The sequence below is a fragment of the Leishmania major genome, chromosome 34, assembly GCF_000002725.2.
Source record: "Leishmania major strain Friedlin complete genome, chromosome 34".
NCBI lineage: Eukaryota > Euglenozoa > Kinetoplastea > Trypanosomatida > Trypanosomatidae > Leishmania > Leishmania major.
In genome coordinates, this window is record NC_007286.2 from 1 (window position 1) to 118,642 (window position 118,642).

The window sequence follows — 118,642 nt, forward strand, 5'->3', positions numbered from 1 at the left end:
TAACCCTAACCCTAACCCTAACCCTAACCCTAACCCTAACCCTAACCCTAACCCTAACCCTAACCCTAACCCTAACCCTAACCCTAACCCTAACCCTAACCCTAACCCTAACCCTAACCCTAACCCTAACCCTAACCCTAACCCTAACCCTAACCCTAACCCTAACCCTAACCCTAACCCTAACCCTAACCCTAACCCTAACCCTAACCCTAACCCTAACCCTAACCCTAACCCTAACCCTAACCCTAACCCTAACCCTAACCCTAACCCTAACCCTAACCAGTACAGTAGCACACCCGTACACCAGTACACTAGTACACCGTCACGCACTTGTTCAGCTGGAGAGGGTGTCGCTGTGCAAGGAATCAGTGGAGATAAAGACCCTAACCCTGGCCCTGGCCCCTGCCAGCGGCGTTGGCAGCGTTCAGTCTCTCAACGCCAATTAGTATCGCTGCTGCCATCTTGTAGTGCACGTGCACCGCAGTGCTGGTGGTTCGGAGGTTCGCATAGCTGTGGGCTCCCGATGATGGATGCTGTAAGAGTCGTGCAAGAGATTCACGGATGGTGAGGCCAGGCTTCGCTGGAGCGGTGTTGTGAGGAACGATCGTGTCCTTGGTGGTGCTCGCCGTCTTCACTGGCGCGTGAGGCGCACTGGATGAAGTGTACAAGACTGTTCGGGCAGCAAGGTCCGTCGTTCTTGGAGAAAGTGCAGAAGAGTGAGAGGGAGGAGAGCGTGCGGCTCAGTTTTGCAAAGGCGCGGTTCGACTGCAGAGCATGCAGACAAAAGTGCACGATCACGCCAGAGAGAAAGATAGTGAAGAATTCCAAGAGCACACGCGGAAGAGAGATTCGGATGCACAAATTGCTTAAGGGAGAGATATTGAGAGAAGAAATGGGATTGTTCGGGTGTGAGAGTGCACCTTAGCACGCAGACGTGCGGTCTTATTCTTGGCATACGTTTTCTATGTCTCCTGTCGCGTTTCGTGGGGGTTGAGAAATGAGGTAGACGCGTTGATGGCGGTATTTGGCATCACATCGCTGAAGCAGCTTTGGAGCAGAGAGGGAAGAACAACAGTTGATGGGTATGCTGGACAGACCGCCTGAATGGTGCGAGGCGACAATACTGTGAAGGCGATGCCAGGGAATCGAAAACGCACCATCATGTTCACCCGAGGTGACCAGTACAGTGGAGGCAGTGCAAAACAAATGGTTATGAGAAGAGAGATGGGAAGGCGGCCGTGGAGGGGAAAGAGAAAAGAGGAGCAGAGAGTGCAACACCGTGCCCATGTCAGCCAAGGCAGTCTAACCCTCCTGCGCAAGATAAGGATCTACCGCTTCAAAGCATGGCAAGCAGCACAGGCCTCAACGACTCTCGACACTTGCTCCTCTACAGCGGCGTTTTGTGGACTTCAATCACTTTCAGCGGTGCTTTGCACCCTGCCTACGCTGCGGGCGGCTGAAGCCTCGTGAACCTCGCCGTAAACCTGCTCTCTAGAGGACACCTGCTACGACTTCATCGCTGATGCCATTTCTGTTGGTCGTCACAGACATGCGCTGGGCAGCACGCGCCAACGGAGACAGCGATGCTAAGCGTCCACAGTTCTCCCCATCGATCGACTGCAATGCTGATCACGAACAAAAGCCGCAGGCTTCGCGCACACCAGTGGCTGGCTTTGATGGGCCTCAGCAGCAGTCCCGGACAACGACGTCAAGCTCCTGAGATGGTCGCGGTACTTCACGTTCACAAACGCATGACATGCACTGAGTCCTGCTCTATCCACTACTCTGCTGCAGCATGCACGAAGGTGCACTAGCCCGCAGCATCCCGTTAGTGGGAAAAGATGTCACAGTCCGCTGCAGTCTGAAGGGGTAATGTGTGCGGCTGAGAGCAGTCCGCACACACATAGATGTCTACACTGCGGTGAGCAGCTCTGACCCTCGCCAGCGAAGGCGAGCACAGACAGGGGAGAAAGGGTGCTAAGGTGCTCGCAGTTGTCTACCTCATTTGCTATCAGCGCACCACAGCGAGGAGCCTTCTACAATCGCATTTTTTACTTCAACGGGCCCACCCGGCCATGCAACACGAGCTCAACTCCAGTCTGCTTGCGCTGACACGGCCCTATTGTGTGGTGCGACGCAGTCGTAGGCACGCGGTACAGCAGTGCACCGACTCCGTCATCTGAGCACGGCCTCCACCCCGAGCTCTGCTACCCCACACTCGCTTCGCAGGCGGCTCCGACGCAACGCCATCCAGGAGCTGACCGCCGGCATCAGCAGCGGTGAATTGCTCCGACTCACCCATGTCGTAGGCTCCTGACCCTGTCACCGCCTCCAGTGGCCGTGCATTCGGCGGAACAGGAGCTGCCTAGCTTCCCTACACACAGATTGGGGGGCACCTGGGCGTAGGTGCCGCACGCTGAGGTATTTTTCCGTCGTGGAATGCGGCGCAGTCTGAAAGGAAAATAACGGCTCGAAAGTTCAGTGCTCGTACGGTGAGCCTGCTAGCCTGCAGAGCACCGACATCGCCGGTTTTCAGAGTTGCATGCTGTGTTGTGGACCACGATAGTTTGGGCTGCTAGTGTACTTCGCTCCTTGGTCGGCCTCGCAGTAGCGGTTGCACACCGGGACAGAAGAGTTTACAGTCTTGGATCAGGGTCTTCTACACAGATTTTTACAGTCGCAAGAACGTTATAAACTTAGGAGGGTAGCAGAATGCACACGGACCGTGGCTTGCATAGAGGCCGCAAAGTTCAATCACACGCAGGATTTACTTTTCACAAATAAAGCAGGGTGGATTTTACGCACGAGAGGTGCTGTTTCTTTTCACACCACTGGCACTGCGATGCACCGTTGTTATGCTGGCACATTGACTTCCACGATTTGTCAGCTCGAATCGCTGGGCAGACTAGGCGTTGCGGTCAAGATTTGGGCGCGGATAGAAGTGTTGACATTTCCCACGTACAGCGACAGACAGTGCGACATAAGTTTGGATGTCGTACCGAAGAGCAGAAAGGTTCCCTTTTTCTTTGTGAAGAAAACAGTTCTCGACGACGGAAAAATACCTCAGCGTGCGGCACCTACGCCCAGGCGCCTCCCCCCATCTCTGTGTAGGGAAGCTAGGCAGCTCCTGTTCCGCCGAATGCACGGCCAGTGGAGGCGGTGACAGGGTCAGGAGCCTACGACATGGGTGAGTCGGAGCAATTCACCGCTGCTGATGCCGGCGGTCAGCTCCTGGATGGCGTTGCGTCGGAGCCGCCTGCGAAGCGAGTGTGGGGTAGCAGAGCTCGGGGTGGAGGCCGTGCTCAGATGACGGAGTCGGTGCACTGCTGTACCGCGTGCCTACGACTGCGTCGCACCACACAATAGGGCCGTGTCAGCGCAAGCAGACTGGAGTTGAGCTCGTGTTGCATGGCCGGATGGGCGCCTGAAAAAAAGGAACACTATAGATGATAGTTACTATGGCGATGTGGTGGAACAAAAGTACAACGCGTATGAGGGATGAGCTCTGAATGTACGCAATCAAACAGTGCTCTGGTAGAAACAAACCACTACACAAAGGCAATGGTGTTGCGGGTTGGGGCAAAACGAAAATTTTGATGTCTTCATTTCTGGCACACAACACCTCATCGTATGTACCTCATGCAAAAGAGACGGTGGAAATGGCGCATGACTAGCTGCAGGAGCGAAACCATATGACGAGTGTGAGGCGGAGCGGCTTTCGCCACCGGCAAAAGCCGTGTAAGTGGTGAAGGGAAAGCAGAGGGAGTTGAGGAAAAGAGGATGCGTTAACGAGATCAGAAATAAAGCTGCTTGAGCACAAATGCTCTGGAGCGCAAGGAAGTGCTGCATCTCGCCAGGAAACGAAGAACACGCTATGCATGTGAAGGGAACTTACTCCTTGTTCGAAAACAAGTACTACTTTGGATGTGGCTTCCAGAATAAAAGCTGGATTACTTATCTGGAAATATAGAAACATGGGCTCCAACACATGTTCATATCTACTAAGAGGCAAGCTTTCGCTTCATAAGGTAGAGCATACCGACACTGTATGCTTTCGTTCACTTTTCGTTCTCTATGTTTCACTCCCTTAGTTCAGGCTGTACTGTGTTGGAAATATTCTTCATTTTCATGTGCTCATCAGGGCACATACACGAGGCGAAGAGCGAGACGTGAAATGCCATACCTCCTGAGGAGCCCCTGTCGTCGTTGGTAGGCGAGGAGACGAGGTGGGGAAAGCGAACATCCACTCGACCTCTCGAGACGTGAAATAGAGAAGATTAGAAAGAAATGAAAAGCACCTCATTCAAGTGTCGTATAGTGTTTCACTTCGATTCTCATAATCATATTTTATTCAATCATCGTGCCGTTTTTTCCTGCCACTAGGTTTCAATACGGAGGAGAAAAAAGAATTGCAGTGCTTGCACCTTTCCTTGCAGGTCCGATTCGTACCAGCCTTGCGTACTTGCTGAGAAGAAACTCGGAGAAACCAGCTCTCGTGAGGTTAAAGGGTCACAACGGCGGTGGTCGATTGTTCATTACTATTTTTTTCGATGGGTGGTTGGTTGCATGAGGTTCGATGTACGAGCACAAACGCTTAGAACATATCATTCGATGTGATTACTTTCCCTCTGGAGAACGTTTGTAGCCTATTATTTCATCAGAGAAAAAGCAAAAGAATGTATGCAGGTTTTTCTGTATTTTTCCTGAAAAGCAGTCGTTTGCTGCATTCTGTGAACTTCATGGTGTGTCCTGCGTTCACATTTCCCTACTAAGACCTACCCGTAGTGCGGTTGAGGGAAACAATTTCTACACAACTCAAAAGTGGACAGCACATGAATCTGTGCTAAGGAGTCAGCGAGGCCTTTAGGTCGTGCACTAGTCACTGCGAGGGCTTGGGCTGATCTCTCACCCGTACCCCAAGCCCCACAAAGTCAAAATCAGCAGTCACACAGCCCGAAGAAAAGAGGTTTTTTTTTTTTACCGCGTCGTTCTTCCATAAACTGCTCAGCAAATAAACGGGCCAACAGGCAGTTCATTGAAAAAAAAGAGCATAGGGATCACAGTGTGAAGAAAGCGAAAGCACAGAGAGGACAAAAATGGAGCTTTCAAGTACAACATGCTTTACGGCGAAGAAAAAGAAAAGAATTCTCGTAGCACCGTGCAGAGCGCACAGAGGAGACTATTCGCGTTTTCGCTCAGCCTTACGCTTGATGGACTTATGCGTCTCCAAGATCTTGTTCGATACATAACCGGTGGGTAGTGCCCTCACGATTGCCTCCAGAACGGCGTGATTGCAGTGGCCGGGAGTCTGAGGCACAGACCCCAGCTTGTCAAGCGTCTGGTGCGCCATGCGGTCAGCGTTCACCATCAGGAAGGTTTCACGTGGCTTGCGGGAGCTAAGACCTTGCGTCATCTTGCTCACCACCATGTTTGGCGACACGGCAAGAACATCAATGCCAAACTGCTTCAATTCGTAGTAGAGACCGGAGCCAAAAGACAAGTTGAAGGCCTTCGTTCCTGCGTACGTGCACAGAAGCGGGGCAGGAGTGACGGCGGAGACGGAGCCGAGCATAACGATGGCACCACAGCGCTTCGCCTTCATCTTCGGCACCACATACTTGGTCATGCGGACACTGGACTCACAGTTTACTTTGAGCAGGCGGAGGTCCGTCTCAAGATCTACCTCGTCGAAATAGTTGGTATAGGTGTAGTTAACACCGACGTTGTTGACGAGCACGGCAATCTCAATCTTGTCGAGCTCTGCAAACATATCATCGTATTGCTTGGGGGTCGCTGAAGCGAAATCAAACGAAATGGCCTTGCCCTGCACGCCGAGCTGCTTCAGTTCCTCGACAACGTTTTCCAGCTTCGACAGAGTACGTGCAATGACACACACATTGAATCCACGGCGGCCAAGGTCAAGGGCCATGGCGTAGCCAATACCCTCGCTAGCACCCGTGACAACTGCCCAGTCACCGGCGTTGCCGTAGCGCTTTTTCATGTTAAGGGATGTCAGGTAGTTGACCTTGACAAAGCTGATAACCTTGAAAAAAACCACACCCAGGGCAACAGTGCCCACAAGTGAGAGAAAGCACGGCATGGCAAAACGAGGGGAAAAATACTTGTCCTCTGAGAAAGCAAGGAGCTAAGATGGCGAGAAAGGGCCCTGCGACGGAATACGCAAAACCCCAATAAGCAAATAGGGCGAGGTGAAGGTGAGCACAGAGAGCAAGAGTCGAGAGCAACAGAAAGTGTGATAAAGTAGCAACTCTGGGGCTACAGAAAGACGTCTCATGACACGTGAGCATATATGCGTACTCAACAAAAGCAACACTATAATCGCATTGTCTGTGGGGAGAATTTCAGCCTTTTTTATGCTGTGGCGTCATGCATACATACACATTTATATATATGCCTCCAAGGCATGTCTGTCGCGCCAGTTGGGCTGTTAAACAACTCTTTTGTCTCCGTTGCTGTTCGTGCCCATCCGGCCATGCAACACGAGCTCAACTCCAGTCTGCTTGCGCTGACACGGCCCTATTGTGTGGTGCGACGCAGCTGTAGACACGCGGTACAGCAGTGCACCGACTCCGTCATCTGAGCACGGCCTCCACCCCGAGCTCTGCTACCCCACACTCGCTTCGCAGGCGGCTCCGACGCAACGCCATCCAGGAGCTGACCGCCGGCATCAGCAGCGGTGAATTGCTCCGACTCACCCATGTCGTAGGCTCCTGACCCTGTCACCGCCTCCACTGGCCGTGCATTCGGCGGAACAGGAGCTGCCTAGCTTCCCTACACAGAGATGGGGGGAGGCGCCTGGGCGTAGGTGCCACGCGCTGAGGTCTCCCCTGTCATGAAACTGACGTTGCATATCCAATACAAAAAGAGAGTTGATGGTAGTGGTGCAAAGAGAAGCTGCGTAATAGTCTCAATGTCTTTGCGCATTAAGAAGCAAAGGAGGCGACAGTAGCATGGGTGGAATTGGAGCCGAGAGGTACTATTCACCGCCCCTTGAGGCTTTCAATGATGCCACAAGGCTGCAAACAACCTGGAGAATTCGCTGGAGTGAGGTTGGTGTCGGGAGGATGCGAGTCAAGAGGGAACAACTGTTGTGGGAAAATGTGTGTGTGTGCGGGGTGGTGGGGGGGGGGCAGGTGGAAAGCGATTTTCATGGGCAATTTAGAAGGGTGCAAACACGCTTGAATCGTTCCCCTACTTCGAGAGCGGACATCAAGTTCCCACTATGGAAGCGATGTCTCCTCGGTGACACCGATTAGCAGAGTCATCAAATCAAAGGGAAAGGCGACTGTGTGGTAGTTGAATTACAAAGGCGATGGCCGCAGAGACTTAGTAACAAGAGAGGTGAGAAGAACGACGCACTTGCAATCTTAATTCTTGCCGCATCAGCTTCGACAAGGCAACCGACACAGTTTGAAACGGCGGCTCGGCGACTGGTGCCTCTGTTTGCAGGTTGAGGCTCCGAAATCGACTTGACAGTCACTGCAAAGCGGTACGTTTTGGCACATGTGTGGTTCGTGTGAATCGGCGTTCGCGACGACATGTGGGTTTTATGTGAAGTTCGTTATCAGATGCAAAAGATATCTGTTTACTGCTTCTTCACCTGTTGCTTGCAGCTCTTCATCATCGTGCATAGTCACAGAGAGCGCGGACTTATCCTACTGTCTGATGGCACTCCTACTGCTCAGAGAGGTCTGCCAGTTTCACAACGACGGGGAACGTTCCCTATTGTCAACACGGCGACGACTTATGCTGGATTCTCTTTCTCCTGCTACGCGAAAATTAGCGTTGACGGCTGAAGGGCTCACGATCGGATCAGTTTCATTTAGGTATGGAGGAGCTGAGATGAACATCACCATCGCTGACGATGGACCGCCTCCTCCTGTCAGCTGGTGGTGCTACTCGGGCCCTGTTACGGTTGCAGCACACAATGCCCCTTTGGGTGCTTGCGGGGTGATTCGCACAGTAAGAAACACGTGGTCAATGTGTAGAGTAACACGCGTTGAGCTCACGAGCGACGATGAAGTCGACGATGTAGTGCAGCGCGAAATACTAGACATTCTCTGTCTTCTTCAGAACGAAGTCATCTCATTACGTCTGGGCAAACTGCACATGAAAAACGCTGAGTTGGCACCTCGCCTACCCTTGATGAACTCCCTTTCTCTTGATAGCTGTGATGGTGGAATTGAGAAATTTATCAGCGCACTTAGCACAGCAGCAGAGATACTCGAAATATCTGACTGCTTTTGTTTGTCAGACGCGATGTTCGAATCTATGCCAACGACCGAAGTGCACCGTCTGGTTCTCGACAACACAAATGTGGCGACCTCGTGGCTGGAGCACCTGAAATGCACGCATTCAGTGCAGACACTGAGCTTGATGGACTGCTGCAAGATCGACGCTCTGCGAGTAAGTGCTTTCCCAGAGTTGCGACGCCTACTGCTGTGCCGCACCCCGATAGCAAGTGAATCGCTGAAAGGTGTTGAAAAATGCAGTCATCTTCGGATTGTGAATCTGGGAGGGTGCCAAGAGATTGTTGATGTCAACGCGTTTGGGGCGTTGAAACAGCTTCGCGAGCTTTTCTTACATGAAACATCTGTAACCAATGCTGGTATTGCAGCGCTTGCTGATTGCGAGCGACTCGAAAAGCTCAATTTGGGTGGCTGCGTTCATGTTTCCAATGTCAACCATCTCGGGAGCTTGGTTAATCTTTTGGAGCTGCATCTTTGGAGTACGAAGGTGACGAATTCAGGAATAGAGGGTCTGGCCTCATGCTGTTCGCTGATGGAGCTTGTCTTGGACGACTGCGTCCGAATAACAGATGTTCTGCCGCTTGGATGCTTGCAATCGATTCGATGGCTTTCACTGATTGGCACAGAGGTCGACGCCCGGGGCGTCAAGGGACTGATTCACTGTCAAAAATTAGAGACGTTGGCTCTTGGGGGAACGCGAATCGCTCATCCACCAAAGCTGTGGAGACACGAGGCTATTGTTGAGTATCTTGAAAATCTAATCTGATTGATGCATCCAGGTGCGGAGGTGAAGGAGCCACCTGCTTCTTATTTTCGCCCCATCACGTTGGAGAGTAGCGCTTACAGCAGAGAAACAGAAAAATAAGTTGTAGTGAAATCGATGGCTGCTGCGAATTTTTCTCAATGGAATGTAAAGTGAGCATCTGATGCAGTGGAGTACGTTTCATGCACTGATGAAGCTGCGGCTCGTGATTGCACTGGGTCGCCGCTACTTTGAAAATGCTAAATTGGCGCTGTAAGCTTCATGTTTGGCCCCTACAACTAGACATGGACAGAACACCTTACTGTGCACTTCCTCTTTTTCTATCCCTAAACTGCCCTGCGAAGACCCTGCTCGTGAATTGTTGACTAATGAGTCCGCAAGAAAAAAGAGAAACGTGCCCCTCGTCGTGCTGATTCAGGCTAACCGTGTTACCCTCTCGGCTAGTTGGAACCGTGAAGAAAAGCGCGTCTGCGCTTTTCTTCACCCACTTTTCATCCTCGGTAGTGGCCTCCTCTTGCGCGGGCGGCTGTAACCTAGCTACTCTCCGAACTGGAGGACATGTGCCATCATTGCTTTGAGCTTTTTCTTCTCTTCCACGCAATTCTCTGTACCGATGTGTCTCCCCTGTTTGCATTTCTTGTCGTACTTGTCCTGAAGTATGTGTTCCGGGGAGCATTTTCGCATTTTTTGTTAGAATCAGCGGAACGCGTCTCGTTTGCGAAGATGGGCAATCACTTTTCACTGTGTCCTGAACCGTTCCATGGCCTCATCAGCTCATACGGTAGAGGATCGATCTCAAGTACACATCCGTCTGGAGTGGCGGTGAAAGGCGAGGAATATTCCGCAGTGAAACTCGTCGGCGAGGGCGGTTACTCTTTCGTGTATGAAGGATACAGCAACGCCACTGGACAACGGGTCGCGTTGAAGCGGTATGTGTTTTCAGAAATGCAACAACAGCAGGGAGCTGTCGAAGAGGTGAGCATTCACCGGGATGTTTGCCCCAATGACTATATAGTAACGTACCTCGATTCTGAAGTAGTTTATCGACCTGGAGTGCCGTTGCCAGAGATGTGGGTCGTGATGGAGTTCTGTGAGGGTCCTTCCTTGCAGGAGTACATCAACAATCGACTGCGGTCTCCGCAGCCTTTCTCGGTGCGTGAGGTGTTCGAAATTGTCGACAATATTGTACATGCAATCGGCCATTTACACTCACAATCACCGCCTGTTTCCCACTGGGACATCAAGCCTGACAATTTTTTGTTTACCGATACAGGCCGGCTGAAGCTATGCGATTTTGGAAGCGCAACGCGGCAGTTCTACGCACCCACGTCAGCGGAAGAGGTGTCTGCTGCTGAGTCAGAGTTGGGGTCAAGGATGACGCTTCTGTACCGACCGCCTGAATCACTGGACCTGTGGTCGAAGGATCGCGTCGATACCAAAGCTGACATCTGGGCACTTGGTGTCATCATTTATGTGATGGTGTTTCGCGAGATGCCGTTTGACGCAAACCCGATGGAGGTCATGGCGGCAGTCCCGAAGCGATACAAGGGCAAAACACAGGAGGGCTGTCCCAAGGAGTTTAGGGCTCTCATGGACATTGTGCGCACAAAAATGCTAACGAAAAAGCCCGCCGACCGTGCTGACATATTTGCTCTCTCTGAAGAGCTGGAAGGCGTTACGCACCTGCCGCCGCTTTCGCGGCCGCGGCCCGGGTTCCAGAGTGCGCAGCGACCGCGGTTCGCTTAAAATGCCCAGGTGGTGCGTGCGTGTGGCAATTCCAAAACCGTAGTGGGTGCCCTCTGAGTTATGGTGCTGTGCATAAAAGGTTCAAGGGGAAGTCGTTGCCTTGCTTGCGTTTTGATCTGCTTTTGCGCTTATACGTGACAGAGTAAAAATGCGCTTTTCATTGCTTGATATGTACTTTTTGGCGGAAGTCTACGTTGACATGGTAAACGAAAAGATTCACTGACTTGGGCAACAGTTGATGATATTGCCTAAACATGTGGAGATGAAAATGCTATGGCCCGACTTCAACGCGTCAAGCGGATGCCACAGTTTTTCGAGCTCGACGTGCCCATCCGGCCATGCAACACGAGCTCAACTCCAGTCTGCTTGCGCTGACACGGCCCTATTGTGTGGTGCGACGCAGTCGTAGGCACGCGGTACAGCAGTGCACCGACTCCGTCATCTGAGCACGGCCTCCACCCCGAGCTCTGCTATCCCACACTCGCTTCGCAGGCGGCTCCGACGCAACGCCATCCAGGAGCTGACCGCCGGCATCAGCAGCGGTGAATTGCTCCGACTCACCCATGTCGTAGGCTCCTGACCCTGTCACCGCCTCCAGTGGCCGTGCATTCGGCGGAACAGGAGCTGCCTAGCTTCCCTACACAGAGATGAGGGGAGGCACCTGGGCGTAGGTGCCACGCGCTGAGGTTTACTCTGTAATGAGAGTGGGCACAAGAGGTCAGGACGCAGAACCACGGGACTCGATGGGTTTGGCAAGCTTTCTGTTCGTGAAACTGCGTGCTGAGGAAGGTGAAACGGACGCCGAGAATAAATGTCCATGATAAATGTCTTCATTGACTTCTTGTCTTTTCCTCTGCTGTTCTTGGCTGTCAGAGCTGTTAGCCGTTTGTAATCAATAGACTTCTCAAAGTCTATTTTTAGCGTTGGCTACTGCTTGTACTACCAAGGTTTGCATACATGAAAAAAAACGGTGGTGTTAAAAGCATGGAAGTCGACGCGATCGGAGAGTCTCGTGGTCTTTCGACCGAGGCGCTCGGGAAAAACAGTGACTTTCGGCGGTTTGCGGAGCGGATGAAGGGAATGGGGCGAGTTTTTGCGGTGAAGTCGAAATCAGACGCCACCCTTCGCGTCATGGTTCCGCCGCGTGATGATGAAGCCGCGGAAGAGGATCTCTCACGAGAGTGGCTAGACTGCTGCCTACGGGAGTATCTTGAGAGAAAGCGTCTCTTTGAAAATCGCTTTCGCAGCCGAGTACAACTGATAGCGCGCATTCTGGCACTCCTTGTGCCTTTCCTCGCTGTGTTATGGAGCATATGGCCCATGTGGCGGGTGCTTATTGACGTTGAGACAGATGCTTACTACAAGGCTTTGGAGGTCCCCTCAACGGCGACGCCCGGCGAGATCACGCGAGGGTATCGCGCTATGATGAAGCGTTGGCATCCAGATAACAATCCGACATGTGGACAATATTGCCGGGAAAAGACAGAGAGGATCAAAGAGGCATACGATATGCTGCTGTCTCGCAGCAACCATCACTTGACTCTCGCAAACCAGTATCACGAAGGTCTCATGGCGCTCCGTTCACTGCTGTCGTTCCGCGGGTTCCAGATATCCGGCGACGCGGCGATGAATGCCTTCATGATCTTACTGCGGTTGTACCCCGCCAGCGCGAAGAAGAGTGTCGCGCTCAGGCTCGCGTGCAGCATTGTCATTTTGGCCTTTTGCACTGTGCATGAGGCCCTCTTTGTCAGCGGCTTCAGCATTGTGACAGTTGTCGAGCTCTTTTACTACTCCCTTTCAATGGCAAAAGCCTCTGCGCAGCAGCAGTCAATGGAGGAGGTGCGGCGAAACTCCTATTTTGATGTGGTACGCGACGCGTTCGTCTTGCTGGGCTGCGCGAGTGTTGCAAGCATTGCCGTGCGTTGGAGGGAGAATAACGCGATGTCGATGGAAGAGGCCTCCCGCATGTTTTACGGTAGCGTCTACGTTCTCTCATTCCTGTACAAGTTCTCACCGAACGCGTATGACAACTTTTTAATGCGCAAGTGCTCACTGCCGCTCACGTACATGGACATAGCGAATGCAAGGTTCACGTGGACGCGATTTGCGACAAGCGAGTTGATGTTTCTCGTCGATGATCTGTTTGTCTTCACGTGCCGCATCTCCAGTCCTTACCGAGTGGTGGTGTACATTGCGCATTTCGTTGCCCTCTGCCAGTTTTTTATGTTACCATGGGATACACCAATCATCAATGGGAGGGCCAGCGCGAAAGCAAGAGCTGCTGGAATAGAAGAGCCGGGAGTTCCGGCGTCTGCAAGCGCGAGGACCAGAGTAGCTCAATCGACCAACAGCGATGCTATGGAGACGGCTGAGAAAAGCACCTTTGCCCAGTCCTACATAACAAAGGAAGAGGAAGTCGTCGTCACCGATCTCGACAGCGAGGCGGTGTCATGGATGGATATTGCGAGCCTCAAATACAAGGCTCTCGTCTTTGCGCTTGGCCGAAAGCACGCCCAGCAACACGGCCAGTCGGCAGATGCCGTCGATATCGCGCCAAGTTCCGACTTGCAGAATGTTTTGGTCGTGGCGGTCTCCCGAGGCGCCGGTACCGGGCCGGCAGCATCTCAACAGAGGCTCGACGTTCTTTGTCAGGTGCGTGACCCGGAGATGAGTCGACTTGTGGCGATGGAACGCGGACCAAAGATGATGGTGCCTGCGCGCCCCAAATCTCCATGGAACCTGGATGTCGCACGCGTGGAGTACCGCAAGTCCCTCGGCTCTGTAGCCCCGCTGACGAGTGCACGGGTGTGGCGAAAGCGGGCACCAATGAGTCGGTCTGCGGCGTGGAAAGCACTATTGACGATGGTGTGTGTGTGGGTTGTGTTTGCCGTTGTTTGCGCTGTTGCTGGTCCCTCCCCATACGACGCTCTACGGAGCTCCAAAGGCATCGACAGGTCTCTTCGTCCACAGTTGTTTGCCCGCTTTTTAGGAGCACTACCGCCAACCCATTTTGTGAACGCGTTGTCGGGAGGTCTACTGACCGTGGCGCAGATTCCCCTCTGCACGCTAGACTGGTGGGATGCCGGGGCCACATTTGGCTTTGTACGTTAGCGGCGACACAAGCGTTGACCGGAAAAAAAGGTGCAAACCGTAGATGGGTGGCACGGCTGCGCGAGGGCTCTGCACCTGCACGTCGGCATGGTCCACCGTCCTGTGGCAGTCGTTGGGCAACCAGGTTCCGCTGCGTGAAAGGGCAAAAACCTGCTGAATAATTGCCGGCAGCGCAAATAGCACTCCAGTGTCGACTCCCTAAGTGAGGGGCTTTCTGACGAGCCACCTAGTGCTTTGTGAAAATAGAGGATGGTGGAGAGAAATGTTGTCCTCGACTGCGCTTCAAATCCAAACACGTGCATGCTCCATAACTCTTTTCTTCACTGTGAATCGTTCTTTAAGCACCTGCTTGTTTGTTCTTTTTTTTTTCAACCTATCTAGAAGGGTTCGCTGCGGAACTGGCGCAACCGCCTTTACAGCGTATATTGCGTCAGTGAAGGCGAACGCACCTTTCCTTGACAAGAGTGCTGCAGCGAGCACGTTGGCCCACCTTCCAAGTTCTTCACAGGGACAATGGCCAACACGGACACTCGCCAGATTCGTGACGGCGACAACGGCAATCATGGAAATTTGAGGTCGTTCTTGCCGAAAGCGCTGCTCTACGCGTTCCTGTCGCTTGTGTTCATGAACATTTTTGGAAAGGCGCCGATGGTCTCGGTGCAAAACACGAAGTCAGTACAGCCTCAGTCGCCAGCGCCGCCGTCCACGCTGTCAAGTTTACGTCCGCTTGCTCGACAAGGGGAGCGCTTTAACGTCGTAGTCGAAACGCAGCCGCCCCTGTTCGAGCCGCTTAAATTCGAGAACCTCTTGTTCAGCCACGACGCATTGGCGGCGGCGAATCTGAGCGTGACGATTCCCGTCGACCTGAAGCCGTGCGCGACCGCCAACTGCACAGTAACGCTGCGCGTACAGTGGTCTCTGCGCAACTACACATTTTCATTAACAGCGCCGCTTGTGCGCTTTTTCCGCGATACCGCTGTGCAAAAGAAGTACCTCTTCGGCAACAACAGCGAGGGTGAGAGCGCGAATGTGGAGGCGACAGTCAGCACTGCGTACAAGCAATACTTCCAGCCCGAGGTGACACTGAGCCCTGTCGTCTTCTTCGATTACCCTCTTCCGGACGCTTGCTTCGAGTTCACTCCCGTGGTAGAGTCGCGACCCGGCTTTTACGGCCCGTCGCTCTACATCAACAACTTTTGGATGCTGCGTGAGCATCATGTGCAGCTGAATGCAAGCAGCACGTCACAGCCGCTCAACTTCACTGTGCACCTCACCCCACTTCCGCGATGGAAGGTGCTTCTGTACACCCAGTTCGAAAAGACTATGGCGACGCAAGCAACCGCCGGCTTCTCGAAAGCTTCAGAAGCGGAAGAAACAAAGAGGATGCTGCTAGACGTAAGCACGAGGAATCCGGTCCTTCTCGTGGTCACGGCGATTGTGACGGTGCTGCACTCCGTGTTTGAGTTCCTCGCCTTCTCGAACGATGTGAAATTCTGGAAGGGCCGTAAGGACTTTCGAGGTCTCTCCGTCCGCAGCATTATCATCAGCTGCTACTTTCAGTCCGTTATTTTCCTCTATCTCCTTGACAGCCAAGAAACTTCGTGGGCCGTGCTCGTGCCGTCTGGAATGGGTGCTTTCATGGAGTTTTGGAAGCTTGCAAAGACGCTCAAGATAGTAAAAGTCGAGGCCGAGGTCACAACCGCCGTGGAGGAACAGGGGGCAGCGAGGGAGTCAGCGGGAAAGAAGAAAAAGTGGAGGATTGCCGGGTACGACATCGGGTTTACCGACTCGTACGATTCCCGGACGCAGAAGCACGACGACGTGGCAGTGCGGTATCTTATCTACGCGATGATTCTGCCTCTGACAGGCTACACTGTGTACTCAGCCCTGTACAAAACACATCGGAACTGGTACTCTTTCCTGATCTCCACACAAGTTCAATTCATCTACAGCTTTGGCTTTGCGCAGATGACCCCACAGATTTTCATCAACTACAAAATGAAGAGTGTCGGCCAGCTTCCGTGGCGCACATTCATCTACAAATCCCTCAACACCGTCATCGACGACCTCTTCGCCTTTGTCATTAAGATGCCTTGGCTTCATCGACTTGCCTGCTTTCAAGACGATATAGTGTTTGCCATTCTCCTCTATCAGCGCTGGATCTACCCTGTTGACATGTCCCGCTTCGACGGAGACAGCGGCGCAGATGTGGCAGAGGAAGGCGCCCCGGCAGCAGAGGCGGTCGAGTCAGATAAAAAGAATCAGTAATCTCCTTATGTGCTTCTACGCGGGTCTGCACCTTTGCTGCTTGGTGACTTGCAATGTTTTCCATCTTTTTTGTGGATGCTTGACACTTGATGACGTGCGGCAAACTTGATTTTCAGGGGTGCTCGAGTCGCAGATGACCAGCGCAGACGCGGTGGGCATCATCTGCCGATCAGCTTCTGGTTTTTTTCCTTCCCCTTCACCTCGCTTTGTGGGTGCGTGTGTGTCTGCCTGTCCTCGACAACTTACGAGGTGGAACCGTTCCTTGTTGCTGTGCTTAGCGAGGACATGAGAATTGTAAGGCATCGAGAGAACGAACAACAAACTTTCTTGGATGCATGGGAGAGAAGCGCTGGCACACTTGTTTGGGCGTTGTTTAACCCTCCCCCACCTGCCTCTCGCCACACTGGTTGATAACGACAGCCGTATACGGATGCGGGGCCATGTAAGGGGGAGGAAAGGGGGAGAGGCGCTGAGCGTGTCATGGTTTACCACTACATTTCAAACTCTGGTTCCGGCAGTCGTATGCCAGTGGGCCAAGACCGCATACACCTGGGGCATCCTTTTCACTTGATTCTGCTCATCCTTCTCCTATCCTCTCCCTGACACACATTCGACATGTACGGTACCGGACTGCTCCGTTGTTGTTTACAGAAAGGTGTCTCGCCTGGACGCAATTGGGGCGCAGATCTCAAATGCGAGAACCCAGAAGCACACGTGAGTACTATGGAGCGTGCTCTTCAGCTGGAAATTACACAGCGAACTGAAAGCGGAGGTTTTCGTTTCACATTTTTCCCTACTTCACTCCTTCTCCACCCCGCTTCCCAAGAATCGGGGTCAACATTCTCTGAGGATTGTGAGTGATGCAAACAGTGAGCGCCATCGATGAATTGCCAAGGCGTCAAGAAAAGCCCATGGCGGGACATCCTCGCGGAGGTTACCGTTCAGCAGAACCTGATTGAATCCCTTTTGCACGCAGCGCCAGAATCGAGAGATAACAGGCGAGACACATCAGTCGGCTTCTCTGCTCCTTCTCCAACCGTTTGCGCCCCCCGCTGGCCGAGCAGGCGAGCCTCTGCACGACCAATCGGCACCAGAGCAATCATTTCTCCTAGTCCAGAGCGACAAAAAGCGAGAGCCGTGCGCGGCAACAGCTCACCGTTAGCCAACGTCTGTCAGAGTGGGCCTGCCGACAAGGTGGGAGCCAGCACCGGGAGCCACTCGCAGTCAAGAGCAAGAGAGACCTCAAAGGTGGTCGAGGCCCTTGTTGAAGCGCTCTCCACCTCATCCTGGTCTAGCGATGGTGACGAGTCGGCCACGCAGCTTGGTCAGGGTTTTACGTCGATACGAGGTGCTGCCGTTTCGAGTTCCAAGGTGCTCCCGCGAAGTGAGTCGCCTAGAGGCGCGATCGCGTCGGACGTAGAACAGCGCCATCGAGAGACGGCCGACACTGCACAATTTTTCCTCAAGGCCACACATATCGTTGCTAGCGAGTTTGAGGGGCGCCAGAGCATCGTCTTTGGCGAGTTTACTGAGGTCACCGAGCTTGTGTCACGATTTGTTTGCCGTGTGACAATGAATTCGCCTCCTCTGTGATATAGTTGCGCGAATGCAGCTGGCGCCTGTGGCCACTGTGTGTAAATGCTGTCTGCACCGCTCACAGCCGCAGGAGAGAGGAATCCAACAGCACCAGCAAGTGCCGCTCTTGAGTGAAGGGCGAAGGCGATGCAACTGGCACGGATGGTGCGACCCTGGTGCACGCGCAAAGGAAGAGAGACGACCTCGACCCTCATCTAAAATGCACACAAACGGATATAAAAGATGGAATTTTCTTCGCTGTTCAGCACACGGTGACCACGCACAAGGAATGACGTCATTCCTCTTATGAAAAATAAGGGGAGCTTTTCGTAAGGTACGGCGATGTGATCATGTAGTGTTGAGAGTGCTCGAGAACGTCCTCCACGCGCTACGACCTCGTCTATTGCTGCACCTTCCACTCTGTCCCTCCCAATTGTTGTGTTGTCCTCTTTCCCGGTTGTGTTAGTCGTCATATCTGTCTCTCCCTCTTACCCTTCCTCTTTCTTGTCTACTCATGATGTAGGCTTCTCGTATTGTCATATTTAACGCTGCGCTGCCGCGGGAACACAGAAAAAGCGTAGAGTGGACTCGGTGGCGCACGCAGACGTATTACCTGTTGTGCGTGCGGCGCTCCACATCCAGCTCTGCTTTGAAAACTGAAGCCGTTGAACCGAAAGCAACAGAAAACATGCATGTCGAAATTCGGCTATGTGGGGTGGAGCAGGCCTGCGCTTTCGACCCACAGAGCTTTTACCGCGTTAAGCAGCTCCTCACCTCATACAATGGGCAAGGCAGCGGCGCTGAGGAGACTGCCAGGCGCGCCTGGCACGGCGGCTCGCTGCTGCGTCTCCGTCACACGACGCCTTTCACCGCCGAACTGAAGCTGCAGGTTGTGGTGGAGAGTCTTATTGAGATGGAGAGCAGATGCTTCAGTGCCGTGATGGACAAGAAGCAGCATGAGGCGCGCATCAAGAGTAACTGGAACAACAGTGCTGTCGGGACAGCCTACCACAGCGCGGACGTGGACGAGGTAATTCTGGCAGCACTTCCTGTGGCTGCCGCCAACAGCGTCGTGAAAATTCGTCTGCTGCAGCTCCCCCCACCACTTGATTACGACACGCAGCAAGTTGTGAAAAGAGCGATCGGCAACGCCACCGTCAGCAGGCAGAGACACGACACTCCACTGTGCATTGGTGTTGCAAAGATAAGCCTGTGGGAGCTGATGTTGGCCAGGAGAACAGTCAGCATTGCGATGCAGGCAAAACGGGCTGTTGTGACCACCGTGGAGGCTCACAACCTAGACACCTTGATCACGAATGCTATGTTCGGCAGAGGAGAGAGGAACGGGAGCGCCGTTCTCTCTGTGCAGTTCAACGGCTACACATTCGGACGCGTTCCGAGGGGGAAGTCCATACGGAGCCACAGCCACAGGGATACAACAAAGCGCATCACAGCTGCCATGGATTCCGACGCGCCATTGCCCAGTGCTTCGAGTGGAGAAGCCGAGGAGGCTGCTATTTTGACGGAAGAGACTCTCGATTCACCAGCCATCCGCTTTGTACTACTTCCGTACGTTGCACTTGTCGACGTACTCTTGCGCGTGGTTGACGTGACTTCCTGGCGCGTGCCTCGGAAGACAGGGATGGCGCTCGCAGCAGTTGTCATTGCACTCTACTCGGATCTCTTCGACATGTTGTTCGTGCTGACTGTGGCACTTGGCGTCTTAAGCGTCCTTCGTAACATTTCGCTCTTCTGCTACGCTCCTGTGAGCGATAGCACTGCCGCCCGTGTCGCTGCCACGCCTGGGGGGGGCAGCGGTGTCACCAAGTTTCAGCCGTTTCTTTACAGTCGCGAGAACGCCTTCCTGAACAGTCTGCTGCGCGCGCGCATCTTTTTCTCGCATGGTCTGATGGAGGACACGTACTATGAGCTTGCATTGGCTGCCCACATAGCCCGGCGCAACCGCCGACAGCTGGTCGGGTTCGGTTTAGCTGTGTGCTGCAGCTTTGCCTTTCTCTCGATGGGGACGGTGGTCATTCTCCTTACGCTCGGCGCCTTTACAGCGTACCCGATTTTTCTCAACCTGCCCAGCACACGTCGACGCACCCGCAGGAGGAAAGGGTCGGCTTTGGCACTCATTCGCTCTGCTGCCAACGCAATACGCGTGCCACGGAGATACAAGGTGGTACGTGCCATCCGAGTGGCAGTGGTCCGCGCAAAAAGCACATCGCTGTCGTCTCGCAACGACTCCATTGCTGGGTCTGGTGCGGAGAGCCTTCAGCAGCAGTTCCTCAACTGCATTCGCCAGCAGGCTGAGTCGAATGGGGCGCGATCGCCGACGGAGAGATCAGAGATCTCACTGAAAGCGCGGGAGAAAAGCAATTTGATGGTGGGCCGCCGAACGCGAACCGTGGATTTCGACGTCCTTCCGAGCAACTCCGTTAACTTCGCATCTACACTCGATCGGTTTCAGGTCACTCACGTCATGCGCTATTTTGTGGCTCTGTGCTTCTCTCCAAACGTAATGGAAACACCGGAACCGGCAAGCACGACCAGTGGCTTGCGAAAGGCGTCTTCCAACGCGGTTCTTCAGCGTCGCCTGTGCTATCAGCTGAGACAGGCGAGAATGGTCAGTGATCTGCTGCCGTCAGCTTTACCGCAGCCAACCAACATCTCAACGGGTGGTGGCTTGGCTACGATTAGTCAGCAAGGCGGGGTCGTTGTTGGTGATTCGAAGCCGGTGGCAGTGTCCAAAGAGATACAGGAGACCTTTCAGAGCTACTTCAACAGCACCCTGAGCCTTCTATTCTATCTGCGGCAGCAGTGGACATTTCATCCCTACGTCACGCAGTCCAGCACGACAAAGTGTATGCCAGACAGCTTGCGCAGCGTGAGCGTGCTGGCCGAGCCGCAGGGCCTCATCGACGTCGGCGAGGACGACGGAGTCACCAAGGCGCTCATGGCGAGGCGCAACTCAATGTCGAACCCGCCGATGGTGGGCATGTTTAACAGCAGCAATTCTGTCGAGGTGAGTGGACGAGTAATGGCACTTTACGCAGCGTACTTGCTGCAAGGCGCACGTCTTTCAGTGTACACGTCCTCCAGTGGATGCGCCACAGTGCTACCGTTGCGTGCCCCGGGAAATTGTATGGAGCGGTTTCCGCAACCTAACCCCTGCCCGGCTGATCTTTTGAATACGCTGGACTCTGTGTGGCGCGGGGAGACGAGCCACACGGCAGGGAAAGGGGAGGAGGTATATTTCAATGCAGATGCCGTGCTGCAAATCATCACTGTGTACAAAGACTACTGGGAAGGCGGCGCGAACTTGGCGACGACGCGATCCTCGGCGCGCCTCGATAGCAGTGCAGCCGGCGAGAGCCACTTCAGCAACACGCTAATGCGAAGCTCGATTCGGTGCGCTCTTGTCTCTGCGCCGCCGGTGCCCCGTCAACAGACAGCACCGCTGAGTGCCACGACGCCCCTCTCACGCTCTTCGCGACAGTTGACCACAGCTCTGACAGTGCTCGGCGGCGCCGCCGGCAGCGCAGGACAGCCTCGAGGTGATATCAGTCCCAATCCTGCTAGCAGCACACGCAACATCAATACTAGGCTCGCCCCGGTGCCCCTTCTTCCCGCAGCGATGGCTGAGCCGTACACGACAAATGCGGGCTGTGAGATATCGCTCTCTTCCTCTGCTAAGGTCGATTCCATTTCAAACAAAGTGTTGGGTGATCCGCCCGTGCTTGATGCAACCTGCAATCGCGATGCGAATGGGCAACAACTAGCCAACCATGAGAGGTCAGACGAATTCTGACCAGTATTGCAGCGGCTCCTAAACGGCTGCTGGAAAGGGGAACTCAGCGGAGAGGTTGTCGAAGTCCAATAGGTGCTGCCTTTTGTGTAGCTTCAGTGGACTGCCGAGCTATGAGTTGCTTGTCGTGTTCTCCTAGTGAGGTATCAGCCGTGTCGACGTGACTGTCTGTACATTTTCGATTGCTCCTCTAAGCACCAGAGAACGGCCACGTCAGACTCTTGCGCACCTCCATCCCCGCCCCATCTGAGGCGCCTCCCTCTCGACCCTCCTCGTAACAGAACATCGGAAGAAAAAGACGATGCGTGCTGGAGGGCACGGGACCTCGGCTTTTGCTTCTTTTTCCCTCCTCTGTCAAGTGTGGCCTCGGGCTTTACCGGGAGTTGCCACACTTCACGGTGTACTTCCTACTATTATTTGCTGTGTGTGGGTGGTGGTGTACTGCCGCTGCGAGTGCTCTGTTTCACGGCTTTCTTGCACGCCCTTGATAGAGTGTCAGCGGGTCACTGCGTACCTTTTTTTTTCCTCTCTCCGATTCCGCCTTTTCCTGCCAATCTGTGGTAGCTGAACGTTGTGTGACGCGCGGCGGGAAAAGTTGGGACGCATCTTTGTCTTCTTTCCTCTTCACGTCAGTCGTGCACTCGTATCGGCAAGCTTCGCTGTACACTGCTCATGTTTGTGTCGTCTCTCTCTCTCTCCTCCCTTTTAGGTAATGGCTGCGTAGCGCCGATATGCAACCGGAAAAGGCCCACAAGAGAAAGAAGCCCTCTTTCGTCCGGTCATTCGAGGGTGACTCGTATGCGAGTGCACTCTACTGCGTCGTTCTCTCTACGTACTGCATTGTTGCGCTGTCGAATCGCACTAGGCTAGGCCCTCTCGACGAAAGGACGTGCAGCCGTGGAACTTCGGTGTGCCAGCCACCAATGCGTGTTACGGACGCTCTCTACTGACCAGCGCCTCAAGCCAAGGTCTCTCTTTACAGTTGGCTCTCAAGCCGAAAACAATCCCACTGAAGTGCTGCTTGCTCGGCACCTGCGTCTGGGTCTTCGCTCGCTGCGTCCAATGTACGGATGCACACGACGTTCTTGCCAGCTTCATCACATCCTTCTCCTGTTCTCTTTCCCACCGCTCACGCCATGTAGGTCGACTGCTGCTCTACTGGAACGTGTTTGCCCTGCGCTTAGCTACAAGAGAAAAAGAGAGCGAACGACGACAGCACACAAAGAAGAGCTCTGCGAGGAACACTCCTGCAAACCAATCATGTTTCGCTGTGCTTGTGTCCGCCTTGGGCAGCGCGTGCTGCCTAGTTACGTGCCACGCATGTCCGGCACCTCGCGGCGAGCGAAAGGCCTCTTTACCGGCATCGCTGTCGGCACCTTCGTGAGTGGTGCCATGTTTGTTTCCTGCGCCAGTGCACGCGTGGAGGAGCCGCCGTTCGACATCAGGGCTCTCCGCGCCGACATTGAGGACATGATCTCTGAAAAGCTGGAACTCGGACCTTCGCTGATTCGCCTCGCATGGCACGAGGCCGCCTCGTACGACTGCTTCAAGAAGGACGGCTCTCCGAACTCAGCGTCGATGCGCTTCAAACCGGAATGCCTGTATGCGGGTAACAAAGGTCTCGATATCCCTCGCAAAGCGCTGGAGACGTTGAAGAAGAAGTACCCTCAAATATCTTACGCTGATTTGTGGGTGCTCGCCGCCTACGTGGCCATCGAGTACATGGGTGGTCCCACGATTCCGTTCTGCTGGGGTCGTGTGGATGCCAAGGACGGCTCTGTGTGTGGACCTGACGGGCGCCTGCCGGACGGCTCAAAGACGCAAAGTCACGTGCGCGAGGTGTTCAGGCGTCTCGGGTTCAATGACCAGGAGACAGTGGCGCTCATCGGTGCGCACACATGCGGTGAGTGCCACATCGAATTCTCCGGCTACCATGGGCCGTGGACACACGACAAGAACGGTTTTGACAACTCTTTCTTTACGCAGCTGCTCGATGAAGATTGGGTCTTGAATCCCAAGGTCGAGCAGATGCAGCTGATGGACCGCGCGACGACAAAGCTGATGATGCTTCCCAGTGACGTTTGCCTCCTCCTCGATCCCAGCTACCGCAAGTACGTGGAGCTGTACGCAAAGGACAACGACCGCTTCAACAAAGACTTTGCGAATGCGTTCAAAAAGCTGACCGAGCTCGGCACCAGGAACCTTCACAAAGCACCCGCTTCGGAGAGCTAAAAAAGGAATGAAGCGCGCTTTGGTTGTCATCCTCTTCTCCCACGCCTTCGACAGGAGAAGCACGCTTTTGACGGAGGCACGTTGTGCAGCTGCTGGGGCCTCTCCGTCGTTGCATTATACTCGCAATGTGATGGCCGAAGCCAGCGACATTTGGCACTCTCTCCTGTTTTCCGTCCTCTTCCTCGTGTGACTCTGGGACTGTAGAGGTCGTCCACACGTGTTTCCTCTTGCGCGTCTCTGTGCATGTACCTGAGTGAATGCTCAGCGCCGATAGTGGAAAGGTGGCTGACACCATCGATGTGCCTCTAGGCGCGTAGCACGTGGCAGCGGTAGGGGTGAAGGCGAACTGTAGGCAGTGCGCTGAGAGGCACAGATGAGGCGTATGCTTCTCTGTCTCTCTTTGGCGTGCGGATGCGGTAAGGGAGGAAAAGACACCGTTAGTATCTCCTCGGACACGTTCTTTTTTCTCCTTTTTCCACTCACTGTCCTGCTCTGGTGATGGAGACCTCAGCGCGTGGCACCTACGCCCAGGTGCCTCCCAATCTGTGTGTAGGGAAGCTAGGCAGCTCCTGTTCCGCCGAATGCACGGCCAGTGGAGGCGGTGACAGGGTCAGGAGCCTACGACATGGGTGAGTCGGAGCAATTCACCGCTGCTGATGCCGGCGGTCAGCTCCTGGATGGCGTTGCGTCGGAGCCGCCTGCGAAGCGAGTGTGGGGTAGCAGAGCTCGGGGTGGAGGCCGTGCTCAGATGACGGAGTCGGTGCACTGCTGTACCGCGTGTCTACAGCTGCGTCGCACCACACAATAGGGCCGTGTCAGCGCAAGCAGACTGGAGTTGAGCTCGTGTTGCATGGCCGGATGGGCACGAACAACGACAAAGATAAAAGAACGCTCTTATATGCACGAAGCACACTTTTCTTTCGCTTTTTTATGTTCGTAATTGCTGCAACACAGCCTATCTCACACCTGCAGCACGAAAGCTGTGCAGTGGGTCAGGTGAGCATAGCGCCTGAATTTTTGTCACTTGCCGTGTTCTGTACGAAGCAGAGCACGGGAAAAAGTGAAAAGCCTGCTAATACATTTCGTGGTGCGCCGTTGTGAAGGTGCGTGGCTGAAACTTGAAGGCCAGCATGAGAGTGTTATCTTTCTCTTGTCGTGTATAGGACTGCATTGCTTGTCGTTCCAGCCCTGGAAATTGCGATTATGACTTCTTCGTTGTTGGAGAGCTGACAGCAACGCCCCCCCCCGTCTCCCTCACTCCCTGCTCTGATTTCTTTCTTCGACTTTTTCGTTCCTGCCTCCCTCGAGTTTTGGCATTGCGCTCGCTATGCTACGTCTGCTCTTTCGACCGCTCTTGTGTGGGTTTTCCTTGTACTGCCTGGGCTTCTCTCTCCATGTGACATGCCGACCAAACGGCAAAAAAAAACAAGCAAAGCATATGCTACGCTACCCTCTCCCTCTTTCGTCTCTTCTGCGTCCGCTTTTTTTTTTTTCATCTTCGATATTTCGACTTATGCACTTCCCTTGTTTTCACTTTGTTCCTTCCGATGCTCCTTTGTTCTCTGAGTGCCTCGGCGTGTACGCCACTCCTGATCGAGTTCTCATCTGCCCCCCCCCTCTCGACGTGTAGTGAAAGATGCGCATCGCGCAGAGGTGCGCTCTCTCTTCTCCCTTTGTGCGCTAAGGCACAGCGCCACGAGCGTAAATGGATTCTCAGGTGCTGCATGTGACCACCTCACCCCTGGTGTGAATACCGTTGTTGCACATGTGCAGCCCTGGAAAGCGAGAAGAGCGAGGAATAGGAGACAAAAGCACACCCACATGCGCACCTCTGTAGGGGCGTTTGCGGAGAGAGTAGGAGGAACTTGTAAAAGACCTTTACTTCAATGACATCGTTAGCACTTATTATTTCTTGTCAAATGCCGTTCTCCACCCTTTGCTTTGATGATTGTGGGGGTGCTCTGAGAAAATCAGTGGCAAATCGAAAAGATGCACATGCATGTGCGAGCGCAAAACTACTTTTTCGTGCCGTACTGCTTCCTCACGGGTTGCCCAATCAGGCCCTATGCACGAACACTACTTCGCACAACCACAAGCGCACAATGGGGCGGGTGAGAAGGTACAGGCCTTGATGCTCCTCTTGTTGCTCTTTCCGACTCTATGGATCGTGTGTCTAGCTGCCTTCTCCAAGGAAAGAAAACGGCCGTGCAGTTCGCGAAACGGTTTCAGCACGCGGCACCCGCAGTGTTGCCCTGCTATCCGCTCATACCTGACCCCCTCATTCTCCCGCTTTTTTCTCGTCACACTCTGCACATCGTCCACCGACAGCTCAGCGACGTAGAGCAACGCGACAAACGCCAAAAACGAGCTCGAAAAGAGCGGAGGACTGTTCGAGCAATAGAATTTGGCGATCTTATTCCATCCCTTCCCCTCTGTAAAGCCGTTCGAATCTCGTTCCGTGTTGCCTCCGGCTGCCATATATTGATCGGCGTTATCCAAATCAAGTAAGCACCATGTCGGAAGAGCAGTCTCATGCTGATCAGGATGCCTACGTGGCCGATGTCGACGGCATTCTGGACGTGCTCCGTGCGGAAGTGCTGGAGCGGAAGCCGGATGACGTTTTCCAGTTCATCTCCCAGTCGGCGCTTAGTCTGCAGAAGGACAGGGGCGCCGAATCGTGCGATCGCATCAACTGTAAGGTCACGGATGAACAGAAGAGCCGTGCGTTGACTATCATCGTGTTCGGTGCCAGCGGGGATCTGGCCAAGAAGAAGACATTTCCTGCCCTCTTCGATCTGTACTGCGGCGGGCTCCTCCCCCCGGAGGTCAACGTTATCGGCTATGCTCGCACTAAGGTGGACGATGCCGAGAGGTGGAAGCGTGAGACGCTCATGACGTATTTTTCGAACGTGCCGGAGCGCGCGTGCCACGCCGAGGACTTCTTGAAACATATCAGCTACTTCTGTGGATCGTACGACAAGGTGGACGACTTCAAGCGTCTTGACGCGGTGATTCGCGAGAAGGAGAATGCCTTTAAGGGCCCTGAGAAGGGTGGAAACCGTCTCTTCTACCTGGCTCTTCCGCCATCGGTATTCGCAAGTGTCTGCGAGAGCATTCACAAGGGTGCGATGCCGCAGGAAGTGGGGGGATGGGCGCGGGTGATCATCGAGAAGCCCTTTGGCCGCGATACCAAGAGCTCCGCCGAGCTGTCCCGAGCGCTGGAGCCGTTCTTCGACGAGTCGCAGCTGTACCGCATTGACCACTACCTCGGGAAGGAGATGGTGCAGAACATCATCACGACACGCTTCGCCAACCGTATCTTCAGCGCTGTGTGGAACTCGAACAACATCGCGTGCGTGCAGATCACGTTCAAGGAGACCATCGGCACTGAGGGCCGTGGCGGCTACTTCGACGGCATCGGCATTATTCGCGACGTCATGCAAAACCATCTCACCCAGATTCTTGCCCTGCTGGCCATGGAGAAGCCTCGGTCGCTGGACGCTGAGTGCATCCGCGACGAGAAGGTGTCGGTGCTGAAGTGCATTGAGCCAATAACGAAGGAGAATTGTGTTCTGGGCCAGTACACTGCCTCCGCCGATGGTTCCATCCCTGGTTACCAAGAAGACGTGACCGTACCCGAGGGCAGCACTTGCCCCACATTTGCCGTGATGCGGCTCAACATCAACAACGACCGCTGGGCCGGCGTCCCTTTTATTCTCAAGGCCGGCAAGGCTGTGGAGCAGAAGTACGTGGCGATTCGCATTCAGTTCAAGGATGAGGTCCACCCCTACGGCGAGGCGACACAGCGCAACGAGCTCGTCATCCGTGCCCAGCCGTCCGAGGCCATGTATGTCAAGATCACCACAAAGGTTCCTGGCCTTAGTGGGGACTTGCGGCAGACGCACCAGACAGAGCTGGACCTCACATACCACACCCGGTACGATGTACGCCTTCCAGACGCCTACGAGAGCCTCATCAACGACGCACTGCTCGGCAACTCGACAAACTTTGTGCGTAAGGACGAGCTCGATGTGGCATGGCGCATCTTCACGCCGCTCCTGCACCAGATCGACTGTGGAGAGATCAAACCGATTCCGTACCAGGCCGGCACGCGCGGGCCCAAGGAAGCGGATGAATTCATCACCAACAACGGCTTCAAGCACCAGAAAGGCTACCAATGGCTTCCCTCGAATAAGCTGTGATGAGGGCAGACATTGCAGTCTGTTTCACAGGGCCCTGTCGACGACAGCGAGAGAGGCAGGGTGTTATACACTGGACGCGTGCCTATCAGCGCCCAGAAATCACGTAGTCGCGCTCTGCGGTATACACCAACCAACGCTGTGGATACAACACGAGGAAGAGAGGAGAGAGGGATAGCCAGCGGCTGTCAAGGCGGCCCCGTGAGCTGCCGATTTGCATCCCGTACCTCTACTGTCTGAGCACCTCTTTTTCTCCTTCTCCCTTTGCTCTCCCCCTCTCCCGTGCGTGTGCACTGTGGCCCGGACAGCTAGAGGATGTGGGAGCCTGTGTCACCTTACAGACAGTGCCTTACGCATTTCTTTGGCTCTGCTTGACTTTGTTCCTGTCTATTTCTGTGCCGGTGGTACCTCTCCCCCTACCCTCCTCTGGCTCACTTGAAGCACACGGCGTAAGCTTTACTGCAGCACCATCTCTGACGCCTCTGTTGTGGATGCCGAAAGGGAGACTCCACGCTGATCGAGACTTCGCTACTGGTGCTCAAAGAGTGGGGTGTTGGCAAGGGAAAGGATAAGTGCTCGGGGTGCTAGCGGAAGTCGTAAAGTGCGCGGAAGCACAAGAGGAGAGGCAAGAAAACGGATGAAAGATAGATCGCTGGAATCTGAGAGAATGCGTGGACACTCAGCACGGAGGCACGCACGCGATGCGAATGCTGTTCTCACGTTTATTTTCCCTTTGCTTTCTTTTCGTTGTTTGCTTTGGTCGGCCTGTTTTTACCTCTCTGGCGCAGCTACTTTTGTATGCAGATTTTACTTTGCTTATGTCGTTTCTGGAGTTGCCTCTCGCCGCCGCCCCCCCCTTCCCCCCCCCACACACACCGCCCCTCGGACGTTCCGCTCCCTCCTCCTACCCACTTCCGACCGTTCTCCCTCCCATTCTGCGTACATAAATTACATTTTTGCTTTCCTTCTTTGCTATTATAGTCACTTGGGGGTACACTCACACGTACCGTGAGCGTGGCGCAGCGAGGCGCCCAGCACCTGGAAAGGATCGAGAAGAAGCATGCGAAAGGATTGAAAAACAAACGAAGGGTAGGCTTCGTTTAAGCAGCAGCGATACAGACGCGTATAGGAGTGTCACGCATTGCCGAGTGATTTCACGAATATGGAATGTGCTCGAAGCGGAACAAAGGAGAAAACCCGATTAAGAGGCATAACTCTCCCGGAAGCGTCCGGGGCTCGCGTCAGGGATGCGTGCCGAATGCCTTCGGGTACCCTGTACGTATCTTAGGGCAATGTGCGAGAGCAGCGGCAGCGAAACACACATCTGTGATGGGGGATAAGAGCGTGCGTAGGTGCACCTCTTCCGTTTTTCTATGCCACTGCCAGATAACTTCGCATGCCTCTCCTCGCTGACTCTCTGCTGTCATTTCGAGGGTAAAGCCGATCTTTCAGTTGACAGTGCTCACTCTTTTTCTGGCATTCCTGCATCGAGTATTGCTCTCCCCGCGCTGCCTTCCTTTACTCGCGTTTGTACAGCTCGCTTCTCCCCTCCATCGTTCTTGTCTTGTTTGCGGCAAACTCGCACGTACTCCGCTTCCCATTGCTCCAGCAAGACTCGTAGAGTGCACAGAGCATGCGCAATGATACACAGAGCGCAGAGGGGTACCTTTGGCCTTATCTTTGTTCGCCTCTTTTCACGATCTTCGTAAAAACAAGAGTGCTGTTGTTGTTGCTGCACTCAATCGGCACAAGTGCGGGAATGACGAGCTCATAAGTGGGCTTTGGCTCGCACGGCCCCCCAAGTGCAGAGAGGGGCGATTACAACGCCGACACGGTGAACAAGGTGCAGGGACTATACCCCGTGGCGGGCAACGGGGATCGTGTGGAGGGGGCCGCAGCGGAGGATACTGTGATAGATATCCTTGTAGAATCCGTCGAAGAGGTGCAGTGAAGGCACGATAGCTTTTTGCTCATGTATCTGCGCCTGTTGAAGTGTGCTGGCCATCCAGATCGAACGTGGTTTTCGACGACACGGAACTGCATTGTAGCCTCTGCTTTCACAGATGTCACGCTCATGGTGCTCGCTGTCATTGAGACTTCTGGTCGGCGGCCGTGCGAAGTAGGTCTGGATTCGTACGTTCCATCCTTTGGCGCCTCCTACTGCCTGTTGACGTACCTCCTTGCCCGGTGCGCAGCCGCGCGCACTCACTTTCTCTCACACACCGTCAGTGCTTTTCTTGGTGAGGCGGGGCCTCACAGTACCAACTCGTTGCCGAAGCCGCTAAGTCAGCAACCGGCGTGCGGCTTTGCGGTTGGCATTATGGCAGCTCCTTTGATACTGACGGGCTCGCTGCAGCCCTCTGCCTCAGCTACTACGTGCCTGGCCGCGTTTCATACCGACAGTCGGATGAACGACGAAGGCTTAATGTGCATATCGACGCCAGCCACGGTGGGCCTTTGTTTGATTGTGTTTCTCGACTGGGCCTTCAACGATCTCGTACCTTGGCGTCATTACTATCCGGTGCGGGTGTGACGAGGTGGCAACAAAGCCAGGTCACGCACCGCCGCTGAGGTCGACAGACCATGTGGAAAGCGCACTGTTCTTTGTTGGTCTTGTTTGCTTGCGCGCGTGTGCCTGCGTGCACTCCATTTCCGTCACGCTGGCCCCAATACTCAGCCTCATCACAGTATCGTTATTTCCCATTTTGTTGAAGCTCTGAGAAAGGGGGTGGAGTCACTCTACTTCACCCCCCCCCTCTTCATCCAACGACCGCTATGTGAGGGGCAGACGAGCAGCGCCTGTCGCCTGGCAGGCGGTCTTGCTTTTTTTACCCCTTTTCTTTTCGCGGTGACATCTTACCCTTCGACATGCCACCACCCCTTCCACTAAGGCGCATGCTGCGCAGCCACAGGTTGTCATCGCGGCACACGACACCGCGGTGATGGAGGAGCTGCGCCAACAAGCGCGTTTCACCCGTGAAGGAGGGGTCCTTTGGACAGCAGAGAGCCAGCGAACTTGGCGTGGCGCATCACTGTGTATTTGATAGGTTCACAAACACAGTGCGCCCACCCGCCAGCGCGACGGCCATGACCGTCGCTACCGGGAATATCAGTGCCTCCTATCACGGCGAAGGGTTCCCCTTCGTCATTACCACGTACTGTTTGGCGTCCTGTTCACAACCGTAGGTGTGTGTAGGCACTTGAAAACCTCGGGCCTTCAGGGTCTCCCTACCCTCATTAAGCGTAACTCTTGTGCGATGGCACATCGGACGCTGCCTCTTTTTCTGCCCGATTTGGTTTGATACCCCCCCCCTCCTCCTCCCACGAGTTTGTCGTAAGCTTGATCACCGGATCACGCATCGATATACTCGAGCACATCCTGACACGTAGGCCTGCACACATGGATGCATGCCATACGCCGAGGTAGGTATGCATGCAGTGTGGCACGTGAGAAGGACAAGGCACAACCTGGGCGGAGAGCAAGTCACGAGGGAAATGGGAGGGAGGTGTGTGGGACGTCTTCGTGTTGAGATTCTCACGCAGCATCGTTTGCCAACGCTCACAGCTCACTCCGTTCTGGTTCTGCTCAGGTGTCGTAGCTCATCCTTTCGCTATTTTGTTGCTGGTTTTGTGTTGGTAAGGGAAGCTGAGACGGAGCAGCTGTGCTCAGCATTGCCAGTAACGGAAAGGAAGGGTATCCGTCTTACCAAACTGGTGCATTGAGGGTGGCGGCCTGTCGGCGGATGTGACGGCCGTTTCACACAGCTGCAGCCCTTTGCGCTGCTACTAGACTCCTTCGCAGCAGAGCGTGTTGGGTACGCTCTCCGAGAGACAGGCTCTCTTCCCACATCGAGTACACGCGAACACAGTGGCGAAGGGGGCTTTTGCGCCTCATAATCTGCAGAAAGGGCTTACAGACATGTATGCAGTTGTGTGTATGTGTGTGTGTGCGTGCCCACACACAGCCGCTTGACAAGAGGGACGATCGTCCCTCTCCCGTATTTCCCTTTCCACTCCAACGTTGGCTGTTGTGTTGCTCTCCAGTAGAAGGGAGAACAAGTGACCTTCTCGATGATGTCGCAGACGTCGTGTGTAAGAGCGGAAGAGACCTTTTCACCTCCCTGCAGACTCTCCTCATGCGCTCATGGCTTCCTCGCTCTCCTCCTCTTGCTTCCTGTCTCACGCCCGCTCCTTCGTTTGTGAGTGCGCGCGTGAGAACAATCAGAGGCGGCACTCTCGTTAGCGCTAGCAGCAACGCTGGCTCTTCCTGCTTTCAAGTTTGTGAGCGTTGTGCTGGGCGACAGTGCACCGCTTACAGAACCTGATTTCGTACTTGAAGTGGGAGAGAGCACGACATCACGCACTCCCGCGACACCGTTGCCACACAGCCACCCAGCTTCTGTGAACGTCTGCTAAGTGATTCCCTTGGCCGCCGTGATCGGCAACAAGCACCGTGCAACCTGGCGGCGTCTCTCTCAGTGATTTGAGCGAGAGCGGCTCATTGCTGACGCCATGACGGCCCGCGCCGCTGTGATGCCGTGCCTGCAGAGGTACGCGCGCCTTAGCGCTAGCGTCTTGGCTAGCCCCGACGACGCCGAGACCCAAGCAGCGCTTTCACTATTGCTCCAGTACCTGTCACTTCAGAGTTGCAACACCAGCGAAGTGGAAGCGCTCGAGCAGTGGTGTCGCAAGAAGGGGAACGAAGAGCGGTTGAAGAAGTGCGGTGGTGAGGCCACGGCAGTGGTGAAGCGACGTGTTACGCAGCGGGCTCGCGTGCTCTCCGAGGCTGTGGCTAGCAGGCAGGATATGCTCGTGACGGATGCGCGAAGCACCGGGGTGCCCGCCGTCATATGCACCGCTGGTGCACATGACAGTGGGCGTGTGGGGACAGCGACATTGGTGCAGTGGTGGCACCTCAGCGACGATGACCCGTGGAGCTTCACCGCGTCCGCGTCGTGCTCACAGGCTACGCAGGGCGGGAGCGATGGGTACCGATTTGTTTGTCTGAGGGAGGCGCTCACGTTGGTGGGGCCCTACCTCGACGTAATGCGTCAGGCGGCCGCCACGGGCGACTGGGAAGGCGTCTCGCGCCTCTTCATCGAGGCGACGAGCTACGTCAACCGCGTCTCCTTCAGGGACGATCCGGCGGCCGTCTTCGGCTCTCTAGAGCTGTCGCGGTTGCACCTCACTCTAACCTTTGCCAGCCGCGGCGGTGTCGCCTCAGTAGAGAAGGCGCTGCAGCAGGTGCGGGTAAACGACGATATGCGACGAGCTGCGGCACTGCTTGACGGGCTTGGCGCGAAGGAGAGAGACACTGCGGAGCTGTACTCGTCACCCGATGCGTCGGCGGCCTCGGTGTCCAAAGTGCAGGCATACTGGCGCTTGATACTGTCGTACAGCACATTCTTCAACACTGTCGCCGCCTACGTGGACGGCTCATTGGGGAGGTTCGAAAGCTGTGCCAAGGCCCTTCTAGGGGACGGGACAGAAACGGGCGCTTGCCTCTGGGGAGCCGCACGGTATCCTAGCATACACTTCTGCTTGCCAGATTCCACTGCTCACGTTAGGCAGCCCGATGCTCATCCAGGCGGACCCAAGACACACTCGGGCACGTGCACCGTGATGCCGGTTCTGTTTCCCTATTCTTCCAGCCACGTCCGCGCCAGCGCCTCGGATCACTATCTGGGTGAGTTCGCGCCGTTGGTCACGCGCGTAATTGCTCCTGCCTCGTCCTTTAGCACTCTTGTCGTACTGTCGGCCGTTGGTACTCTTCCGCTTCATGTGGCGCTCACAAAGTTGCGCACGTGTGTAGAGTTGCGGGAAGTGTACGAGGGCTGCAGCGAGCTCACCAGCTTCCTCGACGCCCTTTGGCGCGGGCAACTGGGAGTTGCCTGGAGGTGCGCTAAAGAAGCAGTAACTCGCTACTTGAATCGTGAACCGCACGTGCAAGACTCCGTCGTGAAGAAGCTGCTACAATATGTGAGGCGTAGTGTCTGCTTCCATTACCTGCGTGTGCGGCGAACCGCACTCATGGCCGATGCGGCAGTGGATTTAGGGTTCGAGTCATCCGAGGAAGTCGCGGAGACGGCGACCGCCCTCATCTCCTGCAACTACATTGACGCACGCATTGACTTGGTGAAAGGGACGATTTGCAGCAATGAGCTAGACGAGAGGAGTGAGGTGATGATGGAGGTCAAGGCCGAGGCAACCGCGCTTGCCAAGCTGAGCTTTTCGGCGCTGAAGGTGCGGCTTGCGTGCTTGTCAGCGGAGCGGAACCTGATCGCGTTTCCAGATGATGGCTGACCGTGTCGGCTGGGCAGGACGGGGACCTTGGAGAAGCGCGCTGATGTGCGCAGGCGACGCACCGCCCCAGTCAGCTTATTTGCTACCCCCTGGCAAAATGTTGTCGTCAGTTGTTGGGGTGCCATCTTTCATGGGTGATGTTCTGCTCCTGCCTCGTTTTTTTGTGTTTTCGTTGCGTGTCGCTGCTGCGTTCGACATTTTTCGTTTTAGCTGACTCGCGCCTCTTCTCTTCTGTTCCGTCTTCTCGGAGAATCAGAGCAGAATTTCTCCAAAACTTCGACGAAGCACACGCGAAGAACACACAAATCACAGCATGTGGAAATGGGCAGCGCAGGACGCACGGGCGCGTGAAGCGAACCGGCACATGTGCCTGACGCTCCAGTGTCCCAACAAGCGAAGCCTCCCGGAGTGCTTATCGCTGAATGCGCTATGTACAGAGGCTGCTAACGGAAGCCCTCGCGTGCGTACTCGTTCTCCTTTCTGATCTCCTCCATTTTCCTCGCCTTCCAGCTGTCTCCTTGGACCGAGGCAGCTGCTTGTGATTGCGTGTGGTGGTCCGCGCTTGGCCGCCCCTCAGTGCATGGCTCATTCTCTCTAAAGGTTACCTCGACCACCCAGACAGTACCATCCGGCTCATTCGGCTACACTTACTGACCCGGTGCTGTCAGCTGTAACGGGTGTGTCACGGTCACTGCATTTTTGTGTCGTCCTCGTTTTTTGTTGGGCTCTGCGTGCGCTCGTCCTCTCGCGGCGGTGCCTCGGTAAGCCTGCCATGTCTGTGCAAAAGGCTGCTCGCGTTGAGGCGAGCGCGCCTGCGACTGCGCCCTCTACCGTTAGCGTGCGCAGAGCAAGTCGTGATGACAGCGGTCTTGACGACAACGGGTTCGGCAACTCGATCAATCCGCTGTTCATACTCTCCGGCCCACGCGGAAGCGCCATCGACCCGCGCAGCAGCGACCATCAACTCAACTCTCTGATGAACGTGGTCGACGACTCAGTCTTTCAGGTGCTGAGTGACGCGTGGGCCGCTGTTGGTGTGCCAGCGGATCGATACTGGCGCTGTTCCCAACATCTGCGTGGCGGAAGCTCAGCGGCAATGCTACCGAAGAAGACACCCTCGTCGCCACACAGCTTGCTAGGGCTGCGTGTGCCGAACCCCCTTCGCCTTCACTCGTCCTTCTACCCTACACGCGTTGAGGCGCTGGCGGCGCGTGGCTACGGCGCCCACCGTGGCCTTCTTCCTATCGCACTTGACCGAAGAAGTGGATCGGGTAGTAAACTCTTCAACGTTCTTCCACGATGGAGCACCAACGTAGTCGGCATCGGCGAAGCAGGGGTGGAGACCTCAGCGGGCATTCGGCATGGCAGCGCCGTCGCCGATTTCGTGAGCGCCATACCCCACACCCAAGATCGCAACTTGTACGCGCTGGTGGATGAGTCATGTCCGGTAGATCCTTACTTTGATCTGGATTTCGCGTACGACCCGGATCAGGACGACCCGAGTGATGCTTTGCTCGTGCAGAGCTACGGCGAGGGCAAGGAGGTGGCGTCGGTGACCGCCTTCTCTGCCGAGGCAGTGGAGAAGGTGCTGCTCACAATGCTCACGGCTCTTCGTCGGGAAGTGGAGACGGAGCTCAAAACCACTGTGGCGGAGTGCCTGGTGCTGACGAGCAGCCTTCAAATAGGGCGGCGCCCGGATACGCCCTCAGCACCGGCTTCCTTAGAGCAGCTGAAGCTCAGCTTTCACGTGCACTTCCGTTTAGCTGACAGAGCGGTGCTGGCGTCAGTGCGAGAAATGCACCACTTCGTGACTCGGCTTCGTTCCCGACTTCAAAACGACGAAGCGGCAGCGACAACATTGTCCTTGCTGGGCAGCCCCACGAGAGAGAAGAGGGAGGAAGCTCGACAGGCCTCCTCCCTACTGCTGCGGTGTGTGGACTTTGGTGTGTACACGCGGTGGCGCGCTTTTCGTCTACCGTACAACGTCAAGGCATTCGATGCTGCGCGGTCAAGTGCGTTGGTGAGCGGCGCTGGGGATGACTTGCTGGAGGAGCAGCTCCAGCAGCTGGGCATTGCACTCCCAGACAACGGAGTGGGCAGAGCAGCGCCGAGCGTGCTGCAGAACCTCTTCCTTGCCGCAGACGTTGCGACTCACAAAGCGCAGCGCTATTTGCTCAAGCGCTTGGAGCAACATTTTCGCTTTCTCTTGCCGGTGTTGCCGGGAGCTACGGAGCTGAGGTCAGCTGCGCTGGCAGAGTTTCTCTCCCCGCTTGTGCCCCGGCAGGTGCGAGCGGCGGCGGCAGAGCTGAGCAGGCCCTCCTCTCCCACCTCATCAGCGAGGGACGTGGTGAGTGCGTGGGTTATGGAGCTCGCCTGCATCGTACGAGATGCCTCAACGCTGCCGCACTCGCGCGACGACGGCGCCGTGCAGGAGTCGACGACAAGCTCATCCTTCCGACTACTTCTTGACGAATGCACGATCACTTCTGCCGCCGCAAAGGCGTCTGCGCAGGCCACCAGCAACACCTTCGACGTTCCGCTACCTCCAATGCCACGTAGTGTGCGGGTTCGAGTCGAGGACGCCGAGATGAAGCGACTTCTTGCGGAGGTGTTTTGGTGCATAGCGCCGGAGTACGGCGGCCCAGGCGCTGTCGTGCGAGCCTCACCGGTGGCGGACGCGTGGAACGCGCTCTCAGCGCCGAACTCCATCACTCCGGAGCGCATCAACGCTCACTACGAGGACTCGATTCGAGCATACTACGTCTTCCAGAAGCAGAACAAGTACTGCGTCCGCCTGCATCGGAATCACAAGGCAACCTTCGCGCAGCTGTACTTGACATTCGGATCCATCAAGATTCGTTGCTACGCAAACGACTGCTGCGACCGGTGCTGCATCATTCCATGGGAAGCCCCAGATAACCCGAAGTCGGGGCCTCAATACCATGCTGGGTATCCCAGGTATGAGCGTCTCGTGGCGATTCGCAATGCGCTCTTTCCGCCCTTGTCGACGGAGGAGCTGGTTCGCCGCTACGGCACAAGTATCTTGCATTACGTGTAGCAGCGCGTGAAGTGCAGTCGAGGGTAGATGAGATGTCTAGGGACGAATCGCGCTTGCATAAAAAAGAAGACGCAGTGTCACATGCGCTGACCTCTTAAATCAACTGCGCATCTCACACCTTTTTTTTGTCTCGTATTAGAGTAGATCCAAGGCCTCCGGCCCCGGCTGCCCGTTTCGAATCTTCCGCTTCTCCCTCTCCTCACCCCGCGCTCACAGACACACGCATCGGCGAGAAGTGGGGAGGGTGGGGGATGGCATGTTGTGCTTTTATCTTCTTTTTCCTCGCTGCTCTCTTCGACCCTTGTGCTGCTCGCGCATGCGTGTGCGAACTGTGACAGCCATGTTTGCTGCAGGTTTAACGGAACACTACCACGCGCATGTGCACCGCATGCTTTCTCTCTTCACCTTCGCACTGCTTTTCGCTGGTCGAGAGGCTGGTGTTCAACTCTTAGCAGCTTCGCCGCTCTTTTGCGTCGCACCACCAGCGAGGAAGGCGCGCGCTATGCAAATCGACGGCCACGCTGCAGTGCAGGACAACGGAAGCGTTCTTCGACGTAGTGCCTGCGCTGTTGCGTCGATTGCAGCCCACACTTTACATGCTGCGCTGATCATCTTTCTCTCGCCACGTCTCACCCTCTGTGTCCTCTTCTCCTGCTCTGCTTTGCCCTGACCCTCTGGCGTTGCCCTCTCCCCATCTCCATACCTCTGCTGGTCCGCTGCGGTATCTCACGCTGCCAAACGTGCTCGCTGCCGCCTCCTGTGTGTGTGTGTGTGTGTGTGTCCGCGTCGTAATGACCGCGAAAGGATTTCCGTTCCTGCGCTCTCAACCTACCATCCTCCCCACCCCGTCCTTTTTCAATCATGAAGATTGTGCTCATGGGCGCCCCCGGCTGCGGTAAAGGTACACAGAGCCCGTACATACAGGACCGGTACGGTCTGTGCCATCTGTCGACGGGCGATATGCTGCGCGACGCGGTGGCGCGGAAGACTGCAAACGGAAAACTGGCGAAGGACGCCATGGATTCGGGCAAGCTTGTCAGTGACGACATTGTTTTTGGGATTGTGAAGGATAGCATTAAGAACCCTGAGTGCCGCTACGGCTACATCCTAGACGGCTACCCGCGCACGCTGAAGCAGGCGCAAATGATGGAGGACGCCGGGGAGAAGATAGACAAGGTAATCGAGTTCAGCGTTCCGGACGAGGTCATCCTGGAGCGGACGAGTGGGCGGTGGATTCACAAGTCGAGCGGGCGCACGTACCACGAGGTGTTCCGCCCTCCGAAGACGCCCGGCAAGGATGACATAACGGGTGAGGACCTCTACCAACGCCCCGACGATCGCCGCGAGGTGTGCGAGAAGCGCCTGGATATCTATAAGAATGAGACTCGTCCTCTCGCCGACTACTTCACCAAGGAGGGCGTGTATTCGACGATCAACGCCAACCAAGCGATCGACGAAGTTCGAAAGATTATCGCCGCTTTGTTGGACCCCATTGGCATTGCAACGGGCCTCAAGTAGCACCAGAAAAGTAGGCGCGGAGGTGTCCTCGTAGTTTGTTCATCTTGGGTAGACCCGCACGTCCCCCGCAGATGCTTCGCAGAACGGGTCGATATTGATGAGTGGTCATTTCTCTTCTGCGGTTTTTGGTTGCGCTGTAGTTCACAGGTGCACTCTAGGAGTTTTAGTGGATCGGGTTATCTTGTATGAAATACACTGATGCTGCACGTCTTCGCTCACGCGTATGCCTGCGCGCGTGGTACATAGTCAAACGCCGCGGCAGTGGTGTTGCGTCAACGCGCGCGCTGGGCAGATGGCGGGTATTGAGGGCTGCGTTGCTTCCGCTTTCTTTTTGGTGTGCGTGCCTCTTTGTACGGTCGCTGTCGAGTTTGTTTTGCACTTTTGTGGAGCCAGCATCAAATCGGCAAGCGCCGGCGAGAAAGGGATACGGGAGAAAGTGACGGCGTGACTCGAAGGCGTATCCCACCCGGCCCTCACACCGCCCACTGGCAGGAAGCCTGGGGCTACGCCGAGGAATGCACCAGGGGTGGCGACCGGCATGATGGGAGGAGCGGTTCTGAGACGATCTGCGAAGCGAGTTGAGAGGGGGGAGGCAGAGTTGGAAGTGGAGGCTGTGCTCGCAGATGACGGAGTTCAGAGCATTGTTGCTACGCGTGTGTCTACGGCTGCTTCGCACTGCGCAATGGGGACCTGTGGCAGAGCAAGTAGAGTGTTGGTGAGCTCAAGTTTCGGGTCTGAATGGATGCGGTGGAGAGAAGAAGCTTGCGAGTGGGGAGTCGAGTACCGCCTTTGTGCGCGTCTTGTTGCTTCTTACTGACATTACCTTCCTTGCTACTTTCCGGTTTTGTATGTTGGCAGTGTGCTGCTCTGCGGAGGTAAAAACATATCTTTGTTTTCGACTTTAATGCGTTCTTCCTTGTGACATCATACGCTTGAGGCGGGGAGCTGAGGGCGTGTGTGCTTGCTTGTCGGTGTCTGCGTGCCGTGTATCGGTCACCTCCCCGTCCTGTGGCCTTTGCTGCCGTTCTCGAAATCTGTGGAGTCTCTCATCCCTCTCAGATGACGAAGTGGGTGGCGCACCAACTGGAGGAGAAGCACCATAGACGCACCCACAAAGACGCCCCCACAGAGGCTTGTGAGCGCACATAGATCGTTGGTGTGCAGACGGTGCGCGAGGTGATGGTAGTGGCGAGCCACTTCACATAACCCACGAAGAGTATGAGTGAAAAAGCGTTGCGTTTCGCGAATGGGAAGACTTACTTGATGGTTGCCGTCATCCGCGGCAGCCCCCCCCCCTCCCCGTGCCCTTCTTCCGCCTCCCGATTCTCTGTTTCGTTGGAGCAGCTCGTTTAGCCGTATGTGGGTATGCTAGGAATCGGAGGTGGGGGAAGAAGGGTTGGGGACGGTCGAGGAAACGACGGCGTACGGACAGCGTTTTCTTCATCGTTTTGTTTGGTGGAATTTTTTTTGGCTCTACTTTCCGGCTGTTTTTTTTTTTGTCCGCCTTTGTTCACGTCATCATAACACACGTCAGCGTGTTTGTGTATGTGTGACGTGTCGTCGGTAGCTGTTGTTCTCTGTGGGAAGAGGGAGAGCGTGTACATTCGAAGTCTCCCGCGGTGGTAAAGAGCCTCAGACGGTCACACGTGGAACGGAGAGGTGGAAACAAGAGGCACGTGTGCAAGAGAACATGAGCTGTCAAGCGGCGGACGGTCAGTTGGCAAGTTAGAGTGAAGCACATACAGACATAGTGCAACAATATCGGTGCGTCTATAGTGCGGACCCAAACGCATGTGCACGCAGCCCTGCTTACCTTGATAGTTTTCCTTTTTGTACTTCTCTTTTGAGCAGTTTTCGTGTTGTTGCAGCTGCTCATACTTGCGCCCATGCATCGTTTTTACTAGGAGAGGTGCTTGTATGTGTGTGGGTGCTTGTCCAACGACGCCACCCTTCTCCTGATTTCGGTATCTGTGTTGTTGATTTTTCGAGTGGCAGAGGCGTGCCTTCTCTCTTGCTCTCTGTTCTTCGCCCCAGGCCTCCTCGGCTCTCACCTCTGACACATCTTTGTGTACGCTCATCGATGCGATCTGCGTGGAGCAGCAAGTTGGCGATGCCCATTGTTTTCTCTTTCGCCGTTTTTATTTTGTGTACGTGCGTCGTCATTTTTACCCCCTGCCCCCCCCCCTCCACCCCCTCTTCGCCCTTGAGTGTGCCGTAAAAAGTGTCCGCAGTAGTACGTCGTATGGTGTGTGGCTGTATGCACAGCGTGTTGGAGCATGTGCTCGTGTGCTTGGGCTGTCTGGGGTGATCGGGGCTCGCGCTCATTTGCTAGCCGATGCACGCCTGTGCGCCTTGTGGTGTTTGTTTGAACGGTGATGTCATGTGTCTACCGCGGGCGGGTCTCTCGCCTCCCCGTTTCTCATGTGACGCCCAAGAAGAGATGGTGAAGTCGAAGAAGAGACGCCGCTGCCCCTCCTCCCCCTGTAGTGATATTTCCACAGAAAAAAAACGAATAAGATTAAAGTGCAGAAACCAAAACGAAGAACGCAGCACTCGCCTGTTGGAGCGAAGTGAAAACGGAGGGAGGGAGAGGACAAGAGAAGTCCGTGTGTAAGAGTGTCGACCTTTTCGCCTCGCATGAGGTTGAGTTGAGTGCGTGCCATCAGCTATGCACCGGAGGTACTCTGTGCTAGAAGGCTGGGAATTGCATCCGTTGGCTTTCTTGGCTCTGCACAGAGTTGCCTGGTGTGAAACACCACACAATGCGGCGCCGGTTTTGGTGACTTCTCGACTCACCAACGAGAATCCTACACTACATTGTGGTGAACGCACAGTCAGCATCGATCGCCGGTGTCACCCTTGCTCTCAGCTGCGGCGCTCAACGTTGCAAGACTCACTGATACCACTCTCTCTCTCTCTCACTCTCTCTCTCTCTCTGCCCATTCTAAAATGTGCTTCGTGATCTGAGCTTTACTTGTACCGTTTGTTTTCTCCATCTCCCTCTTTTCACGTGCTCCTTCCCACATTCTGCAATGTGCTTCGCGACACCGCCGCTCGACACCCGGCAAGATCCCTCTACTGTGGGGTGATGAGGGAAGCGTGCAAGTAGCTAGTGCCGCCGTTCCGTAGGAGAGAGAGAGAGACATAAAAACAATACTGCGCGACCCTCGGCACCAGGCAAGGTTCGCCTTGCATCTGTGAAAGCCAAGATATTGCTGCGCCTCCCGGTGCTCGACGTTGGTGTCGGAATCTGGCGCAACGTTGATTTGAGGGCTGGTGCCTCACAAGCGCGAAAGGGGTTGTTTTGCGGTTAGCCGTGAGTGCCGTCGTTCATCATCGCCCCTCTCTGGAGCTCGCGGAGGCGCCGCTGAAGGGGGTCGTGCAAAGTCGACAGAAGCGGGGTGGTCTTATTTTGTTGTTGTTGTTCGAGTGCAAAGTGCCCGGCCTTCCTTGTTTTCCTTCAGCGGCGCTCGTTGTGTTCACTTTGACGGCAGTGTACAGTGCGTCGGAGGTCAGCTGAGTTCCGGTTGCGTACTTACGCGATGAAGATTGTGATGGAAGGGCCCCCGCAAGGGGGTAAGACGACCGTGGCGTCTGTGGTGAAGGAGCGCTACGGCCTGTGCTATGTGTCCACGAGCGAGGCCGTGCGAAACGCGGTGCGCCTCGGCAACAGCGCGTATAGCTCACAGCTGAAGCAGCTGATCGACAACGACGAGCGCATTCCCGACTCACTGGAAGTGAAGGTTGTCAGCGAGGCCACGAGGCGGCCGGACTGCGTCAATGGCTTCGTGCTGGACGGTTTTCCGCGCACCCGCAAGCAGTCAAAGATGATGCAAGATTTGGAGAATGTGAAAGTCGACATTGTGGTCGAGTTGGAGATTTCGAACAGTGAGCTACAGACTCGCTTCGGCGGTCGCTGGTACCACCCCAAGTCGGGACGCATCTATCACACCTTTTACGACCCGCCCCTGAATGCAGGCAAGGACGACTACACCGGCGAGCCCCTAGTGCAGCACTTAGAAGACACGCCGGAGAGGATCCAGGAGCGCATGTCCCAGTATCGCCAGCAGCTCAGCGAGGTGCGGAGCACTTTTGCACGTGATGCGTGGGTGACTGTGGAGGCAAGCGGCAATGTGGAGTCTGTGCGGAACAACGTCTTCGCGGTGCTCGACCCTTTGTACTTTGCTCAAGCCTCCAAGAAGGTGCCGAAGCCGTGGTGGAAATTGTGGTGAGAGCACGAGCACTTCAAGCTGGCTGACGGTGGAGGGGTAAAGGTGGTGGGTAAGAAACGTAGAAAAGGCAGAAGAGGGAGGTGGTGCTCCCAGAAGAGTGCGAACACAGGCCTGCCGTAGGGGAGATGGACAGTGGAGATGCAACGGAGCGGGCCTCAGTGGCTGCGCCTTACTGTCGCGGCTTTTGTTCGTACCGCTGCACGTACGCACGCGCAGACAGACAGACGTATGTGTGTGTGTGTGTGTGTGTCGATTTCTCCGTTCTCTTGTTATCGAATCGATGTCCTTTCTGTCCACATGCGTGTGCTGCTGTATCTGTGCGGTCGTTGGTGGGCGCATCGATACGCACACACACACACACACACACACACACACACACAGACACGAACTCACACAGACGTGCGCACAGCAGGAGGCGCCTTTTGCTTGCTAGCGCTTCTGTAGACCGCCCTTTGGTGTGTGCGTGCGTGAGGGGCGTCTCGAGGGTCGGCTCCTGGAAACGGAAGAGGAAGTGTAAAAGGAGGGTGGCGGTGGAGGGCTAGACCTAACGAATGCCTATTCGCTCTTCGGTGGCCTCTCATCGCGCTGCCATGCTGTGACACTGCTGATGAAGGAGAGAGAGTGTGTGCTACCGCCGGCGACAGGAGATGGTGAAAAAAAGACAGCAGCGGCATGAGTACGTCCACACACCGCATCGCCTGCAAAGCCCCCCGAGACTACTGCACGGGTCATGCGTCATGCGCCGCGTAGAGCTTATTTCGGTTCAAGTCTCCATGTTGTCACCTTCGTTTTGCGTGACCAGGCGCCGCACTACGTGATCGTTGCATGTTCTCGCTTCTCTCATTGCTTTCTTTTCGTGTTGTTGTTGCTGTTTTGGGTGCATCAACGCGGTCTCTTTCTCCTCCCTCGTCCTGTGCACGCCTTTCCTTCTCCCGCCCTCTGCTCAGCCCACCCCCACCGGACAGGGCTTTGGCCCGCCATCTTGCCAAGGACGGCACCACACATTTTTGCACACCGCTGCTGCATTTCAGTTGTCCGGGTTGCCTGGGCAGCGACTTCCACGCGGACGCCGAAGGGAAAGAAAAAGAGAAGCCGCGCACAGAACTCACTGTGCGTACACAGACACACGAACACACACAGACCTGGCACACTTTGAAATGGGCCTCCTCTTTCGCCGCTCTCTGACGGCTCTGAAGAAGGGCAAGGTGGTGCTCTTCGGCTGCAGCAATGCGGTGGGCCAGCCGCTGTCGCTCCTACTCAAGATGAACCCGCACGTAGAGGAGCTTGTGTGCTGCAACACCGCCGCTGACGACGACGTGCCAGGCTCCGGCATCGCGGCAGACCTCTCTCACATAGACACATTGCCGAAAGTACATTACGCTACCGACGAGGGGCAGTGGCCGGCGTTGCTGCGCGATGCACAGCTTATCCTTGTGTGTTTCGGCAGCAGCTTCGACCTTCTACGCGAAGACAGAGACATAGCCCTCAAAGCAGCCGCCCCGACGATGCGCCGCGTCATGGCCGCGGTCGCGTCCTCTGACACAACGGGAAACGTGGCTGTCGTGTCGAGTCCGGTGAACGCCCTGACCCCGTTCTGCGCAGAGCTTCTGAAGGCGTCTGGAAAGTTTGACCCCCGCAAGCTGTTCGGCGTCACCACGCTGGACGTGATACGGACTCGGAAGCTGGTGGCAGGGACGCTGCACATGAACCCATACGACGTGAACGTGCCCGTCGTGGGAGGGTGCGGCGGCGTGACGGCGTGTCCGCTGATTGCCCAGACTGGGCTTCGTATCCCTCTTGATGACATCGTTCGCATATCTGGCGAGGTGCAGAGCTACGGGGTACTTTTTGAGGCCGCAGTGGGTGCGGACTCGCACGACGCATTGAGCACGGAGGTTGCACCGCCGGTGGCTCTCGGCCTCGCTTACGCCGCCTGCGACTTCTCCACGTCTCTGCTCAAAGCGCTTCGCGGCGATGTCGGAATCGTCGAGTGTGCTCTCGTGGAGTCCACGATGCGGTCCGAGACGCCGTTCTTCAGCTCACGAGTGGAGTTGGGTCGTGAGGGTGTACAACGCGTTTTTCCCATGGGTGCACTGACGTCCTATGAGCACGAGCTCATTGAGACAGCAGTGCCCGAGTTGATGAGGGATGTGCAGGCAGGGATCGAGGCTGCCACGCAGTTTTGACAGCCCTGAGTGTGCCTGCCGAAGAAGCGGCGGCGGACGCGAGAGGACGAGTGGGGCTCGGTAAGCGGCGGCGGACGCGAGAGGACGAGTGGGGCTCGGTAAGCGGCTCTGGCCGTCTATTGTGAGGTCGTCTCCACCCCCGCTGTTCCCGCTCGAAGCCCACGATTGCTGTTGAGCGTGTATGCCTCTCTTTGTATTTTTTTTTTCACAAGCCTCACAGAACGCGCACGGCTGAAGGGAGCAGGGCGGAGTGTTGCTGTTCTTGATAAATCCTTCATCGAGAAGCCCCGTTGCTGCGTGCCCGGTCTTGGCTCTCTGACAGACGCGAAACCGTTACGTTGATGATCGTCTCTGCATCCCCCCTTCTCCATCTATACGAGAGTACGTTCCGGTGTGTGCTACCTGCGGCTCCACGACGCTTGTTTGGTGCAAGGGGTTGCGGCGCTCAGACCGTCATAGCGCCGTAGACAAGGCGCAGGTGCGCACACCAGGGGGGGGGCATGACGTATCATAAGCCTAATCGCATCCGCACGACGCGGCCAACACACAACTCTCTCTCTCTCTCTGCCGATCGAACCTTTCTCTCCGCTTTCACCTGTGCTCCTCCGCCTCTACAGGTTTCTCTCGAGAGCTTAAGTGAAAACACAGTTCACCACCGCAACGACATCGCAGTCCTCCTTGTACCGTACAATCTACCTCGCCTACCCACTCTGAACACATATACCTTCATCCCCACACCTATTTTTGTGACCCTTCATAATGCGCCGTTCTCAGGGGTGCTTCTTCCGTGTCGCTGTGCTCGGTGCTGCCGGTGGCATCGGCCAGCCCTTGTCGCTCCTCCTCAAAAATAACAAGTACGTGAAGGAGCTGAAGCTGTACGATGTCAAGGGTGGACCAGGCGTGGCTGCGGACCTCTCCCACATCTGCGCTCCAGCGAAGGTGACTGGGTACACGAAGGATGAGCTCTCAAGAGCTGTCGAGAACGCTGACGTTGTGGTGATCCCCGCTGGCATCCCCCGCAAACCGGGGATGACGCGCGACGACCTCTTTAACACCAACGCCAGCATTGTCCGAGATCTCGCCATCGCCGTTGGCACGCACGCACCGAAGGCAATTGTTGGCATTATCACGAACCCCGTCAACAGCACTGTGCCAGTGGCTGCTGAGGCGCTGAAGAAGGTCGGCGTGTACGATCCTGCGCGCCTCTTTGGTGTCACCACACTCGACGTTGTCCGTGCCCGCACCTTCGTCGCGGAGGCGCTCGGTGCCAGCCCGTACGACGTTGACGTCCCTGTTATTGGCGGCCACAGCGGTGAGACGATTGTGCCGTTGCTCTCGGGCTTCCCGTCGCTGTCGGAGGAGCAGGTGCGGCAGCTGACGCACCGCATCCAGTTTGGTGGTGATGAGGTGGTGAAGGCCAAGGATGGTGCGGGCTCGGCGACGCTGTCCATGGCGTTCGCAGGCAACGAGTGGACGACGGCGGTGCTGCGCGCCCTCAGTGGCGAGAAGGGTGTCGTGGTGTGCACGTACGTGCAGAGCACCGTGGAGCCGTCGTGCGCCTTCTTCAGCTCTCCGGTGTTGCTGGGCAACAGTGGTGTGGAAAAGATCTACCCTGTGCCGATGCTGAACGCATACGAAGAGAAGCTGATGGCCAAGTGCTTGGAGGGTCTGCAGAGCAACATCACGAAGGGCATCGCGTTCAGCAACAAGTAAGCTCGACGGCTGCCTCGCAGCTATCCGACGATGCGACGGCGTTTTGCAGGCACACAACTGCAATGATGCGGTGACGTTGATGCGGCCCTTTTTGGCGTTTGGTTGCTCCCCCGCTCAGCGCCGGGCCATGCCGCTGCCACTCCTCTACCGCCCTCTAACCCTCCCCCTCCCGCCCTCGTGCGCCAACGTGCTCCCTCCCTCCTGTTCTCACTCCACTTGGACTGACGTCGAGCAACTATGTGCGCCGCGGAGACAGCCTCGTGCGCGCCTTCCTGCACCGCTTCCTCGCCCCCCCCCCCACTCCCACTCCCACTCCCACTCCTGTCTCTCCTCCCCCGAGGACTTTGTAGCTCCTTCTTTTCTCTCCTCGGCGTATACCGATACACACACAGACATATATATATATATATATATGTGTGTGTGTGTGTGTGCAGCTCCTGTGCCTATGTGCTGTTTGGGTGTCTCTCTCTCTCTCTCTCTCCATTCGTGTGCGTGCCTGCGTGCGGGCACCGGTCATCTCCTCACCAAGCGCTTTCGATTTGTTGTTGAGTTGTCGTTCGTTCATCCGTTGGGGGAGAGCCGGAGTGCAACGCAAAGTGTCTGCCACACACACACACACACACACGCACGCGCAACGCTTTGGAAAGACTCGCGCACAGATGTCGCCACGACGCTGATGCGAAGGAGTCGGTGTAGACGTGTGACAGGCCGGCGGCGGAAAACGGATGAAGATAAATGCTTGCTCCACACCTCATGAGCACTGTGCATAGCCATCCAAGAGAGCGCTAAGAAGATGCTTTCCTTCGGAAGCACACAGGTGTTTGCCGCTGCCTCCGTCTATCGGTGTAAGCGCCTGTGCTTCAGCATGTTTTATGCGGAAGCACTTGTGATGCGGGCATGATCTCTTCCCCCCCCCTCTTTCTTTGTTTTGATCATCCCTCCATAGAATGGCTATAGGCGAGTCCCTGAACCGTCTCATTGTCCCTCCCATTTTTCTTCCTCCCCACGCCTTCGCTGCCGCCACATTATCTTGTCTGTCACCTCTGAATAAGGCGGCCGCAGCGCGGGGGCGCAGAGGGAGAGTGCGAGAGTGAGCGATGAAACGGGAGTATGGTCGATCAGCTGCGTGGGAGACAAGAGGTTGGAGAAGCCCCACGCAGGGAGACTGAAAGTCGAAGCAATACGAGCCAGTGACTTTGTGCAAGAAGGAGAAAGGCAAGAAGAATCAGCAGGCTCTTTCAGCGGAAGTCGGAGACGTACCCGTGCTGCGATGCGCAGAGCTGCGCACTTCGACATGTAATTGTCTCCCCCATCCCCCGAAGCACAAGGGAGCTGTGCTGTGCCCAATGTGAGCGCGCGCGTGTGTGTGTGTGTGTTTACATGCACTCGTTTGCCTGCGGCAGACGCGTTTGTGCGCACGGTGCACACGTGCGTGTTGGCAGGAGGGTAGGAGTCGGGGAGGTGATCAATGCACACATATAAGAATGTGCAAGTGCCAGCGGCCCCCCTCGCCCTCGCCTTTCCCTCTCTCTCGCTCTCTCTCTCTCTTTTGGCGTCTGCACCGGTGAAAACAGACACGCACGCATGTCTCACGAATGTGCGGTGCTTCATCAAGTGCTGTTCCTCACCACAGTTTGCCGCATGTGGATAGAGAGCGACGTCAATGATGAGGGGAAGCACGTGGGGGTCTGGTGCCGAGCGCTTCGCAAGGGTTCTCACCTCGGTGCTTGTGCCGGTCACGGCGCACAGATCCAGCGCAGCCGTGTACTGTATCCCCCGCCCTCACTTAGGCACAGTGTGCCTCTGCACGAGAGCAGCTGTACGTGCCGTGACAATGGTGCACGGCGGGTTACACCTTCTCCCTCTTGTTTTCTTTCTTCCTCTCACGCTTCCTTCTTTTTGCGTGTGGGTGGGGGGAGGGGGGCGTGTCCCTCCATCGCCTGTATCGCTAGCGCCTATTTCCGCACTGACTTACCCCCGCTGATGTCTTCGTTTCCCATTCTTGTGCCTGGTCGATTGGTTGCAAGACACTCCTGCTTTCGCTTGTGTGTGTTTGTGCTTGCTGAGGTTCGCGTGCGCGGCTATATTTTTATTTTCTTGTTTTCTTGTGTTGAGGCTGTATACCAAACACACACACACAAAAAAAAACAACGCACCGCGAAGAGAAGTAAAAGGGGATCGACAATGACCTGTGCGACAGACGACACACAGACTGCGTCGTGTGCTCTTCTGCTTGCTGCGTGGCCGCCCTTCCCCCTTGTCGTCTTCTCAGCCGCCACCGCTCCCTGTTCTCACTATCTGTCTGTCTCGCTCTCTGCGAGCTATCCGTCGGCGTATTTCGATCACTCTTTCCTATTATGTTCTTGCACATTAGTACACAAGCGCTCTGTGCTTTGTAGTTATCATCTTCGCGTCTGGCGTGTTGAACATCTCCTGTCCTCGCCGATGACCTCCACCACCGCACAGCTTCTGACCCTAGTCCACAGGACCCCTTGCACCCGCCGTTTATATGGACGCGTCGCCACCGGTGCTCCTGACTAAACGGCACCGAGCAAGTGCGTTGGAAAAGTAGTAGTGAAAGCGTATGGCATTGTGCGCTGTGTGCTTGAGTGTTTTCCTGCCCTCCTTGCTTCGTTGTTCGACTATATCGGGTACGTCAGCACCTTCTTGTGACTCAACACGGGGTGTGCGTGCGTGGGGTTGTCTCGTTCTCTGGAGAGTCAATCGCATAGGAGAAGGTGCAGAAACCGCAACCTGGAAGGCCATGATGATTCGCAATGGCATACATCATGTATACATATATATATATATATATATATAGAACCGTCTGCGTGTCCCCCTCCCCCTCCCCCTGCTCTACGCCCGTGCTCTTCTACATGTGTGCGGGCAGAGCTAGCCGTGATGGTGGCCTGCCTGGTCGTGGTAGCCAGCACGGCATGAGTGCACATTTGCTTGCTTCGTTGCCGATTCGCTGGCGCCTCGTGCCTTGCGCGATGACGCGTGAGCCGTGCGGCTTGGGTGCAAAGCCCATTCGAAGATCTCACGACGAGGGTTTCTCAACGAGGTCATGCGGGACTTTACGTGGGGACAGCGTCCGCGCTTCCACCGCTGCCGGCCATCGGACACGTTTGCCTGCGGCCTCACTGTCTCTCTTCTGCTCTTTTTCTGTTGCCGACCTGCCACGCTACTGTTCTTTGTCGCCGGGGACAACGCGTGCGCTTCATCTTCCCCTCTTTTCTTTTCCTTAGCCTTCTCCACTTGCCCATCGCACCACGTCGCCACAGCCGATGAAACCATCGACCTTAAGTCGCTTCAAAGTCACCGTCTTGGGCGCCAGCGGGGCCATCGGCCAGCCGCTCGCTCTGGCGCTCGTACAGAACAAGCGAGTCAGTGAGCTGGCACTCTACGACATTGTGCAGCCGCGCGGCGTCGCCGTCGACCTCTCCCATTTTCCACGCAAGGTCAAGGTAACGGGGTACCCGACAAAGTGGATTCACAAGGCTCTAGATGGAGCAGATCTCGTTCTGATGTCGGCTGGCATGCCCCGCCGACCCGGCATGACCCACGATGACCTCTTCAACACAAATGCTCTGACTGTGAACGAGCTGAGCGCGGCGGTGGCGAGGTACGCCCCTAAATCCGTTTTAGCCATTATTAGCAATCCACTGAATAGCATGGTGCCTGTCGCCGCAGAGACGCTGCAGCGGGCTGGAGTGTATGACCCTCGCAAGCTCTTTGGTATCATCTCGCTGAACATGATGCGGGCACGCAAGATGCTGGGCGATTTTACTGGTCAGGACCCGGAGATGCTGGACGTGCCCGTCATTGGCGGGCACAGCGGGCAAACCATAGTTCCTCTTTTCTCGCACTCTGGAGTGGAGTTGAGGCAAGAGCAGGTGGAGTACCTGACGCATCGCGTACGCGTGGGTGGCGACGAGGTGGTGAAGGCGAAGGAGGGCCGTGGGTCTTCGTCGCTGTCGATGGCGTTTGCGGCTGCCGAGTGGGCGGACGGGGTGCTGCGTGCGATGGACGGCGAGAAGACTTTATTGCAGTGCTCTTTTGTCGAAAGCCCGCTGTTTGCTGACAAGTGCCGCTTCTTCGGTAGCACCGTGGAGGTATGCAAGGAGGGAATCGAGCGGGTGCTGCCACTGCCTCCGCTGAACGAGTATGAAGAGGAGCAGCTGGACCGCTGCCTCCCGGACCTGGAGAAGAACATCCGCAAAGGATTGGCATTCGTGGCGGAAAACGCGGCCACCTCGACACCCTCGACCGCCTCGCCTTAGAAGAATTGGAGGCACCACGTGAGGTGCGTGATAGAGCATGAACACGTGCCGCATGGCCCTCTCTCCTCCTTGCTGCTCCCTTCCTCTTCCCAGCCCCTCTCAAATCGCACAAGCACGCCAGTGCATGCTCGGGACCGCACCAATAGCAACGAAAACGACAAGACAGAAGGAACGGATGTGTGCGTGTGTGGTTCTGTCGTCAATGGGTGCGCGACAGCTCTAGAGAAGTGTAGGACGACTGCGACTGACGTACTCGGACGCTCGGTATCCGAATCGGTCGCACCTCCCTCGGTGCCCCTCCCCCACCCCCTCCCTGCTTACACACAACCAGCCGGCCTTTTTTGCGCTTGTTCTCTTTTCTCCTGTGTACGTCCATGTGTGTGTGTGTGTGTGTGGGAGCGCTACCCTCGCTGGGACGGTACTCAGCGAATCCCTTCGTCTCCGCTTGAGGAATAGTCTTTTGTCTTCTCTCCATTTCGCGTGTACGCGTGTGCCCTTGACGTCCTTCCCCCACTCCCTCCTCGTTTTCCTCAACCCGCAGTTTCCAGCACGCCTCTCCCTCGCTACCTTTCTCTGCGCACACAAGCCCGAATTGGTTGTTGGTGTTACTGTCCTCGCCTCTCTCTCTCTCTCTGCAGGCATCCACGTCGCTCGCACTTGAGCACACACACACACACAGAGAGAGAGAGAGAGAGTGAGAGAGAGAGGTACACACGCCTGCATGGGCACGCTTACGTGTGTTTATGTGTGGTGCTTCGAGTGCCTGCGGCAAGAACGGAGGAGGGGGAGGGATATCCGCAAAACGACGTGGTAATGAGGGAGTGTGTCAACGTGCTCTCCGCCACTCTGATGACATGCTTCACCTGCCATCTGTCTTCTCTTTACCGCCATTATGTTCCTGTCGTCTGAGACTTCGAGGAATCGAGTCATTTTACTCGTTTGCATCCCCTCCCCTCCCCCCTCTTGCTTACCCACCACGACAGGGATCCCCTGTGCGACGGGAAAGGGGGTAAATGGTTAGTCCAGCTATTTGCGGGCAGTCTTACCCGATGATGCCTTGAAAACAACAGAGTTCTTATGGATGGCATTGACATTGCTAGAGGTATCGAGAGCGCGAGCGGAGGGATACGAGATTGGTATGCCCTTCCACGGAAACAGGGCCCGCGCCCGTTAGGCCGAGTGGGGAGCATGTATTGCAGTGCATCATGCTTCTATTTTGACATCAATCTCTCTCTCTCTCTCGCCCCCTTTTGTTCTGCTTTTTCGCCTTCCCTCCATCTCTCCCTCGATGCTGAAAGTGCTCCACTTCGATCGAGAGCAACACGATATTTGAAACCACAATGGTGCAGACGTCATGCTACACACAGGCGCGCGCGTGCTCTTCCAAGTAAGCTGAGTTCTGCAACACAATCAAGCACATGTGGCGAAAGAACGAGTAAGCCGGCGAAGAAAAGTTCATGTGGAGCATCCCGCCGAGAGCAGCCAACACGAAAGCGGCGTAGAAATAGGGAGAGCTGGGCACTCGTGTCAGTCAATCGCAATGGTAAGCGTGGAGGGCAACAGAGGAAAATCGTGGGTACGCCATGGTACGCACAAAGGCGAGACTTCGGGAGAGTTCATCCGCACCGATGCATATGTTGCTCACCGCTCCTTTCCTTACTACTCCTGCTAGGGCGGCGCGGCTCTGGAGTCCCCCGGTGCAGTGTGAGCCGTTTCGTGGAGCAGTCCGGTTTTTTCTGATGTTTGCTGTTTCGCACTCTTAGACTTTCTCTTCTGCACATGTCCTTCTGCCTCTCTCCCTTGGTGTGGGGCCATCTCTCCGCGACAGGATCTTCACGCGCATACAGCCAACGACACAAAGGCACCGAGGGAGCAGTGCTCGTATCGCTGACCGTTGCGAACGTGTTTCTCACCTACAAGCGGTCTCTGGCGTAACGCAACCGATTCCCCCCCCCACCCACCCACCCACCCACACACACACACACACACACACACGCCCCGCCTTTCCTCTGCCTCGATTTCCCAGTCTCACGACGTGCAAGCGCCCATACACTCACTCCGGTGTCTCCAGAGGTGCTCTTACGGGAGAGGAAGTGGGCTACAGGCTCTCTACGCGAAGGGCGGCGTGCATACCCAACTGCGTTCGGTGCCGCTACCCATCTTCCACAAAGACGCAGGCACTACCTTTGCCTGCGAGCGGGTTCTACTGCGCTAGTGCCACCAAGTACCCCCTCGTCATCGAGAGTCATGCGTTCCTCTGCGACTCGGCTGTTCCGCGTTGCCGTCCTGGGAGCGGCTGGCGGCATCGGCCAGCCCTTGTCGCTCCTCCTAAAGTGCAGCCCTCTCGTGACGAGTCTTTCGCTCTATGACATTCGCGGCGGACCAGGCGTGGCTGCGGACCTCTCCCACATTCCATCACCAGCAGAGGTGATCGGGTTTTCCTCAGGTGAGCTGGAGAAAGCCGTGAAGGGAGCGGACCTCGTGCTGGTGGTGGCTGGCATCCCCCGCAAACCGGGGATGACGCGCGACGACCTCTTGCACACCAACGCCAGCATTGTCCGAGATCTCGCCATCGCCGTTGGCACGCACGCACCGAAGGCAATTGTTGGCATTATCACGAACCCCGTCAACAGCACTGTGCCAGTGGCTGCTGAGGCGCTGAAGAAGGTCGGCGTGTACGATCCTGCGCGCCTCTTTGGTGTCACCACACTCGACGTTGTCCGTGCCCGCACCTTCGTCGCGGAGGCGCTCGGTGCCAGCCCGTACGACGTTGACGTCCCTGTTATTGGCGGCCACAGCGGTGAGACGATTGTGCCGTTGCTCTCGGGCTTCCCGTCGCTGTCGGAGGAGCAGGTGCGGCAGCTGACGCACCGCATCCAGTTTGGTGGTGATGAGGTGGTGAAGGCCAAGGATGGTGCGGGCTCGGCGACGCTGTCCATGGCGTACGCGGCCTCGGAATGGTCAATCTCGATGCTCAAGGCTCTTCGTGGTGACAGGGGCATTGTCGAGTACGCTCTTGTGGAAAGTGACATGCAGCAGCCACATTCTCGCTTCTTTGGATGTGCAGTGGAACTTGGCACACACGGCGTAGAGCGTGTGCTGCCGATGCCGAAGCTGAATGCCTACGAGCAGCAGTTGCTGGACGCGTGCGTTCCTGCACTCAGCGCCGAGTTCCGCAAGGGGGTCGACCTTGCTGTGAAGTTGCACCTCTCACAGGATAATTGAGCTGCGAATGCATGCCCCCCACACGCGCACCGGTGCCGCCCTCCGTTGTTCCATTTCGTTTGATTTCCTCGCCCTCACATGTTTTCCGTTGCTTTCGCTTTAGTTGTTCCGACGTGCACCGTTGAGAGAGGTAGAGAGAGAGAGAGGATGTGAGGAAGAGAGGGAGTGAGCTGCTTGTCTGCCTTTTCTTCTTCGCTCGCTCACCTCTCTCCCACCCCGCCCTACCACACAACGCCATCGCATTGACTTGTACCACGGGTATAGGTGTACGCGAGAAATAGTGATGGCGTATCACGCCTCTCTTCTACCCCTTCTTCTTCTTTCGCGCAGTTGGTCGGTGAGATGAGCACAGCCCTCCCCTGAAAGGGAAAGCTCATCATTGGCCGACATCTGCACAACTGGCCAGCTGACACACCACATTGTGTACGCCACGCTGGCGTTCCCCACACACACACGCATGCCGGGCCGGTCACGATGGCGCTGTAGTGCCAACATGCACGCGTTTCCCGCTTGTGTGTGAACTCGTCGGCTTGAATAGCAAACGCCTGTGCTCTGTCGGTCGCCGCGTTTGATGTGCGGACTGCATCGCCTTTAATCCGTGCGGCATCACAGAGGTATCATTGGGGGACCCCCATCAGGAAGACTCCGATGGGTCGCGTTGCTGCACCCCAACGCAAGCATCATACACACTTCCTGAGAAATGACGTAGGTCTTCCCGACGCGCGCACTGCGCAGCTCGAAAAGGGGCGAGCACAGGAGGCACCTGCGAGAGGCGCTTCAGGGTTTGCTCTACCTGGTGGGTGGAGGGAAACACGAGCGGCGAGAACTGCCCGCTCGTCTTGGAGCGAGCTTAAGGCGCTTAGGAAGTCCCAGTCGCACGTCGCCTTCCACGAGCCCCGAACTCGGAGCTCCAGCACACCGAAGACAGCGTGGGGATTCTCATCAGCGTCTCCTCTGCGGCGTGCAAGAAGCTGGCCAGCGAAGTTGTGTCAGCTCAGGAATGCTGCTTGATCTTGCGAGAGGTACGAGCTGAGATTGCCGCACTGCGTGCACACGCCCCGCAGCAGCCCCAGCCATCGCCGATCCCGCGCCAAATATGGCCTCCGCGTTACGGGGCTGTCCTACCCACAGTGCGATGCCTACATGGCACAAGGCGCTGCGATGGCACTCGCATCCGAAAACCCAGGGCGGGGGGAGGGTGCCGAAGGACTGCCGTACGTGGCACGCAGCTCGCAAACGCCGCGGAGCCTCAGCCGCCGTGAAAAGCGGGCTCTTGATGGCAGTGGTGGTGCGGCGAAAAGGGCGAAGGGAAGCGGGCATATGCTGCCGCGGTTACTGTCACGGTGGCTGTTCAACCATGCGACACAACCGAAGATGGTGTTGGCGAACGCTTTGGGAGAGTGTGGGGTAGCTCACGCAAGGTATTAAAGCACCACCGCGTGGTGACAGATGCCGCAGCCTGTGGTCTCACGTAATCCTGCTGACAGAGAATTCTTCTCCGGGCACGGTGAGCCGTTGTGTTTTTGCTCTTCCACACGCCAGCCCCCCCCCCACACACACACTCTCTCTCCTTTCAGCTTCAAGTGAGGGATCAGGGGCGATGCGCACGCCGCACGTCGCGGTACATCGCTCATGCTTCGTGGTGGCACCATGGCGGTGGTGATGAGGTGTGCTGCCGTGCCGGCTGCTAACGTCTCCTCCCCCTCCCTCTATGCCCCTCCCCCTCCACTCGATACGCAATATTCGCCATCGCCAGGGAGACCGGGTAGGGCATGCGAAGGTGTGGAAGGACTGACGGAGAAGTGACGGGGCTGCCACCGACGATGACACGATTGCCCACCTTCTTCTCGCTCGCTCTCCCGCATCTCCTCTCTCCTTACTCGGCGACGTGTACGTCCGTGCCGCCCTGCGTGCACACACGGAGCACAGAAATTACGTACATCATTCCCGCCCTTCTCTCTTGTGCATGCACGCACACTTCACTGCTGCTTTTGGATATCCTCCCCTCCTCGTTGCGGCTGTGGCGGAGAAGCGACCATGGTGAAATACCTCGACACTGGCGCCGACACCGCCGCCGGCGGCAACAAAAAGGTGCGCAAAGGCTTCAAGTCAGACCGCCTAGAGAACTACAAGCGCATGCTGGCCAAGAAGAACGGCAAGACAGTCAGAGATGCCCCGACGTGCACGCCGCGACCCAAGGCACTCACGTTCGACGATTCCTCGCGCAGGGACTATCTGCTTACGCTGCACAAGAAGAAGAACGAACGACGTGTGCAGGCTTTCGTGGATGCGAAGCGCAAGCAGCGCAAGGACAGTGCCAAGACCCGGCGAGAGCAGCGCGAGGAGGCGCGACGGGCGTACAACAACTACGCTCGTGTGCCAATTTTACCTGACTATACGTACCGCCTACCAAGGCAACAGGACGACATGTTTGCCGACGACGAGGAGGACGAGGAGAGAGGGGGAGAGGACGGCTATAGTAGCCAGAGCGCGGAGAACGGGGCGGAAGACGCCGACATGCCGTGGATAAGCGTCGACGATCCGGAGGTGGCCACCGACGCCGCCAAGCGCTCGTTCGCGGCGGAGGCATCGCAGAGACGCCGGCGTGAAAAGCGGCTGGCGACTCTTTCGCACAGCGCGCACGCGATGCCCGGCGCTATGCTGGGCCAAGAGGCAGGCATCGCCGCCGACACGCACCTCCCTGTCGGCCCGTCCTCCTCCAGCGAGCTGGAGAGCGAGTACGTGACGGTCGACGTGAAGCCGCTCTTTAGCACCTCCAGCGGTGACGCAGCAAGCACCTGCAAAGGCGGTGCCGTGTCCACAAAGGCGCTGCCCTCCAACGACTTCGATGACCTCCCTCTTGTCGTCCGGCAGGAGCTTCACCGCCTGCGGCAACAGACGAAGGGCCCCGCAAAGACGAAACCTCGGATGCGCATGATGAAGGAGCTGGAGAAGATTCGCAAGATCCGCAAGCACTCACGCAAGGGCCACGGCAAGCGCAGGGCCTCTGGCAAGCGTAAGAATCGCAAAAAGTAAGCCATGAATTCGTGGCCAGTGGGCAATGTGTGCGCCATTCCGAGGATCCCTGACATCTCCCCTTCCTACGAGGCGCCTGCCTCTTGTGGGGTGACTCTCCTGCCATCCGTCCTTCTGCCGTCTGCCGCTGCTACTGCGTGGTTGCGATGCCTCGACTTCGCATGTGACGTTGTGTAATGGCTGTAATTCACAAATAATTTGCGCTCCGCTGACGGCGGCATCGGAAAGCGCGAGATCAGTGCCGCCGCTGTGTTTTCTCCCCCGTACGGCCCCGTCCCTCTGTCTCCGACTCCCTCCCTCTCTCTCTCTCTCTTGCATCGGTTGTGGTGCAACGGCGATGTACAGCGAAAAGGGTATCGTGACTCTTGAGCAGCAGCAACCAAATGAAATGTGTATGTGTGTCCCTCGACTCGCAGACAATGCGCCCCTCGAGAGCAGGGAGGAGCCGCACGGACAGGGTTCTGCGCGTCTGCTAAAAAACGAACTATGCGGAGGCGAGAAGCGGAGAGCGTCTACTGCGTTCTACGCCACGAGGCATGGCGCATCCCTGCTCTCCACCCCTGCATTCCTGCTCCTTCGTTGCGCACGTTTGCCTCTTCCCCGTGCTCATCGTGCTGTGACGAGAATGAATGTGCGCCATCGGCGCCAGACGTGCAGGTCAGTGTCCTGTTACTCGGACGTGTCGACTCTCTTCACCCCTCGTTCTTTTCCCTCCGTCCTCGCTTACTTTCCTGTGTGCTTCTTTCCAGTGCACCGTGCGCAGCCCCTCCCCCCTCCCCCTACGCGTTGTCTACGTGCTGTCTTCACGAGTTCTTTTGCCAAACTAGTTCCACTGCCCCCTCCCCCTCCCCCATCGCTGTGTCTCTGTCGGCGTCACCATCGGACCCGGTACGCACAGTTTCCGTTAGCACACGTATTCGTCTTCCGCGGCGTGTGTCGTCATGTCGTCGCCGTTCTTTGGCGAACAGCGAAAGACACGTCACAATAGATCGTGCAGCTCCTGTGACTCGCTGCCTCGCTATGCCGCATCCCCGCCATGCCACCCGCAGTACGCAAAAGTCGACAGGGCAGCGCCATCTGTATCGAGCCCCACCTTTTCATCTGTCCCGCCGTCGCCAAAGTTCCCTGCACTGTGCATGCATGCCATGTCGCACACAAACAGCACCGTGCCGTCCAGCAAGCTTCCTTTCAGCAACAGTGTAACCGGCAACGGAGCAGCGTTGATAGGAACGCTTGCATCCTTCGACTCTGAGGCTCCACGAGGCAGGCCAGCCTCCGTTGCTGAAGATGGTGCTGCGAGCGGCAGCAGCAGTGGCCTCTCGCGTGCCGCCGTGCTGATGAGCGGCCGCGGTGACGCATCTCCGCCCTTTTCTCCGCAGCCATCTGGCTCTGTTCTAGCAGTCTTCTGCCCCCTCACTTCAAAGGCTTGGCAGTCGGGCACTCTACGCGACGGTATCGCATTCGACGTGGACACAACGTCTAAAGTTAGCACTATATCCCCGCAAACAGGTCTGCAGTCACCACTCCTCTTTTCGTCGGGCTGGTCGCAGCAGAGCGTCTCGGCGGCGGCACAAGGCACGCCACCCTCCTTCATGGGTACGCCGGGCCAATCCCTCATCAGCGCCGGGGCTGAAGGCGACGACGCCGAAGACACGCCGCACAGCTGCGGCGCCATGTACTCCCCCAACCACTCCGTGAGCCTCTTGCCGGCGCCCAAGGTTTTCGTGTCGGTTTACCCCGTGCAGTCGCCGGAGCCTTTTGCGACGAAATTCACCGGCTCGCCTGTCTTCGAGGTTTCTCTTACGACACCACCAAGCATCAGGGCACCGCAGACGGGGGCGGCGAGGGGTGCCGGCGCCACGCCAGCCCCGTCCTCGCGCTTGCCGTCGGAGTCGTTGGAGCAGTATTCGCTGTTGCGGTCTCCGATACTCCACTCGTTGACACCGCTATCCATCTCACCCAGTGCACCTCTCTCACCGGGGTTTGGCTGCATTACGGGGACTGAGCCGATGCAGAGTCGACTCTCGCGCCATCGTCTAGCAACTTCAGCCGGGTCCGAGCAGCTTCCTGTGAGAACGAGCAACGACATGCGATCGCGCAATGCCGCGGTTGCGTCGCCGCCGCCCGCCGCTGTGCCCTCCGTAAACAGTAATCACGAATCACTCAGTGATCGTCTCGTCTCGCCCGCGCGGCGCAGCTATCGCTGCCCACTGCCCAGCTCGAATGAGGCGTCGCTCTCGTCGTTCTTCGCGGTGGACGATGCGGGGCTCCACGCTAACCTTTCGATGACCCAGGCGAGCGAAGAGGATGCGGCACATCGAGCCGCCAGCGCCACTCTTCCCCGCGTCTGCTCATCCAAAGACACGGAAGCAGAAGAAGGCGTTGCCGCCGCCCTTGCTCCTGACACGACGGATGACCCTTTTGAAGCCTTCTGGGATATTTCGCCTGCAGCCCAGTGGGGCGGCAGCGTCACAGAGATGTTGCCTCGCATCACGACATCATCAGCGCCGTTCGAAACAGGGTCTGCGTCCCGCAGCGTCACTGCCTTCGCGTCAGGGACCCATGAGAAAGACAGCCATTCAAGTGAAGAGTTCAACCAAAATAACCGCCTCTCCTGCGTCTCCATGGAGAGGCATCGCAATACCATATTGCATCGACCTTCAGCGGCACAGCAGCGCAATACCATATTGCATCGACCCTCGGTGGTACAGCAGCGCAACTCAGTTAACAGATCCGTCGATACCCAGCGTACGACGAGCAAGACGATGACGCTGCAGCAACGCCAGCGACGTTTTTCCCTGCAACAGGAGGACAGCATTGAAATCAAGCGAAGGAGTTACGCGTGAAGGCACGTGTGCCCCGCAGCGCTGTTCTGTTCACTGGCCCCCTCCTCCTCCCTGTCTTTTACTGCCTTACGTGAGTTTTGTTTCTGTTTTGTTTTTTGTTTTGTTGGCCTCTTCCCTATTTTGTGTTGTTTGCTTTGCCTTTTGGCACACTTGAACGCTTTCTTTGCTCTCCTCTGGCGTCTGTGGTTGCTCGTCCCCCCCCCACCACCACTACCACCCCCTTTTTCCCTCTTCCTTTCACACAGCCCCTTGCGTGTGTGCGTGTGCTGGAAACGAGACCTGTCGCTCCTGTTGAATAGCTCTCTCCTTCCCTCTGTATCCCCTTCCTCCGTCAGGTGCGCCTCTCTCTCCCGGTTTATGTGCAGATGAGAAGTGGGTGTGTGGGGGTATGGGAGCAAGGACGTGACGGGCAGACGGTGCCGAGCGACATAGATGTCGTCCCCCTCCCTCCCTCCCACCCTCCCCCGACACGTTTTTCTTGCTCGTTGCGGTGTGGCCGCGCTCCTCTCGAAAGTGCCTGCTTGCTCTTCAGCATCATCCCTTTGTCGTGTTTCTCGGCTACTGTTTCTCCTGGCTTGATGAGCACCGATGACCGCACACCGCTTTCTCTTCCCGTCTTTTTTTTGTTTGTTGTTCGCTGTTCTCGCTTCTTGTGTTGCACATGAGCCGGGGCGTACACGGAGCCGTCGCTGCCGCAGAGCTTCTCTACTTGGTCGTCACCAGCACCTCCTCTTTCTGTTAAGAGGCAGAAGAGTGCAGGCGCGTGTTGCGCACATGTGGTGTGCAGCGACACCCCCTCGTCCCTTCGGAAAAAAAAAGTTTGTGTGTGTGTGTGGGGGGGGGGGAGACCACAACGCGAACGACACGCCTCTGCTTGATGCAGCAGCAGCAGCAGCAGCAGCAGCATCAGTCGCGGGGTTCGCAGCACCCCACTTTCTCCTCCTCCTCCTTCTTGCTTTGTTTTTCTCTGAGTGAAGCGTTGCGCTTTCCTTTGTTTTCATTGTCTGTGTCTGTCCGCGTGTGCGTGCGCGGCGTGTACGCACGGATTGCAGTGGTGCCTCGGTTTACTTTGCGTGTGTCTGCGTCAACGTGCAAGCAGCTCTGTTGGTTCCTTTTCAGCCTTCACGTGACTTTTTGGGTCTCGGACGATGGGGAGGTTCGCTGGCGGATGATAGCGCTGGTGGTGTCCATCGTCGTGGATAGCCTCGTGTCTCCTCGGTTGGCCACATTTTTTCACTCATCGCCGTCGAGTCGCCCTGTCTATCGCCTTTTTTTCTTGCTTGTTTTCGTTGTTGCTCTCTTCGCTTGACCGCCCCTCGTGGGATGTCTACTCATGTACGTGTGTGCCGCTTCTCCCCGCAAATGTGTGCTGTGTGCTGTACGTGTCTTTTTTTCACCTCTACTATGCGTGCTTTCACTTTTTCAGCTCCTCCTATTTGGTACGCGTGTTTCCGCTGCGCGGGTTTTCGTTTTTCTCAAGTTTATTTTGCGTTTTCGTTGTCCAACGCGCTCAATCAACGCGGTGCTTATGCATGTAAGCAGGTGGTAGCGAAAGATTGGAGGTGAGGGGGTCGCACCCTGTTACAACGGCAGCCCCCTCCCCCTTCTCGGGCGAGCACAAGCGCACGCACAGACTCACACAGCTTACCAACGCAGTGGCACACGCATGAAATTGAAGAAACGAAGCGTCAGCTGAGGTTCTGCAGAGGCGCACACGCGTCACGGTGCGCGCTCCAGGTATTGGGCTGCGGCCACGCGCGCCTCTGCTTTCGTTCTGCTGCTCTCGCTCTTTTTGCTTAATTTCTCCTACGCTGCTTTTTCATTTTTCGTGCGTGTGTGCGTGTGTGTGTGGTGTGTGTGTTACGTGGTAGCGCGTGTGTGCGCCCGTTGTGTATGACTCCCTTTCGCGCTTGTCTGTGGGTGGATCGTTTTCCGTATGGGAGATCACACGGTAACCCCACACGTTCCGCTCGTGTGGATCACGAGGGGCTTAAATTCAAACATAAAATTAAACAAAAAAGACGCGTGTGAGATGGAGAGGTGCGACCTGCGGATCTCACTCGCGAAAGAGAGGGAGCGGGTAACGTGGCGAGGGAGAAAGCAGCAGCGAAGACGTGCGCTCCGACGTCTTCCGGAACCGGTGCGGCAATCTTCACTTCTGTATCTCGGCAAGGTCTCGTTTCACGTGGGCGTTTTGGGGCGTTTGTGTTTTGAGTTGATGTGCATTGTGCTGATGTCATGTGGCTGCTGTTTTCTCTTGTCTCACGCCACTGTCTGCCATTCGACGCAGCTCACAAGTCGAGCGGATCCATCTCTCACAGATGCGACCCTCTGCCTTTCTCTTTCCTTCCTTTTTCTCTTCCCCCCCTCCCCCTCCCCTAAGTTTGCTCGCACGCTTCTACGAACCCCTGCCTTGTCCTCCCCCCCCCCCCCCTCTCTCTCTCTCTCCGCGCCACCACATGTTACAACTCTGTGCTCTCTCGTTAACGTCTCGACTCTCGCTCGCTAATATGCCGCTTCTCTCCAGGTCCTCCTCCTTCGTCTCCCCTGCACCCGCGCACAAGTGTGCGAGCTTCACTCCCTCCCTTCCTCCTCGTTCCTGTCGGTCTGCCAGTGTGCGTGTGTTGTGTGTTCGCGAAGGGGGCGGGGGTGATGGGTGGCGGGGTGCTGATAGAGACGACTTGATGTTTGGGTTTTTTTTCAGATTTTTAATGCTTCCTTTTCGAGTTTGTGTGTGCGTGTGTGTTGTGTTGCGTTGCGTTGCTCTCTCCCTCCTCTCGCTATCGATATGCGCACCCGCTGCACGTCTTCTCTTCTCAGTTCTTCAAGTTTCCATGCTTGAGTGTTGCCTTGTCTTGTTCTCCCCCCCCCGTCTACTGCGTTTCGCTCTCTTCACGTCGTTGCCTCGGTCGCGCAACAAAGTACCGATGCCATCGTGAGCCCGGTGTTCCTCGGAACGGGCTTCGTAAGCACAGAGCCTGCTTGTAGGTGCCCCCACCTCCCTCTATTCCTTACTCTCAGCGCCCTCACATCGTTCTCCTTACTGCGACGGCGTACTCGGGCGCATGAAGGTGGCACCTTTGTGAAGGGCTGGGGAGGGGAGGGGGTGGATCGGAGATGATGCAGAGGGAGGCGGCGCTGCGTGGGGTGGACATCTGCTGGATGCGTGTGTTTGTGGGAGACTGTTCCCCCAAAGGCGCCCACCCCACCTCTCCTTCTCTGATTCATCTCCCACCCACCGCCCACAGAACAAGAATCGGTACAACGTCGAGGTGTGGGAGGGGTGACGTACACACGGACTCGACACAATGTCCCGTGCATCACCTGTGTACCCCCTCGCTTCCCCTCCCTTTGGCCTCCCCCCTCCACTCCCACGGCCTCATGTTGCACTGCGCAGCTAACTTGTTCACGGCACACACACACACTCACCACCTTCCCCTCTCTCTCGCTTGACACGTCATCTATTCGGTTGCACCGACGAACATCGGCACTGTCGAGCACTTTCCATGGACAAGTCACACAGGCTCACACACGCACACGCACGCTGCTGACGCTTGTACGAGCGAGCGTCAGTGTGCTCTCTACTGGCGCTGACGTTGCAGTTGTTTCGTTGGAGAGAGAGAGAGAGAGACAGCAGTAGTTACGCACTAGCAGCACCAAGCGAGGGAAGGAGAGAGAGAGAGAGAGAGCTCCGCCGCGGTAGCGCTCGCAGCTGTCAACGCTCGCTGCTGCATACGCACAGACTTCCGCACGTGTACGCTATCTGATAGGTAAGGCTAGACAGTGGGCATGAGGCCTGCGATAGCGCTGCATGCCGCGCGAAGGTGCACCCGACGCACGCAGCTGTCAGTCATGAGCGCATATGTGATGCCTCGTCGCTGCTGCGCCTCCGCCTCCCCCTCTCCACCTCTGTCCGTCTCAGCCGTGGATGCGCCAACTCTGCACCGAAGCGTCGCATCTGCTCATATGCACGCCAGCTGCCTCCTGGCGCAGCTCGTGAGCGAGCAGATGCCATCCTCTCTGGAAGCGTTGGTGTCTCTGACCAAAGAATGGTGGGGGCTAGTCGAGCAGCTGGTACAACTGCCGGTGGTTGCTGCCGATCTGGGCCAGCTACTGGTGGAGACCGCACACGCGGAAGAGGCCCAGCGTGATCGTTGCAGCGCTGAGTTCGAGGAAAAGGTTATTGCGCAGTGGGAGGAATGGGTCTGGTCCAGTGTCCCTCGCACGGTGCCCGCCCCTGCTGCGCGCGAGGCCGCTGTAAGCGAAGATGCTTTGCCTGTTTCCCCTCCCGATATCCTCTCCTTTACGGAGTTTGCGGACCTACTGCACTCTTACGACCGCTATCGTCTCGGGGTCCGCTGGGGTGCGTCCCGCCACAGCGGAGACTGGGCGTCAGGTGGAGGGACCGCCGCTGCCGCTGCCTACTACCGCCGACGTTACTTCCTCCACCCGTGGCACGGTATGCACTGCCCCGCCGGCGCGGCCGAGCAAATGCCGTACGTGCACGTTCTGCAATGGATGCTGGCGCGGAAGGGAAGCAGTGTCGAGGCGTCGTCAACCGCGGCAGAGCTGTGGGAGCGCCACCGCGCACTGGAACCGTTTCAACCATCCTCGTCTTCGTTCAAGGCCCTGGATGTTTGCTGCCAGAGCGGCTACGTGTCGGACTTGCTCATCCGCGCTGGGGCCGGCGTCGTGGTGGCAGCCGATGCCGACCCCGCCGCACTCGCCAACGCAGAGTCTACGTATCATGAGTGCGTGCATGAGGGAGGAGGGAGAAGCCGGAATGCTGCGCTGTACACCCGCCGCTGTGAAGGGTTGCCTCGGCTAACAGCGACGGGCGCCAGCTGCCGCCGCCGCAGCAGCAGCCCGTCCGCACCACAGAGAGGTGGTGCCGGTGCTGACGCTGGGGCTGGAGTGCAGTCGACGAGCGCATCCGCGGCTGAGCGCCGGCGCCGGCGGGCCAGGGAAGAGGGGCGCGGCTACAGCGGATTGACCTCGCCCAGCGAGGAGAGATCCATCTTGGGCGCCGAGAGCGCTAACGCGGACGAAGCGTCCGCTGGTCCATTTGATGTGCTGTACATCCACCCTCCTAGCGCATTATCCATCTGGCCGGTTGCAACGACGGAGCGGTTCAACCTGCGCAAAACGATGTGGTGGCGCAAGCTAAATCACAGTGCGGAAGCCGAGGGGCTGGACGCAACTCTTCTCTTTCCGTATCTCCCGTGTACCGCGGCGCCAGCACTCGCACGGCACAACCCTCTCGCCACGCGCTCCGGCCTTGAGCGGGCGCTTGACGCACTTCGTGCGGATGTGACGGAGCGCAGCGCGGCTGCGTCCCCGTCTGGTGACGAGGCACCGCGTAGCGGCACCCTCCTCACCGATGAAGGGTACGTCGTGCTAGTACTACCTCGAACCTACGACACCGACCTCCTGCTGCGCGGCGAGATGCGTGGGGCTCCTTCGTTGGCGGACTGGGTGGTATCGCAGCTGGACGGCTACTACGATCTGATCCTCCGCCGACGCTGTGGCGCGCGCGCTCCCCCGTCGGCGAGCAACGCCGCGCAGTCGTCGAAAGGGGTGGATGGCATGCTTCTAGGGGTCTTCCGTGATGCGCAACGCCGATTGGAGAAAGCCGAGAGTGGTGCGTCTGCACAGTGGGCTGCGGAATTGCAGCGCATCTCCCGGGAGGAGATGTGGCATGATGTGCTAGTGCTGCGCAAGATCCGGACAGTGGCCCGTCGGTGCGCCGCTCGGCATATGGCGGACTTGGGGCAGGACAAGCCGGTGCCCGCCGGCGCGGTGCCGTGGGAGGACTCTTTCGAGTACAATGAGTACTACCCGCGCGGTACGGTTCCACACACAAGCCACCACTGGACCGCCCTGGTGCCCACCTACTCGTATCTCGAGGAGGACTTCTACAAATCTCCGAGTGCCGTGCGCAACTTCTTGGCGGTGGGTCACCCCGTATCCGCCAACTCGGCAGTGACTGCCGGCTATGGCGTGCCGGGTGGCGCGACCCCAAGAGCCGCCGCAGCGGGGGAGCACAACCCAGCGACCGATGGTGTGAAAGAAGCTTCGCAGCTGGCGTCTGCGAACTTCCACGCCGTCTTTGCGCAGGAGCTACGCACGCGGCGTCGCTCGAAGCTGCGCAAGCTGGCCCTGAGTCCACTGGAGCGGCAGGAGTGGTATATCGATGAGAAGCTGGTGAAATCGAGTGCTGCCAAGCTGGGGCTGCTCAACGAACTCTCCAAGTGGGACCTGAAGGACTACGATAAGTGAAAGGGAGAGAGTTACGGATGAGTGACGCACGAGCGCGTTGGATGGATCCCGTGCATGTCAGTGTGCCTGTGTGTGTGTGTGCGCGCGCGGAGGGGTTTGATGGAATCCTCGGTCACTTCCCTAATGCCAACTGTGCGCGTCGTCTTCACAGAGTTCCGGTAATGTTTTGTCTTGCTTGCTCGTGTTCATGTGTGCGGGCAAGTCGGCAACGACGGTGCTGCGGAAGGCGGATGTGCGGATAAATAGTAGGAGGGGGGTTGAACACCGAAGCAGGAGTCCACGCTGTCACCTCTTCGCTCCTCCCCTCCGTCTCCACCACAGTGTCCACATTTCCTTGTGTGCCGGCTCTAAGCCTCTGCCACCCCGACACACATGCACAAAGGACTAGAGAAGGAAAAGAATGTATTGGCGCGGTTTGGAGTGCAACGAGAACACTTCAGTTGACATGCGTGCCATCGTGCCGCATGTCTTTGCCTTCGTTGCTCGCCTCTGCCTCTACTTGTGCGATTGCCCATGTCTCGGTTGATCGCACCACTCCTCACGCTCCACCCTTCCCTGTCTTCGTGCGCGCCACCGCCTGTGCCATACCTTCTCCATCTACTCCCCTTTCGGCAACATAGTATCACTGCCTTTCAATCTGTGCCCTACCCCACCCCCTCTCCTTCACCGCCCATCCCCTCCACCACTCCCATCAGCACTGCGCATTCACGCATCTCAGCCTCCCCACCCCCCACCCCACCTCTCACTCTCTCAGGCGCTTTACATATCTCTTTCTGCACACGAACACACACACAAACACACACACACATCCATCATTTCTCTTTTGCACGTACACATCGCAGCCATGACGGAGGAAATTGTCGCCCCTGCCGTGCCGCAGTTCGAGAACGGCGAGCCCAGCTTCGAATACGACCACATCTTCAGCTGCTTCAAGGGGAAGGGCAACGGCCTGCTCTTTCGGATGGTTAACACGAAGCAGAAGAAGTGGGCCTTCTACAACGACACGGCGGACACCATCATGCAGGTCAGAGCTCGTTTCAGCCCGGATTGCAAGGTGGAGAAGCTCAACCGCGCCCGCGCAACACGGGTGCCGATCGGCACAGAGGAACACCCAGACCTGTTCGAGACGGTTGTGACACTGGAGGTGCACCCCTTCGCGACCGAGCCGTTCATCAAGGGTGACGTGAACGGGTTCGAGCTGGAGTTTCACACGGAGCAGATTCCGGTGAACGACGTGAAGTTCATGAATCGCCACCGCATCTTGCCGCGCTACGACAAGGTGTACAAGTGCTTCAAGAACGAGGGCAACGGTCTGTTCTTCCGCCTTGTGGATGAGAAGGACAACAAGTGGTACTACTACAACGACACGCACGAGTTCCGTATGACGGCCACGGTCAGCTTCCCCAGCGCAGACGAGGTGAAGCCGCTCGGCAACACGGAGACGGTGCCGGTGCAGGACGATGACAGCGAGGTGGCTTACCAGATCACGGTGGAGCCGGGCAATGCGGAGCCGTTCATTGAGGGCGTACCCGCCTCGTACCACCAGACGTTCAACGCGAATCCGATCGACGAGAACTGCCTGGACCCGAAGGATGTCCAGTACATCAACGGCGAGCCGGACAGCAGCGTCATCGACCCCAGCCAGTGCAAGGTGTACAAGTGTTTCAAGGAAAATGGCAACGGACTGCTTTTCCGCCTTGTGGACGAGAAGGCCGGTCGCTGGGCCTTCTACAACGACACACATGAGTATCTGATGAAGCCCAAGGTCCGCTTCTTTGGCGGAGCGGCCGTGGTGCCCGGACCGGACGCGCAGGTTTCGCCCGACCCGGAGGAGGAGAACACGGTTGTGGTCACAGTGGAGATCCCCCCATGCGAGACGCGCCTGTTTATCGAGGGACGCCCTGCGAAGTACGAGGTGTCCGTGGTCGCCGACAGCATCCACAAGACCGCGCCGGAGGAGAGTCCGGAGTTCGTTAATGGTGAGCCCGACCGCAAAGTCGTGAACTACGACGCGGTCTACCAGTGCTTCAAGGACAAGCCGGAGGCCCGACTCTTCCGCCTCGTCGACTCCAACCGCCAGCAGTGGGGCTTCTACAATGACACGACCGACGTCTTCTTCGTCGCGCGCTTCACCTTCGACGCCGAGGGCAAGGTCCGCGCCCTGGGTGACACGGAGAAGGAGCAGAACAGCGACAACGAGACCGAGTACCTTGTCTCCATCCCACCAACGGAGACGGTGGCGTTTGTTCAGGGCGACGTGAGGGGCTTCAAGTCGCAATTCACTGGCAAGCGGAGGACGTCCGTGCCGACACCTGCGTAGAGATGCGCACTCATGGTCCAAGGGAACTGGTGTACAGCACAGCCTTGTGCACTTTCCACCTCCCATACGCGCGACGGAAGTGAGCGCAGTCGCGGCGTCGTGCGGAGAGTGACTGTGCGTTGCGAAGTAGAGGAGGGGAGGAGAAGGAAGGTGAGCAGACGGGGGGGGGGGGGAAGGGAAGGGAAGGAGGAGGGGTGTCGGGCGCGGATGTGGCGCTTCCCACACATCTCTGGCTTCGGTGCTTTCCCCACCCAGCCCTCCCTCTCTCCCACTTCCTACCGCGTTGACACATGCAAACGCGCAGGTCCACCACCACCGCCCCCCCCCTCCTCCTCCACCTCCTCCTCTTCTCTCTCATTCTTTTGTTGTTTGTTCCTTGCTGGTCTTTTCTCTTTCCTTGTCTTTGGTAGTCCCGCATGTGCGCCTGAGCTTGCAGGCTTGCGCGTCCGCCATGCCCCCCTCCCCCTGCAAACACGGCGGGGTCGCGATCCAGCCGATAGAATGGAGGGCCCAGGGGCAGATCGCACGCACAGACAGACACTCACTCACTCGCATCAGCGCGGCCAATGTGGTAGAACAGCCAGGCGTGGCAAGGATGCGATGGCGAGAGGGCGTGTTCGTGTTCGTGTGTGTGTGTGTGTGGGGGGGGGTCTCTGTACGCATGCTTTTGTGACAGTGCGCGGGTCTTTGAAGTCGATACCTGCAGAGGTAGATGTTTGCTTCGCCTCCTCGTCGACGACAAGGCTGTACGGATGGAGCTGAGGCAGACGACGGACGACATACACACTGATGTCATCCGGATCTTGAGCCTCTCGTGCCCCTATCCTCCATGTATTCGCTTCTTTCATCTTGATACTCCTCCTCCTCACGTGTTGCGTCCACCGTTATCGAAGTAGTGTATAATATTCCGTGCGTATGTATATATATATATATATGTATGTGCCCGTCTGTGTGCATCTCATCCCTGTTTCTTCCTGTTTCTCCGGCAGCTCACCCTCTCTGAATCTCTCTCGCTGTAGCACCCGCGGCTCTCACACACTCATGCGTACTGATACGTGTGGAGGTGAGCGCACGTATCGGTAGGCAAGCATGCAACTGCACATACCAGACACGCCTACCACACGCACTTACTGAATACCAGACACAACAGGATACTTGTGCATTATTTGTCTTTGTATTTCCTTTTTCGCTCTGCGTTTCTATTCTCCACCTCATAGTTGTGACGCATCAAGATTGGGTCTCACCGCCTCCATCTCACCCTTTTTCTCCCCACCCCTGTGCAGCGGAACAGACACGCACGCAGGTATACACACACGCACATGCCCAGCTGCACCGATCTGACATGCAAGCGCGCATTTTTTGTTGTTGTTGCGCTGGCCTCCGGCGTATCGGTGCCCCCCTCCCCTCCCCTTGTTGCTCTCCCCTTCACCCGCCCAGTTGCCTGTGTGTGTGTGTGTGTGTTATTCGTTTCTCCTGGTCGTTTTATCTCTTTTTGCTCTCGTCTTCTCCTCCTGAAATGTCCCCCCCCCCTCCCTCCCTCCCTCCCTCTCTGCCGGTGTGCTTGCGTGCGTGTGGGTGTGCCGGTCTGTGTGTGTGTGTGTGTGTGTGTGTGTGTGGCCAGGCTCTTCGTCTCTCTCTGGAGGCGTACGCCTTGCTGGTCTTCTTCTCGCACTCTGTTCCTCTTGCCTTCGGCGATTTCTCGTGTTTTGCTGGATCCGCATAATGCGCATGCACGGCTTGCCTGGTAAGCTGGGCACACTACGACGTGGCTAAACCCCCTCCCCCAACTCCCTGGCACACAGTGTACGCACACAAAACCGTGGCTGACCCCCCCACTTGTCCTTCCTTTGATTCTGTTTAGCGTGCCGTGTTATCATGTTGCTCTGACTGTTGCGTGAGCGTGCGTGTGCGGGGTGTTTTATGTGCGAGAAGAGGGCGAGGAGTGGGTCTGTCTGTGTATGTATGTGTGTCGGTGTTGCCGAACTTCTTCCCTCCTCATTTCACCCACCTATACCCCCCCCCGCCCATCTCCTCTCCACTTTCTCCGTCTTTGTGTCAAGCGGATGCCATCACAGCGCGACGGCTCGCAGAAAGAACTGAGTGGGGAAACGCAAACCACGGATCGGCAATCCACTCTCGCACACAGGTATAGACATAAGCGAGGCACATATGCACACACACACACACACACACTCACGCAAAAAGCGAAAGGAAGAAAACGACCCGGTGCAAGCGTGATGAGAGGGGTGAGATGTGTGTGTGTGTGTGTGTGTGTGTGTGTGTGTGTGTGTGTTGGTGGGGGCAGCCTGAAACGTGGCTGTGAACATCAAGAAGGCGATCAGCTCCCGAAAAGACACTCGAGCCCGCGTCTGGCGCTCTTTCATCCGCCTACAAGTGTTCCGCCCGGCTGCTTTCGCAAGTCGCGTCCTCTCCCAGCCGCCTTCTCACCTCCTCCATGTGTACAGAGCGGACCATTGCAAACACGCGCATCCGAGGCCTAGGCATCCCATCCCCCTCTCGCCCCTTCTCCACCTACTCGTCTCTCGCTCTCTTCACTACTCCTTTCCGTGCGCACCGGAGCTCATCAAGCTCACCTTCGACGTCTGCCGTTGACCCGTGCGAATCGGACCGAAGCAACAATAGCAACGAAGAGAGGGCTCTTTTCGACACAAGAGTCCACGAAAGCGAAGAAGCAGAGGATCATCACACACGCACACGCGCGACGCGAGAGGCACCGCCAGGCGCTTCGCCGCCCAACTCCCTCCCCCTCCTCCCCTCCCACACACTCTCTTAGGGCATTTTTTTCCGCTTGTATTGTATCCCCTAGTCCCACAGCCGAGGCACGTAGGGTCCCCATGCAACTGCAGCAGCAGTGAGGAGCAGCCCACGAACTCGCCTGCTCCAGTGCCGCGGTTGCGCGCCTGTGTGTGTATGTGTGTCTCTCTGCTGAGTAGGAACCGAAAGCTTACCTTCCTAGAGGCAAGAAACAAGCAAACAGATAGACAAACAGCGCTGAACGGAGTGACAAGCTGCCCACCGACGTCTGCACACTGTCCTACACGTACTCACATGCGCGATCAAGGTCCGCAGCACACAGCGAGCATGAATTCAAAGGCTCCCCCACCCTTTTTTCCCCACTCTCTGCCTCTCCTCCTCTCTTGAGAAGGTGCTCACAGACAAGCATTTTGATCATCTGCAGCGACGGGGTAGACAGAGCCGCGTCGCTCAGTCACAGTACGACCCGACTCGCCGCCGATTTCGCACAGTTTCGTTGTCTCCTACATATTTTCCCTCTGCTTGTCAGTGCACTTGAGCGGGGCAGACGCAATATCGGCTACTTCTGGTGCGCCGCGCACACATAGACGCGCTTGGCGACTGGAAGGGAGCGAAAGACGAGACGCAACACTCCAGCCGCTCTCAGGCGCATTCGCTTTGTGGTATTGTTTATTTCCAAGGGAGGCGCCTGCCTCTGCCGCTGCGCTGTGCTAGGTTCGACAGCGGACTGGACGATGACGGAGCTTGTGCCACCAGAGGCGATACGATTCGCCAACGGCGAACCACTTTGCGCGTATCATGAATGCTACCGGTGCTTCGACGGCCGCGACATTCTCTTCCGCCTGGTGAACGTGGAGAAGAAGCAGTGGTTCTTCTACAACGACACCGCCGACACGATCGCGCATGTGCGTGCCGTGTTTTATCCCGGAAGTGTGATCCGACCGCTGCAGCGAGCAGATATGCACGTCATCCCTGGCCCCACCGGCGTAGCAGACGAGACATGCTCGATCGAGGTGACGCTGGACATCCAGCCGGGGTTTACAGAGTCGTTCATTGAGGGAGAGCACAAGGGCTTTCACCTTGAATTTCGCACAGAGACCGCGCCGACAAAGGAGGTCGTCTTCGAGTACCGCCGGCCGATGGTGCCATACGATAAGATCTACCGCTGCTTCAAGAACGGCAATGGGCTGCTGTTCCGCCTGGTGGACGAGCGCGTACGTCAGTGGTTCTTCTACAACGACACTCGTGACTTGATGATGAAGGTAAGCGTGACGTTCGCGAATAGCGCAGAGGTGCGCCCACTGGGATGCACCGCCCTTGGGGCGCCGCATGCCGACACCGCACCCGAGAGCGTTGTCTACACCCTCCTCATCGCGCCCGGGTGCACCGAGCCGTTCATTGAGGGAAATCCAGTGACATACACACTGGAGTTTGCCGCCGAGCCGGTTGATGCTCCAGTCACGCCTGTCTTGGAAGAGCCGGTGCAGTATCTGCACGGCAGCCCCGACGTCGCCGTCATTCCACACCAGACGCACGTGTTCAAGTGCTTCAAGGAGCACGGTAACGGGCTGCTGTTCCGTGTCGTTGACGATGTAAACACAATTTGGGCCTTCTACAACGACACGCCAGACTACGTGATGACCGCTAATATGCGCTACCCGAGCACGAGCGACATACGCCTTGCTCCAGGGGTGCAGGTTATCGCCGATAGTGAGCGCGAGGGCGGTTTTGTCGCAGCTGTCGAGGTGCTGCCCCTCGCGACAGTGCCGTTCCTCGTCGGCTCGCCGGAGCAGTACGAGTTGGCCTTCGCAGCCACCCCTGTAGCCCCTCTGACGCCGTCACCGACCACTTCACCGGAGCCGAGCTCCCCACCTCAACTTGCCGACGCAGCGGATGCGGCTGCGACTGTGCCTCCGGCGCTGCCGGTACCCGAAGAGGCACCCGTGTACTGCAACAGCGGACCGGACCTCACCGTGATGCCAAACATCGATGAAGTCTACAAGTGTTTCAAGGACTACGGGAACGGGCTTGTATTCCGCCTCGTGGACAAGGTTCAACGCCGCTGGGCTTTCTACAATGACACCACCGACATTGTAGCCTTGGTGAGGGTGCAGTTCTCCCCCGGTGCGCACATTCAGCCGCTGGGGCATACAGTGCTGGGCTGTGACCTAGAGAGCGGTAGCGTCCTTCACGAGCTCCGCGTGAATCCGCTCGAGACAGCCCTGTTTGTGGAAGGAGATGTAGACATCTTCACCACAAAATTTGTGGCTGAGGAAATACAGACCTGACGGCTTCCTACCTCATCTTCAGGCGCGGTGGAGAGTCAAGCGAGACAGCGAAAGAGAGCATTACTCCTTAGTCCTCCACTGTCGAGGTAGAGACGGTGCGAGGCTTCGCTGCCCCCCCCCCGCGCTAGGCAACCATCGTCCACATCTGCCAGACATGCACACGCACGGTGACACACTGCTGTGTTGGCCGCTTTCTCTTTCTTCCTTCCTCCCACGCCCCTCGCTCTCACAATCGTATTCCTTGCACATCTCATGTTGGTGTGTGTTGCCCTTCACGATGAAGACAGCGGCATCGTCTTGGTCGGGAATACCGCTGTCGTCCTTGCCGGCCCTCTCGCTCTCCCTAGTGTTTGTGTTTTGCCCTCTTTCCTTTCTCTTACGCGTGTCCGTGGCAGTCGTGGTTTGTGTGTCGGTGCCTCACCTCCCCCGCTACCGCTGATGTCACCTCAACACCTCCTCTAGTCCTTGTGTCTTACCTTCTTGTAGATGGGGAGTCGCGACGCGGTGCCGCTGAAGCATGAACGAAACAACGCGTCATCGCGCAGACAGCATCTTCTACCTTGCCACTGGGTAGCGGTCACACGTGTGAGTGTCCAGGCTACGGCAAGTTGCTGATTGGTGGTGGGGTGTGCGGCGGTGTGCGTAGCGGAAGGGAACATAAATACTTTCTGTGGCCCAAAAAAAAAATGAAAATGCAGAAAGCGCGTGATCGCACGCACATGCAGAGGGGTCGGCTGTCGTCTCGCTTGATAACACCATGCGTCTATTCTGCTTTGTGTTGTCTTCTTCTTCTCGTGCGAATTCGTTAGCGGGTTGTGGGACTGTAAGGGTGGTCATGCGTGTCTCTCGGACGTCCCTCTCATTCCACGGATAGCCTCCCCCCTCCCTTCCTCCTTCCTCATCAGCGGTATATCTTTGTCTGTATTTCTGGGAGCTGCTCTTCACCTCCCTCCATACGTGCCTACTTGCCAACTTTGTTGAACTTGTTCTTTAACCATATACCCCGCAATGGAGAAGTTGCATGAGCCTCTACGCCTTGTGCACTTCTTCATGGCCAGGCGTCTCGGTCGGTTGCCACTCTCCCTTTTTCCGAATCGATGTAAGCATGTGTGCGTGTGTGTGTGTGTGTGGCTGCGTAGCTGCGCCGCGAACCCTTTGGGGCTCTTCCGTGCGGCAGCGCACCTCGTCACCGCCGACACCGGCCCAAAATGTATGTGTCATCCTGTGATGAGGCGTTTCCGCGTCCTTGCCCCTCCTCTCTCGTTCTCTGTTAGGTTGTGCTTTCCTTCTGTTTTTTTCTTTGTAAAAGTATTGCTGATGCTGCTCTTCTCGCCCCAAGCGGAGAGGGTGCGAAGCTGGGTGAAAATGAGTGTGGGAAGCAGAGGTGTGTGTTGAGGTGACTAGATGTGCGTGACCGTGGTGGCGGGGAGGACACAGGCCAGAAGGTATGTGTGGGGGTGGGGGGTGAGAGCTGCGTTGCAACGCAGCCCCGATAATTGCGGCGCGTGCGCAGCGGGCTTGCTTCCTCCTGGGAACTGGACGGAGTGATATGCGCATACTGCTGTAGCTTTGAAGACTTCCACTCTCACGCTTAGGGGTGCTCCCCCCCCTCCCTCCCTGTGGCGCTGTCGAGGTACCTCCACCTCTCTCCAAAGAAGCGATGGGTCCATCACTGGTGCTTACATGCGGGTGGCGTTGTGTCCTAGCCTTGCCTCTTCGTTTGGTCGCGCGTGCCCCCAACCCTCCCTCCCTTCCGCTGCAGCAGCGGTGGATGCGCCGTGGCAGCCGCTCTTCTCTCGTTGCTGCCTCCACCTTTGTCTAATCATCAAAGCTCTACCTCATGCACGTGTGCACCGGTGTACGTGCTCTGCTCACGTAGTGGTGATGGTGGTGGTGGTGGTGGTGGTGTGTGTGTGTGGGGGGGGGGGTGCCTCCTGCGTGCGTACACGCCTCCAACGCCACGCCATCTCTTCGTCCCTTGGCCACAGTCCACGCCAACGCGCACTCAGCTGGTAGGGATAGGCAAAGGCAAGCTGCAGCGCCATCTCGACACGATGGTGCGCATATCGATATGGTGCATCTTCGGGTATTTGCATAGGAAGCTGTCCGCAGCCGTTTATGCTTGGCGCAACTTATCTCGCTTCTCTCCCCATTCTCCTGCCTTCTCATCCACCCACATGCCACCGCTGCCGTGTCTTTGCGCGACCCGCTCTCCCCTCCCCTCCCCTCCCTACCAAACCGGTGCAACTGTTGCTGGTCTCACTGTTTCTCGCAGGAGCGCAAGCAACTTCTCAACTCTGGCCTTCGCACAATAAGTCACATCCTCACCAAAGGTAGAACATTACGCGCGTGTTTTCTTCTTGTCTTCTTCATTGAGGCGTCGCCTTCCCTGTTGACTCCCCCTCTTTCCTACCTGTCACCCTCCCACGCGCAACCGTCGCCCACGTTGGCCCTCTCCGACCCGTACACGCCCGCGCGTTTTGGTGCAGCCTGTCTCTGACATTGACGCTCGGCGTGTCGCTTGGTGAACATGTCCAGCAGCGGCCCATTGGCGCCCCCGATCAGCTGGGCACAGCGCCCCGAGTACGTCCTCATCACGATCCCGCTCCAGGACACCACGGGCGTTAGTGTGGAGATCAAGGATGAGGGGAGGGAGCTACACTTTGCCTGCAGCTCGCCCGAGCACAAGCAGTACGCGTGCACGATCCACTTTTACGGCGTGATATCCTCCGAGGAGAGTCAGCACGTGGTGCGGCCGCGTCAGATCGAGCTGAAGCTGCGGAAGAAGTTCTCCAAGTCACTTGAAGATGCCAACGACGACGAGGTGGAGTGGCCGCGGCTGACCAAGGAAAAGTCCAAGTACCCCAACATCACCATCGACTGGTCTAAGTGGAAAGACGAGAACGACGACGAATGCGCTGCCGATGACTTGGGGAACTTCGGCCTCAGCGGCGGCGACGCAATGGACGGACAGTACTCGGAGATGCTCAGTCAGCTGATGCAGGCGCAGGGTCAGAAGGACGCGGAGGAGTCGGCAGATCTTCCACCCGGCACCATTCCTGGATTTGGCTCGGCGCGAGGGCAGGAGGCCACTCATGGCGCATCTGCGGAAACCGGAGATGACGACGGTGACATGCCGCCGCTCGAGGAGGACACGTGAAGAGGGGCGGAAAGCCTGCTCAATCGACCTGTGGCGGCGCTCTGCCGCTGCAGCGACGCCACCCCATACCGAGTCGTTTCTCGCTGCCCCCACCCCCACCCCCCCACCCCCTCTTCATGTGCACGTGTACTGTCGCGGGTAGCAGCGCAGACTGCGCGAGGTGCATAGCTTATAGGAAGAAAAGAATGTTTCTTTAATGCGTCGTTACCCCTATTACCACCGGACCCCGCCCATGCACGCAGAAGAGGCGAAGCGGCGCGCAAAGGAAGGCCTGCAGCTCTCAGGAGTCACCTTGCAGCAGGAGTCGCTGCGAAAGGGAAAGTCGGGAGCGTGTCGATCCTGCCGCCGCCAGCTGGAGCGCGTGGCACAGTTCTGCGCCCCTCCCCCAGCATGACCATCACAGGGATAAGGATGCGCCGACACCCGCACAAATACATATATATATATATATCAGATATGTATATATATATATATATATATGTATCTGTGCTGATGCAGCTCGCGTCTTGGGGTTTTCGCTCTTCCGCTTTTTTGTTGTGCGGCGCCTCATGGAGTGCGAGTCGACTCCCCTCCCCCTCCTCTCTCATTAGCCGCTCTGCTGCCGCCTTCGTCACTGGAACACCTGCGTGGGGCTCTCTGCCGGTGCACCCCCATCTCGCCTTTGCTGTCCCGTTCCCTTGACTCCCTGCCCCCCTTTTCACTCGCCTACGGCATATATGCATGTGTATTCGACTAACGTCTGCACGCTTGACTTCACCCTTCGTTGTTCGGCTTTGACAGTAAGGCGGTGGGCGCGATCTCATCACGACGTGAGGGAAGGGGTGTCGAGGCCGCCTCCATACTCGAAGCGACCATGTGGTGCACAAGTACACAGCGCCTGGCGCTCCTCGCGAGCCTCCTGTGGTTCGTGTCAGGTGTGCAGGCGGCCCTCTCCTTCAACCTCAACAGCGTCGATTATCCTGTGTATGCTGACGAGAAGATGTCGACGAAGGAGTACGCCGTACTTCCGGGAGGCGGCAACGCATGCTTGCTGTTGTCCCTGGACAATGGACTGGGCGGTGTCGTGCGCTTTGCCTACTCGTCAAACGTGTCGAACCCGCACTGGCGCTCCGATGTGCTTGTGTCGACCCACCAGCCGAGTGTTTCGCATCCATCTGTAGCAGTTCTGGACAAGGTCGACGCTGTCATCCAAACACAGCGCTACAGCGCGGAGGAGTTGGAGCGACGGAACAGGGCGGGTGAGGCGGTGCAGCAGTCTCGGAGCACCGCGGTGAGCATTCGGCCGGCGCAGGACGGCACCGGCCCTGCGGCAAAGTTCATCGATGGCAACTATGCCGTCTGCTTCCGCCTCATTCGCTCCAAGGCGACAGCACAAAAGCCGTCGTCGATGCAGTACGAAGAGGTGAAGGTTCACCTTTTCGAGGTAGCTTCCACGCGCCACTCCACCTTCACGTACATCGCGAGGCTTAATGACGCCGCCGCGAACCCGCAGAATGGCGATGGGGCAGCGGGGGGCGCCACGGCAGAGGTGAACCGCGAGTATGCAAAGATGATTCGGTCCCTCTTCCGCGCGAGCAGCACCGCCGATCTGCGCAAACTTCTTGACGAGGAAGAGCTAGTGTCATCAGAGGAAGTGAAGAGTCGGCTTGAGGAAATCAGGGCCCTGCAAGAACAACTTTTCGGACTCTATAACAACTTCGAGTACCTGGAGAGTCGCTTCCGGCGCATGCGTGCCACCGCCGAGACAACCTTCAGCCGCATTTGGGTTTGTATGCTCTTCACCTTGGCGGTCATGGGTAGCACGGTGTGGTTCACCTTCCATTACACGAAGAGCATCATCATAAAGAAGAAGTTGATCTAGTCGGCGGAGGTGCCGGCGACGAAGCAACCCCACTGCCTTTCCCCTTCCGCCTTTTCCCCTTTTGGTCCCCGTGTTTGTTGGGTGCTTATGCGCGGGTGCATGCCTGTGCACATACGAAGGGGATGGGCGAGTCATGCAGAGAGAGAGAGAGAGAGAGAGAGACGAAGATGGGGCTGGGGAGAAGCAGACGCAGATCGTTACTCGGACACACGTGTGCGCCACCGTCCCCCTCCGTATCTTTGATTCCTCTTCTCTCTCTTGCTGCTCTGTGGCACACGCACACGCGCCTCGGCTTTCTCCGTTTTCGTTTTGTTTGGAAAGCGGATGTGGGGGCGTGGAAGTGCGTGTGCGTGTGTGTCGGTGTGTGTGTGTGTGGGTGTGTATACGTTGGCTTGGTAACTCCTGGTACTCGGACATGAGCTGCATGCTGGACCCAGGAATGTCGGTGCCACGGCAGTGGTCGTGCACCCTCATGGGCATCAGCGGCTCCCTTCTCCCTCTCTACCTCGCTTCCACCCTTACTTCCCCAGACTGCACGTTCGTGCAGAGTTTGCCACAGGTTGCGCGGCTGCTGCGACCGCGCTCGATCAAACCTGGTGCCCGTGTGGGTGTGCCCATGCTTTTTGGACCTCACACCCGCCTCCTCTCTCTCTCTGTCTCTCTGTGTCGTCTTCCTCCCTTTCTATTATTTTGGGGTATCCCGAATCCATCTCGGGCGCCCCTCCCCCTTTCCCCCTTCCGCCTGCCCGTGTCTCCAACCGCTGGCTGCACAACAACGCGCCGATTTGCCTGCGCAGTTGTGCGTGTGTGTGTGTATATATATTTTTCGAAAGCCAAGCAAGCATCTTAGCTAGTCGCGGTTGGCGCAGCTTTTCGATCCATCTACTCCCACGGCCGCACTGTTTCAAGACATCGAGCAATCTGTCGTCTTGCGTCGCTCAAGCCGTTTTTTTCAGCGTTGATAACATGTCCGCCTCACCCCCACCACCGCAGGGCGGCACTGCCACCTCCACCGTCGCGGCGCCGCCGGAGGATGCGTCGCAGCTGTCGGCTGATGACCTCCTGCAGCACATCGTCGAGCTCGTGAACAAGGAGCTGGAGCGTCACTACTCCCTCGTCGAATTTGACGCCCTCGGCCGCATTGAGCTGCTGCAGGTGGTGAACGACATCTTTGCGAAGCTGCAGCCCAGCATGAAGATGGACATGCAAGCGACACCGCCCGAGGAGGCCATGCCGCGCATGCTGGAATTTCTCTTGAAGATTCTTGGCTATCGCGTGCCAGTCTTCGTCCAAGGCAGTTTCCCGCAGAGCTTCGCTGACGGCGAGCCCCTCGTGGTGTACCCAACCATGTACTGGATCCTCACGCATATGGAGCTGAATGAGAAGCGCGTCTATCTAGCCCGCTTTCTGCAGCCGCTGGACATCCCGGACGACATTCGCGCCCAGGATGAGGATGTGCGTACCCTCTTCATGCAGTATCAGGCGCTGCGCGGCGCCTTCATTCAGACCCATCAGAGGGTCGAAAAGCTGCGCTCCGCCTGCGCAGATCCAGTGGAGACACGCCGCCAGGTCGGCGTCTTGGAGGACGAGCGAGACCGCCTACAGGGGTACGTTGAGGCCGCCCTCAAGAAGTTGGCGGCTGTGCCGGAGAAGGAGATGTTGCTGGCAGCCAGCAAGTCCCTCCGCATGGCGCGGGAGGAGAGCACCAAGCTGGCCGAGCGAGAGGTGGAACAGCAGCAGGCCAAGGTGTCTTCCGAGGCACGTCGCACGGAAATCAGCACACGTCTGCAGAACCTCCGCCGCGACGCAGCGGACGGTCGCGTCGAGATGATGATCCGGCGCATGAAGGACGAAATGGACACAAACCGGATGAAGCTGCAAGACCAGCTGCCGCACGAGCTTGAGTCCGTCAAGAACGAGAACGCCGAGCTGCAGAAGCTTGTCTCGGAGCCGCTGGACATGGCCGCACTTACCGCAAGAGATCGCAAGCTGGACGACGAGCTGAGGGCGCTGCACGCGAAAATCGCACAGCGCCAGCAGCCCGGCGCGGACGGGGCCTCCATCCTGCGCTTCCGAGACCAGGTGCAGCGCGTCATGGCGCGCAAGCAGGAGGTGCTGAACGAGCTCAGCTCGCTGCAGGCCGACAACAACAGAGCCGTCAACGACATCCGAGAACGTCAGTTACGCATTACGCAGCTGCAGTCCGCCACAAACATGCTACGCAGCGATGACTTCCGCGACTTTTCAAATCAGGTACGCGCGAAGAAGGCGGCAACGGAGGGTATGCGCACCCGTCTCGCGGAGCTGCGCACGGAGTGGGGCACGCTGACCTTCACCGAGGCGACGCTTCAGGAGCAGTACAACGCCCTGGACGCTGCCATTGGCGATCTAGAGAGCAAGCTAGGCCTGCAGGGGTACAGCCGTACGGTAGAGGCTCTTTCCAAGCTGGCACACGAGAAGGACGCCATAGAGGAGGTGAAGGGCAAAACGCTCGAGGAGCTGTCGCGCGTCGTGCAAGAGTTCACGCTCGCCATTCGCGAAGGTCGCACTCGCCTTGCACCGCTCATCAACGAGCTGCGCGCTGTTCGGCAGACAGCGGCGGAGGTTGATCAAGAGTGGTCGGCGAAGAAGTCTCAGTACGAGTACCAGGAGAGCCTCTTGACCGAGGACATCCAGAAGATCGACGAGGACGTCACGCGCCTCAAGGAGGAGACGACGACGAGTGAGTCCCTCTACCACCGCGTTCGCACCCAGGGCCTCCTTCTGGCTGCACAGGCGAAGCGGGCAGAGGAGGAGCAGACATTCCGGACTGACCGCAACGCCTCACTAGACCCGCAGCACAAGACGTACGGTGACTACCTCGCCGAAGTGACACGCACGCTGGAGGCGCGGACGAAGGAGATGCAAGGCAAGCGGCGCGACCTCGAGGAGACGCACGACACCAGCGTGCGGCAGGTGGAGTGGTTCAACGCGCTCCGCACGATTCTTCAGGCCAAGCTGAAGAGCATCCAGGCAGAGGCGCCGACTGCAGGCGCGAGGACTCGCGACACTACCATTGATGACGACATTCAGCAAGTCATGGGGCGTGCCGGTGGGACCAACATGCTTGTGCTGAACAGCAACTAAGCCGATGGCAGCGCTCCTGCCTTCCCCAATGACCTTCACCCCGCTGGTCAGGGAGGTTGCCTAGATGTACACTATACAGAAAAGGGAAAAGATGCGCATGCGCGCTCCTGGGGTGGGATATGACCTGCCTTGCGGGCGAGATAGCGAAAGGAAGGGCCGACACGGTTAGCGCTTCGGTGCCGGATGGCGGCGTGTGGATGGCAAAGGGCGTACACGGACATGCACTGTACACACCGCGAGTGGTGTGTGTTACGCGGGTGTGTGCCTAGTTGTGCGTACGTGCGCCCACGGTGGACAGAGCCCACGCCCCTGCACTCGATGGCCGTGACTTTGCTCCTGCGTTGTCGTCCATGAGGGATGGGTGAGCCTCCACATGGAGGTGGACGTGCGTGTGTGTTTCTGTTTGTCTGTGTGTTTGTTTCGTGCCCTCCCCCTCCCCCCTTTACCTCCCCCCCCCCACCACCACCACCGCACACACACACCTCTCCCCCTCGCTCTCCTGTACTCCTGTTTTGTGCTGCCGATCTTGCTGTTGTTGTTGTGCTCATGTTTCTGCAGTCTCTGTTCGAGTGGGACATGGACGCCTCACGCCCAGCGCGTTTAAGAGAGGGACGATGGTCTGCGGCGGGGTGTTGGAGTGGCGCCATCGGTGGTGAAGCGGGGGATCAGGAAGATGGGAAAGGTGCAGGGGGATGGTGTCGCGTAGCGTCCTCGGTGCCGCGCTTGGTGGATCACGCGTCGTATTCTATCGAGCCCCGCCGCTGTTGTGCAATTCGGTAGCTCAACGACATGCACTCAGGTCTTGCTCTTTACCTTCACCATCCTCGCCCCCGGTCTTCCTTTCTCGCGCTTCTCACCACCCATCTCCTTCCCTTGTCCGCGCACCGTCTTTGGCCCCGTCTTCTCCTGGCCTGCCGTATGTGCCTCTGGACGAGTACGATCGTGGACGGCGCTGGCGCGGCGCATCTTCAGCATTGTCGTTCATCCCCCTCCTCCTCCTCCCTCCGTCGGCGCCGTTCCTCTGCTCGTCCTCTTCGCCACCTCGTACCCTTTCTTTCTCCCCTCCTCCTTCTTGCTGCTTTCTTTTCGTTCTTCGGTGTGCCGCTGCCCACCCGCGACACAGCTAGCATGCATGCAGCCAGACAGCAGCGTTGCTCCCGGTGTTGCCTCCACGGGCGTGGCTAGACTACGCTCCCCTCTTCGCCTCGAAAGGTGCCCAGCGCCGCGCTTGATCCAATGGCCGCAGCCGCAGGCGTGGCGCACCCAAGCGACGCCGTCCGCGGCAGCCAGAGAGGCTCGCAGCGGTCTGCCATCGTCGACCGCCCCATTCTCGAGGACCGTGCGAGAGCAGCAATGGATGACCCCTTTCGGGACGACAGTACGATGATTGCGGGCACCACCACGAGCTCCACACGCGCGCTCTCGAGCAATCTCCTAGACCAGCTGCAGCGTGAATACCCCGCCGTCTACGAAGCACTGCACGCGTACGAGAAAGCGGTACGACACCTCAAATGCAAGTATAAAGCCAAGGAGGCGGAGCTTCTGCGCTGTATCAGCGTCGGTGAGGAGCTGCTTCGCCAGATGGACGTCCTGAAGCGGCGGTGTGAGGCGCTGGCGCACGAGCGTGATGAGGCGATAGCTGCTTCGGCCTCGGCGGCTGCATCACCAAGAGAGCACGCGCATACAGCAGGCGGTGCCGTCTCGAGTTCTACTTCATGGGCAGAGGAGAGGCGCAGTCTGCGGAGGTCGCATGAAACGGAGTGCGAGCGGTATCGCATGGAGGTGCAGAAGGCGCTCCAGGACACAGCGGCGGCGCAGACGCAGAAGCGAGAGCTGGAGCTTGCCCTGGAGCGGACAAGGGCGCAGCTAAACGAAGCAGAAACGAAGCTGCGCACAGCTCACAACGCTATAGCCGATTGTGAAGTGCACTACGCCGCACAGCAAGAGAAGGAGATGGAGCGACACAGAGCCGCACTGGAAAAGCAGCTGGCTGAGGTACGCCAGCAAGCGGATGTGGACCGCGAAACCGTTCTTGCCGAGGCCATGATCGAGCTGGAGCGGCTGCAGCGCGCGCTCGTGCGGACCCAGAAAGAGCTAGCGGAGCAGCAACAGGCCTCCAGCGGCGCTCAAGCACTGCAAGCGGAGCTGACCAGCACTGCCGCCACCGAGCTGGCGAGCCTGCAGAAGCAGATACGTACCCTGGCGGAGACAAATCATGACCTCCGACAGCGTCTGCAACGACGAGAGGCGGATATACAACTCGGCTGTGCAGCGAGCAGCACCGGCGCGAGGCGAGATGATAGCCAGCGCTCACTTACGCTTGCAAGCGACTCCAATCGAGGTGCAGTGTTATATGGCAGCACACTTGCCGATTCTCTTGTCGATGCCCGACGAGAACCCAGGGACAATGCTGCTGATGCGTCTGGTCTGGCCGCGGCGCAGGAGCGGCTGCGCGAGGAGAACGCCCGACTGCGGCAGAGGCTGCAGGAGGTGGCTCGTCGGGCGCAAGATGACGTGGATAACGAGCACGCGGCGCGACTGTTGCTGCAGCAGCAGTTGCAAACGATGGAGGCTCAATCGCACATCCTGCGCTCCGAGGTGGTGGGCCGCCTTCAGCGAGAGCTTCAGCAGGCCAAAGACCAGTTGGAGGTGTTCCAAGCACAAGGTGCGGCGGCGCAGCGGGCCGCCGCTGAGCTGGAGGTGCAGACGACTGCTCTGCGGGAAGAGAAGACAACGCTAGCCGATGCTCTGCGAGCCGAGAAGGTCACGACGGAGAAACTTCGGCGAGAACTCGAAGCAGCGCAGGAGAGGCAGGACGCACTGGGCCAGGAGTTGAAAGGCGCTAGCGCCGCCGCACAGGAAAGGGAGCGGGTCGTGGTGCAGCTGCAGCGGGAGAAGGGCCAGCTATTCAACGCGTTGCGGGCATTTCAGGCGCAAGCGGCAGACATCGAAGTCGCACTTAAGACCGTCACGGCGGAGCAGTCGGAGAGCACCGCCGCCCACGAAGACACCGTGTCCCGGCTGCGAGACCGGTGCGTGCTCCTAGAGCACGAGGCCGAGGAACTGAGGACGGAACGCGCCGCGTTGCGGCGTCGCCTCGGGGATGCAGAGGAGGCCATCGATGTGCTAAAGGATGCACAGCGCGTGTCGCAAGAGCTCATGCACGAGGCGCAGCGTTGTACGAAGACAGCGGAGGACCGGGCGAGTTTTGCCGCCGATCAGCTCACTCTTCAGCAACAGTCGTCGGCCGTGTGCTTGGCGGAGGCGCAGCAAAATGTGGAGCGCATGCGCACCCAACAACGCGATCTGTCTCGGCGGATGGAGGCGTGTCAGCAGGAGCTGTCTCGTAAGGAGGAGGCTCTGCGCAAGAGCGCTGAGGCTCAAGAGGCACTCGTAGCCGAGGTTCAACGGCTGCGTGAGGAGCAAGCGAGCCGCGACGAAAGTGTGAGAGAACGCTGGCGCCAACAGTACGCGCAAAGCAATCTTGAACGGGAGAAGCTCATTGCCATAAAAGAGGCCCATGCCGCCGACCTTCAGCGGCAGCAGAAGGAGCTGCAGATGTCGCTTGCGGAGAGTGAGGATCGCGTGGCGCAGCTACATGAGCAGCGGCAGCAGCTGCAGGAAGCCCTCTCCGACTCTCTTGCCACCGCGGCCAGTCACAAAGGCCGCATTCAGGCGCTGGAGGAGGAGCTGGCGCGCACAGCAGCGGAGCACCGCGCGGCGCAGCACGAGCTGCAGCGTGTCACCGGAGAGCGGGAGCGGTGCTCCAGCGCCACCCCTGGTCTTCGCCCTTCCGGTGAATGCAATGCCTCGGCAGTGGTGCGTCTCGCGCAGTTGCAAGGGCAGCTCACCGAATGTGAGGCAGCCTTGTGTGCGGCGGAGCAGTCGCGACAGCGGATGCAGAACGCAGTGTTGGGGTGCCTGATGCCGGTCGACGCTAGCGGCGAGGTGGCAGCCGATGTGGACAACATGTGGGACACTTTGTTGGACCTGTTGAGGGAAGGTGATCAGGAGCTCTGCTCGCGCAGCACCTCCGCGGCGCCTGTGCAACTCCGACAGATGAAAGCAGAGAAAGAGAACTCGGTTCCTGACGACAAGCAGGCATCGGATGCCGCGTTCATGCCGATCGACGCGAGCCGGTGTGCGGCGGCTGCGGTGATGCGCGCCATACACGACCTCGTGCGACACTTGCATGACGCCGACCGTCGCCGTTGGAGCCGCGTGAGAAACAAGGTGTTGGCTGCGTGCGCTATCGCCGACGCGACAAGCAATGAGGTGGCACCGGTCGGCGCTGCTCCCCCGGCGACAGAGGGCCCAACAGGGGCATCTTCGGAGAAGCTCTGCGCCGACCTCGCCTCAGCTCTACGAGCGTGGGCGGTAGCCTTGAGGGGTACTCAGGAGCATCTGACCGACTATGTCGCCCAGGTTGCGAAGGCAGCGCATCTGGTGAGTAAGGAGGCAGCGCAGCAGGTGCAGCTGACGCAGCTGACGGTAGCGGCTCGCACCGCTGAAGAGCAGCGTGATGCGATGCAGGCCGCTCTAGAGGAGATGACGGCGAAGTACTCGGAGGCTGCCAAGCGGGCAGATGCACGGGAGAGTCGAGTGGAGACGCTGCGTCACGATGTCGCCGTGCGCGACACTCGCGTGAGAGAGATGGAGCATCGCCTCGATGTGCTGCAAGCCGAGGTGCAGGCAGAGCGGACAGAGTGGGTGTCCAAGTGGCAAGAGGCACAACGGCATCGTGAAGCGGAGAAGAAGGAAGCCGAGGCTGAGCGCGCACACCTGCGTGCGCAGGTGGCTGCGGCGGAAGAGGTGGGGCATCAGTCCACCCAAAGGGCAGCGCAGGAGTCGGCAGATGCGCTGCAGCAGCTCCGCACACAGCTGCAGACGTTGCGAGAGACGTCCTCGGAAACCGAGGCGCAGCTGCGGCAACAAATCACTCAACTGAGCTGTGAAAAAGCGGACGCTGCAAGGGCACTGGGCCGGCTGAAGAGCATCGTAGCGCAGCTCGAGGAGCGCCTTAGCAGCACCGATGCGACTCTGAGGTCGCGAGAGGCGCAGCTGGAAACAGCAATGGCGTCGATGCAGGAGCTGAAGCGAGTGCAGCTGCAGCGTTGTGCAGACGGTGCGGCGGCCGAGGCGTTTGAGCAGCGCACTCTCACAGAGCAGGTGGCCTCCCTCCAGGCGCAGCTCCTGTCCCTTCAGCGCGACCACGACATGCAGGAGACGCTGCACGCTACAGAGAAAGCGGAGATGGCCGCGCTGCGGAAGGTGAATGCTTCACTGGAGGCGCGCCTCGCTGAGGTGGAGGGCGATCGCGCCCCTCTGCGAGAGCAGCTGCACAGTCTTCTGTCTTTCACCGAATAGTAGATGTGTATGTGTGTGTGTGTGTGTGTGTGTGTGTGTGTGCGTACGCGCCTGTCGCGGTACTCTCACTCTTCGCTGCCCCATCCCCTCTCGCCCACATACGTGTCGCTCATCTGCAGTGGAGGCTGAGGAAACGGAGCGGCTCCACGACGCCGCATCTGCTCAGTGGGACTGCACACGTGCTGCTTCTAGTGCACAGGCGGGCACATCATGTCACCACGTGGGTAGGGCAGGTTGGCGGTGGCGGTGCTTGGCGTGTACATTACGATTGCCTTTCCATTGCTTTCTGTGCGTGTGCCTGTGCGTATGGGATGAAAGTCGCGTACGCACACGTGCGGCGGGTGCCTCTCATGCGCTGCCTTCCCTCGCTGTGGGCCGTGCATGTCCACCCGTGGCTGGGGGAGGCGAGGCAGGGGCTGCGCAAAAAGTGGGTGGGCAAGCGGCCACCCAGCTCCGCAGACGCCCGCACACTTCATTGGAAATATACGCGTGTGGCACACTGCTGTCATAGATACGCACATGCGAACAAGAAAAATGCGAAACGACATGCAGTCGTTTCACGTGGGACTGGTGTGTCTCCCTGGGGCCTCCCCCTCCCCTTCTTTGCCCATCCCAGCGCGCACCCTCTCTGTTGTACCCCCTTGCGGTGCGGCCAGCGACTGGCACTGTATGCCGGTGGCATGCTTTCTTTCTGCGTGGCACGTGCGTGCGCCCGTGCGTGTGGCACAGGGAAGGATAACGCAGATGCGCATTCGCCGTCCCTCCCCACAACTTTTCGTTTCGCTCTTTGGGCCGGACTCGTCACGCGCTCACGGCAGTCGTCCGCATCCCCTGTACTCCCTTCTGCACTTCTTTTCGGACAAGGAGAGGGGCCTTCATGGTGAGCAACAGACACACGCACACCCACGCATGTGACAGCGGGACACTTGAACAGAACTTCACAAAACCCCTGCACTCTTTTCCTAGATGGCATTCTTCAGCTCCGGGGACGATTCCCCGCACAAGTCGTGCAAGACACCGGTGCGGCCGCGCATTCGAGGCGGACTCACAGCTGGCAGCACAGGGCTCATGCCCAGCGAGTATCACAGCAGTCTCGCGGATGTCAGCCCGAGGCTGTCGTCGCGGCAGCGGTGCAGCGTGCGAGCTGGCTTGTCGAGTACGCCGCGTCACGCCCAGGGCCGGCGGCACCTGGACCCTCACCACTTCACGAACCTCACGGATGACGCGAAGCGGGCAGAGGGGCGGCTGGGCCGGGCCCACGTGGCCTCATCAGAGCAGCAGAAGCGCGCCGACGCCTACTACGCCACAAAGCAGGCGACAGTTGCGCAACCACCGGGTGCGGAGTGCAACCTCTACCTTAAGTCGTACTACTACACGCCTCTGTCGAAGCAGGAAACTCCATCGCCGCCGCCCAGGCCGACGACGGGGTTCCGGGCGGACGCGCAGAGCACCTCCTTTCAGCTCGCCGAGGCCCGCCTGCGCAAGATCAAGCGCGAGCATCCACAGTATGAGGAGGAGGTGACGCGCGCCCTGCAGCAGCAGCATGGCGACTACAGCATTGTGTCGACCGAGCAGAAAATCTCGCGCCGCATTGCCGTGGAAGAGTATGCCGACGGCACCAACGCGCGAATGGCACAAATCGAGGCTTCCACCAAGTACCGCGGCACGCCTGACTTGGGCTCCCCAGCCCCGGCCATCAAGCGTTCTGTTCCGTACGCGCTCAGCGAGGAGTGCCCGCCACGCGCCGACACGCAGCTGTCGTGTACCTCGCACGTGCGCCTGTACCCAGGTTGTGGTCGAAGCTCCTTTCCCCCAGAGACGCCCGTGAAACCACGTGCCCGCCACCTGTACGACGGGCCGGTCCCTTATGACACCACCGCTGCTTCAGGTGAGGCCTACCCGTCACCGCCCGCTGTTGGCGAGAGGTGCAACATCTACGCGAAGCCCACACTGGTTCACGTGGACGAGCGCCGTCACCGCGACTGTGTGGAGGACGCGGACTCACTGGCGATGAAGCGGGCACGCGCCCGCAGCGGTGCCCGTGCTTCACAGGAACGGCCAGACTTTATTTTCGGCCCCGGCCCAGCGCCGCAGCCTCGCCCGCCGTCGCTCCGCCACCACACCGAAGCGCGCTGGAAGGCGCAGGAGCGCAATGCCGAAAACCGGCGCACAGGCCGCGCGCTCTACCCCCAGTCCCACCGCTCTACCTCGCTTTGGTAGAGAGTTTAAACGCGCGGTTACATCGGTGCCGCGACAGTCCGCGCTTGTGCCGCCGCCGCCCCCCCCCCTCTTCTTCTTCTCTGGCCCTTAGCGACTTGGCTGCTTGATGGCTGTGACCTATGTGATGCATTGTACCCGCTCCATATGCGAGTGCGTGCGCTGGTGAGCTCAGCCGCCGCTTGTTGTGTGTGTGTGTGTGTTGTACTTCTTCACCTTCTTTTCGTTTGATATATGTATTTTTTTCGGTAGTTGATAGTGGGGTGGGGGGTGGGGGGGGAGCGAAGGCGGTCATCGGCTGCGCAAATCGTTTGCAGTACGTGACATCGTACGGAATGGCCGCCTCCATCAAAAATTCGGGTTTCTCAACCCCTCTCATCCAATTTCTGGTCCCTCTTGTCATCCCCACAGGCACCTCTCAGGGTTGCGAATGGGCCCCCTTTCTCCACCGCTGCCCCCCACCCCCACCCCCACCCTCGTCCAGCACACCGCATGCGTGCGTGCGTGGGCGCTTCGCTAGAGCGCTTTGTTTTTTTCGTGTGGGCGCGATGGCCCCCTTTTGCTTTAGAGTACACCGACTGCACTGCCAGCACCCTTGTTTCGTTTGGTGGTGCATGTGGTCACAAGTGCGCGCGCTGTCTGTGGCGTTCCACCCTTCCCCACCCCCCCCCTCATCGCCTCTCCTGCCTGCCTTCCCTGCCCTGTGTTGACGCTGCTGCCGCCCCTCCCCCTCTGTAAGGGGATGTGCTCAGTGCCAGCGGAGGGAGAGAGACGCAAGGGGAGGGCAGAGGCTGAGGAAAGCCCCGACGCTTCACCCTATCAAAAATGGGCGATGCAGCCGACGCAGCAGCGGCCGGCGAGGGCTTGTGGAAGAAACACGGAGGGGGACGCAGATGCCCCCGTCCACCCCTTTGCTCTCCGCGAAACGATACGTTGATGTGTTCTTCTGTATCACCCCCCCCCCTCCCCTCCCCTCCCTCAGAGACGATCGGTTCCCTCGACCGCATCGTCGCACCGCCGTCTCTCACCAGATGAAAGGAAATGATGACGACAACGCGAAGCGCGCAAACGGTGTGCAGGCTTGCTTCCGCGCCCCGCTTCTGCTCCCCCCCCCCCACACACACACCCTGCCTGGCTTTCCAACCTTCATGGACCGCTTCTTCTTTTCTTCTTCTGACCGTAGCCTTTATGAGCCCTGTGAGTCTCGCGTCTCCGCGTGGGAGAGGATGAGACGGAAATGGGCACGGGCGAGCGACGCCCTCTATCTTGAGCGTACGTAACGGTGAGGCAACACCGAGACTCCGAACGAAAAGGGTCGGAAGGGCAATTTACCAAGGGCTCTGCTTCGCGGCTTGCAGGTAACGCGGCCCATGTCTCCACGTCTCCATCTCCTCCTTCGTCGCCCCCTCTGAACGTTGTCTCTCCTCATTGCACCTCCTATTTCCACTGCGTGCGCATGCCCCACACTCGATGGCTGCTCCGCTCTGCACAGCCGATTAGCGAGCACACGCGTATCGAAAGTTCCTCTTGTTTCAACGTGCCGAACATGGCGGACACCACAACCACCACTCTCATGGCGGAGCCTACGCTGGAGGAGGCAGCGGCAGCCGTTTTCAGCGAAGAGGAGCGCGCAGCACTCAAGACCAATCTACGGTCAGAGCAGATAGCGCAGGCCAAGTATCTGCGCGATCACCCAGAGATCCACGAAGCCGTGCAGGAAGCGTTAGCAAGGGTGCTGCAGACCCAGCCGGAGGACCCGGTGGCCTTTCTCACTCAATACTTCATGAGTGAGGAGTTTCTGCACCAGCGGACCCAGTGACAATGGCGCACCGTCTTGTATCCATCAGCCCTTGCACCCTCGCCTCTTCGTCAGCCGCTCGCCAACTCGGAAAGTGGCGCGCCTCGTTTTCCTCCCTCCCTTCTTTCTCTGCGTCGCTTGACAGCCCCCGCGGTTGCTGTTGCCTTCTTTTCTTATACAGCATGTACTGTAGCCCCCCCCCACACACACACCACGACTGTTTCACTATGAGAGGCATCTGCTCTCTTCCACTCCACCAAACAGACAGCAATGACAACCACTACATGGGCAAGCTCACGATATCAGACGATCAGGGAAACCACCTCATGGCCGTGCCGCACGGTGCCCTCCCACACCCCTCTCTGGCACTTCTCTCCTGTCGTCTCCAATGAAGAATCAGTCTGTGTGTATGTGTGTGTGTGTGTGTGTGTGTGCTTCACGGGGTTTTCGCAGAGGAGGGAGGCCGTGTGGAGTGCGTATGCGAGCCTGGGGAGGAGTTGGTGAAGGGATGGCCACCCCTCCTCTCATCACAGCTGCATGGCGTGCTCCCATGGCGTGCCTCCTCGCCCTGTCTTTTTTTGATTAGTGTCTATGCCTTTCTACATATCAGGGGTGTCGCTGCTTCCCTCCCCTCCCTCCTTCCCCCACCTCAGCGCCGCCACGGCAGGCACTCCATGCCCAATATCATCTCTTCTTCTCTCACTCTCTTCGTTTCGCGACTCCATCTCAAGGAAGAACAGCGGATGCGCGCGGCGCTGGAAGGCTCGGTGAAGTCGTCCACCTCCGGCCCGCTCCCTTCCCTTCCACGTCACACGCTTCCGCAAGCACGCACACGCACCTCGCTGTTGGTGACGTGCCTGCAAGATGCGGCGTACGCGACTACCGCGAATGTACCTGCCGAGGGCTCCCAAGAAGGACCCGAACGCGCACCCACTGCAGGTGCAAAACTCGCAGCATTTCCTGCGCACGGCCGGCATCGGCGCGATATTGACGGTGGTTCTGTCGGTCTTCTTGGCGCTCCGCCAAGTGCAACAGCGAAGTCGCTTGTCGGAGAAGGAGCTGCTACGCAAGCGAAATGGGCAGCGCGTCGTCATTATCGGAGGTGGCGCTGGGGGGTCCGCGTTGGCGACGCTCCTGGCAAATTCCGCGCCAGACTTGAAGATCACGGTGATTGAGAAGGATAAGCAGCAGGTCTTCCTGGGACATGTCCCCCTCGCCCACGTCGGCCATCGCAGCTACGACATCGCCACGTCGACAGGCGTGGACATCGTCCGCTCCCCTGCGGCGTGGAACGTGACCCGGGACGCCAACCTCGTTGCTGCGGAGGTGCTGCGTGTAGACCCAGATGCAAAGAAGGTTTTCGTGCGCACCACCAAAGCCATGTTGGCCGCCGCAACCGTTCCCAGCGCAGACAACGCAAGCGAGCGCCACCCACGTTGGGGGATCGACCTCCTGCGTCGCTGCTGGCCCAGTCTCCGTCTGCAGGTGTCGACCGTCTCGGTCAACGACAACGGCAGCACCAACCTCTCGGACGGCACAACGGTCTTTTCGTACGATGCGTTGGTGGTCGCCGCCGGTGCGCACCGCTCGCTTGGGAGCTTGGCGGGCCAGGTGCAGCCGGGTCAGTTGGACACCCACCGCATCGCCGTCAACCCCGGTACAACGCGAGACAACCTGGTGAACCTCTTCTCGGGCAATGTGCTGCACGTGAAAGTGCCACCTGCCTCGTTTGTGCTGCAGATGGAGGCGGCGCGTGCGTTGACAACAACACCGCACGCGGCGTCAGGCAGCGGTGTGCCGAGCCTGGACCTGGGTGCGGCCATCAGTCCAGCGGTGCGTACGCCGCCGCCGAAGGCAGCTCCTTCAACCAGGCCCTCCTCCGCAGAAACACGCACATTTTCTATGCCCACCTCGCCGGCCAGCTTTTTTGACACGTTGCGCGCCGCGGTCGCCTCACCTGAAGCGGTTGCCGCCCCGCTCATCCCAGACGAAGTGGCTGAGCGTCTGCGCCCTGTGTCCGGCGTGGCCACCACGGTCTCTCCGTTGGACACACTGGCGCAGTGGTGCATGCACTACAGCAGCCGCCAGCATGACAGCACCTTTGTGTCAAGCGTCAACACCATCTGGAAGTACCTCCACTACTACAACAAACTTGGCCTTTGCCACTACATGGTGGCGACAGCTGATCCACAGCCGATAGGATCAGCACCGCGAGCGGTGAATGAGGTCATCGAGAAGTTCTGGCGAGAGCGGCAGCTGGCGTGCCAGCAGCACAGCGGCGGTGTTGCAGAGCGTTTCCATCTCCTCTTTCACAGCTACTTGGCCACTGTAGATACCGCAGCCAACGTGGCGACGTTGTACGACTACAGGAATAATGCAGAGGTGCGCGTGCCGTACAACTTACTGGTGCTCGACCTCCCGCTCTGCGCACCGTCGTTTGTGCGCCAGAGCGGTCTGCATCGCACGCGCTACGTAGACGAGTGCGTGATGCCCGCGCTGCGGCGCGGCATAGACGAGGTCGCGGCGCAGCAGCTGCGCAGGCATCCGCTTCTTCGCAAAACAAAGAAGGAGCTGGAGGCGTTCTTCGCCGACGAGGCGTCGTTCATGGACGTGGACCACGAAACGTTGCAGCACCGCTGTTACGCAGAGATCTTTGCGCTTGGCGACGTGGCTGGTGTTCCGTCATTGAAGAGTTACGGCGCCGTGTCTGCCCAAGTTCCTGTCGTCGCCCACAACGTTCAACAAGTGCTGGCCAGTCAGAGAGCGCAGGCTCAGCAGGACCGATACTTGGCGGAGCTGCCACGCAGCGATCCTTCTGCGGTGGCACCGGCGCCGGTGCTGCCAAAAGCGAATGCCAAGTACACAGGCTACTCCTCGTTTCACGTGGTGATGACCACCTGGCGGGCGATGTGGCCGGAGATGTGCTATGATAAGCCACAGACGGAGCTGCGGGGCTGCTCGCAATCGTCGTCGCCGGCCGACATGGCGGAGGCCGCTACCAAGCGGGGGCTGGATGTGGTCGCCCCTCTCACGCACTGCGATCATCACCTGTGGAACAACCTTGCCTGGCGGGACCTGCGGGGCTTCCTGAATGGCCTCTTCCACGAGCTCGCCCTCTACGAGGTGATGTACTTCTTCATCTTTAGCCGTGGGCTGTGGCACTCGCCGTCGTGGTTTTACGTGCCGACGTACTCCCCGGTCGACGGCACACCGCGCGTGCCCACGTGGAAGGACCTCCTTTGAGTGGTGCAAGCGTCATGGAAAGTGGACGGAGAGGGAGCAGCAGTGGGCAGCGGCGTGACATGATCTTTGCATGCGTGTGCTCCACTGGCACGAAGTGCCGGGACTCGGTAAAGCCGTCGTCGCTTTGTTGTTGTTGTTCGGTTATTCTTCACAAGCCCTACGTGCTCTTCTGTGTACTCCGGGGGAGGTGCGCGTCTGCGTGCACCTCCGGGAGTGTGCCGGCGGTCTCGCCGACGCTCATTTCCATACATCTGGTCACGACGACTAACGCGCTTCTTCCCTTGTTTCTCCCCTCCTCTAGCTCTGTATGATGTTCTCTCTCTGCCTCTCTCTCTCTCTCTGCAGCAAACACGTCCGCGGCGCAGTGCACGGTAGGGCCCGGTCTCTGAGTGACTGCGCGGGCCCCTCTTCCTCAATGAGCAATGGGAAGTGCATCGGGGCAGCAAAGGCTCATCGAGGCGTTCCGCCAGCGGTACGCGATGGCCGTCGACATTCTTCGCAGGACGGCCCCCACCCCCACCTGCAAACCCGACACTCCTGTTCTCCCCCTTCCTCCTCCCTCCCGCTCCTCCGTCTACGCATGCGGTCTGCCATCATCTCGTCTCGGGCACGCCGCCGCTTCACTGCGGACATCGCGCCTCTGCTCACCCTATGTCGACAGTGCCTTCCCTCTCCCTTCTTTTTTTCTGCTGCGCCGCTTGAGCCCTGCCATCCCTCACCATCCTCGCGAATCGCCTCGCCTCGTCGCACTCCCCAGCACTGCTCTGCCCTTCTCGGTGTCCCAGCACACACACATACACACACACACACACACACACGCACACTTTTGTTGCTCCCTGTGCGTCTGCGCGCGACACCGTCGGTGCAGCCAGTTCAGCCGCGCAATCACTTTCCCTTTGGGGTGGAGGAGGAGGGAGAGGGGTAGTCGCAACGCACGATCTGGCCCGGTACGCGCGCTCGCTGCGCGCTTCGGGTGTTGACGCACACACGCGGAGACAACGGCGCGCGGGCGCTCTTTCCTGCTCCCACTCTCCCATCAACGCCCCGCGGGGAGAAAGAGGGTGAGAGAAAAAAGCAGAACTCCCTCAGCGCACCGTGACGCGCATCTTCTTACTTTCTGCGTGTTTTGTTTTGCTTCATCATCTGCTGCCCGAGGTACAAGCGAGGTCTGCGCTCTATTTTGTTGTGCCCTCTTTCCCCACCACCACCCTCCATTCTGACCCCTAGCTTCTCTTTCTTCTCACCCTATCGCATGCTCTTCTCTGGCCGTTGTATGGTGCATCTTTGCCTGTTTCTGTGTCTGTCTTTGAGCCTTTTCAGTCTCGGCCACGCATCCGCGCAAGCCTCTGCTTGCCTTTCCCCTCCTCGCCGCCACCTGCCTCTCCCTCTACGTCCCCCCCCTCTTTGCACCTTTTCTTCTGACTCTGCATCTCCGCTCCCTTCCTCCTCCCGCCTCTCCGGGCACTCCGTCTTTGTTGTTCTCCGTTTTGTTTCGGCTCTGCCTGTGTGCCTGTTGGTGCGCCGTTGTAGTGAAGGCTTGTGTTGTCGCTTGGTCGATTTTCGTTTTCCATCCGTTCCTACCCTTTTGATTGAGCTTACTCGATCCTTATTTGCGTGCTCTCTCTCTCTCTCACGCCGTCTTGTTGTCAGCCTCTAAGGTGTTCGCCTGCTCTTTGGGGCGTGTGTGTCTCGCTCATTTCTCTTCTCTTTCCTCGCCCAGCCCCGACACCCCCACCCGCGGCGTACGCATACATAACGCATTGCATAAAGGCATATATAATATATATATATACATATATACATATATGTATATCGTAAGTATTCTTGGACGAACGCCGGGACTTCTCTCGTCCTTTGTTTCCACCATCTCTCCACCTCGCTGTGTCTGTCGCCTATTGAGCGTGTGTCCGTCCATCCGTCCGTCTGTCTGTTCCAGGTGCGTCATCAACGGTGCCTGCGTCACTGCGCACCTTCCTCGTCTGTTATTTTTTCTTGTCTTCGTGTATGCTTCTCTTCACTCTTGTATGTACGTGCACCTGTCACTGCTTTGTATCTCCAACGTGCCTTTCCTCCCATCGCCTCAGCACTGCGCCGTCGGTGTCTGCGTCTTGTGTGCTCCTCCTCTCTTGTCTTTGGTTGCTCTCCCATTTCGCATCGCTGCTGCTCCTCTTGGCTGGTTCTCTTGCCGCCACCGCTGTCCTCCTCCTTGCCTCTGCTCTTCCGTGAGCCTACCGACAAGTGAGGAGAGCGCGGGTGCGGCAGTGAGGAGAGGGTGCCTCTCCATCATTTGTGCTTTCCTCGTCTGCAATGGCGTCGGTGGGAGAGTTCGGTTTCGAGCACAAGATTCTGCCTTCTCTGCCGTCTGCGATTTCTGGTAGGCCGGGGTACGTAATATCGCCTTCCGATCCCGCGGATGGCCGCAGGCACAGCAGCAACGCGGAGGAGATCCCGAACGATGCGGCAGGGCAACCTGCGTCACGGACCCGCCAGATGAAGGACTCCAAAAATGCACGCCACGCGCCGGAGCACACGAACAGCGGCGATGCCCCCATCATGGCCACCGAAGGCGGAGCACATGCGCGCATCGACTCCACAGGTGGGCTGCGCGCGCTTTCCTCTGCGATGAGTGGCGGCGACAGCGAGCATAAACCTGAGCTGAACGTGCTTGGCGCCACCGGCGGCGACGTCCATCGCAGCAGATCTGGACGTAGGGAAGATGATGTCGTGACAAAGCCACCCGCTTCTCGCAAAAAGGGTCTCCTGCCCCCGGTGCGCCAATGCCCCGGTGACGCGTGCGACGACGACTCGGGCGGCGCCGACGAGACCGCGAAAAGGACCGCTGGCAATGCCGGCACCTCCACACGACCGAAGGGCTCCGTGCAGGAATACGTGCGCAAGAAACTGCAACGTCAAAGTGAGCAGGGGATCCGTCCCTGCAGCAGGGTGCGGCGACCCCTCTGCTCCATCCTTGTGAAGTCAGATGCATCCGAGCCGAAGCGGGGCGAGGACGCGAATGACAGTCAGCGCTGCGACGCTGAGCCGCGCTGCGGCCTTGACTGGGACAGGTCGACGAACAACAGGACCTTCTGGAAGAGAACCATGTCTAAGCAAGAGACCGACGCAGATTTGCGCTGCTACACCGCGCACGAGTACATCTTAGCCTTTTACTACCATGAGAGCAAGGAGTGCGACGACAGCCTAGAGCTGGCTACCCCAGACAGCAGCCAGCGGCGACAGCGCGAGCGTGTGGCGCGCGTGGTAGCGGAGGCGACGCCACGCGAGGAGGCCGAGAGGTCGAAGCTGAAGTCAAAGGGATCCATCTCCCCTAGCACGCGACGGGCGAAGATGACGTGTGCCACGGTAGAGGAGCTGTACGAGCAACTGATGGTTTGCTACCGGAAGGCTGGGGTGGAGAAGGGCTATCTCGACACACTCTTCATGAGGGAGGTGCTGAGCGGCAGACGGCAGCCGCGGGTGCACGAAATGGAAAGGGACGACGACCTCGGCGAGAACTTGTCTGCCCCATCCGATGACGAGGTCGCGGAGGCGTCAAGAGAGGTGGTGCCGGTGGGCAAGCCGAAGCGGTCGAAACCGGCTGCGATCAGCAAGCGCTCTACGGAGCCGCCAAGCCTCTACGAGATTATGCTAGAGCAGATGCGGGCGAAGACGACGCCAGCCTTTCTGCACCACAACGCCATCCCGCTGTCAACCATGCGTTTCCTCCAAAAGCGGGGCACCATCAAGCTGGGCGACTACTCATACGTGCTCCACCTCTGGGATGATGAAGAGAAGGGCTACCTCGTCACCGGCGTCTTCGACCGCAAGCCTGGATTCCCAAAGCAGTTCAAGGACTCCTGCACGTACGCGATTTACAGCTTGGAAATGGGCCGAGACTGGGGCATGCGGTTCGGAGAGCTGGTGCTGATGCGGCAGCACCTGGCACCAGGGGCGCGCAAGCACTTCCCTGAGGAAGGCAAGCTTATTCGCGGGCACACGGTGATTCGTGCTGCAAGCGTCTTAGACATCTTTGACGGCCGTGTGTGCGGCATCCCGTCCAACCTCAGGGAGCTGGACTACCGGCGCACCGGCATTCACGCGAGCGTGCAGGCCCTCGCGCACTATAACCATCTCTTCCCCCGCTGGAGTCCGCTGCGCAGCATTGTCCACCCGCAGGACATATTTGGCTGTCCGGTGGTGAACCCGACCGGGGGTATATACTGCCTCTCCATGATCGTGAATGGGGCGACGCGGATGGTGAAGGTGGACGACCGGGTGCCGGTGGAGCCGGAGAGCGGGCTCTTTCGCTGTCTCACGTCCGCCACGTTCGAGCTGTACCCAGCTCTGCTGGAGAAGGGGCTCCTCAAGGCAAACGGCTGTGGTATCAACCTCGCCCTTATGGAGAGCGCCGCGGTGCTGTTCCAGTTATGCGGGTGGATACCTGAGGTGATTCGCTTCCACAGCGCCGGTGGAGTCGAGGAGCCTACCGTGGATGGTCTGATGCGGCCATCGGAGATGTGGTCAGTGCTGATGGAGGGCTACAACTTTGGGCGGCTCATGATGACGCTCACGGCGCACTGGTGTGCTGGCCGGCCGCCCCTCACGGCGTCGGAGCGGGTGATGCAGAGCACGCAGTGGTTCGTGACACCGGTTGTGTATCCCGTGATCGACATGATCACGCAGCGCTTGAGCACCACCGGGGAGCCCACTATTCGCGCCATCATGCTGCGGGACACGACGAAGGATCCGTCAACGCGAAAGTTCGAGCCACCGTTCAAGACCTCCCTCACGGCGGAGCAGCTGCTCGACCTGGGCTACATGAACGCCCACCGCGAGGCCGGCGTCTTCTGCGTCACGTGGGAGGAGGCACTCTCACATTTTGATCACTGCAGCATCAACTGGAGCCCTTTCACGTACTGGGACCTTCCGGGCGAATCTGAGCCGCCACAGGACTGTACACGGCTGTGCTGCCACGGCATCTATGACATGCGCAACGCTGGGCAGCACATGGTGCGGCAGCCGCAGTTTCACATTTGCTCGCACCTGGTCGACCGGTGCACGCACTTATTCCTCGTCTTCTGCCCACACACGGGCGACCAGTCCCCACTGCCGCACGACAACAACATGCTTGACAAGAAAACTGTCGATGAGCTCTCCGGAGGCGGGGCAGTAGTGCGGCTGCGCGTGTATGAGGTGACGACGCTGCCGTCTCTGACGCAGTGCAAGATGCGCGACAGCCGCGGCCGTCGAGTGACGTGCTGCTTCGGGGACTGTCAGGGACGGCGCATCGTCAGCGAAACCGAAGGGCCGCGCGGACTGCAGTCACTGGCGGTGGCGCAGGGTAACCGCAACGAGTTCATCACACTCGGTTTCGACTGCCTGCCGGGCACGCGGGAGTACGTGGTCGTCATGGACGTGCACGACCGCCACCGGCCGCCGCGGGGTAAGGGCACTTTTCCGTACACCCTAACACTTTTCACGTGTCTCGATCCGCTGTTGGAGCGCAACCCCAACAAATTCCCGATGTCCGCCATACACGCTCATCACGCCACGCTGGAGCAGGCGAAGCAGGCGGCGATTGGTGGCGGCTTCTCACACCTGGACGTTGCTTCAGCAGACCTGAACGTCAATGATCTCATCGAGGAGGAGGCGCAGCGCAAGCCGCCGATGCAGACGATCACGATCCACGCCATCCCAGAGCACCCCAACATTCACTCCCGCACGGTGCAGGGGCTGTGGTGCGTGCGCGACTCGGGCACGCGGACCGTGCTGCTACCGCACGACGCCACGTGCGAGGTGCTGCACACGGGCACGCAGTACTACTTCCACCTTGACAAGCCTTCGTACTTCGCCTTGCGCATCTGCCCGTCGACGCGGGTTGGGGCGGCGCTCTCCAGGGTCAAGATGAAAGTGCTGTTGGTGCGGTGGACCGGCAGAGATGACATGTGCACGACAGAGAAGGACCCGCCGGTCGAGCGCGAAACGAAGACCGGCGGTGGTGCAGCGGGAAAAGGAGACAAGGCGTACGTGCCACGGTCTGTGCAGGGGATTGTTATGAAGGGCAGCGATATTGTGCTGAGCAGCGGTGTCTGGTCCGTGGACGGCGCGGTGATCGACAGTGTGTCGCCACACACGGTGCTGCTAGATCGGAACGGAGTTCTTGTCCAGAACCCGCGGCGGCTGCGGCAGCACTACCACACCTCCTTCAACGTCGCCCTCTCCGACCGCGACAACAAGGACAAGACGAACATGAGCTTCTTCCTCATGTCTCACCCGGACCCGAGCGATCAAATGCGCGCCGTCATTCTGCAGGCCTTCGCGGACGGCTTTTTGATTTCGCCGCACGCGTGCAACATCGGCATCAAGGGCAAACTCATACCACACGACACGGAGGTGCGCGCCGTCCTCACGTCCTCGAACTTCTCCTACGAGTTGCACGGTGACGAGGGCCACTCCGTACCCTTCACACAAGAGAGCGCGCAGCGATCGCTGGCGGCGCCTGTGCCGCAGCTCGACCTGTTCATCGATGTGGACCTGCAGAACACGGCACCGGCGAAAAGCACCTCGTTCCCTCCCGGGTCAAGCGCTAGTTACGCGGTTGATCGGCTGCGCGCCGTCGTGCGCTCCGCGCTGACGTCGAGTCCAGCACAGCGGCTGCGGCTGCTGCGCACCCTCTTCTCCACCATGACGTTTGTCCGCCGCACGGTCAAGCATGAAAATCACCGCGCATTTCTGATGGGGCTGGGCGGCTCGATCGAGGCGTGGGTGCGATGGCATCAGACTCTCGAGTCGCCGGGGGTGCAGGCACCGGTGCTGTCCCTGCCACCGCTGCCGGAGGGGGACTACATCGTCATCCCCTGCTTCAAACCCGCGTCGGACGACAAGGCGACGGAGCCGGGGAAGAAGCGTGGCGCTGTGACGGGGAACCAAGGCGCACTGGCCTTTGAAATCACCCTCAGCGTACCAGGTCGAGTCGTGGAGCTGAATGCGACTAGAAATCCAGCCGATGGGCAGGGTGGAACGCATGCTGTGCAGACGCAGATGCATTGCGAGCAGAACATTGCAAGCGCCGAGCGTCTGTGCCCCGGCGTGCATAGTAGGCACTATGGCTTCACCTCTTCTCTTTCACGGTGGATATCTGGCTCGAAGAAGGGGGTGTAGGAAGTGTGTGCAAGGCGCGATGACACGGCGGAAGAGCAGGCGTGTGTGTGTGTGTGTGTGTGTGTGAAGAGCTATCTATGTGTAAAGGGTTTGTGTGGTTGTAGGCAACGCTGGCACAAGGCAGGTGGCGGTGTTGGTGGGGAGGGGGGAAGTGGGGGGAAGCACCTCACAGAGCGACACACATACATCTGTAGGTCCAGGTGTGCAAGTCTCTTAATCTTCGCATCTCTCCCCGTCTGCCTTCTCACTTGTTCTCTTACGGAATCGCCCCCCTCCCCCTTGCCCTCTTCCTCCCCTTTCTCTGCATGGTGCGTATGCTTGTAGGTGCTGCTGAAAATGTTTGTGTTCTTTCGAATCCCCTGTCCAGTGCGCGTGTGATTCAATGTCCGTCGCCCGTCGTCTTCGCTGACGCGAAGAGGTGCGATCTCATGCGCGCGGCGTGCCCTCTTAGCCGCGCATGATGGAAACAGGTGCGCACCCTCCCCTGACCGATCGGTTCGGCCCGCACGCAGCTACTGTACCGATAGGAGGGCGTGAGTGACTGTGTGTACATACGTGTCGCCGCCCTTTGTTTCCATCTCCTCTCCTCTCCCTCTCGCCACCAACGCTGCGACGCACCTCTTCGTTCTACTCCGCCAAGTTGATCACCGGACAGCCCTATACGGCGTTATTCTTTTCGAAACCTTTTCCCCACCCCCCACCTCCGCTGGTGGCGGTGCTTAGCTCTTGTGCGTGTATGTGTGCATGACCGGGTACGTATGTGTGCCGTTGTATGCACCACCGCCACCGCCACGTGGGGCCAGCCACACCTCCCCTTCACCTCACCTCCTGCCCCCCCTCCCTCCTCTTCTGTTCACCACATATTTTCATCCGCTGTTCCCTGTTGCTTTATTTTCCTTGTTTTCCTCTTCCCCGGCCCTTTCGTCAGGCGGCGTGCGGCCACGCTTGGCACCGTTCCTGGCGGCGTCCTGCCAACTCGTTTATGCAATGTGTACGTGTGTAATGCCCAACGGTTGGGGCTGCGCTTCTCCTCTCTCTCTTTCGCATCAATCACGAGTGGCCACCGACAAACCCATATATGCATACCGATGCCCCTACCCAGAGATGTGCACGTGAGGTTGCATCCCTCAATACAAGACGCCTCGCGATTCATGCGGCAGCGTTGCACCGCGTCGAGGGAGGGAGGCGGTGATGTTCTTTCCTTTTTAGGGTTCAATGGATGCTTCGTGTCTGCTACTCCGTCTCCTCATCATGTTTTCTGCATTGCTTTATTCCCTCGTCTGCATCTTTCCTCTGCATACATCTGCAGGTGGGCACCTGTTTCTTGCGCGTGCCGGGTGGTTGATGGGCATGTGTGTGTGTATGTGCATATATATATATATATGTATATATGTATATATGCGTATCTGCGTTTTCGTGCGTGGCCCAGCTGCATCGCTCGGTGGTGTGCACGACAGAGCGAGAGCGCGTGGGTATGTGTAATGTTGCCTATGCGCCATGACATTCTCAGTGCTGTTTCTTTGTCTGGCTCCTAGTCACCCTCATCTACGCGATAGAAGTGCAACAGTCCCAGGACCGAAACAAGGAGCACTAGCAACCACTGCAACACTCTCTGCAAGGGGCCTCTCCCCTCACCTCCTCCTGCGACTTCGTCCCCCCCCCATTTTCCCACACTGCGCGCATTCACGCCTCCTTTTTATTTCGTTCAAGACGCGGTGCCGATCCGCGCACGATCCATGCGCATCCATGGAGCACTGGGTGGTTGGTGGGGGCAGCGCCGACGCGTGAGGGAGAGGGAGGGCGGGCGGGGAGGTGGTGGTGAAGTGGTGGAAGCGAAACAGGGATGCACAGGCGAAGCTCCATGGAGAGCAGAGGCAGTCACACGCGCACACAGCGCTAGACTTCACCTTACGTGCCATAAGGTAGTGGTGCCGCGTCCCTTGTATGTTGTGTGGGGTGTGAGGGTGGAGGACGGCGGGGGTGCTATGGCCGGCGAGTGTGCCGGCTTGCATGCCTGCCCGCCTCTCTCTCTATGCATATGCCAAGCAATGTGTGAAGAGAGCTGGCCTCCCTGTACGATGGCGCCTCCAGTCCGCCGGCGCCATCCGTCCCTGCTCCTCTTACGTCTCTCGGTTCTCCGCGATGATCTCAATGCACCCCCCCCCCCGGCCACTCCATCCTGCGCTTCCTCCTTCCCCCCCCCCCCTCCCCCACCCTCGCCTCACGTTGCTTCCCCCCCCCCCCACACACACACACACCAGCCTCGCTGAGGGGATTCCATACGGGAGGTCTCCATCGCTGACCATGTCAACGAGCCGCCCGGCCGCTGTCTTGCACGCCGCGAGCGACGACGAAAAGGAGGACGACCCGATGGCTGTACTCTGGCAGCATGAACGGCACGTGCTGGTGTTGACACGGGCCGGCAAGCCCATCTTTTCTCAGCATGGCCACGAAGAGCAACTCAGTCCGCTGTGTGCCCTCCTTCAAGTGCTGCTGTGCATACACGAAGACAAGGGGGGCGGCGACGAGCAAAGCCGGGGACCGTCCCAGCCCGCTCCCAGATCGGATGGCACCGCATCCTCCGCAGCCGTGAAGGATGAATTGCACCAGGTGGTCTACTATCGCTCAAAGTCGGCGTCCGGCCAGGCCTGCCATCAAGGTGACGTGAACGCGCAAGTGCAAGCCCTGACACTCTTCTTCTACGTTCAGGGTGATCTGATCTACCTCATGTCAGTGCGCAGCGTGGCCCCGTCACTGCCAGCAGGCGCCGTGGAGATGTCAAACGCGGAGGGGGAATGCGAGCCGCCGCCACTGGCTAGCTACTGCCTGGCGCAGCTGCGGCATGTCCATCACTGCATCCTACTCGTGCTTCCCACCGTGAACACCCTGCTGACGAGGTCACCCGGGCTGGACGTCATGGCCATGTACACCTCGGCCGACCGTGCAGCGCTTCGAGAGCTCATCGAGTCCTACCAGACCGAGCTGACATACGCTGTAGGTGCGGTGGCCACGCTGGCCCTCAGCGTAGAGAAGCGTCGAGTGGTGGAAAGAGCGCTGCTGTGCTGTTACCGCAGCTGCGCCGACGCCGCGGTCGGGCCGCCGGCACACCAGCTGTTCAGCTTTCTGTACTTTAAAAACTACCTCGTGGCCGCCGTCGGACCTCCTGAGACGTACGCCGCAGACCCGAAGGTCTCTGTGTCCGCACCCCTTGCACTGGGACCCGACACTGCGCTCTGCGGCTGTCTTCATGTCGACGACGCGCTTCTCCTGTACCGCTACGCTCGCTCGCTGGTCTCGCGGCAGCTGGGGGAGGCGTGGGTGCCGGTGTGTCTGCCGCGCTTCAACAGCACCGGCTACCTCTGGTGCTACGCCGTCAACTTCACTCGCTACGCGCGGGAGCTCCGCAAGCAGCAAGGCAAGACGGAATGGCCAAAGGTGTGGGAGGAGCACACGGAGCTCGATATAATGCTGCTGCACGTGTCTGCCTCGCAGGATGATTTCGCGGCGCTGTCTCGCAGCACCCGACGCTTCGCGCAGATCCTTTGCGCGCCAGCCGTGGAGGACAACTTCTACTATCGGTTGGAGGAAGAGCTCTACTACCGTACACCGGCCCCCTTGACGGAACTCCTGCCCTCCTCCCACACGTCGGTGTCCACCTGCTCCTCGCGTGACCTGTCTGGCTACACTGACGGGGTGCCGTTGTGGTATGGCGTGGTCATTCAAGGCAGTGACGCAGCCTTCCTCAACGCCGCTCAGGGCGAAGAGGCCAAGGCAACAACTCGGGCGGCCGCAGCAGCCACGCGCCCGCTCGACTGTCCCTCAGCGAGCATTCGGTTGCTCTTCGAGAGCCAGCCGTCACTGTTGCTCAACATTGCTACCGTGGAGAATGCGAGGGAGTTCCGCCAGCTTGTGGCGCGCTACCAGGCGCAACTGCGTGCTGCCCCCGCTTCTTCTTCAGCTCCTTGCATGTCGTTTGTGCGCCACAGCAGCGGCCTCGCCTTCGCAGCGGTTCAGCCGACTCCGGCCACGTTGGCGACACTGGCCGAGCAATTCTTTTCGCCGAAGAATCCTTTTCATGTGCCAACCGATGGCATTGACGCTGGCGGCGGCGCTGAAGAGTTTCTCCAAGACGGTCGATGCAGTGCGGCCGCAGCCTCTCACCACGGTGCATCTTATACTGCGTGGGTGGAGGGCGTTCGTGCGCTTGGCGTAACGGAGCTCACGGTTGTGTTCGCGGCTGCCACACCGGAGGCCATGGCGTGGTATTGGGTGGCGCACATCTTGCTCATGGCACTGCAGCGGCGCAGCCGCTTCGTTGTACGTCAGCTGATCGGTGATCGTCGGTGAGATGATACCACCTCGAGAAGCGCACTTGCGCACCAGAGAATGCCAACGGCGTCGGTGAAAGGTTTGAGTATGCGTGACTGGGTGCATGTCTGCGTGGGTGGCGGTTCTTCCCACACACCCACCCACACACAATCCTCCTCTCGCGTTCTCCTTTCCTTTTCCGGGTTGCACGGCTGCTCCTTTCTTTACTTTTTGCTTCAAGTATCGATGAGAGGCCCCGCTCATGGCCGGCCGCGCCTCTCCGTGCTTAATACCTCAGGGCCAAGTACCCCCTCTGAGGCAACCCGAGCAGCCCCCCCGCCCCCCTTATTCCTGCATATACCGTGCCAGCGCTGGTAGTGGCGCGACCCAGTAGCTGCAACGTAGGGAATGCCAGAGCAATGTATCGCTGCTGTTGTCAGTAGTGAGGTCCTGGGTGGCGTGGCGTCGGAGTGAGCGGTGGCAGTGCGCACGCTTGTGCCGTCCATATGGGAGGCAACGTGTCAGCGTGGCTCCAACGCATCCCCTTCCCCCTGGCCCTCACACCGACTACTTGGCGGGGAGCCTGAGCCACTCCGGCGGGGATGCGCTAGAGATGGCGCGGGCGACGGGCATAATGCGGGCAGCGGCTATGAAGCGACGTGGGAAGCGGGGTGTGGGATGCGTTCGAGGCAGGGGCCGTGCTCCGACGACTGAGCCGGCGCGTTGCTGCACCCGCGTGTCTCCCGCTGCTTTGCACCACGCGATGGGTGCCTGTGACACGGGCCAGAGGGGGCGGGGCGGGGCGGTGGAGTGCAGCTCATGCGCCATGGCAGCGAAATGTGCGCGTTGCCGAAGACAAAACAAAACCGCAGTTTGCGCACGTATGCGGTACAGTCCGCGCGCCGTGTCGACCCGGGATAACACCGGCTCATTCACATGCAGAAATGCCTTCCTGTGCAGTGCATTGTGTCGTGCATGACCTACACGCCCACACGCCGTCCACACCTCCACCTTTCTCTTCTATTCTCCCGCACTCCTTGTGTGCGCTGTAGCGTCGCCATTTTTTTTCTCCTCTGTTGGGGACCACGAGTAGCGTCACGCTCAATCACAAAGGCAGCCGCATCGGCTCGTATCCACCCGCCTCTTCTGTACAGCCCTCACACACGCACACGGAAACCGGCCGGAGCAGCGGGATAGGAGCGCGCATCAGAGCGCGTCTGCGTGTATACGTCCGTCTCCGTATTGTCCCTCTACCTGAGAAGCTGTGCACGTCGGCCTGGCTTCGAACTCGCCTCCCCACTCCGCGTTGAAAGCACCGGCGCTGAAATGCTGTCCAAGAAGAAGGCGGCCAAGCGGTCAGCCATCAGCGCCACCGTGCGCAGGGAACACCAGGCGCATGAGAAGCTAAGTCAGCAGAACGCGCAGCTGCACACGCCACACAAGAAGACTGCGGAGGCATCAGCGTCCTCAAGAGGCGCGGACAACTTTGTCAATCCCAAGAAGAGTCGCACAGTTCTGAGCAGCGCCGATGCAGCGGAGGCGGTGGGCAGCGGCAACGGCAGCCGGGCGGCTATGATCCGCAGCCTCGGGGACCACATAAACACGCGCCTGCAGGAAGTGGCATTCGAGGACGATCTCGACGGTGACGTCTTTCACGAGCGCCGGGCGCAGTTGATGGAGGAGGCGCGGCTGGCGGCTGGCGTCAAGCAGCGCGACATGTCCACCTCCGTGCGGCACTACCTCGGCCACCAAGCGGAGATGCACGACCTGCACTCGGTGCGGATTGCCCACAACTGCAACTCTGTTACGTGTGTGGCGGCCCTCGGTACAGACCGCATCGTGTATGGTGACAAGTCCGGAAAGGTGTATCTCGTAGACATATCCCTCGCAACCAGCGGGGCTGGCATGTCAGTCTCTGACAAGGCGGAGCTGCAGCGGCGGCGCAAGGTGCTTCTAGAGCCGGTACTGCCATCCGGCATCGTCTCGATAGCCGTCAGTGACACGACAGCGAACCGCCCCACGGCGCGCGATGTCTTCGAAAAGACAACGGTGGACATGTCGTGCCCGTCGTACGTGGCAGCTGGGGCCATGGACGGGTCTATCAGTGTGTGGGAAACTCTCACCAAGGCACACAAGGGACTTCTCTTTATGCACCGTAAGCCGATCACCGGACTGCAGTTCCGCATGGACACCGCCACCCTCTACTCCAGCTGCGAGGACGGCACGCTGCGGGTGTGGGCCGTGCCGCAGATGATCGCCGTCGACAAGCTTTTCGGTCACGAAGGACCCGCCCATTTCCTGGATTGCCTGCGCAAGGAGACGGCGGTGACAGTCGGCGAGGACGGCACGATGCGCTTCTGGAAGATGGACGCGGCCACGCAGCAGGCGTACAACTACGCGCCGGCCCGGCTGCCGGAGAAGAGCTTCACCTCGGACGCCGCCGCCTCGCCGCCGCCGCCTCCCGCCGTGGTTATGGACACAGTGGCGATGCTTAATGAGAGCATCATCGTGGCGGGTGCGAGGGACGGCGCCGTCGTGGTCTTCGACGTGAACCGTCGCAAGCCCCTTGTCGTCGTTCCAGCAGCGCACGGCTACGGCTTCATCGGCGACGGCACGGGGCTGGAAAAGGCAGCAGCGCAGCTCGCGGAGGAGGACAATGGCGATCGAGTGGCACGTGAGCACGCGACGGCGTCGTCGTCCGGCACCGTCGAGGCGCAGCGGCGTAATCCGAACCCCATCATCGCCGTGGCCGCCGTGCCATATGCCGATGTAGTAGCCACCGGCAGCTACGACGGAGTGGTACGCGTGTGGCACGTTGTCGGCGTTGGCGCCGGGGCCACGGCGCCGGGGAAGCGCACAGATGACGGCCAAAACGGCGACGCGGCGCCTCCATCCGGGAAGTGGACGGAGCCGCAACTGGTGCTAGTCACAGAGCTGCCTGTTCGAGCCATTGTCAACTCGCTTCGCTTCTGCGGCAACGGCGATGTGCTCCTCATTGCCGTGGCGAAGGAGCCTCGGCGTGGTCGGTGGGTCGTGCAGTCGAGTGCGCGCAACGGCGTTTTGCTGGTGCCGCTTACCGAGTCAGGGCGCAAGAAGCTACAGGGAGTGCGCGGGGAAGTGGAGCACATCCCTGCGCAGCTCTTCGGCATCGACGATGCCGCCGCCGAGGAAGACGCCGCTGGGGAAGAAGCGCACGTGAACGAGGCAGACGCTTCCGAAGCGGATCTCGACTCGAGCGGAGAGCTGGACGCGAGCGACGGCGCGGACGGCGCTGGTCGCGAGGACGCAGAGGATGTCGCAGACATGTTTGACGTCGGCCCAGACGGCATGATGCGCTTCAGAGAGGGCGTGTCCCTCGCTGGTGGGGCTGCCATCACCTCAAAGAAGAGGAAAAAGGGGAAGAGTGGCATGCCCAAAGTGCTTCGGCAGAGCAAGGAGCTCTCCGACGTGACCGTGGCGCGCGACTCCGGCAGCGCCAAGATGAAGAAGGCGCTGTCGGCAAAGAAGGTCAAGCGCGTCGAGGCCAAGAGCAAGAAGCTTCATGCGTCCAACACTGTTGTGGCAACATCCAAGAAGGCGATGAAGCGGGCGAAGGCGTGAGGTGCAGGAGTATCGCGTGCTTGCGGGCATGCGCTTTGCGTAGGCCTATGCGCGCGCGCACGCTTGCGGGCTAGTTTTGGTACGCGTCGGCGAGTGTGCGTGTGCGCAAGCGGGGAGATGTGGGGGAAAAGAAGAGTGCGGTGACGTCCCCCCGCCCCGCCCTCTTTCTGTCTCTCTCTCTCTCTCTCGCTCAGCCGTGCTGTGTGTTTGTTTGTGGCTTTGGTTCCTCTCACTTGTTTCGCTAACTGTGATGCTGTTAACGTGTCGAATAAGTCCGAAGTGTTTTCTTGCGTTTTACGCCTACGCTTTCGTGTGCGTGTTTGCGTGGGCGTGGGTGGGCGCGCGCTCTCCCTTGTACAAATCTGTCTGCGTCCGTGCTTGTCCGCGCTCCGTCCTTCCAAGCCTGCAGACAACTCCCTCATTCATAGACACGCGCGTGGCCACAGACACATACGCGCCAGGACAGACCCAGCCGTTGTTGCAGGAACCGGTGGTGATGTCAGCGGTGGCTCGTGCGTCGTCTTTGGATGCCGCAGTCGATCGTGAATTTGTGCATGCGCGTTTCTCGTTTCTCGTTCCAACTCTAATCTGCAGCCCCAAGCTGCACACGCAGATCCCACGCACGCGCAAACGAACGAAGCCCAACTGGACAGCTCAGCAGAAACGAAGGTGGACCGGCTTTCCTTCCCCTTCTCTCCACCCCCCCCCCTCTCTCTCTGTGGCGCCCTGAGGTGAGAAGTGGAGTAACGGAAGCAATCAAGCGAGGGGGTGCGGCTAGCAGCCGTGCGTGCGACGAGAGAGGTGGTGGGGGAGGCGGGCGGGGCGGACGTGCTCGGTTGTGTGTGGGGGCGCGCGCGCATGTGGTATGAGACCATCCCGTCTCCCTAGTAAGTCCCCTCGCACTGCCTTTTTCTGTGCCACGGAGGTTTTCTGTTGCCCCCCTCAGCAGGAGACACTGGCGGGCGAACTATATCAGCGGCTTTGACCGCATGACCGCCATCTCTTCCCGACCTTCCTCTCGTCCTCCTCCCTCACACATGGAGTGCACATGTTCTGTCTGCTCCGCCGCCTCACCCCATCTCTGCACGACGGTCGCGTATCGCTGCGCGCACGTGCACACGCATACCTCTGCGCGCTTTCGCCTATGTAAAATCGACATTGGTGGAGTGGCCACCTCATCACCGCCGGTGCATACACACACACACACACACACACACACCGGAGCGCGCGCACTGAGGCGTCTGCCTTTCCGTGTTCGGACCTCCGTCGACGCCCTACCACCACCCCCACACGCAGGAGCACTACCATGCCAAACCCCAGCACAGATGCTGTGACTCTTGCAACTGCAGAGGAGGCGAAGGTGGCGGGGCAGCCGACATGGAAGGCACCGCCACTCGAGCCGATTATTCCGGGCTGCACCCCGTACAAGTACTATCGCGTCCCTGACGGACTCAAGCGAGTGCGCAGGAAGCAGAAAGTCGGCATCATCTTCGGCTACGTCGGTGAGTGCTACTGCGGGCTGCAGTGGAACCACCTTCCGGAGTACCCGACAGTCGAGGAAGCCCTCATGAAGGCGCTCTTCGAGACGGACATGATCAGCGAAGTGAATTTTTCCAACGTAAAGGTGCAGCAGCTGCTCAACTTTGAGCGGGCCAGCCGCACCGACAAGGGTGTGCATGCGCTTCGCAATGTCGTGTCCGTGGCTGTCATGCTGCCCTACGACCCCTCGTATACCAAGAAGCGTGTGGCAGTCCTGCAGGAGCACGCCGAAGGCGCAGCCGCTGGTGAGGTCTACAACGCAGACGGCGACGTTGAAGACGACGCAAACAGCGCGCAGACCGCCGTCTTCAGCTGCGAGGAGGCTAAGCGGCTGCTGAACGAAGCTCTTCCCCGCGATATCCACGTCTACGCCGTCGTGCCGGTGACTCGCAGCTTTAACGCCTACCTGAACTGTGGTGGGCGCCGCTACGAGTACTACCTGCCCACCTTCGCGCTCATGACAGCGGCGGAGTACTCCAAGACGTACTTTCCGACCTTTCTGGCGCCCTCACAACCAACGTTGAAGGAGGTGGGTTTTGTGCCAGGCAAGCATGGCAAGCGCGACCCCCCGCGCGCCGCCACAGTGACGGACGAGGAAGAAGAGGCGCGGCGTCGCAAGCCCAAGAGCAGCGCGCGCAAGAGCAAGGGACACTTCCCGAAGCGCAAGAATGCCAAGGTGGCTGCACGTGCTGTGGCGGCGGCAGCAACTGGGGCCGCGCCGCCAGACTCGACGCCACCGCTGGAAGGGAAGGGTGATGTCTCCGCAGCTGAGACCACGGCGCCACTGCACAGCGAGCCCCTAGTCTTGTCTTCTGAGACCCCTGCCAGGCCGACGAACACAGTCGCGCTGAACGATGGCGAGGAGGGGAAGGACAAGAGCGATGCGGAGAGCCAAGACAGCGACGCGGAGGTGCAGGCCGCGCTGGAGCGTGCCTCAGCGGCCCGCCCGTGCGAGGACAACTACGCGACACACTTTCACGATGGTCTCTTTGAGTCCATGATTCTCTTCCGCAGCATTCCGGCTGACGCGATGCGCCACGTCACCAACTACCGCCTCCCCGCCGAGCAGCTTCAGCACGTTCGCCACCTCTTCCACGAGTACGAGGGGACGCACTGCTACCACAACTTCACCCCGGGCGGCCGCAGCTACGACGCTTCGTGCTACCGCTTCATCCGCAGCGTCGTCGTGAGCGACCCTTTCGTTGTGTCGCCAGAGGAGGAGCTGCTGCAGCACAGCATTGACAGCTGGTCTCTCAATCACTTCTACTCCCCCGACGAGCGGGTGGCCGCAACGTATGAAGAGTGGATGACCGAAGGCGAGGCGGCCGAGCTGCAGGGCGCCGCCGTGTCTGTCTCCGAGCACGGAAAGCTGCAGATCCCGAAGAGCGCGGACGCGGCGCTGCGGGAGCGCATGCGTCAGCACATCCGCGACGTCTACGCCGGCGGCATTGAGGTTGTGCGCATCGAGCTGGATGGACAGAGCTTTATGCTGAACCAGATTCGCAAGATGATCGGCGCGGTGGTGTGCATTGCCGCCGCCGGCCTCCCTGGCAGCTACATCCGCGACGTCCTGCTGCGCAAGGGTGTGCGGCGAGGCATCCCGATGGCGCCAGCCAACGGTCTCTTCCTTTCTTACTTGGACTTCTCTGGCTACAATCGACGACTAGAGCGCATTCAAAACGATGGCAACAACGGCGCCGGCAAAGACACACTCGATGTGGAGGCTGGCGTGGACGCCGACGAGGTCGAGGCGCAGCGTCGCCGCATCATTGCCGTGGTGTTGCGCAACGAGATGGCGGAGGACATTATGGGGAAGTGGATGCGCTCTCTCCGCCACGTGCTGCGGCTGGCCTGGAAGCACGCCCTCGATTAAGCAGGACGGACGGCGAAGGGGCTCCCTGTCAGAGGGAGGGTTACAGACGACAACAGCCAGTGCTGTGGTGAAAAGAAGGAGGCGAAATCCGCCCATATCTGCGAGTCGAATGAGCCGGCATCCTCTCATTATCCCACCCCTCCTGCTCGTGCGGTGTGATGGCACGTAGTGCCTCTCTCTACCGTCGGCGAGGAAGGCCTCGAACGGCTTACACGAAATGCTTGACTGTTAAACGCGCTTGTGCTTGTTTGTATGGGTGGCATGAGGGACACGACGTTGGTGTGGCAAGATCAGTGTGCAAATGCAGCCCCCACACATGCACACAGACACACATGTCTCACGTACGCCGCCCTCTCTTGTGCCCTCGCCAGCGCAGGCTGCACGCTCATCAGCTGTGTGATAGAGTGTCGTCTCGCGCACGCTGCGAAACGTCATGAGGGTTATCGCCCCAAAAGAGAACAAAAAGAGTCGGCGGCGAGCGTATCCGCAGGAGGTATAACGCCGTCCACAGGGAGCTGTGACTGGGCCTCATGCTCTTCCTCGCTTGCCGCACCTGTTACTGAACCTCTTCCCGCAGGCGCATCATGTCTTTGACGCCGTACCAAAGTCGGCGAGATTTCCCTGTCCATCCCTGTGTCGCCCTCCTACCCTCTCCACATCGTCTCCTCATTCTCCGTGGTCGACACATACTGCACACATGCACAAACACGCCATGTACACATCTGCTTAGCTAAAATGATTGTCACAGCAGCGTAGCCTTCTTCGTACCTCATCTCCCTGACGCGGTTTCACACGCACACGCGAAATAGCCGCGGACGTGCTCTCTACTTTCGCTTGTGCTTGCGCCTCTCGTCTACTTTCACGGTTCCCTTCGCTCCTCTGTCGCTGCTCTCCCTCCTCCTCTTGCCCGCCGCCGCGACGTCCCGCTCCGACCCCCCCCACACACACACACCCACACACACACACAAAAAGCTGCTGCTCTTTCTTCTTTTCTGCTCTTGCGCGTGCCTGGGCGCGTGCGCGTGTGCTTGTCAGCACTGTCTGTCTCTACGACTGTACACGGGAGGGCGTAGGGTGTAGAACGATCTTTATTGACACACACACACACACAACAACACAGCGAAAAGAAAACAAAAAACACACAGGAGAGGCTTTGACGAGAACGGTTCGCACCGAAGCGGCGAACGTTAACGGAAGGAACCGCCTCCCTTCCCCCTCCTTTCCCCTGACCTCTTCTACGCCACGACAAGAAAAGTGCTCCCGTCATCGCGCTTGTCCCTTTTGTGTTTTGTTTTGTTTGTGAGGGGGAGTTCTCTTTCTAATTCGTTTCGTTGCTTTTTCTTTGTGTTGTCGGATACTTTCCTCACCCCTCGCCCCTCCCTCATCATCCTCCTTTTCTTTTGTTTTTTTTTTGTTTGCTGTCTTCTGCCACGTAATTGTGTGTTCGTCGCTCCGTGTTCTTTGCAGGGCTCTGTTTTGCTGGTCTTCCCTGTTCCTGTGTGTCCATCACCCTCTTTCTCTCTCTCTGCGTGTGTCTGCATCCATCTGAGTGAGTCAGACGTGACTTCTCGCGTCGTGCTCTCCCTCATTGTTATCACTCGGTTGTTTTTTGTTGTTGTTTCGCTTGCCTTGTATCTTCTGCCGCACCGCTGCGGGCATTACTCAGCCCGCTCCGTCGACGTGGTGCGCAGAGCCGCCGCTTCTTGTTCTTTGTACAATTCGCTCGCCTCCGCCCTCCTCCCCACCCTCCTTTCCTATTCCCTCATCTTCCAGACACCGCACACAGATCCGCCACGTCGTCTCTCGACTGCTGTCTACTGCCATGTTCAAATTCGTCTCTTCCATCGGTGACGCCGCGTACAAGGCGGCGTCCAAGACCGGTCTCGCTGCCGGCTCTGAGCAGCCCCCCTACCCGTGCGCCCTCCCTCTGCAGGTGATCGAAGACTGCGAGGACACGGAAACCACGGAACGCGTCCTGAACGATACGTACGCAGCTGTTCGAGACCTTCTGAGCGATGACCTTCCGCTGCTGCACAGCACCATCTCAGACGTGCAGGCCCACAAGCCCTTCAAGCTGGTAGACTTCACCGATCGCGAGGGCGACATCCGTCTTTTTACTCGTCCCCACGTCGGCTCCTACAACTTTGCCCGCGTTACGCTCACGCTCGACAACGTGTCACCGGCGAAGGTGTTGACCTTCATGCACGCCCAAAGCCTGGAGGCGCGCAACCGCTACTCGAGCAACCTTTGCCAGTATGACGTCATCGCCCGCAACCCCGAACTCCCCGCGCAGTACATCGGCAACGACAACGACCACCTCGAGGAACTCTGCCGCATGGGCATCCGCGACTGGCATGTGGAGTACAACCGGTATAGCGCCCCGCCCCCTGTGACGGCACGAGATTTCGTCTACCTTGTCGAAAAGCGCTATGCTCCGGAGCAGCGGTGCTACTACATCTACGGCACGAGCGTCGACTACCGTGACACGGCCGGCATCGCCATCGAGAAAGACAACTGCGTGCGCGGCGCCGTCGTGTTCGGCTGGCGCTTCCAACATGTCGGCCGCAAGACGTACTGCACGTACGTGTCCTGCATGAGCCCGAACGGCTGGGCGCCGACCTTCATTGTGGGCTGGATGAAGACCGCGATCGCAAAGGAGCTTCAAAACGCGCGGCGAGTGCTGTACCAGGATGTGCCGTCGTGCCACGCCGCCGGCGCGTCCTCCGAGTACGCCAAGGGTGCCCTGGCGGCGTACGACGCGCCCATCACATCTTGTCGGCAGAACAAGCCGACTAGAGACCATTCGTCGTCCAAGTCGTCCGCGCAGAAGCTCGGCAATGCCATGGAGCACGAGGAGCGGCGGCTGCTGGAGGACGAGAAACCCATTGTGTTTGAGTGAACAAAGGAGCGAAAGGCAGGCGAAGAATGGAAAGAACCGGCGAAGGCCAAGAAGAAAGGAAAGGACAGGCGGCGGCGTTCCTGATTAGGGGAGGGGGCGAGCACCGTGCAGGCCGAATGCGCCATAGCGGATCAATGGAGTGTCGCACAAGGTGCACGAGGTATCGAAGCGCAAACGCAGCAGACGTGGAAGGTGGGAATGGCATGTCAAGGGAAGGTATACCTCAGTGTCTCTGATGTGTGTGCGTGCGAGCGACTGCGTGACTCAGCAGAGCTCCATCTGTGGCCGTATGAGTGCTTCTCGCTCTAGCTCTTTTCGTTGTTGTTGTTTTGGGGGGTCTTCTACCGTCTCACCCCTCCCCCCCCCCTTCCACGCTATCCCCCGCCGACATCCCAGCACAACCGCCTTCACGTCAAGACTTGTCCACCTGAGTCGGTGCCCTTGATGTGTTTGTGCGCGGGCATCGCGGCTGCTCTCCCCGTGATGGCCCGAGTACGCAACGCGTCCCTCAGCAGATAGAAACATGCTGTCACTCGCGTTGCGGGTTCGGCGCCACCCGGTGAATGGTGAGGTATCACGGTCGTCTCGCCAGCCTTTCCGCCTCGCATAGAACTGTGTAAATATGTGTATGTGTAACCCATATTTCCTTTGAGCATCTTCGTTCACCTGTACGCGGTCTCGTCCCCTCACCCCCACTCCTCCTAACATTTTGTTTGTTTGTTTGCCACTCGTGATTTCGATGTTCATTTTCTGGCGTCTCTACGTACAGATATATATATATATACAGCTGTATGTATATAGTGCTCCCTCTCTCTCTGTCTCTCTCGGCGGGCAGGCAAGCGCGGGTTTGCCCGCCTCAATTTTGTGTGGTACGTGAATGTGTGTGTGTGTGTGTGTGTGTGGAACAATGTGGGCGCCTCCTTAAGAAATCCGTGTCTCTCGTTATGCTTCTCTCTCCTTCCCTTCTCCCCTTTTTTTCTTGTTTCGTCTCCGATACCCGTACGACCCTCTCCTCTATCGCTCTCGCCCTCACTCTCTGGGTCCGGTGGCTCATTGCATGCTCGTCTCTCCGTCCGTGCGCTCTGTGCAACCACACAGGTATGCGTAATGCATGCGTCTACGCATATGTATACCCTGCGTATATACATGCCGGTAGTATGCAGTATGCGTTATGTCTGTTATGCCAAAGACGTGCCTTGGACAGAGAACGCTGACGACCAACCCTCGCTCGCTCCTCCTCCGTGCCTCCTTGTCTTCCTCCACAAACTAGCAGGTGGGTGCTCCAGCACCTGCGGAACGTTTTGGACGCCCACGAGTCCGTCATTATCACATTCCACTGATCCCACCCCCATAACGATCCCTCACTCATGCGATAGGACCTATGTCGGAGAGGGATATGGTGTGTGTGTGTGTGTGTGTGTGTGTGTGTGTGTGTGTGTGTGTGTGTGTGTGTGTGTGGCTGCGGTCTTCACGGTGCAGAGGGGGGCGCCGCTTCCGCTGAGTTCCGATGGGTTGGTGCCGGCGCGGCCGCTGAGCAGGGGCTTTTCGTGTATGGCCAAACCCTCGCGCCGTCTCACCTTTGCGGCGCTCCAGACGGGCTACGCCGGCTACCGCTTACACACCATGAGCTTCAACGATTGGGGAAAAGGCGGATGTCCAGCGCACGTGGAGATTCTGATCGCGGATGGTTCCAACCATCACGCTGCTGAGGGAGGGGGTGCAGGTGTCGGAGGAGTGCATCCATCGCCTCGAGGGCACCGCCTGCGCCCGCTGCCGGGAGACGAGGCGGATGCTGGCATGGGGCGAGTGGCGGCGGCTCTGGGATGACATGGATGCTGCTGTCTATGAGGAGCTCCATCGCGGACGGACACACCCACGGAGGAGGATCCGCGGGCGCTCTTCCGCCTCTCCTCTTCCGTGTTCGACCAGTGGCATGCGCGCAAGGCGTCGTTGCAGGGCAGACACAACGTGCGCCGGCTCATTCTGGTAGCGGCATTGAAGGCCGAGCGGGCGGATGCACGGGAGGCCGCGGCGCAAGCATCTACGGCGTGGGAATGCCAGAGCAATGTATCGCTGCTGTTGTCAGTAGTGAGGTCCTGGGTGGCGTGGCGTCGGAGTGAGCGGTGGCAGTGCGCACGCTTGTGCCGTCCATATGGGAGGCAACGTGTCAGCGTGGCTCCAACGCATCCCCTTCCCCCTGGCCCTCACACCGACTACTTGGCGGGGAGCCTGAGCCACTCCGGCGGGGATGCGCTAGAGATGGCGCGGGCGACGGGCATAATGCGGGCAGCGGCTATGAAGCGACGTGGGAAGCGGGGTGTGGGATGCGTTCGAGGCAGGGGCCGTGCTCCGACGACTGAGCCGGCGCGTTGCTGCACCCGCGTGTCTCCCGCTGCTTTGCACCACGCGATGGGTGCCTGTGACACGGGCCAGAGGGGGCGGGGCGGTGGTGGAGT

The 118,642-nt window shown here is 58.3% G+C and overlaps 34 protein-coding genes across 34 annotated transcripts; 33 read left to right on the plus strand and 1 right to left on the minus strand.

Moving 5' to 3' along the window:
- Window positions 1-5,179: 5,179 nt before the first annotated feature.
- LMJF_34_0010 (conserved hypothetical protein) lies at window positions 5,180-6,100 on the minus strand (the record flags this gene model as incomplete). Its single annotated transcript, XM_001686038.1, has 1 exon — window positions 5,180-6,100. The coding sequence occupies one exon, from the start codon at window positions 6,098-6,100 to the stop codon at window positions 5,180-5,182; it is 921 nt and encodes a 306-aa protein (XP_001686090.1).
- A 1,901-nt stretch (window positions 6,101-8,001) lies between these two features.
- Window positions 8,002-9,036, plus strand: LMJF_34_0020 (hypothetical protein; the record flags this gene model as incomplete). The annotated part of the gene is made up of 1 exon (XM_001686039.1): window positions 8,002-9,036. The coding sequence occupies one exon, from the start codon at window positions 8,002-8,004 to the stop codon at window positions 9,034-9,036; it is 1,035 nt and encodes a 344-aa protein (XP_001686091.1).
- Window positions 9,037-9,591: 555 nt separating this feature from the next.
- On the plus strand, window positions 9,592-10,779 carry LMJF_34_0030 (putative protein kinase; the record flags this gene model as incomplete). The annotated part of the gene is made up of 1 exon (XM_001686040.1): window positions 9,592-10,779. One exon carries the CDS (start codon window positions 9,592-9,594, stop codon window positions 10,777-10,779), a length of 1,188 nt encoding a protein of 395 aa, XP_001686092.1.
- Window positions 10,780-11,850: 1,071 nt separating this feature from the next.
- Window positions 11,851-13,890, plus strand: LMJF_34_0040 (conserved hypothetical protein; the record flags this gene model as incomplete). Its single annotated transcript, XM_001686041.1, has 1 exon — window positions 11,851-13,890. The coding sequence occupies one exon, from the start codon at window positions 11,851-11,853 to the stop codon at window positions 13,888-13,890; it is 2,040 nt and encodes a 679-aa protein (XP_001686093.1).
- Window positions 13,891-14,403: 513 nt separating this feature from the next.
- On the plus strand, window positions 14,404-16,158 carry LMJF_34_0050 (conserved hypothetical protein; the record flags this gene model as incomplete). Its single annotated transcript, XM_001686042.1, has 1 exon — window positions 14,404-16,158. The coding sequence occupies one exon, from the start codon at window positions 14,404-14,406 to the stop codon at window positions 16,156-16,158; it is 1,755 nt and encodes a 584-aa protein (XP_001686094.1).
- A 2,263-nt stretch (window positions 16,159-18,421) lies between these two features.
- Window positions 18,422-21,547, plus strand: LMJF_34_0060 (conserved hypothetical protein; the record flags this gene model as incomplete). Its single annotated transcript, XM_001686043.1, has 1 exon — window positions 18,422-21,547. One exon carries the CDS (start codon window positions 18,422-18,424, stop codon window positions 21,545-21,547), a length of 3,126 nt encoding a protein of 1,041 aa, XP_001686095.1.
- Window positions 21,548-22,864: 1,317 nt separating this feature from the next.
- On the plus strand, window positions 22,865-23,776 carry APX (ascorbate peroxidase; the record flags this gene model as incomplete). The annotated part of the gene is made up of 1 exon (XM_001686044.1): window positions 22,865-23,776. The coding sequence occupies one exon, from the start codon at window positions 22,865-22,867 to the stop codon at window positions 23,774-23,776; it is 912 nt and encodes a 303-aa protein (XP_001686096.1).
- A 2,513-nt stretch (window positions 23,777-26,289) lies between these two features.
- On the plus strand, window positions 26,290-27,978 carry G6PD (putative glucose-6-phosphate 1-dehydrogenase; the record flags this gene model as incomplete). The annotated part of the gene is made up of 1 exon (XM_001686045.1): window positions 26,290-27,978. One exon carries the CDS (start codon window positions 26,290-26,292, stop codon window positions 27,976-27,978), a length of 1,689 nt encoding a protein of 562 aa, XP_001686097.1.
- A 1,969-nt stretch (window positions 27,979-29,947) lies between these two features.
- On the plus strand, window positions 29,948-30,508 carry LMJF_34_0085 (conserved hypothetical protein; the record flags this gene model as incomplete). The annotated part of the gene is made up of 1 exon (XM_001686046.1): window positions 29,948-30,508. One exon carries the CDS (start codon window positions 29,948-29,950, stop codon window positions 30,506-30,508), a length of 561 nt encoding a protein of 186 aa, XP_001686098.1.
- A 1,979-nt stretch (window positions 30,509-32,487) lies between these two features.
- Window positions 32,488-34,278, plus strand: LMJF_34_0090 (conserved hypothetical protein; the record flags this gene model as incomplete). The annotated part of the gene is made up of 1 exon (XM_001686047.1): window positions 32,488-34,278. The coding sequence occupies one exon, from the start codon at window positions 32,488-32,490 to the stop codon at window positions 34,276-34,278; it is 1,791 nt and encodes a 596-aa protein (XP_001686099.1).
- Window positions 34,279-35,254: 976 nt separating this feature from the next.
- LMJF_34_0100 (conserved hypothetical protein) lies at window positions 35,255-37,336 on the plus strand (the record flags this gene model as incomplete). Its single annotated transcript, XM_001686048.1, has 1 exon — window positions 35,255-37,336. One exon carries the CDS (start codon window positions 35,255-35,257, stop codon window positions 37,334-37,336), a length of 2,082 nt encoding a protein of 693 aa, XP_001686100.1.
- Window positions 37,337-38,197: 861 nt separating this feature from the next.
- Window positions 38,198-38,854, plus strand: LMJF_34_0110 (putative adenylate kinase; the record flags this gene model as incomplete). The annotated part of the gene is made up of 1 exon (XM_001686049.1): window positions 38,198-38,854. The coding sequence occupies one exon, from the start codon at window positions 38,198-38,200 to the stop codon at window positions 38,852-38,854; it is 657 nt and encodes a 218-aa protein (XP_001686101.1).
- A 3,542-nt stretch (window positions 38,855-42,396) lies between these two features.
- Window positions 42,397-43,086, plus strand: LMJF_34_0120 (adenylate kinase 2; the record flags this gene model as incomplete). The annotated part of the gene is made up of 1 exon (XM_001686050.1): window positions 42,397-43,086. One exon carries the CDS (start codon window positions 42,397-42,399, stop codon window positions 43,084-43,086), a length of 690 nt encoding a protein of 229 aa, XP_001686102.1.
- A 1,157-nt stretch (window positions 43,087-44,243) lies between these two features.
- On the plus strand, window positions 44,244-45,272 carry LMJF_34_0130 (putative malate dehydrogenase; the record flags this gene model as incomplete). Its single annotated transcript, XM_001686051.1, has 1 exon — window positions 44,244-45,272. One exon carries the CDS (start codon window positions 44,244-44,246, stop codon window positions 45,270-45,272), a length of 1,029 nt encoding a protein of 342 aa, XP_001686103.1.
- Window positions 45,273-46,031: 759 nt separating this feature from the next.
- Window positions 46,032-46,985, plus strand: LMJF_34_0140 (malate dehydrogenase; the record flags this gene model as incomplete). The annotated part of the gene is made up of 1 exon (XM_001686052.1): window positions 46,032-46,985. One exon carries the CDS (start codon window positions 46,032-46,034, stop codon window positions 46,983-46,985), a length of 954 nt encoding a protein of 317 aa, XP_001686104.1.
- Window positions 46,986-50,272: 3,287 nt separating this feature from the next.
- Window positions 50,273-51,268, plus strand: LMJF_34_0150 (putative malate dehydrogenase; the record flags this gene model as incomplete). The annotated part of the gene is made up of 1 exon (XM_001686053.1): window positions 50,273-51,268. One exon carries the CDS (start codon window positions 50,273-50,275, stop codon window positions 51,266-51,268), a length of 996 nt encoding a protein of 331 aa, XP_001686105.1.
- Window positions 51,269-53,515: 2,247 nt separating this feature from the next.
- mMDH (mitochondrial malate dehydrogenase) lies at window positions 53,516-54,493 on the plus strand (the record flags this gene model as incomplete). The annotated part of the gene is made up of 1 exon (XM_001686054.1): window positions 53,516-54,493. The coding sequence occupies one exon, from the start codon at window positions 53,516-53,518 to the stop codon at window positions 54,491-54,493; it is 978 nt and encodes a 325-aa protein (XP_001686106.1).
- Window positions 54,494-56,530: 2,037 nt separating this feature from the next.
- LMJF_34_0170 (conserved hypothetical protein) lies at window positions 56,531-57,529 on the plus strand (the record flags this gene model as incomplete). The annotated part of the gene is made up of 1 exon (XM_001686055.1): window positions 56,531-57,529. The coding sequence occupies one exon, from the start codon at window positions 56,531-56,533 to the stop codon at window positions 57,527-57,529; it is 999 nt and encodes a 332-aa protein (XP_001686107.1).
- A 941-nt stretch (window positions 57,530-58,470) lies between these two features.
- Window positions 58,471-60,375, plus strand: LMJF_34_0175 (hypothetical protein; the record flags this gene model as incomplete). The annotated part of the gene is made up of 1 exon (XM_003722348.1): window positions 58,471-60,375. One exon carries the CDS (start codon window positions 58,471-58,473, stop codon window positions 60,373-60,375), a length of 1,905 nt encoding a protein of 634 aa, XP_003722396.1.
- Window positions 60,376-64,341: 3,966 nt separating this feature from the next.
- On the plus strand, window positions 64,342-66,654 carry LMJF_34_0180 (conserved hypothetical protein; the record flags this gene model as incomplete). The annotated part of the gene is made up of 1 exon (XM_001686056.1): window positions 64,342-66,654. One exon carries the CDS (start codon window positions 64,342-64,344, stop codon window positions 66,652-66,654), a length of 2,313 nt encoding a protein of 770 aa, XP_001686108.1.
- An 844-nt stretch (window positions 66,655-67,498) lies between these two features.
- Window positions 67,499-68,974, plus strand: LMJF_34_0190 (conserved hypothetical protein; the record flags this gene model as incomplete). The annotated part of the gene is made up of 1 exon (XM_001686057.1): window positions 67,499-68,974. One exon carries the CDS (start codon window positions 67,499-67,501, stop codon window positions 68,972-68,974), a length of 1,476 nt encoding a protein of 491 aa, XP_001686109.1.
- A 3,509-nt stretch (window positions 68,975-72,483) lies between these two features.
- Window positions 72,484-74,037, plus strand: LMJF_34_0200 (conserved hypothetical protein; the record flags this gene model as incomplete). Its single annotated transcript, XM_001686058.1, has 1 exon — window positions 72,484-74,037. One exon carries the CDS (start codon window positions 72,484-72,486, stop codon window positions 74,035-74,037), a length of 1,554 nt encoding a protein of 517 aa, XP_001686110.1.
- Window positions 74,038-76,567: 2,530 nt separating this feature from the next.
- LMJF_34_0210 (conserved hypothetical protein) lies at window positions 76,568-77,197 on the plus strand (the record flags this gene model as incomplete). The annotated part of the gene is made up of 1 exon (XM_001686059.1): window positions 76,568-77,197. The coding sequence occupies one exon, from the start codon at window positions 76,568-76,570 to the stop codon at window positions 77,195-77,197; it is 630 nt and encodes a 209-aa protein (XP_001686111.1).
- Window positions 77,198-78,050: 853 nt separating this feature from the next.
- LMJF_34_0220 (hypothetical protein) lies at window positions 78,051-79,058 on the plus strand (the record flags this gene model as incomplete). Its single annotated transcript, XM_001686060.1, has 1 exon — window positions 78,051-79,058. The coding sequence occupies one exon, from the start codon at window positions 78,051-78,053 to the stop codon at window positions 79,056-79,058; it is 1,008 nt and encodes a 335-aa protein (XP_001686112.1).
- A 966-nt stretch (window positions 79,059-80,024) lies between these two features.
- LMJF_34_0230 (conserved hypothetical protein) lies at window positions 80,025-82,184 on the plus strand (the record flags this gene model as incomplete). The annotated part of the gene is made up of 1 exon (XM_001686061.1): window positions 80,025-82,184. The coding sequence occupies one exon, from the start codon at window positions 80,025-80,027 to the stop codon at window positions 82,182-82,184; it is 2,160 nt and encodes a 719-aa protein (XP_001686113.1).
- A 1,353-nt stretch (window positions 82,185-83,537) lies between these two features.
- On the plus strand, window positions 83,538-87,551 carry LMJF_34_0240 (conserved hypothetical protein; the record flags this gene model as incomplete). The annotated part of the gene is made up of 1 exon (XM_001686062.1): window positions 83,538-87,551. One exon carries the CDS (start codon window positions 83,538-83,540, stop codon window positions 87,549-87,551), a length of 4,014 nt encoding a protein of 1,337 aa, XP_001686114.1.
- Window positions 87,552-88,619: 1,068 nt separating this feature from the next.
- LMJF_34_0250 (conserved hypothetical protein) lies at window positions 88,620-89,771 on the plus strand (the record flags this gene model as incomplete). Its single annotated transcript, XM_001686063.1, has 1 exon — window positions 88,620-89,771. One exon carries the CDS (start codon window positions 88,620-88,622, stop codon window positions 89,769-89,771), a length of 1,152 nt encoding a protein of 383 aa, XP_001686115.1.
- A 1,453-nt stretch (window positions 89,772-91,224) lies between these two features.
- Window positions 91,225-91,587, plus strand: LMJF_34_0260 (conserved hypothetical protein; the record flags this gene model as incomplete). Its single annotated transcript, XM_001686064.1, has 1 exon — window positions 91,225-91,587. One exon carries the CDS (start codon window positions 91,225-91,227, stop codon window positions 91,585-91,587), a length of 363 nt encoding a protein of 120 aa, XP_001686116.1.
- Window positions 91,588-92,430: 843 nt separating this feature from the next.
- Window positions 92,431-94,809, plus strand: LMJF_34_0270 (conserved hypothetical protein; the record flags this gene model as incomplete). Its single annotated transcript, XM_001686065.1, has 1 exon — window positions 92,431-94,809. The coding sequence occupies one exon, from the start codon at window positions 92,431-92,433 to the stop codon at window positions 94,807-94,809; it is 2,379 nt and encodes a 792-aa protein (XP_001686117.1).
- Window positions 94,810-97,299: 2,490 nt separating this feature from the next.
- On the plus strand, window positions 97,300-101,967 carry LMJF_34_0280 (putative calpain-like cysteine peptidase; the record flags this gene model as incomplete). Its single annotated transcript, XM_001686066.1, has 1 exon — window positions 97,300-101,967. The coding sequence occupies one exon, from the start codon at window positions 97,300-97,302 to the stop codon at window positions 101,965-101,967; it is 4,668 nt and encodes a 1,555-aa protein (XP_001686118.1).
- Window positions 101,968-104,271: 2,304 nt separating this feature from the next.
- Window positions 104,272-106,314, plus strand: LMJF_34_0290 (conserved hypothetical protein; the record flags this gene model as incomplete). The annotated part of the gene is made up of 1 exon (XM_001686067.1): window positions 104,272-106,314. One exon carries the CDS (start codon window positions 104,272-104,274, stop codon window positions 106,312-106,314), a length of 2,043 nt encoding a protein of 680 aa, XP_001686119.1.
- A 1,287-nt stretch (window positions 106,315-107,601) lies between these two features.
- On the plus strand, window positions 107,602-109,875 carry LMJF_34_0300 (conserved hypothetical protein; the record flags this gene model as incomplete). Its single annotated transcript, XM_001686068.1, has 1 exon — window positions 107,602-109,875. The coding sequence occupies one exon, from the start codon at window positions 107,602-107,604 to the stop codon at window positions 109,873-109,875; it is 2,274 nt and encodes a 757-aa protein (XP_001686120.1).
- A 1,306-nt stretch (window positions 109,876-111,181) lies between these two features.
- On the plus strand, window positions 111,182-113,287 carry LMJF_34_0310 (conserved hypothetical protein; the record flags this gene model as incomplete). The annotated part of the gene is made up of 1 exon (XM_001686069.1): window positions 111,182-113,287. One exon carries the CDS (start codon window positions 111,182-111,184, stop codon window positions 113,285-113,287), a length of 2,106 nt encoding a protein of 701 aa, XP_001686121.1.
- A 1,822-nt stretch (window positions 113,288-115,109) lies between these two features.
- LMJF_34_0320 (conserved hypothetical protein) lies at window positions 115,110-116,186 on the plus strand (the record flags this gene model as incomplete). Its single annotated transcript, XM_001686070.1, has 1 exon — window positions 115,110-116,186. The coding sequence occupies one exon, from the start codon at window positions 115,110-115,112 to the stop codon at window positions 116,184-116,186; it is 1,077 nt and encodes a 358-aa protein (XP_001686122.1).
- Between the last annotated feature and the right edge of the window lie 2,456 nt (window positions 116,187-118,642).